The sequence below is a fragment of the Ranitomeya imitator genome, chromosome 5, assembly GCF_032444005.1.
Source record: "Ranitomeya imitator isolate aRanImi1 chromosome 5, aRanImi1.pri, whole genome shotgun sequence".
NCBI lineage: Eukaryota > Metazoa > Chordata > Amphibia > Anura > Dendrobatidae > Ranitomeya > Ranitomeya imitator.
In genome coordinates, this window is record NC_091286.1 from 415,116,836 (window position 1) to 415,261,014 (window position 144,179).

General features: G+C 44.7%; 1 protein-coding gene across 1 annotated transcript; it reads left to right on the forward strand.

Moving 5' to 3' along the window:
• Positions 1-7,811: 7,811 nt before the first annotated feature.
• On the forward strand, positions 7,812-74,192 carry LOC138638062 (uncharacterized). Its single transcript, XM_069727034.1, has 10 exons — positions 7,812-7,871; positions 23,152-23,286; positions 34,120-38,118; positions 38,207-38,401; positions 42,053-42,160; positions 51,038-51,148; positions 56,814-57,014; positions 59,420-59,467; positions 62,409-62,486; positions 73,897-74,192. The coding sequence occupies exons 3-9, from the start codon at positions 34,665-34,667 to the stop codon at positions 62,474-62,476; spliced, it is 4,185 nt and encodes a 1,394-aa protein (XP_069583135.1). The 5' UTR covers positions 7,812-7,871; positions 23,152-23,286; positions 34,120-34,664; the 3' UTR covers positions 62,477-62,486; positions 73,897-74,192.
• Positions 74,193-144,179: the final 69,987 nt, after the last annotated feature.

Genomic DNA, 144,179 nt, shown 5'->3' on the forward strand with positions numbered 1-144,179 from the left:
GACACGAAGGGAAGGATATTGTGGAACAGTGAGAAACGACATCAAGCACAAAGGATAACCAGTAGGAGTCGTGCCGTGAGACCGAGGCAACATCCTACTGAGGCGCGTAGCTGGTGGCCGGAACACCGTGGGAGTAACTGACTCTAGGCCTTACTTCGAACTCCACAGGGCAGTTAATTATAGGTTGGCTGTCTACCTTAAATTTCCTATGAAGACATAGGGGGCAACGCGTGGAGAGGGGCGTCTCTAGGGTCCCAGAAGAGCTCCGAGCCTTCCCGTCATACGGGTGCGTCCTAGCCATAACATACCTTGCGGACGAGAAACTAGTAACATCTGGAACAAGCGAGAGAGAATTAGAACGAACGAACAAGAACAGCAGTTGTGAGGACTATTCCGAATGCTTAGCAGGGTAGCACTACAACACACAGGCGCTAGTGGTAGGCACTGATTTCCACCTGCAAAGGGAACTCTGGAAGTGCCCATCGGACCGGCCGGTCTCAGAAAGCCCTGTTAAGCGTGCTCTGGATTGAGGATCCTGAAGTCTTCAGTAAAGAGGTAAAGAAGCTGCAACCTTGTGTCCTCGTTATTGCCTGCACCTCACACCATCACCATCCACCTTACTGGGAAGCTCTGGGGACATACTTCACCTGTGGGAAGGAATATCATCCAGCTGCCATTCCATCACCCCAGCGGACCCCACAGCAGCGTCGGTCACCCTGACCGAACACCACAGGTGGCGTCACGAATACCTGATAGACTGTACCACCTTTATTGGATGCCCTTTAGCAGGGTCGCGGACCGGGTCTAGCCACCGTGACAGCCTCAGAACCGAACCAGAGAGGCTTGGTACCGAGAACTCGTGGCCCAGTGTCTGGGGGCGCTCCACATATGTCTGCAGTTTCTAATGCGTTTTTATCTCAAAAAACGTGAAAAAAACGCGGAAAACCTGAACGTGTGCACATACCCTAAAGATTGAGCTAGACGCACCTGTGGTGAAACATTTCTCTGGACCTGGACACAGTATGACAGTATTAAAAATATCTTCATATTCAAAAGTCATTTTATGGATAACAAAGAGAGAAAAATCTGTGAATTCAAAATGATAAGAATGCTCAAATTTTTGACAATCGGTCTCAATTTAAGACCTGGAGATATAATTCTCTACATGGGCACACTTCACAAAATCACTAGACTGACTCCAGATCACCAAACTCCTAAGGCATCACTTCCACTACCTCTCCATTTTAACAAAAAAACTTCATTTTATAACCTTGACTCCTCTTTAAGAGGCATCGCCCCATCCACCCCCTGAACAAATGTCCTGTTGTAACATACAGTGGGTACGGAAAGTATTCAGACCCCTTTAAATTTTTCACTCTTTATTTCATTGCAGCCATTTGGTAAATTCAATCAAGTTCATTATTTTCTCATTAATGTACACTCTCCACCCATCTTGACTGAAAAAAAACAGAAATGTAGAAATGTTAGCAAATTCATTAAAAAAGAAAAACTGAAATATCACAAGGTCATAAGTATTCAGACCCTTTGCTCAGCATTGAGTAGAAGCACCCTTTTGAGCTAGTACAGACATGAGTCTTCTTGGTAATGATACAACAATTTTTTCACACCTGGATTTTGGGATCCTCTGCCATTCTTACTTGCAGATCCTCTCCACTTCCATCAGGCTGGATGGTCAGCGTTGGTGGGCAGCCATTTTCAGGTTTCTCCAGAGAGGCTCAATTGGGTTTAGGTTAGGGCTCTGGCTGGGCCTGTCAAGAATGGTCACAGAGTTGTTCTGAAGCCACTCCTTATATTAGCGGTGTGCTTAGGGTCATTGTATTGTTGGAAGGTGAACCTTCTGGAAGAGGTTTTTATCTAGGATATCTCTGTACTTAGCCGCATTCATGTTTCCTTCAATGACAACCAGCCGTCCTGTCCGTGCAGCTGAAAAACACCTGCATAGCCTGATGCTGACACCACCGTGTTTCACTGTTGGGATTGTATTGGGCAGGTGATGAGGAGTGCCTGGTTTTCTCCACACATACCACTTAGAATTATCACCAAAAAGGTCTATCTTCATCTCATCAGACCAGAGAATCTTATTTTTCACAGTCAGGGAGTCCTTCGTGTGTTTTTTAGCAAACTCTATGCGGGTTTTCATATGTCTCATATGTTTCAGATGTAGACTGTGAGCCCTTGCGGGCAGGGTCCTCTCTCCTCCTGTACTTGTGTGTGCCTTGTTTTACCCATGTTTATTGTACTTGTCTAAATTTGCCCCGTTCACATGTAAAGCGCCATGGAATAAATGGTGCTATAAAAATGTATAATAATAATAATGTCTTGCATTGAGGAGAGGCTTCCGTCGGACCACTCTATCTTAAAGGCCTGACTGGTGGAGCGCTGCACTGATAGTTGACTTTGTGGAACTTTCTCCCATCTCCCTAATGCATCTAATGCATGGAGCTCAGCCGCAGTGATCTTAGGGTTCTTCTTTACCTCTCTCACCAAGGCTCTTCTTTCACGATTGCTCAGTTTGGATGGACGGCCAGGTCTAGGAAGACTTCTGGTGGTCCCAAACTTCTTCCATTTAAGGAATATGTTGGCCACTGTGCTCGTAGGAACCTTGAGTACTGCAGAAATTCTTTTGTAACCTTGGCCAGATCTGTGCCTTGCCACAATTCTGACTCTGAGCTCTTTGGCCAGTTCCTTTGACCTCATGATTCCATTTGGTCTGACATGCACTGTGAGCTGTGATGTCATATAGACAGGTGTCCAAATAAAGTCCTATCAGTTTAATTAAACACAGCTGGACTCCAATGAAGGAGTAGAACCATCTCAAGGAGGATCACAAGGAAATGGACAGCATGTGACTTAAATATGAGTGTCTGAGCAAAGGGTCTGAATACTTATGACCATTAGTAATGAGCGAGTATACTCATTACTTGAGATGTCCCGAGCATGCTCGGGTGGTCCCCCGAGTATTTTGGCGTGCTCGGAGATTTAGTTTTTGTTGACGCAGCTACATGATTTGCGACTGCTAGACAGCTTGAATGCATGTGGGGATTGCCTGTTGGTTTGGGAACCCCCACATGTATTCAAGCTGCCTAGCAGTCACAAATCATGCAGCTGCGTTGACAAAAACTCACTCTCCGAGCACGCCAAAATACTCGGTGACTACCTGAGCATGCTTAGGAAATCTCGAGTAACGAGTATACTCGCTCATCACTAATGACCATGTGATATTTCAGTTTTTCTTTTTTAATACATTTTTGAAAAATTTATACTTTTCTGCCTTTTTCCAGTCAAGAAGGGGTGTGGAGTGTCTATTAATGTGAAAAAAATAAACTTGTACATAGGTTTGTGTTGTTCACTGTATGAGGGAGAATTCCTTTGAATGTCTCTTTAAGGACTTTTTCCAAGAACTACGAAGAACAGGATTAATAGATAAGGACTAGAGTATCATAGATCTGAAAAGTCTATGTCCTTTCTGAACAACAGACCAAACATTATTTTTTTATCTTCCTGTCACCTGAGCTTAAATTTATGACAATGAACACATGTCATTAATCTATCTTTCACTGGTAAACAAGTATTATGTTACTTTGATGTCTTTGTGTTTACATTGTTATTTTGCAGCTTAACCTGTGCTTCCACCCTATTTCAGTTGGCTTAAAGGGAACCTGTCACCTGAATTTGGCGGGACCGGTTTTGGGTCATATGGGTGGAGTTTTGGGGTGTTTGATTCACCCTTTCCTTACCCGCTGGCTGCATGCTGGCCGAAATATTGTATTGAAGTTCATTCTCTGTCCTCCGTAGTACACGCCATGTAAAAGGGATATTGATTAAAGTTTATGTTCGTGATGCCACCTGTGGTATTCGGTCAGTGGGGACCGACGCTGCTTAAAGGGGTCCTCTGGGGTGATGTTATGGCAGCTAGATGGTATAACTTCCCACAGGTGAAGTAGGTCCCCAGGGCTCCCGATGTGTAGATGAAGATGGTGCATGGTGCGGTAAGAAACGGAGGACACAGGTTTGCAGTCTCTTTACCTGGTTTACTGTGGGCTTCAGGCAACCGCAGACCAAGGCACCAGATAACAGGTACAGGTAGGGTCCGGCTGGCTTGGAAGTGAATCCAGAGTCCCCTTCACCAGGTGGAGATGAAAGCCTTCCTCAAAGCATGGTGGTGTTGTAGTCTATTACTTCCTATGGCTTCTGATAAGGTCCTCACAGTTCCTCTCTGTCCTCCATATAGGTTAGGACTCAAATCCGTATGACAGGTGACTCAAGCCTTTTTACAGGGTCTATATCACGACCCGGACCCTATGTGTCACTGTGCCTCCTGGGTGTAAAGGTCGATAAGTAACTTAAAGTCCAGCTGTCCTGCCAGTTTCAGCTATGTCTCTTAAGGTACCGTCACACTTAGCGACGCTGCAGCGATACCGACAACGATCCGGATCGCTGCAGCGTCGCTGTTTGGTCGCTGGAGAGCTGTCACACAGACAGCTCTCCAGCGACCAACGATCCCGAGGTCCCCGGTAACCAGGGTAAACATCGGGTAACTAAGCGCAGGGCCGCGCTTAGTAACCCGATGTTTACCCTGGTTACCAGCGTAAAAAAACAAACAGTACATACTTACATTCAGCTGTCTCTCCCTTGCCGTCTGGTTCCTGCACTGACTGCTGGCCGTAAAGTGAAAGTGAAAGCACAGCACAGCGGTGAGTCACACAGCGGTGACTCACCGCTGTGGCTGTGCTCTGCTTTCACTTTACGGCCAGCAGTCAGTGCAGGAACCAGACGGCAAGGGACAGACAGCTGAATGTAAGTATGTACTGTTTGTTTTTTTACGCTGGTAACCAGGGTAAACAGCGGGTTACTAAGCGCGGCCCTGCGCTTAGTTACCCGATGTTTATCCTGGTTACCAGTGAAGACATCGCTGAATCGGTGTCACACACGCCGATTCAGCGATGTCTACGGGGAGTCCAGCGACGAAATAAAGTTCTGGACTTTCTTCCCCGACCAGCGATCTCCCAGCAGGGGCCTGATCGCTGCTGCCTGTCACACTGGACGATATTGCTAGCGAGGACGTTGCAACGTCACGGATCGCTAGCGATATCGTCTAGTGTGACAGTACCTTTAGAGTCCGACATGGCCTCGGTTTCCGGCTACCAGAATCTGCGCTAGCCAGGGAGGTAGCCAAATCACTGCTCTGCTCCCCTGGTGTCACTCTCCTGTGCCTTTTCTCTCCTGCACACTTTCCACAAGTTGTCCTTTCCTTCTCTGTTTCCCTTCTCCAGGAGCTGTAGCGACTCCGGCTACATGGCCCCTTCAGTCTTTCTGACACTCACTATCTGACTGCACTTTCCTCTGTCCCCTGACAGACTGCCTACTAACTTCCACTCCAGCCAGAATATATTTGGGAAGTTCCCCTTAATCCGGGTTCAGAGCTCCCCCTTCTCTCCTGGAGTATGAACGTGTTGTGTGTATGTGATTACCTGGTGAAAGATATCTTTCATCTCTTCCAAGCATGATATCACTCTCTCCGTGAGGAAAGCAATGCCACAGTGATGACCAGGACCCTGGGGCGTCACAAAGGTGACGGCGGGTGAGTATGAGATGGTAGCAGGGGGAATATATTTAAAGCACCACTCCAGTGGTGCAATAAAAAACCCTCTTGAGTGGTGCTTTGAGTGTAACTAACATTTTAATTGAGATGTGTTACATACTTAAACAAGCTGCTGATCAAGATTAGGATTTAGGACACAAGATTGATAGTATAGATAGCTGACTGTGGTTAGATAGTGAAATTAGGGTAAGGATAGAGTTAATGCTCTCGCGGGTTTTCCTGCAGCGGATTTGATAAATCTGCACGGCAAACCCGCTGCGGTTATCCCTGCAGATTTATTGCGGTTTGTGTTGCGGGTTCCGCTGCGGGTTTAATCCTGCACTGGTTTTACTATTGATGCTGCATATGCAGCATCAATAGTAATGTTAAAAATAATAAAATAATGATATACTCACCCTCTGACGTCCCGATCTCCTCGGCGCTGCACGCGGCGGTCCGGTTCCAAAGATGCTATGTGAGAAGGACCTTCGTGACGTCACGGTCATGTGACCGCGACGTCACCGCAGGCCCTGCTCGCATAGCAACCCTGAGACCGGACGGCCGCGTGCAGCGCTGAGAAGTGAGTATATCATTATTTTTTATTTTAATTCTTTTTTTTAACACAAATATGGTTCCCAGAGCCTGGAGGAGAGTCTCCTCTCCTCCACCCCGGGTACCATCTGCACATTATCCGCATTACTTCCCGCATGGTGGGCACAGCCCAATGCGGGAAGTAAGCGGATCAATGCATTCCTATGGGTGCAGAATCGCCGCGATTCTGCACAAAGAAGTGACATGCTGCGGATTGTAAATCGCTGCGTTCCCGCACGGTTTTTCCTGCAGCATGTGCACAGCGGTTTGCCGTTTCCATAGGGTTTACATGTTACTGTAAACGCAATGGAAACTGCAGCGGACCCGCAGCGGCAAAATCGCCGCGGTTCCGCGGTAAAAACCGCAAAGTGTGAACATGGCCTTAGTGTTAGGGAAAGAGACCTTTTTCTGTAGATAGCAGATAGGCATGAGTTCAAGTAGTAGTAGGAAGTGCCAGTGAGCAGTGCTGCAGCTGAGGGTGAACTACAGCAAAAGAGACTAAGTGACAAGGGAGTAGCCTGGCCTTGAAGTGACTGAAGAGGCAGAGTGGTCTTCCACCTTAAAGGGGTCCTTGGATAGGACAATATGTCTTCATAAGCCCCGAGCTTGGTGAATGCCAACTACAGCAAAAGGATACTCTATGGGAAAATACCAAATACCATTGGTGTAAATGGGCTCAAGGCCTTCAAAGCACCAACATCAACACCCAGCCAGGACCCACTTTTTCATGTAGCATGAAGGTATGAAAGAAGAAGATGAGTGCTTCGCCCCACACCTTACTACACTTTCATGTGTTTGGCTGTTCCCCAGTCACTGTCTCCCTGCCCAGCATCTCAAGGCTTTAGTCTCATACATTTTTATGTCTGTGCCATAGTTCCCTGTGTCTCAATGTTTCCGTTTTTGTCACTGTTTCCCATCCTTCAGTCACCAATCCCTGGATCTCAAAAAATAAGTGTTTAAGGGCTCCATCCTAAAAGTTAATTTTAATTTTGAATTGAACAGCCAATCACAGAGATTGTAGTTGCGGGAGAGCGGCAACACCTCCCAGTATAACGACTCCATCTACCCATTAAAAAAAATGATGCATTAATCCGTCCCTAGCCAAAAAGGCCCAGGGCACAGCGATGGATTATTATGTGCAATATCAGAAAGGGGTAAAAGAAATTCTTTCATCAGAGCTTGATTTTCTTTATGTTGGAAGATTGTTAAAACTATTATTTTAATAGTACAAAATATCTAGACACCAAAAAATTGTCACAACCAAATCCAAGAAACTGAAAGATAAAAATATGACACAGACATTTCTTGAAACCTTGTGGTTCTACTAATCATAGGAGTACTAGATATGCATTTGCTTTGCAATAAAGGACACAGTTATCCTGTCTTTTATGTATTTTACCTATAAACCAAATATTCTATAATAATGGGTGGAGGCTTACTCTATTATTATTTGTGAAAGCTTTTTCCTCGGCATTTTATCCCCTGTACAATAAGGTTGTTAGATGATACCTGTTACACTATGACGTGGAATATTTCCCAAAAGGCATTGAATTATTCTTCATTTCTCATTTTAAGAAGGAATCTTTCCCACCCTTGCTTAGTTGCCTTTCCTCGACCATGAAGTTATCACTCATCTTAATCTTTGCCTTTACCAGTACTGGGAAGAGTGCATTTATAGGTAAGAAGGGGAGAATTGTATAGGGTATTAGTGGAGCAGGGCAGGACCCAGGATGTGATTAATCTGCAAAATTATTGTACACTGAAGAGACAGATGTAGATATGAAAATATTTTGAACAAGAGATAAATAACTCGGTATAAAGTGCCTTACTTTCTCTATACTCAGATTACACTATCTCTATACATTACGATTACACAGATACACTTTCTCTATGCACAGATACAATTAGTTTTGACTATCTATTTTATCATATGATGTATATGAAGCAAGAAAAAAAATTCAATTGTTTTTTTATTTTTTTTATTTACAGCATTCATGTTATTGTAAAAATGACCAAATGACCTGACAATATGATTTTCCAAGTTTGTATGATTACAGCAATACCAAGTATGCATAGATTTTTTTAATTTAAATGGTGAAAAAAATGCAGAAATTTTGTAAAAATACTTTATGCATGTCACCACTTTTCAACTTTGGAGCTGCGCGAGGGCTTGTTTTTTGCGCTCGGAGTCTATGTTTTAATTGATATGATTTTGGGGCATACCGTGTTTTTAGGACTATAAGTGGCACTTTTTTCCTCCCAAAATTTGTAGGAAAATGGGCGGTGCACCTTATAGTCTGGTTGCCCCTGGTGTGTGTCTGTGGATGGGGAGGTGGGTGAGCGGCAGCGGTGGGGCAGTGAGTCACCGGAGGCAGAAGCCAGCTGCTGCAGCTAACACCTGTGCCATCTGATAGAGAAATGAATATTTACTGCTCCCCATGACCATAGTCACGCCCACCTCTATGCACTGAAGCTGGTGACGAGAGGTAGGACGGACTCTGGGCGTGGGAAGCAGTGAATATTCATTTCACTCTAATAGCGAGAACAATAGCCGCCGCTTCCAGCGGCTGGGAGATCACATGTGCCCACTACTAAAGGGAATGAACATTCACTACTCTCCACTCCCATGGGCATGGAGACCAGTGAATATTCATTTCTCTTTAATAGCAGGTACAGTAGCCACAGCCGCCGGCATCCTGCAGCTGCCTGACAATCACGTGTGCCCGCTATTAAAGAGAATGCATATTCACTGCTCCCCATGCTCATGGGAGTGGAGAGCAGTGAATATTTATTCCCTTTAGTAGCAGGCACATGTAATCTCCCAGCCGCAGGAAGCCTGCGGCTGCAGCTACTTTGCCTGCGGCTGCGGTTACTTTGCCTGCTGTTAAAGTGAAATGAATATTCACTGCTCTACACTCCTATAGTCCCGGGTGTGGAGATCAGTGAGTATTCCGGCAGCTGTCCTCGGCTTGTAAGCAGCACATTATTGTCATTCGCTGCTTACAAGCTAAAATCAGCTGCTGGCACCAGAACAGAATGCTGCGATGTAGCACAGAGAAGGTAAGTAGAATGGTTTATGTTTTTCTGATGGGGGCCATGCATACCATGATGGGAATGAGGGGGCCATGCATACCAGAATAGGGATAAGGGGAGCATGCATACCAGGATAGTGATGAGGGGGCATGCATAATATGATGGGCATGAGAGGGCCATGCATACCAGGATGCGGATGAGAGGGCCATGCATACCAGGATGGGGCTGAGGGAGCCATGCATACCAGGATGGAGATGAGGGGGTCATGCATACCAGTTTGGGCATGAGAGGGCCATGCATACCAGGATGGGGATGATGGGGCCATGCCTACCAGGATGCGAATGAGGGGTCCATGCATACCAGGATAGGGATGAGGGGGCATGCATACCAGGATAGGCATGAGGAGGCCATGCATACCAGAATAGGAATCAGGGGACCATGCACACCTGGAGGTTGATGGAGGGGGAGAAGCATACCAGGGTGGGGATGAGGGAGCCATGCACACCAGGATAGGGATGAGGGGGCTATGTATACCAGGATAAGGATGAGGGGGCTATGTATACCAGGATAGAGATGTGGTGGCCATGCATACCAGGATAGGGATGATGGGGCTATTTTAATTTTGAATTACACCATTCATTTTACCATACAATGTACTGAAAAATGGTCAAAAAAAGGGTTTTGCGAAACCCGACTGTCTCAAAAGTCGAATCGAGTGAAATCGGCCGATTATCGCAAAAAGTCGGGGTCGGGGATCGACCGAAACACGAAACCCAATGCAAGTCAATGGGGAAGCATAGTCGCCAGTGAGTGGAGGCCAGGAAAACACCTACAGTGCCCATTTTAATGGCAAAAACATCCATTCTTGGTACTGAAGCTTGTCAATCTTAATTTACCTTATAATAATAGGCATTGGAAATTGGGGGTCATTTGGCTAAAGTTGTGGGGAGTATGGTGGTTCAAGTATTTAGTGGGCCCAGGAAACGTGGACCACGTCACGGCAGTGGAGCAGGGAGAGGTAAGTATTTCAACTTTGCAAGTGCTGTGATCCTGAGCAAGCAGGGGGGGCCCACTCGTTCGCATTGGCACTGGCACAGGGCCCCTCAAAGTACGGCGGTGTGTTTGCATGGCGGTGGCGCCTCCCACCGGCAGCGACACTTTTGCGTACTATGAGGGGCCCTGTGCCAGTGACGTCGCCAATGGGTATCCCCCCCACCTGATGAAGGAACCTGCACTTTCATCTGCACCTTCCTTTTTGTCCCCGTGTAAGGTGGTATAGTATGCGGGAAGGGGAACCTCACTTTCAGCAGGGTCAGAATCTGGCTGTGTAGCGTGCAAGGGGAATGTAGCGGTCTGGGTCAATGTACCAGCAGAGTCATCTAGCAATGGCTGGGCAATGGGCAGGATGAGGAGGAAACACAGATATAGTCCCAAATACAAAAGTAGGCTAAAAGCAGTTCAAAATGTTTAACAGGACTAAACAGGCGGCATTGCTTAGTTCAGTGGAGGACAATTGTAATGAGAGGCTGACACAGTGAGTAGGCCCAAATCAGTAAGTAGTCTAAATGCAGTTCAAAATTGGTAACAGTAGTAAACAGGCGGCACTGCTTTGTTCAGTGGAGGAGAACAGCAAGGAGCGGCAGACACCGTTAGTAGGCCCCAACCCAACTAGTAGGCCAAATGCAGTGTAATATTAACAACTACAGTACTTAACGAGAGCCTGAAAATGGAAGTTCAGGACAGGAAACCAGGAGAACAGAAAGGAGCGGCATACACCGTTAGTAGGCCCCAACCAAACTAGTAGCCCCACTGCAGTTGTTCCATTTAACAACTATTTAACAAGAGCCTGAAGATAGAAGCTCAGGAAAGGCAACCAGGAGAACACCTTGGAGCGGTAGACACTGTTAGTAGGCCCCAACCAAACTAATAGCCCCACTGCAGTTTTAAAATTCCGATAGGCTGAAACCCTGATAATTGCAGGTCCTTTTTTTTTAAGAGGACAGCTGTATTGAGTGGCGCAGCCAGACACTGCTAGTAGGCCTTACACCACAAAGTTGGCTCCATGCAGGTTTAAAAAAGGTTACATGTGTACACGGTCAGCATTGGTGTGGTCAGCGGAGGACTATTGGAAGGAGGGACCGCAGACAGACTTAGTAGGCCTAACATAAAAAAAGGTGGCTCTATGCACTCTTAAGTAGGTTCCAGGGGTACACAGGCAGCATTGGTGTCGTCAGCGGAGGACTATTGGAAGGAGGGACTGCAAACAGACTTAGTAGGCCTAGCATAAAAAAGGTGGCTCAATGCAGTTTGTTATCTTGCAGGGGTACACAGGCAGCATTGGTGTGGTCAGCGGAGGACAATTGGAAGGAGTGTCTGACACAGTTAGTACTCCAAAAGAATACATAGATGTTAATGTCTCGCAAAAAAACAAAACCAAAAAAAAAAGGTGGCATACTTAGGTACAGGGGTGGGCTTTTTAAAGGAAAGCTAGGTGTCAGCCGGGAAAGGTGGGGCAAAATAATTAGAAATCCATGAGTGGTTCATTTTAATGAAGGTTAGATCATCGACATTTTGGGTAGCCAGATGAGTCCTTTTTTCGGTCAGTATTGAACCAGCAGCACTGAATACTCTTTCTGATAGCACACTAGCTGCTGGGCAAGCGAGCTCCTGCAATGCATATTCGGACAATTCAGGCCAGGTATCTATTTTGGATGCCCAGTAATCAAATGGGAATGACGGGTGAGGGAGAACATCGATAGGGGAGGAAAAATAGTTAGTAACCATACTGGACAAATGTTGTCTCCTGTCACTTTGAATTGATGCTGCAGTACCTGTCCTGTCTGCGGTCATTGCAAAATCACTCCACAACCTGGTCATAAAACCCCTCTGTCCAACGCCACTACTGATTTGTGCACCCCTAACACCTCTGCCCTGTTGCCCCCTGCAGCTCGTGTGAGAACCATCACCGGCGCTGTGTGCTGGGAATGCCTGAATCAAACGGTCAACAAGAGTTGCTTGTTTGGTTGCCAATATTTGTTCAAGGTTCTCATGTGGCATGATGTTTTGCAGTTTCCCCTTATAGCGTGGATCCAGGAGGCAGGCCAACCAGTAATCATCATCGGTCATCATTTTTATAATGCGGGGGTCCCTTTTTAGGATACGCAAGGCATAATCCGCCATGTGGGCCAATGTTCCAGTTGTCAATTCACTGCTTGTGCTGGGTTGAGGAGCACTTTCGGGCAAATCAACGTCACTTGCCTCCCTCAAAAACCCAGAACCTGGCCTTGCAACGCCACCAGTTTCTTTTGCCCCCTGAGAAGCTTCCTCATCCAAAAAATACTCATCCCCATCATCCTCCTCGTCCTCCTCCTCTTCGCCCGCCATCTCGTCCAGTAGACTTCCCTGACCAATGGCTGACTGTCATCATGGCTTCCCTCGTCCTCGGCTGCAGACGCCTGCTCCTTTGTGTGTGTCAAACTTTGCATCAGCAGATACATTAGGGGGATGCTCATGCTAATTATGGCATTGTCTGCACTAACCAGCCATGCGCATTCCTCAAAACACTGAAGGACTTGACAGAGGTCTTGTAGCTTCGACCACTGCACACCTGACAATTCCATGTCTGCCATCCAACTGCCTGCCCGTGTATGTGTATCCTCCCACAAATACATAACAGCACGCCTCTGTTTGCACAGTCTCTGAAGCATGTGCAGTGTGGAGTTCCACCTTGTTGCAACGTCGATGATTAGGCGATGCTGTGGAAGGTTCAAAGACCGCTGATAGTTCTGCATACGGCTGGAGTGTACGGGCAAATGGCGGATGTGCGAGCAAAGTCTGCGCACCTTCAGGAGCAGGTCGGGTAACCCCGGATAACTTTTCAGGAAGCACTGCACCACCAGGTTTAAGGTGTGAGCCAGGCAAGGAATGTGTTTCAGTTGTGAAAGGGCTATGGCAGCCATAAAATTTCTTCCGTTATCACTCACTACTTTGCCTGCCTCAAGATGTACACTGCCCAGCCATGACTGAGTTTCTTGCTGCAAGAACTCGGACAGAACTTCTGCGGTGTGTCTGTTGTCGCCCAAACACTTCATTGCCAATACAGCCTGCTGATGCTTGCCACTAGCTGTTCCATAATGGGACACCTCGTGTGCAACAGTGGCAGCTGCGGATGGAGTGGTCGTGCGACTGCGGTCTGTGGACGAGCTGTCGCTTCTGCTGGAGGACGAGGAGAAGGAGGAGGGGGGGCAAACGCCTACAGCCAACTGTTTCCTAGACTGTAGGCTAGGCAGAACTGTCCCAATATTGCTGTCCCCTGTGGACCCGGCATCCACCACATTAACCCAGTGTGCAGTGATGGACACGTAATGCCCCTGGACATGCCTACTGGTCCATGCATCTGTTGTCAGGTGCACCTTTCTACTCACAGATTGCCTGAGTGCATGGACAATGCGGTCTTTTATGTGCTGGTGGAGGGCTGGGATGGCTTTTCTCGAACAGAAGTGTCGACTGGGTAGCTCATAGCATGGTACAGCATAGTCCATCAGGGCTTTGAAAGCTTCGCTTTCAACTAACCGGTAGGGCATCATCTCTAACGAGATTAGTCTAGCAATGTGGGCGTTCAAACCATGTGTACGCGGATGACAGGATGAGTACTTCCTTTTCCTAACGAGAGTCTTTTGTAGGGTGAGCTGGACTGGAGAGCTGCATATGGTGGTACTAGCGGGGGTGCCGGTGGACATGGCAGACTGAGAGAGGGTTGGTGATGGTATTCTTGCTGTTGGCCTACATACAGTGTTTCCTACCACGAACCTGGTGATTCCCTGACCGCTTTGGCCTTGCGACGAAACCTCCACATTTGCTGCAGGTGGTGTGGTAAACGTTGGGCTTACAGTGAGGGAAGGGATGTAGTGTTGCTGACTAGCTTCATTGTGAGAGGGTGCAACAATGTTAAGGGACGTTTGGTAGTTAGTCCAGGCTTGCAAGTGCATGGTGTTTAATTGTCTAGGCATGCAACTTGTATTTAAACTTTTAACATTCTGACCTCTGCTGAAGGTCCTTGAGCATTTCTTACAGATTACTTTGCACTGATCATTTGGATGTTGGTTAAAAAAAAATGGCAGACTGCACTACTATTGGATACCTTTTCAGGCATTGCACACTAAGCTACTTTAACCGGATGGCCACGCTGTCCTACAACTGGTTTTGGTTTAGCCACACGTTTTTGGCCAGATACGGGCCTGCCAGATGGAACCTGTTGCGATGTTGATACCTGCTGCGGCTCCTCCTCCGCTTCAGAGCTACTGCCGGATGCATCCTGTTCCCCCAATGGCTGCCAATCTGGGTCAACAACTGGGTCATCTATGACCTCCTCTTCTATGTCCTGTGCACCTTCCTCTGTGTCACCGTGTAAGCCGGTGCTATAGCGTTCGTGACGGGGCTCCATAGTCTCATCTGGGTCAGATTCTGGATCAGTACACTGCGAGGGCAATGTTGTGATCTGAGTCAAAGGAACAGCATAAGAATCGGGCTGTGGCTGTGCATCTGTGCACTCCATGTCCGATTCATCTTGTAATGGGCATGGCCTGTTAACAATTTCCCTTTCTAACCCAGGAACGGTATGTGTAAAGAGCTCCATGGAGTAACCCGTTGTGTCGCCTGACGCATCCTTCTCTGTTGTTCTGGGTGAAGAATGCAAGGAAGCGACTTGTCCCTGACCGGGAACATCCACTGACGATGCGCTGCTTTTACATTTTGCACTTTCCGAAGAGGAGGCAAAAGAGCTAGAGGCAGAGTCAGCAAGGAAAGCCAAAACTTGTTCCTGCTGCTCCGGCTTTAAAAGCGGTTTTGTTACTCCCAGAAAAGGGAGCGTTCGAGGCCTTGTGTTGCCAGACGATGACGGTGGCTGAACAACTCGAGACTTAGGTGCTATATTGCTTTTCCCACGACCACCTGATGCTCCACCACCACTACCATCATTACCAGCTGGCAATGACCGCCCACGGCCACGACCTCTTCCACCAGACTTCCTCATTCTTGGAAATATGTAACCAAACTTACCAATGTTATTTGGTATTGTAAAACCAGTTACAAGGTGGACGCAAAATTCCCTTTATAGGTGTGTGAGAATGCAGGGAAAATCAGGCCCACTGTATTACAGTACACAGTTTCAGTGGCTGACAGATATGCCACTAACAGGACTGACGCAGATGCACCGATTTGCCAATATTAATCTCCCCTTCTTTTTGGGGGGGGGATGGGAGACTAGTGAATCAATCTGGCCAACAGTTTTACAGTAGTGTTTCAGTGGCTGACAGATATGCCACTAACAGGACTGACGCAGATGCACAGATTTGCCAATATTAATCTCCCCTTTTTCTTTTTACTGTTTCACAGTATTGTTTCTGTGGCACAAAATGACTGACAGATACAACAGACTGGACTGGCACAGATGCACTGATTGGCAATATAAATCTCCCTTTTTAGGTGTGGGACAGTGCAGAAAAATACAGGCCCACTGTTTCACACTACACAGTTTCAGGGGCAGAAAGTGGCTTGAAGATATATTAAAAAAAAAGGGACTGTACTACAATTACAATCTGCCTACAGTAATCTCAGAGAAGTATGGCAGGCAGCAATAAAAAGGACTGCTGCACACAAAAGTGTGGACAAACAAACAAGATAGCTGTGCAGAAAGGAAGGAACAACATGATTTGTGCTTTGAAAAAAACAGTTGGTTTGCACAGCGGCGTACACACAGCAATGCAGCTATCAGGGAGCCTTATAAGGCAGCCTAAGCTACAGAGCTGATGCACCAAAAAAAAAAACTCCACTGTCCCTGCAAAGAAAAGGTGGTGTTGGACAGTGGAAATCGCTACAGCACAAGCGGTTTGGGGGTTAATGTACCCTGCCTAACACTATCCCTGCTTCTGACGAAGCGGCAGCAACCTCTCCCTATGCTCAGATCAGCAGCAGTAAGATGGCGGTCGGCGGGAACGCCCCTTTATAGCCCCTGTGACGCCGCAGAAAGCAAGCCAATCACTGCAATGCCCTTCTCTAAGATGGTGGGGACCGAGAACTATGTAATCACGCTGCCCACACTCTGCGTCCTCCTTCATTGGCTGAGGAATGGCGCTGAACGCGTCATATGAAACGCGACTTTGGCGCGAAGGTCGCGTACCGCATGGCCGACCCCACACAGGGATGGAGTCGGGTTTCATGAAACCCGACTTTGCCAAAAGTCGGCGACTTCTGAAAATGACCGATCCGTTTCGCTCAACCCTAGTCAAAAATTCCAAGTGGGATGAAATTATTTTTCTTAAACAAATTCTGAAGTTCGTAAAAAAAAATTAAATACAGCTAGTTTGTGTTGCCATTCTCTGAGAACAGTACATTTATTTTTGCCAAAGGAGCTATGTGAGTGCTGGGGTAGATACGTAGATACATCATGGTAACACAATACCCAATACATGTGCAGGTACTGGCGGCGGCTCCATTTAACTGCTGCTGTTAGAGGTTGATAGTGGGATCTAAATGGTTAAACAGCAGCAATTAGAGCAAGCTGTAGTAGTTGCAGTTAAAGACACATCTGTTGCACGTGGAAGGGGCCCAGCTCCTGAACCCCGACTACACATGTGTATTATTCACTCTGTATATATGGCAATATCATACATTATTATTGTTTGGCATGCTTTTTATGCAGGTCACAATGCACTGGTGCTTAAAATATAATCCAATTATTGTTTGCTTCCTAGATTATAATGCATTTGAGATTCATACCTCACCCTCTATGCTGACGACACCCAATTATACATTTCTTCCCTTGACATCACCCCTACCCTAATTCAAAATACCAAGGATTGTCTGCCTACTGTTTCTAACATCATGTCCTCCCTCTATCTGAAACTAAACCTCTCCAAAACGGAACTACTTGTGTTTCTCCCTTCTACTAACCTCACTTTACCCAACATCGAAATTACCCTGGAGGGTTCAACCATAACTCTCAAGCAGCATGCCGCTGTCTTGGGGTCATATTCAACACCGAACTTTCCTTTACTCCCTATATCCGATCACTCACTCGCTCCTGTCACCTGCATCTTAAAAACATCTCCAGAATCCGACCTTTTCTCACCTTTGAAACTGCTAAGACTCTTATTGTCGCTCTTATTCATTCCCGTCTGGACTACTGCAACTCTCTTCTGATTGGTCTCCCTCTTACCAAACTTTCTCCTCTCCAATCCATCTTGAATGCGGCAGCCAGGGTCATATTTCTGGCCAGCCGCTTCACCGATGCCTCCATCTTGTGCCAGTCATTACACTGGCTACCCATTCGCTACAGGGTCCAGTATAAACTCATCTCTCTCACCCACAAAGCTTTCCACAGTTCTGCACCGCCTTACATCTCCTCTCTCATCTCCGTCTATCGCCCTACACGTGCCCTCCATTCTACAAACGACCTAAGACTAACATCCCCCGTAATCCGAAGCTCACAACTCCATCTCCAAGACTTCTCTCGTGCTGCACCAGCTCTCTGGAATGCACTTCCCCAGACGATCAGACTGAAACCTAGCCCTGACCTATTCAAGCGCACTTTAAAAACCCATCTCTTCAAACAAGCCTACCACATCAACTACTCAGTAAACTAACTTTGCCCTGTTCCCTCCTTCCAAACATTATTCTGAATCTGCACCCTACTATTCAGCTGTCTCCACACCCTCCATGCACACGATAACTGCACTTGATACTTGACTATTGCACTTAAACACACGGGCTGATGACCGGATCATGCATCTTTATATGAAAATCCCTATTTATTATAATTGCCAGACCTGAAATAACAAGTACTTTTCACCTATTGTGTCCCCCCATTTCCTTGTAGATTGTAAGCTTGCGAGCAAGGACCTCACTCCTAATGTCACTGTTTAAATTGTCTTAACTTGTATTGAATTTATTGTCTGTACATGTCCCCGCTTAATTGTAAAGTGCTGCGGAATATGTTGGCGCTATATAAATAAAAATTATTATTATTGCTCTATTTCTATATACTAATACTCTTTTTGTGACGGATTATATAATCTTGGTCCTCCCATACAGCTAGATTGGTGTTGCACGGATGTGCGTTCAGCGTCCTGTCAGTCCTCCGGCGCTTGTATCTATAGGTGCCCCCATGATGTCGGCTCACATGGCTCCCCTGTAGCCTAGTGCCGCAGGTCGCATGACATGAGTGCCAGTGGCTTACACAGAGGTGGATCCGTCACTATACATCCGGTCTTACCCTATTGGCTGCAGCTACTTTTTTATGCCATATGATTCCATTCTGACACCACCCCCTGACGAAGGTTTACACTGACACATGTGGACCCCAGCATAGATGTCCTGGGATCCAGTATTTTTTTTATTTTCACGTCTGTGTTTAAACACTTATGCAAAGAAGTGGTGTTTTGAATCATTATATGGTCTTTGTGTGCATTTTTACCATTAGTGTGTCATCAGTGATTTTCATAGATAGATAAAAAAATAAAGCTTAAATAATAAAAATAAATTACAAAGCTTATCCTATTATTTGTAATGTTACATACTGACAGCACACGGATGGCAAACATATGCCATCCATGAGCCATACATGTTTTTCATGAGAGGCCTGGATGTCTTCCAGGGGTGTAACAATATTGTATCTTACAGTGATTAGGATCTTTAGAAGGACGTAGATCTGGGGATTTATTCTGATGGAATATAGGTTGAACTGGATGGACAAATGTCTTTTTTTGGTCTTGCTAACTATGTTACTATGTTACTATGTTACACTTGAATTGGCCCTTTTCATCCATGCTGCTGGAAAAAGCAGACATATGAATAGCACAATAGATTATAATGGGTACGTAAAAAAAAATTCATACAACATGTACGTGCAACACTGTTGTCTGAATGAAGCCCTACTAGAAGTGTTAATAATCTGCCAGGTAAAGAACAATATAATGAATAAATAATCACTTTTTTCAACAAAGAAAAGCAAATATGAAGACAATTTGAACCTTACATTCTCAAAGATAAAGGAAAGTATAGAGCTAAATATTAAAGAGAATCTGTCAGCAGGATCAATCCCCCTAATCCGTATAGATTGGCACATAGGTCATAGGAAGCTGAGTAAAATGACACCTTGATATCTGCAATGTGATGTCTTATTCCAGAGAAATCTGTGTTTTTTTTATATGTAAATGAGCTGCTCACCGCTATGGGCCAGACACTGATCTGCATGAGAATCTGCCTCCAGAGATTATTATAAATAAAAGGAGGCAATACCAGTGTGATGTGTAATGGTTAACGGAGTTACCAGTGTGATGTGTAATGGTTACCGGAGTTACCAGTGTAATGTGTAATGGTTACCGGAGTTACCAGAGGGGTTTGTCTCTATGTAAAGTTTTGTCTAAAGTCCGCTTTAAGGGAGGATATTAGCGAAGGGAATGAGGATGTCGAGTCCATATGGGTCGAAATTCATGGAGGGAAAAATGGTAACAAAATTCTCATTGGGGTCTGTTACAAACCCCCAAATTTAACAGAAATCATGGAAAGTCTACTTCTAAAGCAGATAGATGAAGCTGCAACCCATAATGAGGTCCTGGTTATGGGCGACTTTAACTACCCGGATATTAACTGGGAAACAGAAACCTGTGAAACCCATAAAGGCAACAGGTTTCTGCTAATAACCAAGAAAAATTATCTTTCACAATTGGTGCAGAATCCAACCAGAGGAGCAGCACTTTCAGACCTAATACTATCTAATAGACCTGACAGAATAACAAATCTGCAGGTGGTCGGGCATCTAGGAAATAGCGACCACAATATTGTACAGTTTCACCTGTCTTTCACTAGGGGGACTTGTCAGGGAGTCACAAAAACACTGAACTTTACTCAGAAATAAGAATACAGATAATAAATGGAAAATGTTTAAGAACATCCTAAATAGGCACTGTAAGCAGTTTATACCTTGTGGGAATAAAAGGACTAGAAATAGGAAAAACCCAATGTGGCTAAACAAAGAAGTAAGACAGGCAATTAACAGTAAAAAGAAAGCATTTGCACTACTAAAGCAGGATGGCACCAGTGAAGCTCTAAAAAACTATAGGGAGAAAAATACTTTATCTAAAAAACTAATTAAAGCTGCCAAAAAGGAAACAGAGAAGCACATTGCTAAGGAGAGTAAAACTAATCCCAAACTGTTCTTCAACTATATCAATAGTAAAAGAATAAAAACTGAAAATGTAGGCCCCTTAAAAAATAGTGAGGAAAGAATGGTTGTAGATGACGAGGAAAAAGCTAACATATTAAACACCTTTTTCTCCACGGTATTCACGGTGGAAAATGAAATGCTAGGTAAAATCCCAAGAAACAATGAAAACCCTATATTAAGGGTCGCCAATCTAACCCAAGAAGAGGTGCGAAACCGGCTAAATAAGATTAAAATAGATAAATCTCCAGGTCCGGATGGCATACACCCACGAGTACTAAGAGAACTAAGTAATGTAATAGATAAACCATTATTTCTTATTTTTAGGGACTCTATAGCGACGGGGTCTGTTCCGCAGGACTGGCGCATAGCAAATGTGGTGCCAATATTCAAAAAGGGCTCTAAAAGTGAACCTGGAAATTATAGGCCAGTAAGTCTAACCTCTATTGTTGGTAAAATATTTGAAGGGTTTCTGAGGGATGTTATTCTGGATTATCTCAATGAGAATAACTGTTTAACTCCATATCAGCATGGGTTTATGAGAAATTGCTCCTGTCAAACCAATCTAATCAGTTTTTATGAAGAGGTAAGCTATAGGCTGGACCACGGTGAGTCATTGGACGTGGTATATCTCGATTTTTCCAAAGCGTTTGATACCGTGCCGCACAAGAGGTTGGTACACAAAATGAGAATGCTTGGTCTGGGGGAAAATGTGTGTAAATGGGTTAGTAACTGGCTTAGTGATAGAAAGCAGAGGGTGGTTATAAATGGTATAGTCTCTAACTGGGTCGCTGTGACCAGTGGGGTACCGCAGGGGTCGGTATTGGGACCTGTTCTCTTCAACATATTCATTAATGATCTGGTAGAAGGTTTACACAGTAAAATATCGATATTTGCAGATGATACAAAACTATGTAAAGCAGTTAATACAAGAGAAGATAGTATTCTGCTACAGATGGATCTGGATAAGTTGGAAACTTGGGCTGTAAGGTGGCAGATGAGGTTTAACAATGATAAATGTAAGGTTATACACATGGGAAGAAGGAATCAATATCACCATTACACACTGAACGGGAAACCACTGGGTAAATCTGACAGGGAGAAGGACTTGGGGATCCTAGTTAATGATAAACTTACCTGGAGCAGCCAGTGCCAGGCAGCAGCTGCCAAGGCAAACAGGATCATGGGGTGCATTAAAAGAGGTCTGGATACACATGATGAGAGCATTATACTGCCTCTGTACAAATCCCTAGTTAGACCGCACATGGAGTACTGTGTCCAGTTTTGGGCACCGGTGCTCAGGAAGGATATAATGGAACTAGAGAGAGTACAAAGGAGGGCAACAAAATTAATAAAGGGGATGGGAGAATACCCAGATAGATTAGTGAAATTAGGATTATTTAGTCTAGAAAAAAGACGACTGAGGGGCGATCTAATAACCATGCATAAGTATATAAGGGGACAATACAAATATCTCGCTGAGGATCTGTTTATACCAAGGAAGGTGACGGGCACAAGGGGGCATTCTTTGCATCTGGAAGATAGAAGGTTTTTCCACCAACATAGAAGAGGATTCTTTACTGTTAGGGCAGTAAGAATCTGGAACTGCTTGCCTGAGGAGGTGGTGATGGCAAACTCAGTCGAGGGGTTCAAGAGAGGCCTGGATGTCTTCCTGGAGCAGAACAATATTGTATCATACAATTATTAGGTTCTGTAGAAGGACGTAGATCTGGGGATTTATTATGATGGAATATAGGCTGAACTGGATGGACAAATGTCTTTTTTCGGCCTTACTATGTTACTATGCTACTATGTTACTATGTTACTATGTTACCAGTGGGATGTGTGATGGCCGCTCTTTGCTCTCCTGATCTCACTGCAGAGCTGTGTGCGATTATAACTGACACATCTACAGGTTCCTCTCAGCCTCCATCTCACAGGCAGACATGGGTGCAATAATGTTACAATACAGCAGGGCTGTGAGAGATCCAGAAAGTGTGTTTGTAAGAAGACAGATTTCAGTTCTCCTGTTCTGTGTTGGTTACATGTCTCTCACACTGGGAATGCCTCCTTTCATATATATTAAGCACTGGAGGCAGATTCTCAGGGAGAGCAGTAGTCCTACTGAGAGATTCTTTAAAGGGAACCGGTCACCTCCAAAATCGAGGGTGAGCTAAGCACACCAGCATCAGGGGCTTATCTACAGCATTCTGGAATGCTCTAGGTAAGCCCCCAATGTATCCTAAAAGATAAGAAAAGAGGTTATATTATACTCACCCCGGGGCGGTCCCGGTCCGGTCCGATGGGTGTTGCAGTCCGGCCCGGCGCCTCCCATCTTCATCAGATGACGTCCTCTTCTGGTCTTCATGCTGTGGCTCCGGCACAGGGCAGACAAAGTACACCTGCGCCAGAGCCGCAGCGTGAAGACCAGAAGAGAATGTCATCCTATGAAGATGGGAGTCCCCGGACCGGACCGCGACGTCCTCCGGGATCGGACCGCCCGCCCGCCCAGGTGAGTATAATCTAACCTCTTTTTCTCATCTTTTAGGATACATCGGGGGCTTATCTACAGCAATACAGAATGCTGTAGATAAGCCCCTGATGCCGGTGGGCTTAGCTCACCCTTGATTTTGGGGGTGAAAGGTTCCCTTTAATTGACTATTAACAAATAGTGAATTATGTGACATTTCTGTTTTCTGTATAGGACTCTGCACATCAGACCCAGTGATATGCTGTAAAGGAGTGAACAGTGCCTGCAGGAGAGTAGACTGCTACTGCGATGAGTATTGTTTTGCAAACAAAGACTGCTGTCCAGATTTCGGAAATGCATGTAGTCAAGGTAACAGAGCTTGCATTAACAATCTTTGCTCACATTTCACAAACAATTCAGTCTTTTTCTCTTCACAGTGTTACTGTATGGGATAATTCTTCTTTTTTTTCAACTCAACTTGTAAAATCCGTGTCGTAATGATTGTCTTATTTTGTTATTAAGAGGAGCTTTTTATGAGTCCAGCTAGAGTGAGAGAGCGCATGAGTCCAAGTGCAGCTTGTACTGAACAGTGTGAGATTTCAGCAGTAGCAGAGAGGAGGTGCTATCAATCTAAGTGGGCAGAGTTTGCGCTTAAACGTTCACAAAGAAAGCTTATATATATATATATATATATATATATATATATATATATATATATATATATATATACAGTTAGGGCCAGAAATATTTGGACAGTGACACAATTTTCGCGAGTTGGGCTCTGCATGCCACCACATTGGATTTGAAATGAAACCTCTACAACAGAATTCAAGTGCAGATTGTAACGTTTAATTTGAAGGGTTGAACAAAAATATCTGATAGAAAATGTAGGAATTGTACACATTTCTTTACAAACACTCCACATTTTAGGAGGTCAAAAGTAATTGGACAAATAAACATAACCCAAACAAAATATTTTTATTTTCAATATTTTGTTGCAAATCCTTTGGAGGCAATCACTGCCTTAAGTCTGGAACCCATGGACATCACCAAACGCTGGGTTTCCTCCTTCTTAATGCTTTGCCAGGCCTTTACAGCCGCAGCCTTCAGGTCTTGCTTGTTTGTGGGTCTTTCCGTCTTAAGTCTGGATTTGAGCAAGTGAAATGCATGCTCAATTGGGTTTAGATCTGGAGATTGACTTGGCCATTGCAGAATGTTCCACTTTTTGGCACTCATGAACTCCTGGGTAGCTTTGGATGTATGCTTGGGGTCATTGTCCATCTGTACTATGAAGCGCCGTCCAATCAACTTTGCAGCATTTGGCTGAATCTGGGCTGAAAGTATATCCCGGTACACTTCAGAATTCATCCGGCTACTCTTGTCTGCTCTTATGTCATCAATAAACACAAGTGACCCAGTGCCATTGAAAGCCATGCATGCCCATGCCATCACGTTGCCTCCACCATGTTTTACAGAGGATGTGGTGTGCCTTGGATCATGTGCCGTTCCCTTTCTTCTCCAAACTTTTTTCTTCCCATCATTCTGGTACAGGTTGATCTTTGTCTCATCTGTCCATAGAATACTTTTCCAGAACTGAGCTGGCTTCTTGAGGTGTTTTTCTGCAAATTTAACTCTGGCCTGTCTATTTTTGGTATTGATGAATGGTTTGCATCTAGATGTGAACCCTTTGTATTTACGGTCATGGAGTCTTCTCTTTACTGTTGACTTAGAGACAGATACACCTACTTCACTGAGAGTGTTCTGGACTTCAGTTGATGTTGTGAACGGGTTCTTCTTCACCAAATTAAGTATGCGGCGATCATCCACCACTGTTGTCATCCGTGGACGCCCAGGCCTTTTTGAGTTCCCAAGCTCACCAGTCAATTCCTTTTTTCTCAGAATGTACCCAACTGTTGATTTTGCTACTCCAAGCATGTCTGCTATCTCTCTGATGGATTTTTTCTTTTTTTTCAGCCTCAGGATGTTCTGCTTCACCTCAATTGAGAGTTCCTTTGACCGCATGTTGTCTGCTCACAGCAACAGCTTCCAAATGCAAAACCACACACCTGGAATCCACCCCTGACCTTTTAACTACTTCATTGATTACAGGTTAACGAGGGAGACGCCTTCAGAGTTAATTGCAGCCCTTAGAGTCCATTGTCCAATTACTTTTGGTCCCTTGAAAAAGAGGACGGTATGCATTACAGAGCTATGATTCCTAAACCCTTTCTCCGATTTGGATGTGGAAACTATCATATTGCAGCTGGGAGTGTGCACTTTCAGCCCATATTATATATATAATTGTATTTCTGAACATGTTTTTGTAAACAGCTAAAATGACAAAACTTGTGTCACTGTCCAAATATTTCTGGCCCTAACTGTATATATATGTTAGGACTGGCGGAACGCACCAAGAGAGATGATATAGATGCGTTCGCAGTCCGGGGTCCACCGTGCAGGTGAAATCTGCTGCTAGGAAATGACAGACAATATGGCGGTATTCAAAAGTATACACGCGTGGGTTAAACCTCACCCAGCGTGAAGAAAGCGATCCTGTTGCGTCACAGGACCGCGGTACCGCACATAGAGCGCGAGCAAGTGGTCAGCGAACTAAACCCCAACAGGGATTGTAGTCCGATTAGACCCTTGCTGGCACTACACCGCAATTGGGTGTGAAAGGAATTATATAATTAAGGCACCGAAGTGCGAACTGTGCCATGCTGGCAGGCACCACTAAGCACCCAGACGTGGGTCAGGAAGCGCACACTGGCGCGTGGCACCGCACTGGCGGTCACAGCAGTAGACGCTGACACGTGTGTGACACGTTGAGTGATAAGTCGGGCGCTAAATAGCAGCCATACTCCATACGCGAACAATCATACAATAGGGTAGGGGTATTTAAAGAACGACTTGCACTCACAACAAACACACGTATTAAATTGTACACTAGCGCATGGCCGTGCGGTCATGCGCAGTTTATATAGTTGCAGGACAGGAAGCGGCCACAGAAACTTTGCCCTTCCAAGACCTGCCAAGAGGACCAATAGAATGCGCTGCAGAGTCTGAGCACATGACCCTCGATCTCCAACGGGAGATCTTGCCCTGGGCATGCTCAGTGTGCGCAGACAAGGACTTAGTCCCAGAGAAGTCCACTCGCCACTGACCAGTATAGGCTTTACAGGCAGAAGCTGGAGAAGCAGCAGTAACTCTTCTCACAGAGTCAGACTGAGTGAGACGCTGGGATCGACGTCCCTGCTGAGCAGGCTCCACTGCGGCTGGAGGAGAATGGGAGACCGCAGCGGAGACGGATCGAGATTCCCCCTGTGCAGCAGAGGAAACTCGACTCCTAACATTACCCCCCTCCTAGGGCCCCCCCCCTCCTTGGGCCTCGCTACGTTCGAAGGCAGCAATGAGCTGTGGGGCCCGAATGTTTTCAGCAGGCTCCCATGACCTGTTCTCTGGACCATAACCCTTCCAATCCACCAGATAGAACTTTTTGCCGCGTACCACCTTACACCCCAAAATAGCGTTCACCTCGTAATCGTCCGTAGACGAACCCGATGTCCCGGCAGATGACTCGGAAAATCGGGACATGTATACGGGTTTCAAGAGGGACACATGAAAGGTGTCGGTGATACCCAAGCGTGGAGGAAGAGCCAGGCGGTAGACCACAGGATTAACCTGTTCGAGAACCTTAAAGGGACCCAAGTAGCGAGGCGCAAACTTAGTGGACTCAACTCGCAGCCTGATGTTACGGGCGGAGAGCCACACCAAGTCGCCAGGAGCAAAGGTCGGAGCGGGGCGCCGATGAACATCGGCGGAGGACCTCATTCTCTCCTTGGAAGCCCGAATGGCATCCTGAGTGCGATCCCAAATGTCCCGTGCCTCCACAGCCCAGTCTGCCACCCTGGAATCGGCGGAAGACACGGGCATGGGCACAGGTACCCGCGGATGCTGACCATAGTTAAGGAGGAATGGGGTCTGTCCAGTGGAGTCAGCTACAGCATTGTTAAGAGCAAACTCCGCCCACGGTAGCAAAGATGCCCAGTCATCTTGTTTAGCAGAGACAAAATGTCGCAGATATGTGACCAAGGTCTGGTTGGCTCTCTCCACCAACCCATTCGTCTCGGGATGATATGCCGAAGAGAGATTCAACTCGATACTGAGAAGGCGACAAAGCGCTCTCCAGAACCGAGACGCAAACTGGGGACCCCGGTCACTGACAATTTTGTCTGGCATACCGTGAAGACGAAAGATGTGTTTAACAAACAATGCTGCCAAGGCCCGTGCAGAAGGTAGCCGGGGAAGCGGCACCAAATGCACCATTTTAGAAAAATGGTCGGTGATAACCCAAATGACAGTACAGCCATGTGACTTGGGCAAACCCACCACAAAGTCCATCCCGACCATCTCCCAGGGCCTGTCTGCCACCGGCAGAGGGTATAACAACCCAGCTGGCCGTTGACGGAGAGACTTATTTTTTGCACAAGAGACACATGCCCGAACGTAGTCTCCAACGTCACGAACCATATGTGGCCACCAATACATTCTCGCCAACAACTCAGATGTCCTCTTTGCCCCAAAGTGTCCACCCACTCTGGACGAATGAGCCCACGAGAGAACCTCCGGACGCAAATTGATGGGGACAAAAGTCTTGCCCGGAGGCACAGACTCAAGCGAAACCGGAGCTACGGTTCTCAGACTCTCTGAAGGGACAATGAGCCGAGGCTCGTCCTCCTCCTCCACAGTTGACACCAGGGAGCGAGAGAGCGCGTCAGCACGAATGTTCTTCTCCCCGGCGAGATAATGTAGAGTGAAGTGGAACCGGGAGAAAAACAAGGACCATCTGGCCTGACAAGAATTCAGCCGCTGGGCTGTCTGTAAATAGACCAAATTCTTGTGGTCCGTGTAGACTTGGAATGGGAACCGAGCACCCTCCAAGAGATGTCTCCATTCCGAAAAGGCCAACTTCATTGCCAGCAACTCCCTATCCCCGATGGAGTAATTTCTCTCCGCTGGTGAGAAGGTTTTTGAGAAGAAGAAGCATGGATGCTTCCGACCTTGAGCATCCTTTTGATAGAGGACTGCTCCTGCACCAACGGAAGAGGCATCCACCTCCATTAGGAATGGCTTATCCACCTCGGGACGATGTAAGATGGGAGCGCTAGCAAAGTGGGACTTAATAGAAGTGAAGGCCTTGGAGACCTCTTCGGACCACGATTTAGGATTCGCTCCCTTCTTGGTGAGGGATACCAAGGGAGCTACCAGGGTTGAGAAGTGGGGGATGAACTGACGATAGTAATTTATGAACCCCATAAAGCGCTGCACCGCTTTCAGAGAATGGGGTTCCTGCCAGTCCATCACTGCCTGTAGTTTGGCAGGATCCATAGCCAATCCCTGGGCCGAGATGATGTAGCCCAGGAAAGGTAAAGACTCCTGCTCAAACATACACTTCTCCAATTTGGCATAGAGGGAGTTTGCCCGTAGGAGGTCGAAGACTTTGCAAACATCTCTCCGGTGGGAGTCAATATCTGGAGAGTAGATAAGAATATCATCCAGATAGACTACGACCGAGGTGGAAAGCATATCCCGGAAGATATCGTTCACAAAGTCTTGGAAAACGGCTGGGGCATTACAGAGCCCGAAGGGCATCACCAGATACTCATAGTGCCCATCCCTGGTGTTAAAGGCCGTCTTCCATTCGTCCCCCTCACGGATGCGAATCAGGTTGTAAGCACCCCGCAAATCTAATTTAGTAAATACCCTTGCTCCCCGAAGTCTATCGAATAACTCAGATATCAAGGGCAAAGGATACTTATTCTTAACGGTGATGGCGTTAAGACCCCTGTAGTCTATGCATGGGCGCAATTCCCCATTCTTCTTCTGCACGAAGAAGAACCCTGCCCCAGCAGGTGACACTGACTTCCTAATGAATCCTCTTGCCAGATTTTCCTGGATGTACTGTGACATTGCCTCCGTCTCCGGGAGAGATAGCGGATAAACTCGACCCCGGGGAGGCTCAGCACCAGGCAAGAGATCAATAGGACAGTCATAGGGGCGATGGGGCGGAAGGATCTCCGCCGCCTTTTTGGAGAACACGTCTGCATAAGACCAATACTGCTTGGGGAGAGAGGATAGATCTGCAGGTACCTCAGTAGTAGCAACCTGAACGCACTCCCTCTGACACCTACCCCCACAAGATTCACCCCAACCCAGAATTCTGCCTGAGGACCACTCGATATGAGGGGAGTGGTACCGTAGCCAAGGTATTCCCAACAGGACCTCATCAATTCCTTCCGGAATGACGAGCAGAGAAATTATCTCCTGATGAGATGGCGACATGGACAGAGTAAAAGGGATGGTCTGGTGTGTTATCTGTGAGGGCAATGTCGACCCATTCACCACTCGCACCGTTACTGGTTGAGCAAGCATAACCAGGGGTATTGCGTGACGTTGGGCAAAGGCAGAAGACATAAAATTGCCCTCCGCCCCAGAATCCACGCAGAGCTCTACCGAGTGGGAGAATGAGCCAAAAGTAATTGTCCCCTTAAAGGACAACTTAGAGGCAAACGTCGCCGTGTCTAGTGTACCTCCACCTACTACCACTAGACGCTGACGTTTCCTCGACCGCTGAGGACATCTGGAGGCTAGATGTCCTGACTGCTGGCAAACATGACAGACTCTGAGTGCACAAGCGGTCCGGGACTTAGATCCTGCTTGTGACACTTCCCTGGCCTCATGTGACTCAGGAACCAGGACCGGAAATTCCAGAGGTTTGACGAAAGTAGGAGCCTGCCGAAACCTCTGCCTACACTGGGCTCGCTCTAACCTCCGCTCATTAAAACGGAGGTCAATTCGAGTGGAGACAGTTATTAACTCCTCCAGTGTGGCAGGAATCTCCCTAGTGGCCAGAGCGTCCTTTACGTGGTCAGCCAAGCCCCTCCAAAATATGGGGATAAGAGCTTTATCCGACCAATCCAGCTCAGATGCTAAGGTGCGGAATTGGACGGCAAAATGACTGACCAAGGACTCACCCTGAGTTAATGCCAGCAATTGGAGCGCAGTATCATGGGTGACTTGAGGTCCTAAAAGGACCTGTTTCAGAGCGCTCAGAAACAGTGGAGCACTCTGCACCACATGATCGCCACGCTCCCACAGCGGCGTAGCCCATTCCAACGCCCTGTCCGACAATAGAGACAGAATAATTCCCACCTTAGCCCGCTCTGTGGGAAAACGTGTAGCCAGGAGCTCGAGGTGAATAGAGCACTGACTCACAAATCCCCTACAAAACTTGCTATCACCAGAAAATTTTTCTGGCAGCGGGAGGCGAGATAATGTCGGAACAGGGGTGGCAATGGACATAGTATCTGCAGCCACGCTGGCAGCCTGTACAGCTACTGCAGTAACATCCACAGCTGAGGTCGCGCTCTCGAGAGCCGCCAACCTACCCTCCAGCTGCTGGATATGCCGCAGAGATTGCTGTTTGTCTGTCATCACTAGCCAGACCCTGGCGCTAGTGTAATGTTAGGACTGGCGGAACGCACCAAGAGAGATGATATAGATGCGTTCGCAGTCCGGGGTCCACCGTGCAGGTGAAACCTGCTGCTAGGAAATGACAGACAATATGGCGGTATTCAAAAGTATACACGCGTGGGTTAAACCTCACCCAGCGTGAAGAAAGTGATCCTGTTGCGTCACAGGACAGCGGTACCGCACATAGAGCGCGAGCAAGTGGTCAGCGAACTAAACCCCAACAGGGATTGTAGTCCGATTAGACCCTTGCTGGCACTACACCGCAACTGGGTGTGAAAGGAATTATATAATTAAGGCACCGAAGTGCGAACTGTGCCGTGCTGGCAGGCACCACTAAGCACCCAGACGTGGGTCAGGAAGCGCACACTGGCGCATGGCACCGCACTGGCGGTCACAGCAGTAGACGCTGACACGTGTGTGACACGTTGAGTGATAAGTCGGGCGCTAAATAGCAGCCATACTCCATACGCGAACAATCATACAATAGGGTAGGGGTATTTAAAGAACGGCTTGCACTCACAACAAACACACGTATTAAATTGTACACTAGCGCATGGCCGTGCGGTCATGCGCAGTTTATATAGTTGCAGGACAGGAAGCGGACACAGAAACTTTGCCCTTCCAAGACCTGCCAAGAGGACCAATAGAATGCGCTGCAGAGTCTGAGCACATGACCCTCGATCTCCAACGGGAGATCTTGCCCTGGGCATGCTCAGTGTGCGCAGACAAGGACTTAGTCCCAGAGAAGTCCACTCGCCGCTGACCAGTATAGGCTTTACAGGCAGAAGCTGGAGAAGCAGCAGTAACTCTTCTCACAGAGTCAGACTGAGCGAGACGCTGGGATCGACGTCCCTGCTGAGCAGGCTCCACTGCGGCTGGAGGAGAATGGGAGACCGCAGCGGAGACGGATCGAGATTCCCCCTGTGCAGCAGAGGAAACTCGACTCCTAACATATATATATATATATACAGCCGTTCAGACAGACTATATATTTAGTATGTTATATTAGCATAGTATATTATTATTATTTATTGATATAGCGCCATTTATTCCATGGCGCTTTACATGTGAGGAGTGGTATACATAATAAAAACAAGTACAATAATCTTAAACAATATAAGTCATAACTGGTACAGGAGGAGAGAGGACCCTGCCCGCAAAGGCTCACAATCTACAAGGGATGGGTGAGAATTGCAGGTTGTAGGCTTGTTGAAAGAGGTGGGTCTTCAGGTTCTTTTTGAAGGTTTCGATGGTAGGCGAGAGTCTGATGTGTTGTGGTAGAGGGTTCCAGAGTAGGGGTGATACGCGAGAGAAATCTTGTATACGATTGTGGGAAAAGGAGATAAGAGGGGAGTAGAGAAGGAGATCTTGTGAGGATCGGAGGTTGCGGGTAGGTAAGTACCGGGAGACGAGGTCACAGATGTATGGAGGAGACAGGTTGTGGATAGCTTTGTACGTCATGGTTAGGGTTTTGAAGTAGAGTCTCTGGGCAATGGGGTGCCAGTGAAGAGATTGACAGAGGGGAGAGGCCAGGGAATAGCAGGTGGACAGGTGGATTAGTCGGGCAGTAGAGTTTAGAATAGATTGGAGTGGTGCGAGAGTGTTAGAGGGGAGGCCACAGAGCAGGAGGTTGCAGTAGTCAAGGCGAGAGATGATGAGGGCATGGACTAGGGTTTTTGCAGATTCTTGGTTGAGGAATGAACGGATTCGTGAAATATTTTTGAGTTGAAGTCGGCAGGAAGTGGAAAGGGCTTGAATATGTGGTTTGAAGGAGAGATCAGCGTCAAGGATTACCCCGAGGCAGCGAGCTTGTGGGACAGGGGAGAGTGGGCAGCCATTTACTATAATGGATAGGTTCATTGGGGAAGTCGCGTGAGATGGGGGAAAGATGATGAATTCTGTTTTGTCCATGTTAAGTTTCAGAAATCTAGCTGAGAAGAAGGATGAAATAGTGGACAGACATTGAGGGATTCTGGTTAGTAGGGTGGTGATATCTGGTCCAGAGATGTAGATCTGTGTGTCATCAGCATAGAGGTGATACTGAAAGCCATGAGATTCTATGAGCTGTCCCAGGCCAAAGGTGTAAATGGAGAAGAGCAGGGGCCCAAGGACTTAACCTTGTGGGACTCCGACAGATAGTGGCGAGGTGAGGAGGTGGTGTGTGAGTGGGAGACGCTGAATGTCCGGTCTTTTAGGTATGATGAGATCCAGGATAGGGCCAAGTCTGTGATGCCAAGGAATGAGAGGTTCTGTAATAATAGGGAATGGTCCACTGTGTCAATGGCAGCCGACAGGTCCAGGAGGAGGAGGACAGAGTAGTGTCGCTTGCTCTTGGCATAGTATATTTAGACTGTAGTAAATATACAGCCATTCTGAAATGGATTGCAGTAGTTTTGACTCTGGGGGCCACAGTTCAGCTACATGCAAATATTACATCACCTTCATTCACAAATTTTCCTATGTTTCTAAATAAAAATTGGTAGTCTGTTAGATGAATGATGAGATGCAGCACAGTGGCTCAGTAGTTAGCACTGTTGCTTTGCCTCTTTGGGGACATGGGTTCAAATCCTACCAAGGACAATATCTGCAAGGAGTCTGTATGATCTCCCCGTGTTCGCATGAGTTTCCTCAGTGGGTACCAGGCACAATAGTCTCTTAGGTCATTCTCAGTAGTGACGCCCACCTAAAGCAATGTATACTCTCCTCCAACAGTGGTACTATTCTTCCCTTGTCAGAGCTGCTATTCTTGGTGGATGATGTGATATTTTTGTGTAATTTGACCACTGCATTCAATCAGCGGCTACTGATTGACTGCAGCTGATCATTATTACATCCATGTGGACATCCGCACTGCTGAAATAGTAAAAGTCGCAGCTGCAGTGATCATGTAACACAACAATATTACATTACCTGCTTTGAACAGCCCACATTGATGGAAAAGCGCCACTGCAGGAGGTGAATATATATTGTTTTTATTCTCTATGAGGCACTGAATTGATTGAACCACTTTAACTAAGGAAAAATGTAGGATACATTTTTTAATGTCTATTAAAATAAGACTTAGACAACAATTTCTAGCAGTCAGTAAAAACATTTTCAGTATATTATAATTAAGTATATGTAATATATATATATATATATATATATATACTCACACACACATAAGTAGTGTATATACTGTACATGTGCCTATGTGTATACAATATACTTAGAAGTTATTTATCTCTAATAACTTTACTATAGTATATGTAGTACTACCTCTATTAAACCATTGGATGTCACAATGGGCTAATAAATGCGAGAAAAGATTTCCTTAGGGACACACATCTCATATTTGACATATTATTTTGCATAATATTAAGCAGTTTGTTTGACCATTCTTTAAAAATTTTGATCGGGATCTCCAAACCAAAACTTTTCTTGTTAAATGGGTATTCCCATCTTGTACATTTAAAATGTATAAGATATGTGGGTCTCACCTGTTGGACCCCAATGTGCATAATCCAGGAATGGTGACGTGACTGGCTGCTGCACATACGCGGCACATACTGTACATGTTGTATATTTATTATGTGTATACACTGTACAAAAAATAAACACTTTTTTATAAGTTATGTTGTTCAATATTATGAATATACAGTATAATGAGCATACTGATTATTTTTACAGTGGTTTCTTCAACAACAACTACTACTACTACTACAACCACCATTTCAACACTGAGCAGCACTTTGCCAACTTCAATACAAAATGCAACAACTAGACAACCAAATCTATCGACGCCAACTGTGCCACCAACAGTGTCCTTTACCATAACTCCAAATGCCAGCACCCCAAGTGCTCAATTTACCACACAAAGAACAACAACCACTACAGCACCTCAATTATCATCTTCAAGCAGCAGCCAGACATCTTCTGTGGCCATCACAACCTCTACTACCAGTAGTACTGGTCTTCCAACTTCAGGCAATAGTTTATCGGCTGTCAGTGTAATTCCTAACAACACTAGCAATATTTTATTGAGCACCAGTCCTTCCACAACCTTGAGAACGAGTGCATTGTCAACAGTTAGCAATGCAACAGTGACAACATCTAATATCATCATTGGCACCAAAATAAATACGATCACCACAGCACAATCAGCAAAAGTGACTGCATCAAGCAGCATAATATCAGCATCTAGTATTAATACTAGCAATGGCAGTAGTATTACAATGCCCGTTAACCTTACAGGGACAACTCAACCGCCTCAGTTGGGCAGCATTATCTCAACACTTGGCATAGTCCTAAATTCCACCACCACTTCTAGAGCATCATCTAGCATTTCACTATCTGGTATGCTCTCCAATACAACCAGCAATACTCCATCAGTGAATAGTGCTGCCACCTTAAAGACAACTTTAGTTCCTACATCCTCTATTAGCACTATGAATAATTTGTCTATCACAATGCAAACATTTAGCTCACCGAACCTTCCAACTACCATATCAACATCTGCTACTAGTTCTAATAGTGGTGGCAATCTTACAACGGCTTTTACCACTACAAGAGCTAATGGTCTGTTGTTATCCTCTAATGGCATAGTCTCAAGCTCCGGTATTATAACTTCCTCTACCAATGACACAACCACCAGCAAATTTAATGGTGTTTCAACTTCAAGTGCAATTTCTAGTACCAATGCCAGTGTCCATTCAATCATTACTGCCACCACTACATTGAGAACCATCGCACAGACCACTGTCAATGCTGCACCCACTCCAAATATTTCCAGTATTTCCATATCCACTGCATCTGTCACTGGACTATCCAGCAATGTGTCTTCATCTACTTCTGGATATAATATAACTAACCCAGTAACATCTTTTAGTTCGACTAGAACAACTCAATTGCCAGTACTAAGCAGCATCGTCTTGGCAACTAGTATTACATCAAATGTACGAACAACACCCATAAGTAGTGAAATCTCCAGCAATAGACCATCAAACGCAAGCGTGGGAACCACAACATCTAGCATAGTTGTTAACTTCACCAGCAATGTTCCATCTGTGAATAATACAACTGTGCTACCAATGCTCTCCATTATAACTTCTGCTGCATCCTCTAATATTAGTGTGGTAAGAACAATTGCCACCAGTCCAACCATTACACTGCAAACCAGTGCAGCTTCCAATCCATTCACTACTAAATCGGTATCTGATAACAATTCTACTACTGCAAATAACCTTCAAACAACCAATATCAGCATAACTTCATCTACTAGAACAACTGAATTACCAGTTCGGAGCAGCAACGTCTCGATATCTAGTATTATGTCAAATGTACGAACAACACCCATGAGTAGTGAAATCACCAGCAATAGATCGTCAATTGCAAGTGTAGGGACCACAGCTTCTATTATACTTAACGTCACCACCAATGTTCTATCTGTGAATAATACACCTGTGCTACCAATGCTCTCCATTATAACTTCTGCATCATCCACTAATATTAGTGTGGTAAGAACAAATGCCACCAGTCCAACCACTACACTGCAAACCAGTGCTGCTTCCAATCCATTCATTACGAAATCAGTATCTGATACTAATTCTACTACTGCAAGTAACCTTCAAACAACCAGTATCAATGTAACTTCATCTACTAGAACAACTGAATTACCAGTTCGGAGCAGCAACGTCTCGATATCTAGTATTACGTCAAATGTACGAACAACACCCATGAGTAGTGAAATCACTAGCAATAGATCATCAAATGCAAGTGTAGGGACCACAGCTTCTATTATACTTAACTTCACCACCAATGTTCTATCTGTGAATAATACAACTGTGCTACCAATGCTCTCCATTATAACTTCTGCTGCATCCTCTAATATTAGTGTGGTAAGAACAAATGCCACCAGTCCAACCACTACACTGCAAACCAGTGCAGCTTCCAATCCATTCATTACGAAATCAGTATCTGATACCAATTCTACTACTGCAAGTAACCTTCAAACAACCAGTATCAATGTAACTTCATCTACTAGAACAACTGAATTGCCAGTACGGAGCAGCAACGTCTCGATATCTAGTATTACGTCAAATGTACGAACAACACCCATGAGTAGTGAAATCACCAGCAATAGATCATCAAATGCAAGTGTAGGGACCACAGCTTCTATTATACTTAACTTCACCACCAATGTTCTATCTGTGAATAATACAACTGTGCTACCAATGCTCTCCATTATAACTTCTGCTGCATCCTCTAATATTAGTGTGGTAAGAACAAATGCCACCAGTCCAACCACTACACTGCAAACCAGTGCAGCTTCCAATCCATTCATTACGAAATCAGTATCTGATACCAATTCTACTACTGCAAGTAACCTTCAAACAACCAGTATCAATGTAACTTCATCTACTAGAACAACTGAATTGCCAGTACAGAGCAGCAACGTCTTGATATCTAGTATTACGTCAAATGTACGAACAACACCCATGAGTAGTGAAATCTCCAGCAATAGATCATCAAATGCAAGTGTGGGGACCACAGCTTCTATTATACTTAACTTCACCACCAATGTTCTATCTGTGAATAATACAACTGTGCTACCAATGCTCTCCATTATAACTTCTGCTGCATCCTCTAATATTAGTGTGGTAAGAACAAATGCCCCCAGTCCAACCACTACACTGCAAACCAGTGCAGCTTCCAATCCATTCATTACGAAATCAGTATCTGATACCAATTCTACTACCGCAAATAACCTTAGAACAACCAATATCAACGTAACTTCATCTACTAGAACAACTGAATTTCTACCAGTCACTATTGGACCAACCACTAATGTGATTCTTAATGGTAGCGGTGTTACTACATCGGGTTTCAATTCCAAAACTAGCATAGGAATAACAGAAATAAGTACTGGTAAAACTTCTACCGGAAATACATCAAACATTCTTATTCCGAGTGTAACCAAAAGTAATACAACTGCTTTTAGAGGGCTCTCTAGTGCATCCTCCATACCTGGAATCCTGCCAAATGTAACAAGTAGTTTGATGACCTCTACGGTATCTGTGACCAACTCTTCCACATTGTATGCAAGTTACTCAGACAGTAATATGCAAACTTCACCCGTATCGGGGAAAACACCTGATATTTCCAGTAGTCCTGTAAAAATCGCTGGAAATGAAAGCTCAGGAATTATGGTATCTGGAATATTTAATCTAAGCAGCATCAAGCCCACATCCGCAGTCACTAATGTTAGTAGTTTATCTGCAATGCCAATCACAGGTCCCAGGACATCACCTAGTCCGATTGTATCTTCTAATGCGCTTGTGTTTAATGCAACAACGTCTCTTATGCCAAGTGGCGGATCCCCGGTTGACAATACAACAGCAGTGACATCCAATACTATTGGCAATTCTAAAGTAAATGAGTCGATGCAAACAACGAAATCCCCTGTTTTCAGTTTTAGCATGTCAGTATCAGGTATCACAACTAATTCTACGAAAAGCTTGCCAGCATTAGCTGTAGAAGTAGCCAATTCAACAAGTGTAATGCCAACACAGTCTACAATCTTAGCTGGCGTTGTCTCTAATAGTTCTATCCGGCCTCCTACGTCTATGGGGAACATGACTACATTGAGCACAAACTATTTATTGCCCCAAGGTGGATCATCTACAGCAGGTAAGTAGCACCTATATGGCTACTGATAAAAAAGAAAATAACCATTAAGGACAGGGTACAACTGTAATAAACTGTGTTTCTACAATAGCTACAACTGTGCAACGGATTGCAGCCGACCCACTGATGCCACAGAATAAGTCAGCCGACCCTCTGCAAGTGGCACCTGCATTACCCATCGGACTCTCACCAATAACTACAAGTAGATCTACCAATACGTCTATTAGTCCTATGGAAAATGGCACAAAAACTACATTTCTCCCTCCATTATCTCAAAGCAATCAAGGTACGTGACTAATATGTTTAATAAGAGAAATATTGCACATTGCATTGCACATTCTGAAGCAAAACAAGACAACATTTACTATGAAAATCCTCATATGTGATACAATCATTACAAGCAAAGAACTTAAAGGGAGTGTCCAGTCACTTTTTTTTTTAGAAAAAAAACAGCTGGAATGCTGTAAAATAATAAAATAAGTAAAACTCACCTTTCCAGTCCCAGCCACTTTCTCTGCCTGGTTCCTAGCAGGTCTCTGTACCCCCTCTTCAGTTCAGACTGTTCACTGGTGGTCAGTGATTGGTTGCAGTGATCCCTAGCTTGTGCAAATCATAAAGAAAATAGAGATTGGCTGGGGACTAAGTGTTGTAATGGAACCATCAAGGGATCTGTAAGATGAGTATTAAGTATTCTATTATTTTTAGCATTATGAATCTTCTTATACAAATCAGTGGCTGTACAACCACTTAAGCACACTTCTATAAGTTAAGTCACACAATTTAACACATTAAAGGGAACCTGTCAGCAGGATTGTGTACAGTAACCTACAGACAGTGTCAGGTTGGCGCCGTTCTACTGATTACAATGATACCTTGGTTGATGAAATCCCTCTTGTGGTTGTTGTTTAATCTGTATTTGCAGATTCTCATGCACCGGGGCAGCCTGTTGGGGTCTTCATGTGGTGCTTTGCTTAACCCCTTCACGCCGCGGCCCTTTTTCGTTTTTGTGTTTTTGTTTTTCGCTCCACTCCTTCTCAGAGCCATAACTTTTTTATTTTTCTGTCAATATCACCATGTGAGGGCTTATTTTTTGTGGGACAAGTTGTACTTTTGAACGACACCATTGGTTTTACCATGTCTTGTACTAGAAAACGGGAAAAAAATTCCAAGTGTGGTGAAATTGCAAAAAAAGGGCAATCCCACACTTGTTTTTTGTTTGCCTTTTTTTGTTAGGTTCACTAAATGCTAAAACTGACCTGATATTATGATTCTCCAGGTCATTATGAGTTCATAGACACCAAACATGTCTAGGTTCTTTTTTATATAAGTGGTGGAAAAAAATCCAAACTTTGCTAAAAAAAAGAAAAATAAATTGTGCCATTTTCCGATACCCGTAGCGTCTCCATTTTTCGTGATCTGGGGTCGGGTGAGGGCTTATTGTTTGCATGCCGAGTTGATGTTTTAAACACTTGGTATTTTTTTCCTGTTTCTTAGTACACGACATGGTAAAACCAATGGTGTTGGTCAAAAGTACAACTCGTCCTGCAAAAAAAAGCCCTCACATGGACATATTGACAGAAAAATAAAAAAGTTATAGCTCTGGGAAGGAGGGGAGTGAAAAGCAAAAACGCAAAAACAAAAATACCTCCACGGGTTAAGGGGTTAAATATATGTTTCTAATATACTCAGTGTATCCATCTTAATATTCAAGATTAGATTGTGGTAATTTAATTGAAGTTTTTGCTTTTTATATCCAGCCAGAGGATAAAAGTCTATCGATACTAGACACGGCTCTGATAATTACACTCAAGGTTGGGTTTAGATAGCATTTGGCACAGAAATGCAGTGGCTACATTAGAGGCTTATGTCTGAACCCCCGCAAAATGGGAGCCATTGACTATATTGATGTAGACAAGAGTCACAGTGTGCTTTGTCATGCATCATTTACATCTTGCTGCCGCCTCCAATAGGCCTACAGTGTACATCACGACAGAGCACAGTGTGATGCCGTTATTGTCACTGACCCCATTGGCACATAAGTCTGAATCCTGTTTTGCGGAGGTTCAGACGGAAGTCCCAACGGAACAGCTGAATGTAGGGCCAAACGCTATGTGAACCCAGCTTAGCTGTAACAAGCCGTACACCAGTATGTTCATCGCATGACCAGGAGAGATTTTCATTCTCTGGAAGTGAGCAATGGAGGGTCTTACTCCTAATCATTGACCACTAAAATCTGTAATCTGAAAAAGGTGAGCAATTGATACAAGATTATATTAGAAAATTGCAAAACTTTCCATTATAAAGTAATAAACTTTGTTGAAACTGTACAAACTCTGCAAGAAAGGTTTATTGTACTCTGTGCTGCAATATGATCCAGCCTCATGTCAGGGTTATGGATAGTGGTGAGGCCCATGTAAAGATTCCTGAATTATTTGAAGGACACCATGATAGCTTTCAAACATTTTCTTTGCAAATGGGTGTTAGATCTGATTCAACCAGCACCATGTACATTTGGCCTCACTTAATATGCTGTTATGTCTATATACTGTACATAACATCTGCGTTTTTTATCTCCATGTACTGTATGTATGTAGCATTGTATCCCTTTAAGTATAGATCTCGTTTTATGTTACAGTCGGTATCCATCACTCATTGACAGGCAACTACCTTTACTGTCCATTGCTAAATGTAAAACACAAAAACTTTCCTGATTAAATTGTATAATTTGGCCAGTTACAGTCTTTCAGTTTATGTACAAGTAATTTTTCTGTACCATCACCATTACAATAACTGAGCCTACTTGTGTTTTCCACTAAATATATCTACCGTATATACTTGAGTATAAGCCGACCCGAGTATAAGCCGACCCCCCTAATTTTGCCACAAAAAAAATGGGAAAACTTATTGACTCGAGTATAAGCCTAGGGTAGGAAATGCAGCAGCTACCGGTGAATTTCAAAAATAATAATAGATGCTCCATACCGTTCATTATTGCCCCATAGATGCTCCATATAAAGCTGTGCCATATAGAATGCTCTGCACCGTTCATTATGGCCCCATAGATGCTCCATATAAAACTGTGCCATATATAATGCTCTATACCGTTCATTTTTGCCCCATAGATGCTCCATATAAAGCTGTGCCATATATAATGCTCTGCACCGTTCATTATGGCCCCATAGATGCTCCATATAAAGCTGTGCCATATATAATGCTCCATACCGTTGATTATGGTCCCATAGATGCTCCTTATCAAGCTGTGCCATATAGAATGCTGCTGCTGCTGCAATAAAAAAAAAAAATCACATACTCACCTCTCTTCGCTCAGGACGCCGGCGCTTTCAATATTTACCTGCTCCTCAAGCGGCTCCGTCTCCAGCACTGACGCTCAGCAGAGGGCGCGCACTGACTACGTCACCGCGCCCTCTGACCTGAGTGTCACAGCCAGAGGACGCTGAAGAAGGAGCCGCACCGGAGCGAGGAGCAGGTAAATATCGCGCAGCACTCCCCTCCCCGTATACTTACCTGCTCCTGGCTCGGTCCCTGCAGTCCCTGCTTCTTCCACCGCTGCATCTTCTTCCTGTACTGATCGGTCACAGTTACCGATCATAACAGTAATGAATATGCGGCTCCACCTCTATGGGAGGTGGAGCCGCATATTCATGACTGTAATGAGCGGTACCATGTGACCGCTCAGTACAAGAAGAATCTGCAGCGTCGGGGAAGCAGGGACTGCAGGGACCGCGCCGGGAGTAAGTAAGTATAATTAGACAGCCCCCGCTCCCCCTCCCCTGCCGACCCCCGGGTATGACTCGAGTATAAGCCGAGAGGGGGACTTTCAGCCCCAAAAAATGGGCTGAAAATCTTGGCTTATACTCGAGTATATACGGTAAATTATATTTTCTTATAAGAGTCCATTAATGTGAGTCCACTTTAGTTCCCACAGGATCTGTTGTCCTAAGTATAAGTAAAGGATCTGTAACTCCAAGCTCATCTGGAACCAATGAGAACTCTCCTTTTACATATCTTCCCCTTGGAACAGCAGGTATGACTAGCTATTTCGTATGGCTGACTTAAAAATGTAAATTACCTTTATATAAAATATTGGTATTCTTTAATCTTTTTAAGCCATGTTCATCTGATACATTTTTGCTGCCATTTTTCAAAAATGCAGTAAAATTACGACGTGTTTAGGGTATGTGCAAACGGCGTCTTCTTTGAGGTACCATATTTTTCGGACTATAAGACGCACTAGACTGCAAGAGGAGGAAATTAGAAAAAAAAATTAAGCAAAAAAGTGATCAATTCTGTGCTTAATATCCCCTATCCTGGTATATATGGTCCCTCTCATCCCCATCCTGGTATGCATGGCCTCCTCATCCCTATCCTGGTATACATGGCCCCTTCATCCCCATCCTGGTATGCATGGCCCCCTGTTGTGAATTCTGCTCTTGGGCTCCCTCCGGTGGTTAGGAGTGGTAGTGTTGCTGTCTTTGGATCGCAGCATTTATCAGGTGTGTCCACTTATTGCAATTTGGACTGGGCTATTTAAGTCTTGCTTGATCCTTTAGTCAGTGCCAGTTGTCCATTGTTTTTGGAGGATTCATCCCTGACTGGTCTCTCCTGTTTTGCTGTTCTTTTTAACAAAGATAAGTTCTGGCTTTGTTTTTGCTGTCCACATGCTGTGGGCCTTATAGTTCTGTGCATTTTCATGTTTTGTCTTGTCCAGCTTTGTCTGTGTAAGGAATTTTTGCAGCCAAGCTGTATCTCTGGAGATGCAGATATACCCTCCATGTCTTTAGTCAGATGTGGAGATTTGTATTTTCTATGGTGGATATTTTCTAGTGTTTTAATACTGACCGCATAGTACTCTGTCCTATTCTTTCTTTTTAGCTAGAAAGGCCTCCTTTGCTAAATCCTGATTTCAGTCTGCGTATGTCATTTCCCTCTCCTCTCACAGTCAATATTTGTGGGGGGCTGTCTATCCTTTGGGGATTTTCTCTGAGGCAAGATAGTTTTCCTGTTTCTATCTTTAGGGGAAGTTAGTCCTTAGGCTGTGTCGAGGTGTCTAGGGAGTGTTAGGTACATCCCACAGCTACTTCTAGTTGCGGTGCTAAGTTCAGGGTCTGCGGTCAGTACAGGTACCACCTTCTCCAGAGTATGTCACATGCTGCTCCTAGGCCACCAGATCATAACAGCCCCCTCATTCCTATCCTGGTGTGCATGGCCCCTCATCCCCATCCTGGTATGCATGGCCCCCTCATCCCTATCCTGGTATGCATGGCTCCCTCATCCCTATCCTGGCATGCATAGCCCCTCCATCCCTATCCTGATACACATGGCCCCCTCATCCCGATCCTAGTATGCATGGCCCAATCATCCCCTTCCTGGAATGCATGGTCCCCTTTTCCCTATTCTGGTATGCATGGCCCCCTCATCCCTACCCTGGTAGGCATGCCCCACTTATCATTAGCCTGGTAGGCAAGGCCCCTTCATCCCTATCCTGGTAGGCATGGTCGCCCTCATCCCTATCCTGGTAGGCATGGTCCCCCTCATCCCTATCCTGGTATGCAGGGCCCATATCGCCATGCTGGTATGCATGACCCCATCCATATCCTGGTATGATCAGTCCCATCACCATTCTGGCATGCATGGTCCCCTCATCCCTATCCAGGTATGCAATGACCCCATCTCCGTTCTGGTATGCACGGCCCCATCCTTATCCTGCTATGATTGGCCCACATCCCCATCCTGGTATGCATGGTCCCCATCAGAAAAGCCTTAAAAGAAACCTTAAAAAAAATAAACAATTACACTTACTTTCCCTGCGCTCCTTCACAGCATCTTGTTCTGATGCCAGCAGCTGATTTATGATTGTAAGCAGCACATGGCAGGGACGTCATGCGCTGCTTACAAACAGAGGACAGCTGCCAGAATACTCACTGCTCTCCTCACTGGGACTATGTGCGTGGAGAGCACTGAGTGTTCATTACTCTCTTTAATACCGAGCACAGTGTTAGCCGCATCGGCTGACTTCCTGCAGCTGCAAAGCTTTCATACGTGCCGCTATAAAAGGGAATGAATATTGCCTTAAGTAGCGGGCACACGCAACGCCCGGCAGCTGCATGAAGCCGGCTGCTGCAGCAAACAGTGTGTCCGCTATTAAAGAGAAATGTATATTCACTTCCCTCCACTCCCATGGGCGTGGAATGCAGTGAATATTCATTTCTATTTAGCAGCAGGCACAGGAGTTAGCCTGCCTGCTGTGACCCGCTGCTCCGACACTGCTGCTCCCCCACCTCCGCACCACAGCCAGAGCAGGTACATCTGGACTATAACACGCACCCCCGATTTTCCTTCACATTTTTGGAGGAAAAAAGTGTGTCTTATAGACCAAAAAATAAGGTAGTTTTCATAGAATTTGCATCAGTTTTGATGTCTTTTCTCTTTAAATTTTACATATAAAATAATGGTGGCTTTAAAGCGGAAGTAGCCTGAAGAATGGTCAGATCACTTCTTTTAGCTGTTTTATGGTTAACAAAGCCTGAAGCTATAACAGAAGATAAAAAAGATGGAATATATGCATAGCAAGTTGTTTTGACATTGCAGTGCATATGTTCATTACTTTTAACGTTTATTGATGTTTTTTTCAGGCTGGTTCTAGTGGTAATTGTAGCAAAAAACCCACATTGGTAATAATACAACCCCTGGCAAAAATTATGGAATCACCGGCCTTTGAGGATGTTCATTCAGTTGTTTAATTTTGTAGAAAAGAAAGCAGATCACAGACATGGCACAAAACTAAAGTCATTTCAAAAGGCAACTTTCTGGCTTTAAGAAACACTAAAAAAAAATCAAGAACAAAAAATGTGGTAGTCAGTAATGGTTACTTTTTTTTAACCAAGCATAGGGGAAAATTATGGAATCACTCAATTCTGAGGAAAAAATTATGGAATCATGAAAAACAAACCAACAAAAAAACACTCCAAAACATCACTAGTATTTTGTTGCACCACCTCTGGCTTTTATAACAGCTTGCAGTCTCTGAGGCATGGACTTAATGAGTGTCAAACAGTACTCTTCATCAATCTGGCTCCAACTTTCTCTGATTGCTGTTGCCAGATCAGCTTTGCAGGTTGGAGTCTTGTCATGGACCATTTTCTTCACCTTCCACCAAACATTTTCAATTGGATTGAGATCCTGACTATTTGCAGGATATTACATTGACCTTATGTGTCTTCTTTCAAGGAAAGTTTTCACAATTTTTGCTCTATGGCAGGATGCATTATCATCTTGAAAAATCATGTCATCATCCCCAAACATCCTTTCAATTGATGAGATAAGAAAAGTGTCCAAAACATTAACATAAACTTGTGCGTTTATTGAAGATGCAATGACAGCCATCTCCCCAGTGCTTTTACCTGACATGCAGCCCCATATCATCAATGTCTGTGCAAATTTGCATGTTCTCTCCAGCTGGAGAGCTGTGCGGATTGGGTGATAGTTGATGAAGAAGGGGTTACAGGGGAAGGGGCAACAAATTGAAGGATTGGATCATGGATGGGACTGGACACATTGGGAGTAGACAACACAGTGGAATCTTGGGAATGGATAGACAAACTGGAAGGGACAGACACAAGGGAAGGTAGTGACACATTTGACAACAGAGACAAATTGGTAGGTGAAGGTGGAGGTGGTGGGTACAATTTTGGCAGGGTTCTTTGCCTCCGGGTCTTTGTCCTGGTTAGAATGTTTTAGTTTTTGACCTTTGTTTTCTTGGCCGAGTGAGAGTGGTGGCCTCTGTAGCAGTCTTCTATTGTGGTGCTGGGCTGGGCAGCATGGTGGATGTGGTGGCTGCAGGGGTGCTGAACTTGGTAAAGTAGTGGTGGATGCTGCTGGCTGCAGGGGTGCTGAACTTGGGAAAGTAGTGGTGTTTGCTTCTGACTGCAGGGGTGCTGAACTTGGGAGCGTGGTGGATGCTGGTGGCTGCAGGGATGATGAAGTTGGCAGCGTGGTGGATCTGTGAACTGGAGGCAGTGGTGGATAGTTCGGTTCTGTGGGAGTTTGAAAGTAAATGTTTGGCTGCTGGTAATATCCTCCGGCCTGTGGATTGTAGCTTTGCGACTGCTGCTGCTGCAATGCGTGGCTGTAAGCAGCCTGGCAGGCCTGCATGACATTAATCTGGAATTGAAGAGTATGGTTTTCCGACACTTCACGCTCTATTGAAGAAAAAAAATGTTGCGCCGGTCTCTCAAGGTCGGCTTCCAGATGGTCAAGGCATTTGTTGACATCCTGTATAAGAGTGTTCACATGGGTGAACCCACTCTTCAGTCTATCACCAAGCACCTTAATCCCATCCTGGAAGACCGAGCTTAAGTGCATAAACTCGGCCATGAGTGACCTCTCACAGGCCCTCTGCCCCTGACGAGAAGACCCAACCAAAGCAGCGGCAGAGGGCTGGGAGAGGGGAAAACCTGATGGACCGGCGGCTGCCTGTTCCTCAACCTGTGAGGCCTGTCAGGTTGCTATATCGCTGGTGGATGATTGGGATTGTGCCTGTTTGTTGGCTAATCGATGAGAAGCTGCTCCAACAGAGAACGATCCAGGTTATGTGGTGTTGCACCAGGTTCTGTGGTGAAAATAAAAGAAAAACATTAGTAAAAAACAAAAAAAGGTTAAATAATAGTAAGACAACACAAAAGATACGCATGTTCACGTAGCAAGTGCAGGCCTCAGAAAAGCACAGTTCCGGGGGTATTTTCTTAGTATTCTTTGAGCAGCACCAATTTTAACCTGGTTCTCCTGTCTCATGTCCTTGTTGAAAAAAAAAGAAAAAATTGTAAAACAATGCACCTGCATTTACAGTTTCACTGGTGAGTCACACCACATTGCAATACTTACCAAAATCATTTCTGGTACGTGGTGTGGCACGGTCCCAATCATGCAGCAGTGAGCTGGCCACTTTTTCCCAGAGTCGTCGAATCACAACAATGTCGGAGTGCTGACGATCACGGGTGTCCCACAACGGTACTTGCTCATGCACATTGTTATTTTCCAGTCATCTACTATTCTAGTATAATTGCAATGTTTTGGAACAAACTGCCTATGAAAACAGTATCTTTTAAAAAAAAATAAACACTCAAAATGCATGTTCCAAATTATTATGCACAGCAGAGTTTTCAACCTTTTTTATTTAATTTTGAACAAAAAAATGATCAAATGTTATAAGTTATAAGCATTATCGGCTTATTACAAAATGAAATCAAACAGTTTTCTAGTGAAAACTTTATTCTAGGTGATGTTACATTTGCACATAGGACCCCTTGTTTGAAAGAAGCTTCTGAACTCTCTCGTCCATTGAATTTGTCAGTTTTTAGATGGTTTCTGCTTCAATTGTTTTGCATGTGGACAGAATACCCTCCCAGAGCTGTTGCTTAGATGTGAACTGCCTCCCGCCAACATAGACACTCCTTTGGATGATGCTCCAGAGGTTCTCAATGGGGTTGAGGTCGGGGGAAGATGGTGGCCATACCATAGGTTTGTCCTCTTTTATGCCCATAGCAGCCAGAGATGCAGATGTGTTTTTTGCAGCATGAGACGGTGCATTATCATGCATGAAAATGATCTTGCTGCGGAAAGCACGGTTCTTCCTCTTGAACCATGGCAGGAAGTGTTGTTTTAGAAACTCCACATAGATTATGGAGTTCATCTTTACCCCTTCAGGGATCATAACAAGGCCAACAATCTCTCTCTCCATGATTCCAGCCCAAAACATTACTCTACCTCCTCCTTTTTGGTGGCTTAGCCTTGTTTTCATGGTGTGTCCATCAACCAGCCATCCTCCACTCCATTTATCTGGACCATCGAGCGTTGCACGGCACTCATCGGTGAACAAAACAGTTTGGAAGTCAGTCTTCATGTATCGTTTGGCCCACTGGAGCCATTTCTGCTTGTGTGCAGTGGATAGAGGTGGTCGACAGGATGGCTTATGCACAGCTGCAAACCTCTGAAGGACCCTGAATCTTGCTGTTCTGCATTTTTGCAGCTGCTCTTTTAACATTACGCAATTGCCTGTTGGAAAGAGTCCTCAATTTTTCCTTATCAGCACACACACGTGTATGCTGGGAATCAGCTACATACTTCTTGATTGTGCGATGATCACGATGAAGTGTCTTGGCAGTGTTGATTGTAGTCATGCCTTGACATAAATACTCCTCAATTTGTTGCTTCTCAGCAGCCGATACATCCTTTTTCTTTCCCATTTTGGCCAAAGACGTAGGCTGCTTAATAATGTGGAACAGCCGTCTTAAGTAGTCTTGCCTTTATTTGGACACACCTGCCAAACTAATTTGCACAGGTATCTGAAATTGCTTTCAGTGATATAAAGAGCCCTGGCACAAATCACTATCAATGAGATTAAATGACAAACAAAAAAGTTCTAACCTTATCACTCCTAAACTCTTTGTGCATAATAATTTGGAACACAGTGTAGAGAAAAAAAATAAAACAAAATTTAAACTTGTTAAGGGCCAAACACAATGTAGCCCCCCCCAAAAGGACACCAATACTTACATTACAGGCAGTAGTCCAACAGCACAACAGTCAGCACAGGACAAGGACAGATGGCAGCACCAGGACAGTCGGCAGCACCAGGACAGATGGCAGCACCAGGACAGATGGCAGCACCAGAGACATCAGCACCAAGACAGACGGCAGCACCAGGAGAGTTGGCAGCACCAGGAGAGACGCCAGCACCAGGAGAGATGGCAGCACCAGGAGACAACCAGTCTAAAAGGAACAGAAAAAAAATTACAAAGTACAGAGAGCAGTGAGAGACAGACAGACATTTTCACAGCTTCTATACTTACATCCAGAGTCTTGTGCTTCCGTCCAGAGTCTTGTGCTTCCGTCCAGAGTCTTGTGCTTCCGTCCAGAGTCTTGTGCTTCCATCCAGAGTCTTGAGAGTAATGGACTACCTGTCTCCACACCCCCTTTAGTGATTTTGCAGGTGGTAACATAGTTTCCTGGACATGATTAGTGTGAAGTACACATTGAGTATCAAACGCATGCGTATGCATGTCCTTGCGTACCAATGCGTTCCCTTAGACATTAATGCTTTTTTTTACGCAATCATCCACAATCGTCCACATGCGCAATATTTGATGCCTCCAAAAATGCAACATGTTGCGTTTGCCACGCCCTGCCACACACCGCAAAATGATGCATGCGTACGCAAAAGCATGCGAATGCATGCAAACACATGTCCTTGCGTACACCATGTTAAATATATGTAAGCATTACTCATGCGGATCTATGCGGATCAAATGCTGTGCACAAAGATGTAAATGTGAAACCGGCCTAAATAATGATAAAACAAAATGTGCAATAGGTATCCTAAGGATATGTAAGTTCACTGATTAGATATACTAGGACAATTAAATAGTTGACCGACAATTAACGGATGAGGCTGCAACTGTTACCACTAATAGGCCTGTTATTGGAGAACTGTGAGCGTATGGTAGATACACCTGCAATTTCAATGCATGGAATATATATATATACCCTGGTACTTTCACTGCTAACTCCACGATAATGGATCATAAACCACATCTCCCTTGCGTGTCATGAATGATACGACTTGTCAGACCTAACATCTTGTTGCCAGCCATTACTGGAACCTACCACTTGTTCCCATAGCTCTCACATTCCCTGATGAATCCTCCACATGGAGGGGAAAATGTGTAGGGAGGAAAATATATCGATCTGTGGGGTTATATCCTTAACACTTGGGGACTTCCTTTGTGAGGGCAGGAGCAATGCAGGGGCATGACAGGTGATTGTAGGACCAACCCCTCCTGTCCCCTCCCTATATATTGAATGGTCTTCAGCTCCTGCACCTCACACCAGCTGAAAAAGGAGTGAATCTAAATGAATATTGGTGAGAATAAACCATTTTTCTACTTTTTGAGCAATGGTTTACTTTGAGCACTATCACTTTATCACTCTGCTATGTTCATTGTTGGTCATCATATGCCTTTTATTCCAAAGGCTTTTTAAGTGGCATCATTAAAAGTTATATTTTTTTATGGTATTACATGCTCTCACCTTGCTGTAAATCTGACTGTTGTCCTTGAGAGATTCACATAGGTTGGTTACAAATTACCATTACGATTGCTGATCCCAACTCCACGATAACATAAGAACTACTTGCTGCCACCATCAATTGTTTTTTACAGGCCGATCTGACGCCTGGTTTCTGGCAGTGTATGGATTTCAGGAGTGTTGTTTATAGAACAAAAGGAACAGAATGGTTACACTTTATATTTAATCCAGAATGATAGACAGGGTTTATAAAAAATATACAAAATATTTTACAAAGGGAACCAAACAATACAGCATATACAGTTACATAAAATAAAATGGATTAACAGAGAAATGTACTACTCTGGTCACAGAGATGGCTCAGATAAGTGGATGGAGACAACTAATTGAAAATATCTGGTTAACGTGGATCAAGCCTACACTGCGATGTATCTTCCTTAGCATCGAACAAATGGACAACATAGTGGTGATACAAGAAATATTGTTACTAGACTGTGTTTAGTCAAAATAGCACATAAAATAGCACTCCCTGCATGGTGCAAGTCTTCAGTTTGATTGTGCACCTTGTTTTAAACAAATATACAAGCTTGAACAAGATATTTCTTATGGCTAGAAGAGTGTATGATCATTTCAACAGTTCTTACATGGAGAAAAACAGCCTCCAGGACTTGCAGAGACAGTCATCTAGGAACTGTAAAATATTTCAGAGAAAGTTATATCCCAAGTACATCCCAATGTTAGCGTTATAATGAATTATGAATTAAAATACATACAGTACTTTCCCACTATTAAGGTTTACATAATATTTGTCATCCTATAGTATCTCAAAGCATGAACAACTCAAAAGGAACAGCTCCCTCATCTGTGGTGGATAGAACAGCTGGAAGTACCAACCGTTTAACCCAAAATTCTCTTTCAGCTGCAGGATCGGGTAATATATATATTATGGTTGATATTTTATATGAAAACATATACATTTCATTCTTGGATATTTTTTTTTTGCTTATGTGCATCCAGCTCCCAATAGCTGCCTTTGTGTTTGGTGTGAAATGACTTGGCCAGTAAGGAAAGCCAAATGCTATTAATATTATTTTATTATAATAGTCATTTAGAACTAGTAATGGATTAATTACCAGAAATGACAGCAAGCTAATTTTACGGTACCTGCATAAGGTAATTTTAAAAGAGTTGTTTTTTTTCACTAAAACCTTAATTCCTTTCTGACGTTAGACGTATAAAAAAAAAATCCTAAATAAATTAAAGAATATATATATTGTTCCAATAAATGCATTTCTTTATGTAAATAAAAAAACAAACAATAAAAGTACACATATTTAGTATCACTGCGTCCGTAACGACCCGGCCTATAAAACTGTCCCACTAGTTAACCCCTTCAGTGAACACCGTAAAAAAAAAAGAGGCAAAAAACCAATGCTTTACCATCATACCACCAAACAAAAAGTGGAATAACACGTGATCCAAAAGACGAATATAAATAATCATGGTACCACCGAAAACGTCATCTTATCCCGCAAGAAACGAACCACGATACAGTGTCATCAGCTGAAAAATAAAAAAGTTATAGCCCTCAGAATAAAGCGATGCAAAAATAATTATTTTCTCTATAAAATAGTTTTTATTGTATAAAAGTGCCAAAACATAAAAAAATGCTATAAATGAGGTATCGCTGTAATCGTACTGACCCAAAGAATAAAACTGCTTTATCAATTTTATCAAACGCGGAACGGTATAAACACCCTTAAAAAGAAATTCACGAATTGCTGTATTTTGTTCATTCTGCCTAACAAAAATCGGAATAAAAAGCGATCAAAAAACATCATGTGCCCAAAAATGATACCAATAAAAACATCAACTCGTCCCGCAAAAATCAAAACCTCACATGACTCTGTGGACCAAAATATGGAAAAGTTATAGCTCTCAGAATGTGGTAACGCAAAAAATGTTTTTTGCAATAAAAAGCGTCTTTTAGTGTGTGACAGCTGCCAAACATAAAAACCCGCTGTTAGGGCTAGCGTAACGCACCAAGTAAATAGAGATGTTTTTAATCGATATTGGTGCGTTCACAGCCCTGGGTCCACCATGCAGGAGTACCTGCTGCTAGCAAACGGCGGTACTATATGGCGGTATAGACTAACTGTTAGACTCCACAGAGGCACGAGCCTTAAATAGTTGCAGCACGTATAGGACCTTCCTAGAAGGACCAATGAGAAGCTGCCACAGAGCTTGAGCACCTACTGGGCCTTCCTGAAGGACCAATGACCTTAGCCGTGTCTAGTGTACCTCCACCTACTACCACTAGACGCTGACGTTTCCTCGACCGCTGGGGACATCTGGTGGCAAGATGTCCTGACTGCTGGCAAACATGACAGACCTTGAGTGCACAAGTGGTCCGGAACTTAGATCCCGCTCATGACACTTCCATGGCCTCATGTGACTCAGGAACCTGGACCGGAGATTCCAGAGGTTTGGCGAAGGTGGGAGCCAGCCGAAACCTCTGCCTACACAGGGCTCGCTCTAACCTCCACTCGTTAAAACGGAGGTCAATTCGAGTAGAGACAGTTATTAACTCCTCCAGTGTCACAGGAATCTCCCTAGTGGCCAGAGCGTCCTTAACGTGATCAGCCAGGCCCCTCCAAAATATGGGGATAAGGGCTTTATCCGACCACTCCAGCTCAGAAGCTAAAGTACGAAAGCGGACGGAAAAATGGCTGACCAAGGACTCACCCTGAGTTAGTGCCAGCAGTTGGAGCGCTGTGTCATGGGTGACTTGAGGTCCTAAAAAGACCTGTTTCAGAGTGCTCAGGAACAGCAGAGCACTCTGCCCCACATGATCGCCACGCTCCCACAGCGGAGTAGCCCATTCCAACGCCCTGTCCGACAAGAGAGACACAATAAATCCCACCTTAGCCCACTCTGTGGGAAAACGTGCAGCCAGGAGCTCGAGGTGAGTAGAGCACTAACTCACGAATCCCCTACAAGATTTGCTATCTCCAGAAAATTTTTCTGGCAGCGGGAGGTGAGATAATGTCGGAACAGGGGTGGCAGTGGACAAGGTTGCTGCAGCCACACTAGCAGCCTGTACAGCAGCTGCGGTAACATTCACAGCTGAGGTTGAGCTCTCGAGAGCCGCCAACCTACTCTCCAGCTGCTGGATATACACAAAGATTGCTGAATGTCTGCCATTTACTAGCCAGACCCTGGCGCTAGTATTATGTTAGGGCTAGCGGAACGCACCGAGTAAATAGAGATGTTTTTATTGGTATTGGTGCGTTCACAGCCCGGGGTCCACCGTGCAGGAGTACCTGCTGCTAGGAAATGGCGGTACTATATGGCGGTATGGACTAACTCAGTTAACTCACCGAGTAGCCGTGAAAGAAAAGCACTGTGCCTTGTTAGACTCCACAGAGGCACAGGCTAACTGCCCAAACAGAGAGCAGTCAGTGGTCACGCATGCACATAAATCTCCTCGCCGGAGGTGCCAGCATTCTAGGGGCTTATTTCAGCCAGGTCCCTGAATACATTCAAACACAAACTCCTCACCGGAGGTGCCAGCATTCTAGGGGCTTATTTCAGCCAGGTTCCTGAACACACTCTCACGTGACCACACTGGCTCAAAGCACATAACAAAAGACAATACTAGCGCATGGCCATGCGGCCATGCGAGCCTTAAATAGTTGCAGCTCGTATAGGACCTTCCTAGAAGAACCAATGAGAAGCTGCCACAGAGCGTGAGCACCTACAGGGCCTTCCTGAACGACCAATGACCTTGGCTGCAGTATCTGATCATGTGACCCTCAATCTCCACTGAGAGATCTTACTCTGGGCATGCTCAGAACGTGAAAAGCAGGACTTAGTCCCAGAAGCGTCTGCTCGCCGCTGCCCAGCACTGACTTCAATGGCAGAAGCAAGAAATGCAGCAGTAACTCTTTGCACAGAATCAGACTGAGCGAGATGCTGGGACCGACGTCTCTGCTGAGCAGGCTCCACTGCGGCAGGAGAAGAATGGGAGACCGCAGCGGAGATGGCCCGAGATTTCCCCTGTGCAGAGGCAGGAAGTCGACCCCTGACACCCGCTATAAATAATAAATCAAACCCCCCTTTATCACCGCCTTAGTTCTGGAAAAATAATAAAATAAAAAAAGTATATATTTCCATTTTCCCGTTAGGGTTAGGGTTGGGGCTAAAGTTAGGGTTCGGATTAGGGTTAGGGGTGTGTTGGGGTTAAGTTCGGAGTTAGAATTGGGAGGTTTCCACTGTTTAGGCACACCAGGGGCTCTGCAAACGCAACATGACGTCCGACCTCAATCCATACAATTCTGCGTTGAAAAAGTAAAACGGTGCTCCTTCTCTTTTGAGCTCTGCCGTGCGCCCAAACAGTTGTTTACCCCCACGTATGGGGTATCATTGTACTCAGGACAAATTGAACAACAACTTTTGATGTCTAATTTCTCCTGTTACCCTTGGGAAAATACAAAACTGGGGGCTAAAAAATCATTTTTGTGGAAAAAAAAAGATTTTTTATTTTCACGGCTCTGTGTTATAAACTTTAGTGAAACACTTGGGGGTTCAAAGTTCTCACAACACATCTAGATAAATTCCTTGAGGGGTCTAGTTTCCAATATAGGGTCATTGTGGGGGGTTTCTACTGTTTAGGTACATCAGGAGCTCTGCAAACGCAACATGATGCCTGCAGACCATTCCACCAAAGTGTGCATTCCAAATCGCCACTTCTTCCCTTCCGAGCTCTGCCATGCGCCCAAACAGTGGTTTATCCCCACATATGGGGTATCAGCGTACTCAGGACAAATTGCACAACAACGTTTGGGGTCCAATTTCTCCTGTTACCCTTGGGAAAATAAAAAATTGGGGCGAAATATCATTTTTGTGAAAAAAATAAGATTTTTTATTTTTACGGCTCTACATTATAAACTTCTGTTAAGCACTTAGGGGTTCAAAGTGCTCACCACACATCTAGATAATTTCCTTAGGTGGTCTACTTTCCAAAATGGTGTCACTTTTGGGGGGTTTCCACTGTTTAGGCACATCAGGGGCTCTCCAAGCGCGACATTGCATCTTATCTAATTTCCAGTTAATTTTGCATTAAAAAGTCAAATGGCGCTCCTTCCCTTCCGAGCTCTACCATGCGCCCAAACAGTGGTTTACCCCCACATATGGGGTATCGGCGTACTGAGTACAAATTGTACAACAAATTTTGGGGTCCAATTTCTCCTATTACCCTTGGCAAAATAAAACAAATTGGATCTGAAGTAAATATTGTGTGAAAAAAAGTTAAATGTTCATTTATTTTAAACGTTCCCAAAATTCCTGTGAAACACTTGAAGGGTTAATAAACTTCTTGAATGTGGTTTTGAGCACCTTGAGGGGCGCAGTTTTTAGAATGGTGTAACACTTGGGTATTTTCTATCATATAGACCCCTCAAAGTGACTTTAAATGTGATGTGGTCCCTAAAAAAAATGGTGTTGTAAAAATGAGAAATTGCTGGTCAACTTTTAACCCTTATAACTCCCTAACAAAAAAAAAATGGTTTCAAAATTGTGCTGATATAAAGTAGACATGTGGGAAATGTTACTTATTAAGTATTTTGTGTGACATATCTCTGTGATTTAAAGGCATGAAAATTCAAATTTGGAAAATTGCAAAATTTTCTAAATTTTCGCCAAATTTCCGTTTTTTCACAAATAAACTCAAGTAATGTCAAGGAAATGTTACCACTAACATGAATTACAATATGTACTGAGAAAACATTGTCAGAATCACCAGGATCCATGTAAGCGTTCCTGAGTTATAACCTCATAAAGGGACAGTGGTCAGAATTGTAAAAATTGGCCCGGTCATTAACGTGCAAACCACCCTTGGGGGTAAAGGTGTTAATATGGTATAAAATAAGCTAATAAACACCTCAACTTTCCCTCTCCACTCCAGTGCTACCTGGATCTGCTTCTCTTATACCATCCTAGATCTTTGGTTAAAATTGTAATGACCTAAAATGCTTTTTTAGACATTTGACTGATATTTCTGTGGACTATGATTATTTACATCATATAATTTTGGGGGGCTACCTCCAGGCTTTTTGTTTTGTGATTTTCTAAGCATCAAGAGGAGCAACAAACGTAACAACAGATGGAATTTCTAAGATCCAAGCCATCAATGTACAGGCAAACTAAGGGTCCGCCAGACACATCAGACAAATGCCGCCTGAACCTGATATCGACAGTCTAATGTGTATGGGGCACCGGCCAACTGATGGTCGAGAGACATGTTGATCACACATGTCTTATTTCAGACTGCCGATCTATTATTCTCCCTGAGATAAGCTCTCAGCTGATTAGTTAGTTGGCGACTTTTTCATAAGGAACACAGGAGTGCTCGGCTGTGCAAGCTAAATTGGTTGAGATGGCTGTTGGCTGTACGATTGGCTAAAGCATTGTTCGTCCAAAAGCCATTTCATGGCTATGTCCAGCCTTAATATGAGAGAGTGCCAATTACCTGTTATTATTGTGTAAAAAGATTCTTCTGTCTAGAACAGTTATTTACTCTGCAATATCTTGTGTAGTTTCGTATACAATCAGGAATACGGCAGCTTCAACCATCACAAAACGGCCTACAATCAGCAACACCACTAAAAAGAAGAGCCTAATTTCTATTCTGTGGTCACTAATATTCCCTGATCTAGTCCGCATAAACAATTCTTATCAGGGACTCTCAAAACTGGATAATGGGCAATTGCTGATTTACAACCAAACTGGAATGATAGGTAAGAAAGAGAATGAAACATTTCCTACTCTTATATGTGAGATACATTGCTCCAAGGTTGTTAAATTTCTTGTAAGACTAGTCAGATGTGGATATTACATGTGAACACAATACCATGTACGAGTATAGCTAAAATCACAATGCTCCAGCTCTTACAGGAGAATCGTAATGGTAAGTATGGGGGTCATCAGCAGACCCCAGCCATCATGATAACCCATTGTCACCCTGCCATCATGTCACTGGTTCGCCACTGGGAGCATAGAATGACGCACCCACTTGTTGGTGGGTGTGAAATGCAGCTATCAGAGATTGAGTCGGAATTAAAAGGGTATTCCCATATCCAAGATTCTATCCCAATATGTAGTAAGTGTAATAGTAACAATATTCGCAAATACCTCCAATCAGAAATGTAGTATAGATTTTCTGATTTGCTATGTCTCCTTCTTGATGTGCAGGCATGAAGGACCTTAGATATCCATGTTATGACCATTGATATAGTGAGTTCGTGGGCTGGTTGCTAGTGGTCATGACCATGGATACCTAAGGTCCTGCAATGCCTGCACATGAGGAAGGAGACTGTTGTGAATTCCGCTCTTGGGCTCCCTCCGGTGGTTGTAAGTGGCACTTTTGTGAGTTCTGCTCTTGTGGTTTCTAGTGGTCTGGCTGCTCCTTGGAGTTAGCTGTCATCAGCTGCCTCCACTTATCGTCTCTTCTGCTCGGCTATTTAGGTCTGGCTCTTTCTTCAGCCAGTGCCACTTGTAAATGGTTCCTGGTTGGATTCACATCTCTTTGGAGTTCCCTGTTATTGTGACCAGTTCAACTAAGTTAAGTTTTTGCTTGCTCTTTTCTGTCCATAGATTGTGGACTTATCCATTCTGTGCTTTCTATGTTTGTCCAGCTTATCAGTGTGAATTAATTCTGTCTTGCTGGAAGCTCTGGGAGGCAGATTTGCCTTCCACACCTTTAGTCAGGTGTGGAGATTTTTTGTAAATTCTGCGTGGATTTTTGTAGTGTTTTATACTGACCGCACAGTATTCCATCCTGTCCTATCTATTTAGCTAGACTGGCCTCCTGTGCTCATCCTGGTTTCATTCTGTGTATGTCTTTTCCCTCTCCACTCACAGTCATCACTTGTGGGGGGCTAATCTATCCTTTGGGGATTTTCTCTGAGTCAAGATAGTTTTCCTGCTTCTTTCTTTAGGGGTAGTTAGCTCTTAGGCTGTGACGAGATGCCTAGGGAGAGTTAGGAGCATTCCACGGCTACTTCTAGTGTTGTGTTGAGCTTAGGATCTGCGGTCAGTACAGTTACCACGTCCTTCAGAGCTCGTTCCATGTTGCTCCTAGACCACCGTATCATAACAGGAGACATAGCGAATCAGAAAAACTATACTACATTTCTAATTCGAGGTATTTGCTCATATTACTATTACACCTACTACATATTGGAATAGGCTCTTGGAGATGGGAATACCCCTCTAACAGTTTAACAGCGAGTCTGCATCAAAGGCAGGAACATGACTTTTGACATACTGGTAAGTCAAAGATTGTGAAGGGATTAAATGGAGTCCATCACACCCAAAATGCATTTTTAAATGGGCTACACTTTGTTATATGGGACTTAGCCCAAATAACACCCATACCAGCATTGTCACTGCTACCGGTACAATGCCTGTGAAAATACATTTTAATTTATATACAAATTAGGAGGCTTTGATATACCCTTGGTGTACCCAAGAGTTTGGTGCACAGTTACGCCTCCATATTTGAAATTTGGGGGCCTTCCCCCACTTTTGATTGACAGTGCTCGGAGAGCCAACAGTGGTCATGCACATTCTCCTCCCTGTCTCTTTACTCTTGACTTCTCTCGCTATACTAATATAGCTAGAAATTCAGTAAGAAATGTCAGAAGAAAAGCGATAGGGAGGAGAATGTATGCATGCAGCTACAATAACAGAGTAAAGTTATGTCATTTGAACTGTGAGGACATTAGTCCAAAATTGGTCTCATCATTAAAGCATTATACTGTAAATTTCTTTAAAACTCCCACACAAATGGATGGAGAGTTGTGCATGTGCATCCACCACTACACTAAGAATAAAACAATCAGGCCATATTGTTAAGATAGATGTGTGTCCTGGTGGTGGGATCCACATCTATAGACATTTATGGCAATTCCTGTGGATATGCTGTAAGTGCCTGAGTTGGAACGGCCCATTTAATGTGTTTAAGAATCTACTAATCAATACCTTAGTTGCTTCTAAATGTGACCCTAGTATGTTTCTGTGAAAGAAAACATTAAAATGAGCCAATATCAGCTGTGTTGGTACTGCATAAAAACAGTGTAATAATTATAATTATTACTATTATTATTATTCTGACAATAATACTCATTTATTGTATTTTTAGACATTAATCCAGATGCTATTAATTCAAGCACAAACCTTTCGAAGCAAGGTAAAGTATGAGCAGTATCATACATTGTAAAATCGCTTAGTGCAGCCGTCATTTAAAATTTGATGCTATAAATCTATAGAACACATGAAAATAAGAAACTTTGTGTCAAGGATAACGGCCTGCAGTTATCTTCCTATAACTGGTTCCAGATAGTCATGAACCAGCAATCCGCCAGAACAATTACACAATTCACTGGGAATTAATGGACGAGACCATGGCTGCTTTAGCTACTAGGCCGGTTATTGGGGAACACACAGTACAACAATGTACAGTATATACACATCTGATTCCAATGCATGGAATACATATATACTTTGGTACTGTGACCGATAAGCTCCACAATAACCACAAAAACTAGCTGCCACCACCAATCAATTATATAGGCCAATTTGACACCTGTTTCTGGTTATAAAAGCCTCACGATACTTCAGGGATGTAGTTTATAGAGCAAGAGGACTGAAGCTATTACATTTTATATATTTATTTTGAGCAGCAGGCAGCGTTTATAAAAGTATACATAAGAAAATGGGAACAAAACAATACAGTATTTAAAATTACTGTATTTTTGAGAAGAAAATGGGAGTGCATTTTATAGTTCAAATGTAGCTTATCATCAGTGGAGCAGGGTCATAGGAGGCAGGGTCGCTGCTGCAGGAAGCCAGCAGTGGCAGGAGTGGGGTGATGCTGCACGCCAAAGCACAGGAGGGGGTGTCCCAGCGATGTGAGGCAAGATCCATTGATCTCCCGGCGGCGGGCTTCAGGAAAATTGCACTGGTGTCAGGGCATGTGCAGATTTAGATATTGGGCCAATGACGAGCCGAGATCTCAATCTCCGATTGCGCCACCTCCGGTGGTTATTTTTCTGAAACCCACCACTGGCAGATCAATGTGCAGATCGAGGATTAGGCTCCTGCCTCGCACTGCTGGGATACCCCCTCCCCCAGTCCGGGGCTCACAGCATTGCACCACTCTTGCCACCGAAAGTCAATTGCAGCGTGTGACCCCGCTCCATCGCCGCCCCCCTTCAGTAAGCTAAATTCAGTCTATAAGATGGACACCTGTTTTCACATTAAATTTTTTTTCCTCCTCTAAATTTGATGTGTGTCTTATGGATGGTGCATCTTAAGGTCCAAAAATACGGTGCATAAAAATAAAACAAAAGAAATGTATTAAACCTGATGCCACAGGAATGTCTTTGATTCCTTTGAAGGTGAGCTCTTTGTTTTTGTAAACCGTATAAAACTATAGTGAGCTGTATCTACCAGGACTGACAATGACAAAAACTCCAACTCTGATTTTATAGCATAAAGGTTATGCCCACATAACCCCCTTGATGAGCTCATATGGGGCCTGGTCATGGGATGTGGCAAGGCCTTTCAAAAATTATGGGATCCCCAACTTTCAGGATATCTTCCACCCTGTGGGTCCCAGGCGGAAGATATTAAAGCCATATTTCCTATAATGATTTTAGCTTTCCTTAGATATGAAACATGGCACATATATCGACATCCATCTGCCCAATATTAATTTGGAGGTGATCAGTATGCCTCCTTGTGAAGTAAGGAGATGTGTTACATTTGTTACTAAGTCGTGCTGCCAAACATATATCTCTCATAACTATCGGAACTATGCTTACCAGAAAAACCCCAGTGTTTATAGCTGGACTTCGGAAACAAGGTGTCTGACTGTGATTGTCTGGTTTTGAAGGAAGGAAGCATTACTTATGAAGGTGCTAGATTAGGCTACTTTCACACTAGCATCGTACTTGGCCCATCGCAGTGCGTCGGGCTGAGGTACCGACGCTAACAGTGAATGCACCGCACTAACGGGGGCAGCAGATGCATTTTTCCAGCGCATCCGCTGCCCCATTGTGAGGTGCAGGGAGGTGGGGGAGGAGTTACGGCCGCGCATGCGCGGTCGGAAATGGCAGACCGTCGGAAGCAAAAAACGTTACATGTAACGTTTTTTGCTCCCGGCGATCCGCCACAACACGGCGCAACCGTCACACGACGGTTGCGACTTGTGTCAATGCGTCGCAAATGTTAGTCTATGGGGCAAAAACGCATCCTGCAGACAACTTTGCAGGATGCGTTTTTTCCTCTAAACGACGCATTGCGATGTATCGAAAAAAACGCTAGTGTGAAAGTAGCCTAAGTCCCTTCTTCGCCTCTTGAATATACAGATGCCAGACTTTGCTTCTGGCCCCCAGCAGAGATCCTGCAATAATTATCTGTTCACAGCAGGAGGTCCTAGTTCACTAGGGATTGAAGTGACAGCTCTTTTTTCACTTCCCCAGTTCAACTTAATCTAATATGTTCAAATGTGAGGATGACTCATTTCTCCTCAAGAGATGGTTTTATAGATTTTACAATTATATTTATAACACTTTGTAATATATCATATCAGAGAAATCTGCTTCTCTCTCTTTCTAGACTGATCATTCATTCTCAAATGGATTCCCGGGTAAAATCCGTATCCCGTGAAGACAGATTCTTACATTCCTGAGATAGAAAATGGCAGTTACTATTGATAAGATTCTATACAAATGGCAGGGTGTAGGAGGACACAGGAGTTCTGATTCTCACCTTCACCCCTTTGCATCACAATCTTATCAGTAGAGATGAGCGAACATCGTCAGCTCCCTCCTTATTCGGCAAGCTTTAGCACTTACCGAAGAAGCTGCATGAGGAACCCCGATACCTGGATCGCTCCCGATGATCAGCTGTTTGGTGCCGCAGCTGCAGTGTCGCGGGTGTGTGACAGTCACAACACACTGGCTCTCCATGATCAGTCCTGGCAGAGAAAGAAGCAGAATTCTCTGATAAGATACATTGCAAAGTTTCTTTTTTTTCAGGAGAACTATTCATTTAATTATAATGATGGTTATTCTTTAAGACTACGTTATCTATTAAATTAATATTTTAGAATTTTCTGTTTTCAGACTCCGGAAATAATATTGAAATAATTCATGTGAGTTACTGGAAAATAAAAGAAAAGAGAGGAAATTAAATCATATCCAGTAAGTATTTTACCTGATAGAAATGCCTATGTTATTGTTATTTTTGGTTAAAAAAAACCCCTTAATTTATGAAATCTACAAATGCATTATTTTAAAAAAAGCACTTCAGTTACGATCTAACTCGTGTTAAATAAGAAATACAAAACCATTACTGCCATTATTATTCTGGCTGAATCTTGTCCTCTTTCTGGTGCTCGAGAAAAACTGATGTGTAGGAGGCTCTTCTATAAATTCTGAGACACACATTCTGATCCACAGCTTGCACTCAGAAGCAAGGGTCTGAATACTGATCTAAACACATAGTTTTAATCAATATACCTAAATTTCTGAGCAGCAACCACTAAGAACCTGCAGAAGGTAAAGATGCACATGAAGGCGGGAGCCTCACAATCGTAGCACCATTTGTGATTATCTTCACGCATGCGGTTTACAAAGCTGTAACATTTTTCTTATTCTAATACTGTCTAAATTTTTGCATGATTTTTGTTGTTGTGATATTGGACATCATTTTTATGCAATTTTTAGCAGGCAATATCGATGGGAATATACAAAAAAACACATCTGTTTTTCATTTTTTTTTATGACCACAAAGGATTGCTAAAATCTAATTTAAAATTTGTTCCACTTTCTTTAACAATTATTTCTGTATATCGGTCACACTTTATTTTTGGCGTGGTTAATAACAATAATTTGAAATGCAGTAGATTTTTATTATTTTTTACCTACTGTAGTTTTTATTTGTTTGTTATTTATTTATTTTTAAAATCTAGTTCGTTTTCTTTTATTTCACACATTTAAATATATATTTTTTAAATCTGATTTCCTCTACTAGTAATATTATTATTAATATTAGACCCAGTTACATTTGAAATATGGCTTCCTGACTGTATAGCAGAATTTCCTGGGTTTCCTTGGACCCCGCAGTTCTTATTCCCTCCCTGTCCCCAGTGATCACATGATTGCTGGGTCCATAGGAGTAACCTTTGTGATAGCTTCCTATATGTTCACACTTCTTGTTTAGTGCTATGTATTCTGCGATCAAGAAGTCAGAGGTGGTAATAAGCCATCTCTGCCTTCCTTATGGGGAGTCTGGCTATGTCTGACGGCTGGCTCCCTGCTTCCACAGCTGCTCAATCATGTGCAGCTGCTCTACTATGCAGTGATGTTTTAGAACATTAACCCCTTCTCGCCGCGGCCCTTTTTCGTTTTTGCGTTTTCGTTTTTCACTCCCCTCCTTCCCAGAGCCATAACTTTTTTATTTTTCCGTCAATAAGGTCATATGAGGGCTTATTTTTGCAGGACAAGTTGTACTTTTGAACGACATCATTGGTTTTACCATGTCTTGTACTAGAAAACAGGTAAAAAATTCCAAGTGCGGTGAAATTGCAAAATAAGTGCAATCCCACACTTGTTTTTTGATTGGCTTTTTTGCTAGTTTCACTAAATGCTAAAACTGACCTGCCATTATGATTCTCCAGGTCATTACGAGTTCATAGACACCTAATATGTCTAGGTTATTTTTTATCTAAGTGGTGAAAAAAAAATTCAAAACTTTGCTAAAAAAAAAAATGCGCACAATGAGGAAATAGTCACATTTTTCAAAGTAGATGAAGAGCAAAATAATGTGATTGGAATTGCCCACATTTGAACTACTTTGCTTAATTGAGATAGCGAAAATTATGAAAAATGTCCTAGTTCGATTAAAAAATTACTCTACAGACTCTAACAAAATGAAATGAAGCAATTCTTATCCAGGTAAACCCTCGAATGATCTCTATCGAGGGTCTATTACCGAGACACAACTAGTAGTTCAGCTCGAGGGATGCAAAACATCTAAGTGGGCACTTTACCGGTGACCCTGATTACAACTACTGTGGCACCCTAATTGTGGGTACAGAGGAACCTCAGCACATGACCGTGGTGCTACTGAAAATTATCTCTATACTATGGTCAAGACTGATATTACCTCTATACTGTGACCATCTAGTGGTAGATACCAGTTCTGCAGAACATGCAAGTGATTACAGTACAGTTATAGATGGTATCTTACAGCTGTCGTTCTTTCTGATGGAGTTCACTTTTCCATCAGACACATTTGACTTGTCACATTTCCAGCACCATCATCTCTATCTATTCTCAACCTGCACAAACTACTCAGCCGGCTACCGCATGTGTTCCTATTACTGCATCTGCTGTGTAGCACAATTACTGTGATCATCTTAGTTCCCCACATAGTAATTTCCACCACTGTGCCCTTTACATAGTAATAATGCCGATTTTGTGACTTCTGGATGGTAAAATTGCCATTGCTCCCTAGAAAATAGTAATAGAAAACAGTGTACACATTTTGTCCCTAGAAAGTAATAATGCTTTCTGTACACCTTTGAAGGTCACACTACCCTGAGTGCCAATAGCAATAATGCTTCTTAAGTGAAGTGTCCACTAAGCATGCAACAATGTTCCCTAAGACCCCCAATGTACAGCTTCTCTATACACAGTATGATGAGCCCACAGCTCTCCATACACATTATATTGGGCCAACAGATTCCCTATATACTGTATGATGGGCCCACAGATTCCCTATACACTGTATGATGGGCCCACAGCTCCTCATACACATTGTATTGGGCCAACAGATTCTTTATACAATGTATGATGTGCCTGCGGTTGCCCTATACACAGCATATTGGGCCAACAGCTCACCTACACACAGTGTAATGCCCCCACAGCTGTCCCTACAATGCATGAGAGTCCCACTCACAACAGAAGAGCCCCCCACACTGTATGATTGCCCTTACATTAACCCCAAAACTGTATAATGGCCCCCACATAAGCCCTCAAACTGTATATTGGCTACACATTAGCCGCCAAACTATATAATGGCCCACTCATTATTATTATTATTTATTTATATAGCACCATTGATTCCATGGTGCTGTTCATGAGAAGGGGCTACATACAAGTTACAGATATCACTTACAGTAAGTAAACTAACAATTACAGACTGGTACAGAGGGGCGAGGACCCTGCCCTTGCGTGCTTACATTCTACAACCCGAAACTGTATAAAGGCCCCTGCATTAGACCCCAAACTAAATATTGGCCCCCACATTAGCCCACAAACTGTATAATGGCCCCTATATTAGCCCTCAAACTATATAATGGCCCCCCACATTGACTCCCATACTTTATAAGGCCCCCCACTCTGTTTCAGGGTCCCTCACTCTGTGTGAGGGTCCCCCACTGTTAATGATGCCTCCACATCACACCACAAATTTTAATAAAAATAAAAAATGATCACATTCTTACCTAATCCATGATCCTGGTGCGTCTGTAGTCAAGGCTTGGACCAATGCACTAATGTTAAAGCAGACTCTTAAGTCCAGCACTTCTGCCACTATATCACCAATGGAGAGCGGCAGTGAAGGGGGATAGTGTCTCACAGCTTATCTATGTAGGCGTGCTTTGCACTCCGATATTGTAAGCAGTAGTGTAGCTCCAAGTGAGCCCCTCTGAGCGTGGGGCCTGGGGAGACCGTACCCTCTGCCCCCCTGGTTGCTACACTACTAGTCTATAATATAAGTTATCCAATTTAAAATTAAAATATGCTCTAACGGAAGTGAATTCTTTGGAAATATTAAATGAAGAATTAATAACTTGAATGAACCCCAGGCCTCTCCCATTTTTTTTTTACTGGGAATGTACAGTAAGTAGTGATGCCCCATTGCCTGATGCTGTGACCTGTGATTGTCAGAATATTGGAATGGGATGTCATAAGATTCACAGCCGATGACCTCCTATTCCAGTCACCTGACTGCTGCAGCCGATCACAGTCCTGACAGAGGAAGCCTGTTCGGCCTGCGCTGTAGACACTTGGTATGCTCGAGTGAGTAATGCTACATTATACCATTTATTTCCTACACAAAATAAATATTTCATCTTGTACAACTGCCTAATGTGCCCAGAGACCCTATATAAAGGTCGGTTGATTGCATATTTGGACGACAGTTATATCTCCTGAAACCCCAATACACTTGCTGCTGATTGGAGAATGAACGTTTTAAATACAGGGAGGGATAATTTGCAGGGAGAAGGGAGACGGGAAGGGGAGTCTTGCAGATATTCACATTTGCGATGGGGAGTCTGCTGCTCATTCGTACCTTAATGTGTTTTCAATACACATTAGATGGTTGTCCAGTCCCATCACAATCAGTGGTTTGGACAACATCTTTATGTGTATGGGGGCCTTTTGGCTTTACCTAGACTTTCCGCAGTATAACATTTTTTATTGACCTAAAAATCATAGCAATTGCTCTTAAATTCTTGTTTCTTCCAGTCCATGGGCTTTTCTCATGCTGTCATTACTAACCAGAAGCAGAAGTACCTTATGATTTGCCACATACTTGTAAATACTGTATTTTGAAAAATGATAGGTTAATATAGCCAACAGCAAGTTATGCTGTTTTCTGAACAATAGCTGCACAAAGAGGAAATAAAAAGATTTTTCAAAAGATCTAAGAGAAAAGTTTCTGGGTGGTGCCCTTATTTGAGTGACCGTTTGACTGAGATAGAAAAATTACTAAGAGTTGGATCAACATGGACAGTTTTCCATCTGCAGAGTAATACTGTATATACATTAACAAGGGAGTTTCAAGAGATTTCCAAGCACTTTTCATATTTAGCCAACACATAAAACCATTTAAAAACAAGCAAGGGTTTGTAGGGTTGCACGTACAAGTGAACTAAACCTTATGTTAAAGAGGTTGTCCAGGTTTGGCATGAAAGTCTGAAGTCACTCTATATGAGTGCATACTTGTGTATCCTTACGTTGCGTACAGTGTGTGCTGTCAGGATTCTTCGGTGTCATATTGAGTGAGGCTGCGCACATCGTCAGCGTGGCCGGGAGCATGCATCATGCATTGTGAGGTTTCACAAGTCTGCAATCACATAAAATGAGTGCAGACTTTCATGCCAAGCCTGGACAACCCCTTTAAAACCGATTACTTTATAACAGACTTTTTAAAATGAGGATAATTTTGTGGCACATTAGGAATAGTGTCAGTCACTTTCACATACTCTACTTGCTGCACTTTATTGATTAACGCACTATTCAATTACTTATTGACACAAAGTTGTAATGACGTGATGCACTACTATGCCGGAAGTCCCGCACCATGTGGTATGCGGATGTTACTACTTCACTATAGCAGGGACAAAAAGAAAAGACAACGAAGTTCGTGACACCAGGGTTCACTTAACTAACTTCTGTTTCCTGGTAGTGAGATGTAACGTGGTGCACTCCAAATAGTCCAGAAAACAGGGTGGCCGGAGAAGCTATTGATAAACTTTACTTGTTACATGAATACACAAGTACATCCAGATAAATGGTGGATTAACAGAGATTCGATTCCAATGCCGCAATCACAGTTACTTTCTAGTATATAGTCATGCAGATATAACAATGGTGCAGTGATTCTGGAGTCTCAATTTCTACTTCTATACCCAGTCCGGACCACACAGCTGTCTGAAGCTGAGGCTGTGGTTTCTCTGTCACAGAAGTTCTGCCCATTTCCTACCTGCTTCTTCACTTTTCCGGAGCAGCACACTGGTGCACACAAAATGTCTCCTTCTCTAACAATGTTAAACCAGGACCTGTTCCTGTGGTCTAACCATGTGACCTTATGGTCCTCTATGGAAAGCAGGGCTGCTTTTTTAACTCTTAATAATCCCCTGTTAGCAGAACCTAATGAGTCCATCTTTTTTTTTAGATATTAACTACTTCTATGTACTGAATTCTAAGGTACATTATCTGCAAAGGGAAATGTGAATATTGTGTAAACCTAAAGAGATAGCTGCTAGCTCTGCTACATCTTAAAGGCACATACACAACAACCTTAGGGCATTACTCAATGATCTGCCATTATCTTGCGCTTTCTTTATTAAAGCATACATGTTTGAGCTTTTTACATGTAACTACGTGTCATTATTTAATTCTATGCTTGCTGCACTTTGCTGACTAAGGCTAGGTTCACATTGCGGTAAAAGCCCGTTAACGGGCTGCTGTTAATGCAAGTGCCGATATGTCGTCGCGCTAGCGCAGATAGAGCTAGCAGATGCTCTATCTGCGCTAGCAGTGACGAACCTGGAAATGCTGCAGCCCGCGTCCCAAGGTCCGCCACTCAATGACGGCACATCGCTAGCGATGCATCCGACATAGGACTTAATGGCGGTGTTAACGGACTGAGTTACACCGCGTTATGCCGCAGTGTAACATAGTCTGTCTAACGGACGCCTATAACGCAATGTGAACCCAGCCTAATGCACAATGTGTTTAATTGATCTTGCAAATTCACGTAGGCTAGGGTTAAATCCTAGCTCTACAGGCTCTGATTTAGATCAACTGACTAGAAAAAACAAAAATAATTCCCACTAGGGTACATTAATGAACTAACCATACAGAAAAAAACCCTTAAAAATTTATTTATTTAATCTTTTTATAAAACATTAGAAAAAGTCCAAGAAAAAAATTACCCACAATAGCTAAATGCCTGCAAAATAGGTCACATAAATCAACAGACCTATACACACTTAAAAGTCAGAAAAAAGTAAACTATATTCAGTAGTATGCAGGTAATAGAGATAATATTTCTATTAGAGAGTCATATGGTCAATGATGGACCAATAGTTTTAGCATGACATCTGATTAGACAAAACAAGACCCCATTTTGCAGCAAATACATAAGATCACAATGGATCACTTAGCTTCATCTTAGCAGTAGTCCCATGTCCCTACGCGTTTCGCCCCCTCCTCATGTCGGGGCTCGTCAGGGGACCAAGGAAAGGAGTGCGCCACAGTGGGGAGACAGAAGAAAAATGGGTGGGCTGCACAAATATATTTTGCAGGCATTTAGCTATTGTGGGTATTGATGCTTTTGTGTATCCCCTAATTGAGAAAATATAGAGGCAGCATCTGCATCATCTAAAATTCTGTTGTATTGACCCTGAACAAAAAGACTAAGAGAGATCCACAATTAGAGCTTTTATGACATCTCAGGCAAATTTGAGAATATTGACTAGCAAGTGCCATAGACATTGTGTGCGGTATGCATGTTGGATTACATATTTACTTTCCTAGACCAGGGACTTACAGGGACTTAAGGGACAGCCGATGTGGAGCGGGGGCGCCATATCGAATATTAGGGTGCCAACCTCCACTGTCAGGAAGGCTACCAGATTATCAGGGCCCTGGTAGGGACATGGCAGGAATAATATTTTTGTGTTCCTGAATCCCTACAGTATATGTGTGTGTGTATATATATATATATATATATATATATATTATATAACGCTGGGAGCGTCACTCTGTCCGAAGCCTTTATAGACTGCGCAAGCATAAGCACCGGCGCAGCCTGAACCGCACTGAGTGACGCAGCCTAGAGGAGCACTGAACACATACCGCGATCTCCGATGGAGAAGCAGGGACGAGCCAGGAGGGGGTGAGTATGCTATAGTCATCTGTCCCCGTTCCACCGCAGCTCCGTCTTCCGCGTTCTCTGCCTGTGATGTTCAGATCAGAAGGCACAATGATGCGATTAGTGCGTGCTATGACTGAACAGTCACAGCCAGAGGTCCCGGAAGACAGAGCGGTGGGCAGCGATGGATCGGGGACAGGTGACTATAGCAAGTGCCGGGGGCCTGAACCAGCAACGACTGCGGCACCTGACCCCCATAGCGCGCCGGTGTCTCTGCCTGCTCAGGCCCCCGACACTCGGCGCCCAGCGACGATAGGCGAGTATGTCATTTTTTTTATCGCAGCAGCATATGGCGCATATAATACTATGGAGCATCTTATGGGGGCCATCAACTTTTATGGAGCAGCATACGGGGCATATACTATGGAGCATCTTATGGGGGCCATCAACCTTTATGGAGCAGCATACAGGGCATATACTATGGAGCATCTTATGGGGGCCATCAACCTTTATGGAGCAGTGTAAGGGGCATATGGATGGGAGCAGCATATGACAAAATGAAATGGGGGCGCAGGATGGGGGCACATGACAGGATTGGGGCGCAGGATGGGAGCAGCACATGACAGAATGGGGGCGCAGGATGGGAGCAGCACATGACAGAATGGGGGCGCAGGATGGGAGCAGCACCTGACATGTGTGCACAGGATGGGAACAGCACATGACAGCATGGGGGCGCAGTATGGGAACAGCACATGACAGAACGAGAGGCGCTGGATGGGAGCAGCACATTACACAATGGTGGTGCAGGATGGGAGCCCATGACAGGATTGGGGTGCAGGATGGGAGCAGCACATGACAGAACGGGGGTGCAGGATGGGAGCAGCACATGACAGAATGGGGGTGCAGGATGGGAGCAGCACATGATAGAACGGGGGTGCAGGATCGGGGCAGCACATGACCGAATGGGGGCGCAAGATAAGAGCAGCACGTGACAGGATGGGGGTGCAGGATGGGAGCAGCACATGACAGAATAGGGGCGCAGGATGAGAGCAGCACATGACAGGATGGGTGCACAGGATGGAAGCAGCACATGACAGGATGGGGTGGCAGGATGGGAGCAGCATGTGACAGGATGGGGGCGCAGGATATGAGCAGCACATGACAGGATAGGGGTGCAGGATGAGAGCAGCACATGACACGATGGACGCTCAGGATGGGAGCAGCACATAACGGAATGAGATGCAGGATGGCAGCAGCACATGACAGCATGGGGGTGCAGGATGGGAGGACTACATGACAGGATGGGGTGCAGGATGGGAGCAGCACATGACAGCATGGGGGTGGAGGATGGGAGCACCACATGACAGGATGGGGCTGCAGGATGGGAGCAGCAAATACCAGAATGGGGGCACATGATGGGAGCAGCACATGACCGCATGGGGGTGGAGGATGGGAGCACCACATGACAGAATGAGGATGCAGGATGGGAGCAGCAAATACCAGAATGGGGGCGCATGATGGGAGCAGCACATGACAGGATTGGGGTGCAGGATCGGAGCAGCACATGACAGCATAGGGGTGCAGGATGGAGAGCACCACATGACAAGATGGGGGCGCTAGATGGTAGCAGCACATGACAACGGGCTCAATAGCTAGTGTATATATATATATATATATATATACAGTGGGGCAAAAAAGTATTTAGTCAGTCAGCAATAGTGCAAGTTCCACCACTTAAAAAGATGAGAGGCGTCTGTAATTTACATCATAGGTAGACCTGAAGTATGGGAGACAAACTGAGAAAAAAAAATCCAGAAAATCACATTGTCTGTTTTTTTATCATTTTTTTTGCATATCATGGTGGAAAATAAGTATTTGGTCAGAAACAAACAATCAAGATTTCTGGCTCTCACAGACCTGTAACTTCTTCTTTAAGAGTCTCCTCTTTCCTCCACTCATTACCTGTAGTAATGGCACCTGTTTAAACTTGTTATCAGTATAAAAAGAAACCTGTGCACACCCTCAAACAGTCTGACTCCAAACTCCACTATGGTGAAGACCAAAGAGCTGTCAAAGGACACCAGAAACAAAATTGTAGCCCTGCACCAGGCTGGGAAGACTGAATCTGCAATAGCCAACCAGCTTGGAGTGAAGAAATCAACAGTGGGAGCAATAATTAGAAAATGGAAGACATACAAGACCACTGATAATCTCCCTCGATCTGGGGCTCCACGCAAAATCCCACCCCGTGGGGTCAGAATGATCACAAGAACGGTGAGCAAAAATCCCAGAACCACGCGGGGGGACCTAGTGAATGAACTGCAGAGAGCTGGGACCAATGTAACAAGGCCTACCATAAGTAACACACTATGCCACCATGGACTCAGATCCTGCAGTGCCAGACGTGTCCCACTGCTTAAGCCAGTACATGTCCGGGCCCGTCTGAAGTTTGCTAGAGAGCATTTGGATGATCCAGAGGAGTTTTGGGAGAATGTCCTATGGTCTGATGAAACCAAACTGGAACTGTTTGGTAGAAACGCAACTTGTCGTGTTTGGAGGAAAAAGAATACTGAGTTGCATCCATCAAACACCATACCTACTGTAAAGCATGGTGGTGGAAACATCATGCTTTGGGGCTGTTTCTCTGCAAAGGGGCCAGGACGACTGATCCGGGTACATGAAAGAATGAATGGGGCCATGTATCGTGAGATTTTGAGTGCAAACCTCCTTCCATCAGCAAGGGCATTGAAGATGAAACGTGGCTGGGTCTTTCAACATGGCAATGATCCAAAGCACACCGCCAGGGCAACGAAGGAGTGGCTTCGTAAGAAGCATTTCAAGGTCCTGGAGTGGCCTAGCCAGTCTCCAGATCTCAACCCTATAGAAAACCTTTGGAGGGAGTTGAAAGTCCGTGTTGCCAAGCGAAAAGCCAAAAACATCACTGCTCTAGAGGAGATCTGTATGGAGGAATGGGCCAACATACCAACAACAGTGTGTGGCAACCTTGTGAAGACTTACAGAAAACGTTTGACCTCTGTCATTGCCAACAAAGGATATATTACAAAGTATTGAGATGAAATTTTGTTTCTGACCAAATACTTATTTTCCACCATAATATGCAAATAAAATGTTAAAAAAACAGACAATGTGATTTTCTGGATTTTTTTTTCTCAGTTTGTCTCCCATAGTTGAGGTCTACCTATGATGTAAATTACAGACGCCTCTCATCTTTTTAAGTGGTGGAACTTGCACTATTGCTGACTGACTAAATACTTTTTTGCCCCACTGTATATATATATACATATATATATGTATATATATATGTATATATATATATATATATATATATATTTATATATATATATATATTCACCAGACTCAGTCTTAAGAGGTGTTTTTTTGTATTTAATATTCTTCTTGGACTTATTCTAATTTTTTATTAAAAGATCAAATAAAGACATTTTTAAGGATTTTTTTTCTGTATGGTTAGTTCTTAGATCACCTGACTAGCCTTGCATATCACTAGGCTAGCTGTTTTCCTTAGTTAGTCAGCTCAGGAAAGCTGACCAGATTGGATGTGTCTTGGACCTGAAGAGAGAGAAAGGCCAGAATCTCTCTCTCTGAGAAGATTGTGCATAGGCAGTGTGCAGAGAACTGCAAATATCTGGGATTGCTATGCACAGTAGCTGTTTTGTTTGACAGAGCTGGGGCTAGCTCAGCCTGTGTGAATAGCCAGGGTCTGTTCTGTTTAGTTAGCACCTGAACAAGGCTAGAGATCTATGTTTATGAGTTTGTTTTGCTGCCCGTGGATCCTGTGGAAAGCAATAAAAACTACATGTGTTTACACCGAACTGCATTGCCTGTCTGAACGCAAAGTATTGAACATCCTCACATGGATAAAAAAGTCTTTAAAAAATTGTAATACTTTTTATCTTTTAGAGATCAGGTCCGGCAACTGCTTGAAGAGGAAGCCAGGACTCCGATGTCATGAAAAGCTATTGTTTAAAATGTAATGTCAGGATTTATGTAGCAGATCACACTACAGTAATGCTCTTCCCATTATAAAATTCGGAAATTTCCTTCTGTGCATTTATGTTTCATTATTGGTGAGCTTATTTAATATAGTTGTAGACATAATGCATAAGTATCTATAGTATTATGTAAGTAACCATTAATCATGATTTATTGGAAAGAATGTAGAAACCAATAAATATTTCAGCGTTAACTATATCATCCTCACATGTTTAAGTTTCAGTTCTTTTATATGACTTTGGATAAGTGATAGCATTCTACACATTTGAAATATCTGGGCTTGTCCTTCACAGAGAAATGTGGTAAATCAAGTTTGTTTCACATAGTCATATTGTGATGAATTACTGACCAAATGTGCCTGATGCATTTCTGTTATGTGAGTATTTGATAGCAATAACAACTATGATGCCCCTGGATTCCAATATTTATTACACGTTGTAAAACATTCATCTTTCGCCTTTTGTTGCAATCTATTATGGATTTTGATGTTTCTTTAGGATCATTATCCATTTGTGGAAGCTATCCTCTTTTCAACTTCAGCTTTTTTACAGATGGTGTTACGTTTGCATCAAGAATTTGTTGGCATTTCATTGAATCCATTCCTCTCGTCAAAAGTTTCCCATGGCATTGGCTGCAACACAACCCCAAATCATGATTGATGCACCCCCATGCTTACTGGTTGTTGACATATTCTTTTCCAGAAATTCTGTGCCATTTTTTCCTCACATATAGCTTTGATCATTGTGGCCAAAAAGTTCTATTTTAACCTCATCGGTCCCCAGGACTTGTTTCAAAAATGGATCAGGCTTGTTTAGATGCTCTTTTGCATACTTCTGATGCTGAATTTTATAATGAGGATGCAGGAGGGGTTTTCTTCTGATGACTCTTCTATGTAGGCCATATATGTGCAGGTGGATCTGAACAGTAGAACAATGTACCACAATTACCATTTCTTAATTACCTTTCGAACTGAAGAAAAGGCAACTTGAAAATGCCTTGCTATCTTCTTATAGCCTTCTCCTGTTTTGTGGGCCTCCAACATTTTCACTTTCAGAGTTCTAGACAGCTGCTTAGAACCCATGGCTGCTGTTTTTTGGTACAAGGTTGGATTTTTATAAACAAGGGAAGTTTGCTTCATAAGGCCTTTTCTAACGATCATAGTGAACAAGCCAGAACCCTAACAGGCTAATTAAGGTCTGAATCCTTGGTCAAAGTTATCTGAGCACACACATCATCATAGGTACCCAACTTTTGCATGGGCCTCTTTTCCTTTTTGTAATTTTTAAACTGTAAAAGATGAAAATATATAACTTTTTTGCCGAAAAAGTAAATGTGTCATCTTTAACTTTCAGTCATTTAGAGATCATTTCATTTTCAACTTGGTTAAAGGTGTCGTCCACTAAGACAACCAATTCTTGAATTAAATGCTTGGCCCTGATAAAATAATAAAGCCTATATTCATCTCCCGTGCTGGCACCGTTCCATTTGTGTAGGTACCTGCGGTCCTGGGGCTGTAATGCAGTGGAATGACACATGACGCCTCGCGCCCAAACAACGCTGGCATCACTGTCTCCAACTTTGGACAAACTGAACATGTAAGTGAAGTCTGGACTGCAGCTGATCTCAGACTTCCTCTTCGTGTTCAGTTCATACGAAGGCAGGCACAGTGATGCCTTCTTACGAACACCGAACACAACACCGCATGAGAGGCCCGGGTAGAGCGAGTGTCGACACTGTCAGAACACTGCCAGCATGGGAAGTGAGTATAGGCTTTATTATTTAATTGAAGCCAAGTATTTACTTCCTAGTAGTGGTAAACACCTTTAACTATTAACAATAACAGTAATTTTGACTAGGGGTGCACAAATTTTTACATGCCACTATATATATATGTGTATATCTATACAGTTAGGGCCAGAAATATTTGGACAGTGACACAAGTTTTGTTATTTTAGCTGTTTACAAAAACATGTTCAGAAATACAATTATATATATAATATGGGCTGAAAGTGCACACTCCCAGCTGCAATATGATAGTTTCCACATCCAAATCAGAGAAAGGGTTTAGGAATCATAGCTCTGTAATGCATAGCGTCCTCTTTTTCAAGGGACCAAAAGTAATTGGACAATGGACTCTAAGGGCTGCAATTAACTCTGAAGGCGTCTCCCTCGTTAACCTGTAATCAATGAAGTAGTTAAAAGGTCAGGGGTGGATTCCAGGTGTGTGGTTTTGCATTTGGAAGCTGTTGCTGTGAGCAGACAACATGCGGTCAAAGGAACTCTCAATTGAGGTGAAGCAGAACATCCTGAGGCTGAAAAAAAAGAAAAAATCCATCAGAGAGATAGCAGACATGCTTGGAGTAGCAAAATCAACAGTTGGGTACATTCTGAGAAAAAAGGAATTGACTGGTGAGCTTGGGAACTCAAAAAGGCCTGGGCGTCCACGGATGACAACAGTGGTGGATGATCGCCGCATACTTAATTTGGTGAAGAAGAACCCGTTCACAACATCAACTGAAGTCCAGAACACTCTCAGTGAAGTAGGTGTATCTGTCTCTAAGTCAACAGTAAAGAGAAGACTCCATGACAGTAAATACAAAGGGTTCACATCTAGATGCAAACCATTCATCAATACCAAAAATAGACAGGCCAGAGTTAAATTTGCAGAAAAACACCTCAAGAAGCCAGCTCAGTTCTGGAAAAGTATTCTATGGACAGATGAGACAAAGATCAACCTGTACCAGAATGATGGGAAGAAAAAAGTTTGGAGAAGAAAGGGAACGGCACATGATCCAAGGCATGCCACATCCTCTGTAAAACATGGTGGAGGCAATGTGATGGCATGGGCATGCATGGCTTTCAATGGCACTGGGTCACTTGTGTTTATTGATGACATAAGAGCAGACAAGAGTAGCCGGATGAATTCTGAAGTGTACCGGGATATACTTTCAGCCCAGATTCAGCCAAATGCTGCAAAGTTGATTGGACGGAGCTTCATAGTACAGATGGACAATGACCCCAAGCATACAGCCAAAGCTACCCAGGAGTTCATGAGTGCCAAAAAGTGGCACATTCTGCAATGGCCAAGTCAATCTCCAGATCTAAACCCAATTGAGCATGCATTTCACTTGCTCAAATCCAGACTTAAGACGGAAAGACCCACAAACAAGCAAGACCTGAAGGCTGCGGCTGTAAAGGCCTGGCAAAGCATTAAGAAGGAGGAATCCCAGTATTTGGTGATGTCCATGGGTTCCAGACTTAAGGCATTGATTGCCTCCAAAGGATTTGCAACAAAATATTGAAAATAAAAATATTTTGTTTGGGTTATGTTTATTTGTCCAATTACTTTTGACCTCCTAAAATGTGGAGTGTTTGTAAAGAAATGTGTACAATTCCTACATTTTCTATCAGATATTTTTGTTCAACCCTTCAAATTAAACGTTACAATCTGCACTTAAATTCTGTTGTAGAGGTTTCATTTCAAATCCAATGTGGTGGCATGCAGAGCCCAACTCGCGAAAATTGTGTCACTGTCCAAATATTTCTGGCCCTAACTGTATACAGTGGGTACAAAAAGTATTCAGACCCCTTTACATTTTTCACTCTTTGTTTCATTGCAGCCATTCGGTAAATTCAAAAATGTTCATTTTTTCACATTAACGTACACTCTGCATCTTGACTAAAAAAAAAAATGTAGAAAATTTTGCAAATTTTTATAAAAAGAAAAACTGAAATATCACATGGTCATAAGTATTTAGACCCTTTGCTCAGTATTGAGTAGAATCACCCATTTGAGCTAGTACAGTCATGAGTCTTTTTGGGAATGATGCAACAAGATTTTCACACCTGGATTTAGGGATCCTCTGCCATTCTTCCTTGCAGATCCTCTCCAGTTCCGTCAGGTTGGATGGTGAACGTTGTTGGACAGCCATTTTCAGGTCTCTCTAGAGATGCTCAATTGGGTTTAGGTCAGGGCTCTGGCTGGGCCAGTCAAGAATGGTCACAGAGTTGTTCTGATGCCACTCCTTTGTTATTTTAGCTGTGTTCTTAGCATCATTGTCTTGTTGGAAGTTGAACCTTTGGCCAAGTCTGAGGTCCAGAGCACTCTGGAAGAGGTTTTCATCCAGAATATCGATGTACTTGGCCGCATTCATGTTTCCTTCAATTGCAATCAGTCGTCCTGTCCCTGCAGCTGAAAAACACCCCTGTTTCAGTGTTGGGATTGTATTGGGCAGGTGATGAGCAGTGCCTGGTTTTCTCCACACATACCGCTTAGAATTATCACCAAAAAGGTCTATCTTCGTCTCATTAGACCAGAGAATCTTATTTCTCATAGCCTGGGAGTCCTTCATGTGTTTTTTAGCAAAATAAAGGCCTGACTGGTGGAGGTCTGCAGTGATCGTTGACTTTGTGGAACTTTCTCCCATCTCCCTAATCCATCTCTGAAACTCAGCCACAGTGATCTTGGGGTTCGTCTTGGGGTTCTGAATACTTATGACCATGTGATATTTCAGTTTTTCTTTTTCATTAAATTCGCAAAAATTTCTACATTTCTTTTTTTTTCAGTCAAGATGGAGTGGAGAGTGTACATTATTGTGAAAAAAATGAATTTTTTTGAATTTACCAAATGGCTGCAATGAAACAAAGTGAAAAATTTAAAGGTGTCTGAATACTTTCCGTACCCACTGTATATATGTATTCTATGTGTATATATCTATTCTATGTATTCTATTCTAACCTGTCAGTGTGATTTTACTGTATGCGGCACATGAATTGCCAGGTTTTCAAAGGACACCGGTGCGTGAAAATTGGACAGCACTCACATGGTTCGAGTGCTGTGCGATTTTTTTTCTCTCACACCCATAGGCTTGCATTGGCGCGTCTCAGATGATATACGCGTAAAATTGCAGCATGTACGTCGAATATGCCTGAGAAAAAATATGATGACGTGAGCTTCCCCATAGATTAACACTGGTCCGAGTGCTATGCGATGTTTCCTCACTTAGTACTCGTCCGTAGAGTTGAGCGACCTTGACCTTTTTAGAGTCGAGCCGGGTTTCGCGAAACCCGACTATCTCAAAAGTCGAGTCGAGTGGAATCGGCCGATTATCGCGAAAAGTCGGGGATCGACCGAAACACGAAACCCAATGCAAGTCAATGGGGGAGCATAGTCGGCAGTGAGTAGAGGCCAGGAAAACATGTACAGAGCCCATTGTATTGGCAAAAACATCCATTCTTGCTACTGAAGCTTGTCAATTGTAATTTAGCTTATAATAATTGTAAGACATTTGAAATTGGGGGTCATTTGGCTAAAGTTGTGGGGGGTAGGGCTGGTTCAAGTATTTAGTGGGCCCAGGACATCTGGACCACGTCACGGCAGTGGAGCAGGGAGAGGTAAGTATTTCAACTTTGCAAGTGCTGTGATCCTGAGCAAGCAGGGGGGGCCCACTCGTTGGCATTGGCACTGGCACAGGGCCCCTCAAAGTACAGCGGTGTGTTTGCACGGTGGGGGCGCCTTCCACCGGCAGCGACACTTTTGCGTACTATGAGGGGCCCTGTGCCAGTGACGTCGCCAACGAGTATTCCTCCCCCTACCTGATGAAGGAACCTGCACCTTCATCTGCACCTTCCTCTTTGTCCCCGCGTAAGGTGGTATGGTATGCGGGAAGGGGGACCTGACTTTCAGCAGGGTCACAATCTTGCAGTGTAGAGGGCACGGGGAATGTTGCGTTATGGGTCAATGTACCAGCAGACTCATCTATCACTGGCTGGGCAATGGGCAGGATGAGGAGGAAACACAGATATAGGCCCAAAGACTAAAGTGGGCTAAATGCAGTTCAAAATTGGCAAGAGTAGTAAACAGGTGGCACAGCTTTGTTCACTGTAGGAGAACAGCAAGGAGCGGCAGACACATATAGAAGGCCCCAACCCAACTAGTAGGCCCTTCAGTTTTAAAATCCCGATAGGCTGAAAACCAGATAATTGTAGGTCATTTTTTGTAAAGAGGACAGCTGTATTGAGTGGCGCAGCCAGACACTACAAGTAGGCCTTAAACCACAAAGTTGGCTCGACGCTGGTTTAAAAATGGTTACATGGGTACACGTTCTGCATTGTTGTGCTCAGTGGAGGACAATTGGAAGGAGGGACCGTAGAAAGACTTTGTAGGCGTAAAATTACAAAATAGGCTCTATGCAGCTTCGATTAAGTGGCAACCTGGAGAACACCTTGGAGCGGCAGACAACGTCTCTACAACCCAGACCCAACTTGTAGGCCTAATGTAGTGTTGTTTCAACAACTACGTAAGACGAGCATGAAGATTGAAGCTATGGAGAGGAAACCTGGAGAACACCTTGGAGCGGAAGACACCGTCTCTACAACCCAGACCCAACTTGTAGGCCGAATGCAGTGTTGTTTTCAACAACTACTAAACAAGAGCTTTAAGATTGAAGCAATGGAGAGGCAACCTGGGGAACACCTTGGCGTGGAACACACCTTCTCTACACCCCTGACCCAACTTGTAGGCCGAATGCAGTGTTGTTTTCAACAACTACTAAACGAGAGCCTTAAGATTGAAGCAATGGAGAGGCAACCTGGGGAACAACTTGGAGTGGAACACACCTTCTTTACACCCCTGACCCAACTTGTAGGCCGAATGCAGTGATGTTTTCAACAACTACTAAATGAGAGCCAGAAGATTGAAGCAATGGAGAGGAAACCTGGGGAACACCTTGGAGTGGAACACACCGTCTCTACACCCCTGACCCAACTTGTAGGCCGAATGCAGTGTTGTTTTCAACAACTACTAAACGAGAGCCAGAAGATTGAAGCAATGGAGAGGAAACCTGGGGAACACCTTGGAGTGGAACACACCGTCTCTACACCCCTGACCCAACTTGTAGGCCGAATGCAGTGTTGTTTTCAACAACTACTAAACAAGAGCTTTAAGATTGAAGCAATGGAGAGGCAACCTGGGGAACACCTTGGAGTGGAACACACCTTCTCTACACCCCTGACCCAACTTGTAGGCCGAATGCAGTGTTGTTTTCAACAACTACTAAACGAGAGCCTTAAGATTGAAGCAATGGAGAGGAAACCTGGGGAACACCTTGGAGTGGAACACACCTTCTCTACACCCCTGACCCAACTTGTAGGCCGAATGCAGTGTTGTTTTCAACAACTACTAAATGAGAGCCAGAAGATTGAAGCAATGGAGAGGAAACCTGGGGAACACCTTGGAGTGGAACACACCTTCTCTACACCCCTGACCCAACTTGTAGGCCGAATGCAGTGTTGTTTTCAACAACTACTAAACAAGAGCTTTAAGATTGAAGCAATGGAGAGGCAACCTGGGGAACACCTTGGAGTGGAACACACCTTCTCTACACCCCTGACCCAACTTGTAGGCCGAATGCAGTGTAGTTTTCAACAACTACTAAACGAGAGCCTTAAGATTGAAGCAATGGAGAGGCAACCTGGGGAACAACTAGGAGTGGAACACACCTTCTCTACACCCCTGACCCAACTTGTAGGCCGAATGCAGTGTTGTTTTCAACAACTACTAAATGAGAGCCAGAAGATTGAAGCAATGGAGAGGAAACCTGGGGAACACCTTGGAGTGGAACACACCGTCTCTACACCCCTGACCCAACTTGTAGGCCGAATGCAGTGTTGTTTTCAACAACTACTAAACGAGAGCCAGAAGATTGAAGCAATGGAGAGGAAACCTGGGGAACACCTTGGAGTGGAACACACCGTCTCTACACCCCTGACCCAACTTGTAGGCCGAATGCAGTGTTGTTTTCAACAACTACTAAACAAGAGCTTTAAGATTGAAGCAATGGAGAGGCAACCTGGGGAACACCTTGGAGTGGAACACACCTTCTCTACACCCCTGACCCAACTTGTAGGCCGAATGCAGTGTTGTTTTCAACAACTACTAAACGAGAGCCTTAAGATTGAAGCAATGGAGAGGAAACCTGGGGAACACCTTGGAGTGGAACACACCTTCTCTACACCCCTGACCCAACTTGTAGGCCGAATGCAGTGTTGTTTTCAACAACTACTAAATGAGAGCCAGAAGATTGAAGCAATGGAGAGGAAGCCTGGGGAACACCTTGGAGTGGAACACACCTTCTCTACACCCCTGACCCAACTTTTAGGCTGAATGCAGTGTTGTTTTCAACAACTACTAAACAAGAGCTTTAAGATTGAAGCAATGGAGAGGCAACCTGGGGAACACCTTGGAGTGGAACACACCTTCTCTACACCCCTGACCCAACTTGTAGGCCGAATGCAGTGTTGTTTTCAACAACTACTAAACGAGAGCCTTAAGATTGAAGCAATGGAGAGGAAACCTGGGGAACACCTTGGAGTGGAACACACCTTCTCTAAACCCCTGACCCAACTTGTAGGCCGAATGCAGTGTTGTTTTCAACAACTACTAAATGAGAGCCAGAAGATTGAAGCAATGGAGAGGAAACCTGGGGAACACCTTGGAGTGGAACACACCTTCTCTACACCCCTGACCCAACTTGTAGGCCGAATGCAGTGTTGTTTTCAACAGCTACTAAACGAGAGCCAGAAGATTGAAGCAATGGAGAGGAAACCTGGGGAACACCTTGGAGTGGAACACACCTTCTCTACACCCCTGACCCAACTTGTAGGCCGAATGCAATGTTGTTTTCAACAAGTACTAAACGAGAGCCTTAAGATTGAAGCAATGGAGAGGAAACCTGGGGAACACCTTGGAGTGGAACACACCTTCTCTACACCCCTGACCCAACTTGTAGGCCGAATGCAGTGTTGTTTTCAACAACTACTAAATGAGAGCCAGAAGATTAAAGCAATGGAGAGGAAACCTGGGGAACACCTTGGAGTGGAACACACCTTCTCTACACCCCTGACCCAACTTGTAGGCCGAATGCAGTGTTGTTTTCAACAACTACTAAACGAGAGCCAGAAGATTGAAGCAATGGAGAGGAAACCTGGGGAACACCTTGGAGTGGAACACACCGTCTCTACACCCCTGACCCAACTTGTAGGCCGAATGCAATGTTGTTTTCAACAACTACTAAACAAGAGCTTTAAGATTGAAGCAATGGAGAGGAAACCTGGGGAACACCTTGGAGTGGAACACACCGTCTCTACACCCCATACCCAATTTGTAGGCCTAATGCAGTGTAGTTTTCAACAACTACTAAACGAGAGTCAGAAGATCGAAGCAATGGCGAGGAAACCTGGGGAACAACTTGGAGCGGCAGACACCGTTAGTAGGCCCTACCGAAGTAGTAGCCCCAACGCAGTTTTCAAATTCCTAGAGGCTGAAAACAAGACTATTGACGCTCAGCTTTTTTCAAAGGAGGACAGCTGTATTGAGTGGCGTAGACAGACACAGGTAGTAGGGCTTAAAACAAAAATGTGGCTCAATGCAGTTTAAAAAAGGTTACAGGGGAACACAGGCAGCAGTAGACAGGTCAGTGGACGCCTAGTGGTAGGAGGGACCGCAGACAGGCTTTGAAGGCCTAACATAATAAAATTGGGCTGTAGGCACTTTAAAATTGGTTCCAGGGGCACACGGGTAGCAGTGGTCTGGTCAGTGGAGGACTAGTGGAAGGAGGGACCGCAGACAGGCTTCGAAGGCCTAACATAATAAAATTGGGCTGTAGGCACTTTATAATTGGTTCCAGGGGTACACGGGCAGCAGTAGACAGGTCAGTGGAGGCCTAGTGGAAGGAGGGACCGCAGACAGGCTTCGAAGGCCTAACATAATAAAATTGGGCTGTAGGCACTTTAAAATTGGTTCCAGGGGTACACGGGCAGCAGTGGTCTGGTCAGTGAAGGACTAGTGTAAAGAGGGACCGCAGACAGGCTTCGAAGGCCTAACATAATAAAATATGGCTGTAGGCACTTTAAAATTGGTTCCAGGGCACACGGGCAGCAGTAGACAGGTCAGTGGACGCCTAGTGGAAGAAGGGACCGAAGACAGGCTTCGAAGGCCTAACATAATAAAATATGGCTGTAGGCACTTTAAAATTGGTTCAAGGGGCACACGGGCAGCAGTGGACGCCTAGTGGAAGGAGGGACCGCAGACAGGCTTCAAAGGCCTAACATAATAAAATTGGGCTGTAGGCACTTTATAATTGGTTCCAGGGGTACACGGGCAGCAGTGGTGTGGTCAGCGGAGGACAATTTGAATTAAGGACTGCAGACAGACTTTGTAGGCTGTCCCCTGTGGACCATGCATCCAACACATTAACCCAGTGCGCCGTAATGGACACGTAACTTTTTGTGGACATGCCTACTGGTCCATGCGTCTCTTGTCAGGTGCACCTTTCTACTGTTTGATTGCCTGAGTGCTATGACAATGCAGACTTTTTCATGCCGGTGGAGGGCTGGGATGGCTTTTCTCGCAAAAGAAGTGTCGACTGGGTAGCTTGAACCGTGGTACAGCGTATTTCATCTGGGCTTTATAAATATAAAACAAAGAAAAAAGTAGGCTCCATGCACTTTCAGCTGGGTTCCAGGGGTACACGGCCAGCATTGGTCTGGTCAGTGGAGAACTATTGGAAGGAGGGACCGCAGACAGGCTTACAAGGCCTAACATAATAAAATTGGGCTGTAGGCACTTTATAATTGGTTCCAGGGGTACACGGGCAGCAGTAGACAGGTCAGTGGAGGCCTAGTGGAAGGAGGGACCGCAGACAGGCTTCGAAGGCCTAACATAATAAAATTTGGCTGTAGGCACTTTAAAATTGGTTCCATGGGCACACGGGCAGCAGTAGACAGGTCAGTGGAGGCCTAGTGGAAGGAGGGACCGCAGACAGGCTTTGAAGGCCTGTGAGTGGAAAGACGTGGGCACTGCTACTCAGGTGCTCGGGTAGGTTCCCAAACCGTGTGCATATAGATAAGAAGAACCCGGCACTCAACTTTAAGACAAACTTGTGGTTTTTATTTTGTAGTACGTAAAACGTTTCGGCCTGGTCTGGCCTTCGTCAGTTACTACAGTGTTATAAAGAAAATAAATAATGAGTACATCCATGACTACATCTGTACATACATCGGAGAGTACATGCAGTGTGTAATACATCAATAAACAAGAAAACAGAAAAAAACAAAAGAACAATAAAACAGAAGTATATACAGAGTATCCTATGGTCCTGGTATGATAATCTTAGGAATCCACCATAAGAGGAATTAACTAGTATATCCCGGCCCTCCCTGGTGGTGAAAGAGAATGTGAGAAACAGTGTGTTGCTATGCGTACCGTACTGAGAGGTGTCTGGATAGATGGTGTGCTTCTGAGAGCGTAATGAGCTCCAGGGAAATCCCTAAGTAGGGAGAGAGGGAGAATGAGCCCATAATAGGAGCTACCATCAACATGCTGAAGTGGGACCGTGCCCGTGTTATATGTGGTCCCAGTAGGTGCTAGTACCTTGAACGATGTAAGTCCCTAGGCAGGGTCGCGATTGCAGACGTTGCTGCAGGCTGTGGAGGGAACAAGGGTGAATGTCAGGATACTGAACATGAGGCTGAAGGCTGAATCGCCAGGTGGTATGTCATGCTGGGGCAGAGTCCCTGCAAGCGGTGGCTTAGGGGAGCTAGTTACCTGGAAAGGAGACGGGTCAGGACGCGGTGTCCACCGCTGTCGGATGAGCATGCCCGAGTGAGGAACCGCCAGAGCGGCGTTCCTTATGTGTGCGTCGGTCCGACCGGATGTGATGTACCGGAAGTGACCGCATGTGGTTCCCCGTAATAGACAGAAGAGAGCCAGCCAATCCTGTGGCTCTATGGTAGGGAGGCGGGACAAAAACCCGGTGTGCACTGTGCGATAGAGCAGATGGACAGCCTCAGATGGTACAGAACCAGTGATAGCAGCGCTGGGAAGGTGGAGGTGGTGGTAATTCATAACAAATCCACTGTGACCCCGTGAGAAGGTGGAAGAGTCCTGGTGATTCAATAGAGGCGACTCTAGGAAGATAAATAAATATGTTAGAGACATAGATACACTGGAACATACATATGATAGGAAACAGTTAGGTCATAATGTGCATAGTCCACATTCCGGAGTGTTAAGTAGTAGGAGCCCATAATGAAACCCGTAGTATAATTCTAAAAACGGCACATGTCAATTAGGTGAAAGAAACAAGGTCATAATCCCTGTTGAGACCTTTGGGGTGCAGGGTGTCGAGGGTATGAATCCAGAAAGCCTCCCTACGTTTTAGGGAGGCTAATCTGTCTCCCCCCCGTCTGGGTGCTGGGACCTGCTCTATTACCTGAAACAACAGCTGAGAAATGTTATGACCTTGGGATATGAAATGGTGTGGGATGGGTAAGAGCGTGTTGCCGCATCTGATCGTGGATTTATGCTTAGAGATGCATTCCCGGATAGACCGGGTTGTCTCGCCAACATAAAGCATGCCACAGGGGCACTTAATGAGGTAGACCACATATGATGAATCGCAATTGAAGTAATTCTTAATGGGAAACGATCTCCCAGATCGTGGATGGTGGAATGAGCTGCCTTTAAGTACATTGCTGCATTGGGTGCAGTGGAGACAAGGGAAGGTCCCAAGACGTGGGTTCTGGAGGAACCGTTGGATGGGTGCTTTTTTGTCTGGACCAACATCCGCTCTTACCAATGTGTCCCGTAGGTTACGGGGTCTTCTAAAACATGGAAGAAAGGGTTCTCTGAACTCCGGGATGTTTGGGTGGGCAGTTGTAAGTAGATGCCAATGTTTGCGAATGTTACTGTGGAGAATGTACGAAAACGGATGGAAGGAATGGACAAATGGTATACGTTTATTGGACTTTGGTCTGCTATTAAGGCTAGGTGTCTGGGATTCTTGGAGGACAGAGGGGGGGTAACCGCGTGCCAGAAACTTGGCTTCCATCTCAGACACTCTTTGTGTCCGTAGTTCGTTATCCGTGACTATGCGTGTTACCCGCTGAATTTGAGATTTAGGGATCGCTTTTTTAATAGCTCTGGGATGTAGACTTTCAAAATGCAACAGGCTATTTCGGTCGGTGTTCTTTATGTGGATATCGGTACTTAACTTGCCAGTGTTGTCCTTAATGACCATAGTATCCAGAAAATTCATTCTGTGCTGGTCATGAGACATTGTAAAGGAGATACCAGGCCACGCGGTGTCAAGAAAATCCACAAAAGACCGGAAGGACTCCAACGTGCCCCCCCATACGCAAAAAATATCATCTATGTAACGCTTCCAGAGTAGGACATTATCCTGGAAGCGTGAGTCGGAATAGATGATAGTCTCTTCGAAATCTGCCATATAGCAGTTAGCGTACGGGGGCGCTACGTTGGAGCCCATAGCGGTACCCCGTATCTGTAGGTAGTATTGGTCCTGGAATAAAAAATGATTAGAATCAAGAACCAATGTGAGTAAATCCACAACCAAGTCAATTTGTTGTTTGTGGGTCCCCGTGGTAGATAGTAATTTTTTGATGGAATTAATGCCATCCGCATGTGGGATGGAAGTGTATAAATCCTTAACTTCCAGTGATGCCAGTATCGCATCGGCCGGTATACTACCTAGGTCTCGTATTGTACCCAGAAAGGCCCCCGTGTCCAACAGAAATGACCTAGTGGATTGGATATGGGGGGGTCAGTATTTTTTCTAGGAAGATAGCTATCGGGGACAGTATAGAATTAGTGGCAGCCACTATTGGTCGTCCCGGGGGATGCTCCACATTTTTGTGAATCTTAGGGAGTGTGTAAAAGACCGGGGTCACCGGATGATCGTTGGTGAGGTAGTTGCAGGTTTTGAGGTCTAAGACCCCTAATTCTGTGTATTGCTGAAGTATACGTGAAATCCTGTTTCTAATGGCTTGGGTGGGGTTGGAATCCAGTTTTTGGTACACGGTGGTGTTGTCTAACTGTCTCCCAATTTCATGTAAGTAATCACTTTTGTCCATGATCACAATCGCACCCCCTTTGTCTGCTGGTTTAATTATTAAGCTGGAGTCAGACTGGAGTGATTGTAGTGACTGACGTTCACTTAACGTTAAATTGGGAGGATAGTAAAGGCGACCCATCTCAACCTCCCCCCGGAGTGACTGGAAAGAATTTTGAATGAATTGTATAAACGTCTCAAGGGCGTGTGAGCCCCGTGGGGGTCTGAATGAGCTTTTGGTACGTAAGCCTAAACTTTCTGCTGTAAGAAGTTGAGGTGCTGTAGGGGCTCGTGCGGTATTAACCACTTGGTTCTGTGGATCAGAGAAATATACTTTAAGCCTTAGGGATCTAAAGAACCTTTGTAGGTCCATGTCCAGGTCGAAGGTCCGATAGCGATAAGTGGGGCAAAAAGAAAGACCTTTTTGAAGGTCTATTCCGACTCACGCTTCCAGGATAATGTCCTACTCTGGAAGCGTTACATAGATGATATTTTTTGCGTATGGGGGGGCACGTTGGAGTCCTTCCGGTCTTTTGTGGATTTTCTTGACACCGCGTGGCCTGGTATCTCCTTTACAATGTCTCATGACCAGCACAGAATGAATTTTCTGGATACTATGGTCATTAAGGACAACACTGGCAAGTTAAGTACCGATATCCACATAAAGAACACCGACCGAAATAGCCTGTTGCATTTTGAAAGTCTACATCCCAGAGCTATTAAAAAAGCGATCCCTAAATCTCAAATTCAGCGGGTAACACGCATAGTCACGGATAACGAACTACGGACACAAAGAGTGTCTGAGATGGAAGCCAAGTTTCTGGCACGCGGTTACCCCCCCTCTGTCCTCCAAGAATCCCAGACACCTAGCCTTAATAGCAGACCAAAGTCCAATAAACGTATACCATTTGTCCATTCCTTCCATCCGTTTTCGTACATTCTCCACAGTAACATTCGCAAACATTGGCATCTACTTACAACTGCCCACCCAAACATCCCGGAGTTCAGAGAACCCTTTCTTCCATGTTTTAGAAGACCCCGTAACCTACGGGACACATTGGTAAGAGCGGATGTTGGTCCAGACAAAAAAGCACCCATCCAACGGTTCCTCCAGAACCCACGTCTTGGGACCTTCCCTTGTCTCCACTGCACCCAATGCAGCAATGTACTTAAAGGCAGCTCATTCCACCATCCACGATCTGGGAGATCGTTTCCCATTAAGAATTACTTCAATTGCGATTCATCATATGTGGTCTACCTCATTAAGTGCCCCTGTGGCATGCTTTATGTTGGCGAGACAACCCGGTCTATCCGGGAACGCATCTCTAAGCATAAATCCACGATCAGATGCGGCAACACGCTCTTACCCATCCCACACCATTTCATATCCCAAGGTCATAACATTTCTCAGCTGTTGTTTCAGGTAATAGAGCAGGTCCCAGCACCCAGACGGGGGGGAGACAGATTAGCCTCCCTAAAACGTAGGGAGGCTTTCTGGATTCATACCCTCGACACCCTGCACCCCAAAGGTCTCAACAGGGATTATGACCTTGTTTCTTTCACCTAATTGACATGTGCCGTTTTTAGAATTATACTACGGGTTTCATTATGGGCTCCTACTACTTAACACTCCGGAATGTGGACTATGCACATTATGACCTAACTGTTTCCTATCATATGTATGTTCCAGTGTATCTATGTCTCTAACATATTTATTTATCTTCCTAGAGTCGCCTCTATTGAATCACCAGGACTCTTCCACCTTCTCACGGGGTCACAGTGGATTTGTTATGAATTACCACCACCTCCACCTTCCCAGCGCTGCTATCACTGGTTCTGTACCATCTGAGGCTGTCCATCTGCTCTATCGCACAGTGCACACCGGGTTTTTGTCCCGCCTCCCTACCATAGAGCCACAGGATTGGCTGGCTCTCTTCTGTCTATTACGGGGAACCACATGCGGTCACTTCCGGTACATCACATCCGGTCGGACCGACGCACACATAAGGAACGCCGCTCTGGCGGTTCCTCACTCGGGCATGCTCATCCGACAGCGGTGGACATCGCGTCCTGACCCGTCTCCTTTCCAGGTAACTAGCTCCCCTAAGCCACCGCTTGCAGGGACTCTGCCCCAGCATGACATACCACCTGGCGATTCAGCCTTCAGCCTCATGTTCAGTATCCTGACATTCACCCTTGTTCCCTCCACAGCCTGCAGCAACGTCTGCAATCGCGACCCTGCCTAGGGACTTACATCGTTCAAGGTACTAGCACCTACTGGGACCACATATAACACGGGCACGGTCCCACTTCAGCATGTTGATGGTAGCTCCTATTATGGGCTCATTCTCCCTCTCTCCCTACTTAGGGATTTCCCTGGAGCTCATTACGCTCTCAGAAGCACACCATCTATCCAGACACCTCTCAGTACGGTACGCATAGCAACACACTGTTTCTCACATTCTCTTTCACCACCAGGGAGGGCCGGGATATACTAGTTAATTCCTCTTATGGTGGATTCCTAAGATTATCATACCAGGACCATAGGATACTCTGTATATACTTCTGTTTTATTGTTCTTTTGTTTTTTTCTGTTTTCTTGTTTTTTTGTTTATTGATGTATTACACACTGCATGTACTCTCCGATGTATGTACAGATGTAGTCATGGATGTACTCATTATTTATTTTCTTTATAACACTGTAGTAACTGACGAAGGCCAGACCAGGCCGAAACGTTTTACGTACTACAAAATAAAAACCACAAGTTTGTCTTAAAGTTGAGTGCCGGGTTCTTCTTATCTATAGGCTTTGAAGGCCTAACATAATAAAATATGGCTGTAGGCACTTTAAAATTGGTTCCAGGGGCACACGGGCAGCAGTAGACAGGTGAGTGGAGGCCTAGTGGAAGGAGGAACCGCAGACAGGCTTCGAAGGCCTAACATAATAAAATTGGGCTGTAGGCACTTTAAAATTGGTTCCAGGGGCACACGGGCAGCAGTAGACAGGTCAGTGGAGGTCTAGTCGAAGGAGAGACCGCAGACAGGCTTTGAAGGCCTAACATAATAAAATATGGCTGTAGGCACTTTAAAATTGGTTCCAGGGGTACACGGGCAGCAGTGGTCTGGTCAGTGGAGGACTAGTGGAAGGAGGGACCGCAGACAGGCTTCGAAGGCCTAACATAATAAAATATGGCTGTAGGCACTTTAAAATTGGTTCCAGGGGCACACGGGCAGCAGTAGACAGGTGAGTGGAGGCCTAGTGGAAGGAGGGACCGCAGACAGGCTTCGAAGGCCTAACATAATAAAATTGGGCTGTAGGCACTTTAAAATTGGTTCCAGGGGCACATGGGCAGCAGTAGACAGGTCAGTGGAGGCCTAGTGGAAGGAGGGACCGCAGACAGGCTTCGAAGGCCTAACATAATAAAATTTGGCTGTAGTCACTTTAAAATTGGTTGCATGGGCACACGGGCAGCAGTAGACAGGTCAGTGGAGGCCTAGTGGAAGGAGGGACCGCAGTCAGGCTTCGAAGGCCTAACATAATAAAATATGGCTGTAGGCACTTTAAAATTGGTTCCAGGGGCACACGGGCAGCAGTAGACAGGTGAGTGGAGGCCTAGTGGAAGGAGGAACCGCAGACAGGCTTCGAAGGCCTAACATAATAAAATTGGGCTGTAGGCACTTTAAAATTGGTTCCAGGGGCACACGGGCAGCAGTAGACAGGTCAGTGGAGGTCTAGTCGAAGTAGAGACCGCAGACAGGCTTTGAAGGCCTAACATAATAAAATATGGCTGTAGGCACTTTAAAATTGGTTCCAGGGGTACACGGGCAGCAGTGGTCTGGTCAGTGGAGGACTAGTAGAAGGAGGGACCGCAGACAGGCTTCGAAGGCCTAACATAATAAAATTTGGCTGTAGGCACTTTAAAATTGGTTCCATGGGCACACGGGCAGCAGTAGACAGGTCAGTGGAGGCCTAGTGGAAGGAGGGACCGCAGACAGGCTTCGAAGGCCTAACATAATAAAATATGGCTGTAGGCACTTTAAAATTGGTTCCATGGGCACACGGGCAGCAGTAGACAGGTCAGTGGAGGCCTAGTGGAAGGAGGGACCGCAGACAGGCTTCGAAGGCCTAACATAATAAAATATGGCTGTAGGCACTTTAAAATTGTTTCCAGGGGCACACGGGCAGCAGTAGACAGGTGAGTGGAGGCCTAGTGGAAGGAGGGACCACAGACAGGCTTCGAAGGCCTAACATAATAAAATTGGGCTGTAGGCACTTTAAAATTGGTTCCAGGGGCACACGGGCAGCAGTAGACAGGTCAGTGGAGGTCTAGTGGAAGGAGGGACCGCAGACAGGCTTCGAAGGCCTAACATAATAAAATTGGGCTGTAGGCAATTTAAAATTGGTTCCAGGGGTACACGGGCAGCAGTGGTCTGGTCAGTGGAGGACTAGTGGAAGGAGGGACCGCAGACAGGCTTCGAAGGCCTAACATAATAAAATATGGCTGTAGGCACTTTAAAATTGGTTCCAGGGGCACACGGGCAGCAGTAGACAGGTGAGTGGAGGCCTAGTGGAAGGAGGGACCGCAGACAGGCTTCGAAGGCCTAACATAATAAAATTGGGCTGTAGGCACTTTAAAATTGGTTCCAGGGGCACATGGGCAGCAGTAGACAGGTCAGTGGAGGCCTAGTGGAAGGAGCGACTGCAGACAGGCTTCGAAGGCCTAACATAATAAAATTGGGCTGTAGGCACTTTAAAATTGGTTCCAGGGGCACACGGGCAGTAGTAGACAGGTCAGTGGAGGCATAGTGGAAGGAGGGACTGCAGACAGGCTTCGAAGGCCTAACATAATAAAATTGGGCTGTAGGCACTTTAAAATTGGTTCCAGGGGTACACGGGCAGCAGTAGACAGGTCAGTGGAGGCCTAGTGGAAGGAGAGACCGCAGACAGGCTTCGAACGCCTAACATAATAAAATGTGGCTGTAGGCACTTTAAAATTGGTTCCAGGGGCACACGGGCAGCAGTAGACAGGTGAGTGGAGGCCTAGTGGAAGGAGGGACCGCAGACAGGCTTCGAAGGCCTAACATAAAATTGGGCTGTAGGCACTTTAAAATTGGTTCCAGGGGCACATGGGCAGCAGTAGACAGGTCAGTGGAGGCCTAGTGGAAGGAGCGACTGCAGACAGGCTTCGAAGGCCTAACATAATAAAATTGGGCTGTAGGCACTTTAAAATTGGTTCCAGGGGCACACGGGCAGTAGTAGACAGGTCAGTGGAGGCATAGTGGAAGGAGGGACTGCAGACAGGCTTCGAAGGCCTAACATAATAAAATTGGGCTGTAGGCACTTTAAAATTGGTTCCAGGGGTACACGGGCAGCAGTAGACAGGTCAGTGGAGGCCTAGTGGAAGGAGAGACCGCAGACAGGCTTCGAACGCCTAACATAATAAAATGTGGCTGTAGGCACTTTAAAATTGGTTCCAGGGGCACACGGGCAGCAGTAGACAGGTGAGTGGAGGCCTAGTGGAAGGAGGGACCGCAGACAGGCTTCGAAGGCCTAACATAATAAAATTGGGCTGTAGGCACTTTAAAATTGGTTCCAGGGGCACATGGGCAGCAGTAGACAGGTCAGTGGAGGCCTAGTGGAAGGAGCGACTGCAGACAGGCTTCGAAGGCCTAACATAATAAAATTGGGCTGTAGGCACTTTAAAATTGGTTCCAGGGGCACACGGGCAGTAGTAGACAGGTCAGTGGAGGCATAGTGGAAGGAGGGACTGCAGACAGGCTTCGAAGGCCTAACATAATAAAATTGGGCTGTAGGCACTTTAAAATTGGTTCCAGGGGTACACGGGCAGCAGTAGACAGGTCAGTGGAGGCCTAGTGGAAGGAGAGACCGCAGACAGGCTTCGAACGCCTAACATAATAAAATGTGGCTGTAGGCACTTTAAAATTGGTTCCAGGGGCACACGGGCAGCAGTAGACAGGTCAGTGGAGGCCTAGTGGAAGGAGGGACCGCAGACAGGCTTTGAAGGCCTAACATAATAAAATTTGGCTGTAGGCACTTTGAATTCTCTTGCAGGGGTACACAGGCAGCATTGGTGTTGTCAGCGTAGGCCGATTGTAATGAGTGTCTGCCAGTTAGTAGTCCCAAACAATAAATACATGTTAATGTCTCGCATTACAACAAAACGAAAACACAAAAGGGTGCAATCATTAGGTACAGGGGTGGGCTCCTCTGCGTAGTTTCAGACCTAGTAATTTGGCGCAAAGTATTTACTTGGGTAAATATAGGACACGGCCCCTGACTATGTTAAGTACCATCATACTTGTCAACACAATGGTATTGTCAGTGGCAGGAATTTAAGGATGTCAGTGCATAGACTAAACATTTGTGGAACTGTGAGAGATAATTGTGCAAGTGGTAGAGCAATGTTTGAGCTGGGGGTGGGGGAACTCTCTTGTGGCCGGCGGTACAGGCCCAGGGCCCCTCATGTTACAACAGTGTGTCTGACTTTGGAAGCGCACCACCACCGCCAGAGACACTTTATTGTACTATGAGGGACCCAGTGGCAGTGCCGTCGACCAAAAGCGGGCACACCCACCTCTTCAGACAAACAGCACTCTCACGGGTGCTTGCGCCAAGTGGCGATATCACGGCCCCGTGTGGGCAGTTTGGCCATTTAGGGAGGTGTAAACATGTCGTATGCTGGACAATCAGCTGCTGCAAATTACAAGATTGGTAAAGTCATTCAGAGTAGTCCACAGGCAATACCTTTTCCTAGGAAAGCTAGGTGTCGGCCGGGCAAGGTGGGGCAAAAGAATTCGAAATCCAGTTGTGGTTCATTTTAATGAAGGTTAGATCATCAACATTTTGGGTAGCCAGACGAGTCCTTTTTTCGGTTAATATTGAACCTGCAGCACTGAATATTTTTTCTGATAGGACACTAGCTGCCGGGCAAGCAAGCTCCTGCAATGCATATTCTGCCAATTCTGGCCAGGTGTCTAATTTGGATGCCCAGTAATCAAATGGGAATGACGGTTGAGGTAGAACATCGATAAGGGATGAAAAATAGTTAGTAACCATACTGGACAAATGTTGTCTCCTGTCACTTTGAATTGATGCAGCAGTACCTGTCCTGTCTGCGGTCATAGCAAAATCACTCCACAACCTGGTCAGAAAACCCCTCTATCCAACGCCACTTCTGATTTCTGCACCTCTAACACTTCTGGTCTGCTGCCCCCTGCAGCTCGTGTGAGAACGATCACGGGCGCTGTGTGCTGGGAATGCCTGAAGCAAACGGTCAACAAGAGTTGATTGTTTGGTTGCTAATATTAGTTCCAAGTTCTCATGTGACATAATATTTTGCAATTTGCCTTTATAGCGAGGATCAAGGAGGCAGGCCAACCAGTAATCGTCATCGTTCATCATTTTAGTTATGCGTGTGTCCCTTTTGAGGATACGTAAGGCATAATACGCCATGTGTGCCAAAGTTCCAGTTGTTAAATCTGCGGTTGTGCTTGGTTGAGGGGCAGTTTCAGGCAAATCTACGTCACTTGTGTCCCTCAAAAAACCAGAACCCGGCCTTGCCACGCCACCAATTTCCAGTGGCCCCGGAGAAGCTTCCTCATTAAAAAAATACTCATCCCCATCATCCTCCTCGTCCTCCTCCTCCTGTTCGCCCGCTACCTCGTCCTGTACACTGCCCTGACCAGACAATGGCTGACTGTCATCAAGGCTTTTCTCTTCCTCGGCTGCAGATGCCTGCTCCTTTATGTGCGTCAAACTTTGCATCAGCAGACGCATTAGGGGGATGCTCATGCTTATTATGGCGTTGTCTGCACTAACCAGCCGTGTGCATTCCTCAAAACACTGAAGGACTTGACACATGTCTTGTATCTTCGACCACTGCACACCTGACAACTCCATGTCTGCCATCCTACTGCCTGCCCGTGTATGTGTATCCTCCCACAAAAACATAACAGCCCGCCTCTGTTCGCACAGTCTCTGAAGAATGTGCAGTGTGGAGTTCCACCTTGTTGCAACGTCTATGATTAGGCGATGCTGTGGAAGGTTCAAAGACGACTGATAGGTCTGCATACGGCTGGAGTGTACGGGCGAACGGCGGATATGTGAGCAAAGTCCGCGCACTTTGAGGAGCAGGTCGGATAACCCCGGATAACTTTTCAGGAAGCACTGCACCACCAGGTTTAAGGTGTGAGCCAGGCAAGGAATGTGTTTCAGTTGGGAAAGGGAGATGGCAGCCATGAAATTCCTTCCGTTATCACTCACTACCTTGCCTGCCTCAAGATCTACTGTGCCCAGCCACGACTGCGTTTCTCTCTGCAAGAACTCGGACAGAACTTCCGCGGTGTGTCTGTTGTCGCCCAAACAGTTCATAGCCAATACAGCCTGCTGACGCTTGCCAGTAGCTGGCCCATAATGGGACAACTGGTGTGCAACAGTGGCAGCTGCGGATGGAGTGGTTGGGCGACTGCGGTCTGTGGACGAGCTCTCGCTTCTGCAGAAGGACGAGGAGGAGGAGGAGGGGGTGCGAACACCTACAGCCAACTGTTTCCTAGACCGTGGGCTAGGCAGAACTGTCCCGAAATTGATGTCCCCTGTGGACCCTGCATCCACCACATTCACCCAGTGTGCCGTGATGGACACGTAACGTCCCTGGCCATGCCTACTGGTCCATGCATCTGTTGTCAAGTGCACCTTTGTACTCACAGATTGCCTGAGTGCATGGACGATGCGCTCTTTAACATGCTGGTGGAGGGCTGGGATGGCTTTTCTCGAAAAGAAGAGTCGACTGGGTAGCTCGTAGCGTGGTTCAGCGTAGTCCATCAGGGCTTTGAAAGCTTCGCTTTCAACTAACCAGTAGGGCATCATCTCTAACGAGATTAGTCTAGCTATGTGGGAGTTCAAACCCTGTGTACGCGGATGCGAGGCTAAGTTCTTCCTTTTTCTAACCAGAGTCTCATGTAGGGTGAGCTGGACTGGAGAGCTGGAGATCGTGGAACTAGCGGGTGTGCCGGTGGACATGGCAGACTGAGAGACGGTTGGAGACGGTATTGTTTCCGCCGGTGCCCTAGATGCAGTGTTTCCTACTACGAAACTGGTGCTTCCCTGACCCTGACTGCTTTGGCCTGGCAAAGAAACCTGCACAGATACTGCAGGTGGTGCGGAAAATGGTGGCCTTAGAGTGACGGCAGGGATGTAGCGTTGCTGACTAGCTTCATTGGCCGAGGGTGCTACAACCTTAAGGAACGTTTGGTAGTTCGTCTAGGCTTGCAAATGCATGGTGGTTAAATGTCTATGCATGCAACTTGTATTGAGACTTTTCAGATTCTGACCTCTGCTTAAGGTAGTTGAACATTTTTGACAGATGACTTTGCGCTGATCAATTGGATGTTGTTTAAAAAAATGCCAGACTGCACTCTTTCGAGCCTCGGATCCCTTTTCAGGCATTGCAGACTGAGCTTTAACCGGATGGCCACGCTGTCCTCCAACAGGTTTTGGCTTTGCCACGCGTTTTGTCCCATCTACGGGCCCGGCAGATGGAACCTGTTGCGATGTTGATGCCTGCTGCGGCCCCTCCTCCTCCTCTGCTTCAGAACTACTGCCGCCTGCACCCTGTTCCCCCAATGGCTGCCAATCGGGGTCAACAACTGGGTCATCTATAACCTCCTCTTCTAGCTTGTGCGCAACTTCGTCTGTGTCACCGTGTAAGTCGGTGGTAGAGCGTTCGTGACGGGGCAACATAGTCTCATCAGGGTCTGATTCTGGATCAGTACCCTGCGAGGGCAATGTTGTGGTCTGAGTCAAAGGACCAGCATAGTAGTCTGGCTGTGGCTGTGCATCAGTGAACTCCATGTCAGATTCAACTTGTTATGGGCATGGCCTGTTAACTGTTTCACTTTCTAAGCCAGGGACGGTATGTGTAAAGAGCTCCATGGAGTAACCCGTTGTGTCGCCTGCTGCATCCTTCTCTGTTGTTGTTTTTGCTGAAGAGGACAAGGAAGCGACTTGTCCCTGACCGTGAACATCCACTAACGACGCGCTGCTTTTACATTTACCAGTTTCAAAAGAGGAGGCAAAAGAGCTAGAGGCTGAGTCAGCAAGGTAAGCCAAAACTTGCTCTTGCTGCTCCGGCTTTAAAAGCGGTTTTCCTACTCCCAGAAAATTGAGCATTCGAGGCCTTCTGTAGCCAGACGACGAACCTGGCTCCACAGCTCCAGACTTAGGTGCAATATTTTTTTTCCCACGACCACCTGATGCTCCACTACCACTACCATCATTACCAGCTGACAATGAATGCCCACAGCCACGACCTCTTCCACCAGACTTCCTCATTGTTTTAAAAACTTAACCAAAGTAACGGTATTTGTTGCTGTCAAACAACTTACACGGTGAGCTATAACTTCAGTATGATTTAGATACCCTTTACAGGTGGGTGAGACCGCATGGAAAATCAGGCACAATGTTACACACTCTGTTTTCGGTGGCACCAAATGAGAGAGATGCCACACACGCAGGACTGTCACTCAAGCACAAATGTCAATATTGATCTCCCACTTTTTTTTTTTTTTTCAGGGAGAATTTAGAAACCAAATAAAAAAAATTGATTTTTTCAGGGAGAATTTAGAAACCAAATAAAAAAAAAAAAAGGCTTTCTATGGCCCACTATTTGAGAGAGATGGCACACCCAGGAGTCAAGACTGGCACACAAGCAGAAAGGGCAATATTAATCTCCCACTGATTTTTTTTTATTTTTTCAGGGAGAATTTAGAAACCAAATAAAAAAAAAAATTGGCTTTCTATGGCCCACTATTTGAGAGAGAGAGAGAGAGAGATGGCACACCCAGGAGTCAGGAGTGGCACACAAGCAGAAAAGCCAATATTAATCTCCCACTGATTTTTTTTTATTTTTCCAGGGAGAATTTAGAAACCAAATAAAAAAAAAATAGGCTTTCTATGGCCCACTATTTGAGAGACAGAGATGGCACACCCAGGAGTCAGGAATGGCACACAAGCAGAAAGGCCAATATTAATCTCCCACTGATTTTTTTTTTATTTTTTCAGAGAGACTTTAGAAACCAAATAAAAAAAATGATTTTTTCAGGGAGAATTTAGAAACCAAATAAAAAAAAATGATTTTTTCAGGGAGAATTTAGAAACCAAATAAAAAAAAAATAGGCTTTCTATGGCCCACTATTTGAGAGAGAGATGGCACACCCAGGAGTCAAGACTGGCACACACGCAGAAAGGCCAATATTAATCTCCCACTGATTTTTTTTAATTTTTTCAGGGAGAATTTAGAAACCAAATAATAAAAAAAAAAAATTGGCTTTCTATGGCCCACTATTTGAGAGAGAGCGATGGCACACCCAGGAGTCAGGAGTGGCACACAAGCAGAAAGGCCAATATTAATCTCCCACCGATTTTTTTTTTTTTTCAGGGAGACTTTAGAAACCAAATAAAAAAAAATGATTTTTTCAGGGAGAATTTAGAAACCAAATAAAAAAAAATGATTTTTTCAGGGAGAATTTAGAAACCAAATTAAAAAAAAATGATTAAATAGGCTTTCTATGGCCCACTATTAGAGAGACAGAGATGGCACACCCAGGAGTCAGGAATGGCACACAAGCAGAAAGGCCAATATTAATCTCCCACTGATTTTTTTTTATTTTTTCAGGGAGAATTTAGAAACCAAATAAAAAAAAATAAAAAAAATTGGCTTTCTATGGCCCACTATTTGAGAGAGAGAGATGGCACACCCAGGAGTCAGGAGTGGCACACAAGCAGAAAGGCCAATATTAATCTCCCACTGATTTTTTTTAATTTTTCCAGGGAGAATTTAGAAACCAAATAAAAAAAAAAAGGCTTTCTATGGCCCACTATTTGAGAAACAGAGATGGCACACCCAGGAGTCAGGAATGGCACACAAGCAGAAAGGCCAATATTAATCTCCCACTGATTTTTTTTTTTATTTTTTCAGGGAGACTTTAGAAACCAAATAAAAAAAAATGATTTTTTCAGGGAGAATTTAGAAACCAAATAAAAAAAAATAGGCTTTCTATGGCCCACTATTTGAGAGAGAGAGATGGCACACCCAGGAGTCAAGACTGGCACACACGCAGAAAGGCCAATATTAATCTCCCACTGATTTTTTTTAAATTTTTCAGGGAGAATTTAGAAACCAAATAAAAAAAAAAAAAATTGGCTTTCTATGGCCCACTATTTGAGAGAGAGAGATGGCACACCCAGGAGTCAAGACTGGCACACAAGCAGAAAGGCCAATATTAATCTCCCACCGATTTTTTTTTTATTTTTTCAGGGAGTCTTTAGAAACCAAACAAAAAAAATGATTTTTTCAGGGAGAATTTAGAAACCAAATTAAAAAAAATGATTTTTTCAGGGAGAATTTAGAAACCAAATAAAAAAAAATGATTTTTTTCAGGGAGAATTTAGAAACCAAAAAAAAAAAAAAAATAGGCTTTCTATGGCCCACTATTTGAGAGAGAGAGATGGCACACTGTTGTGAATTCTGTGGCAGAGTTCACTCCTGTGGTCACAAGTGGTACTTCGGCTGATTCTCTCTGGGATCTTCCGTTTGTGGATGAAAGTGGTACTGCAGCTTCTGAGTTTCCTTCCTCAGGTGATCTGGTGAGCTCATTAGCTTCTTCTCTACTTAACTCCACCTGATGCTTTGATCTATGCTTCCTGTCAATGTTTCAGTGTGGGACTTGTTTTTTCCCTGGATCATTCCTGTGGCCTGCTGCTCTGCAAAGCTAAGTTTTGCTTTAGTTATTTTGTTGCTATTTTTCTGTCCAGCTTGCTTTATTGGTTTTTCTCGCCTGCTGGAAGCTCTGAGACGCAGAGGGACCACCTCCGTACCGTTAGTCGGTGCGGAGGGTCTTTTTGGTCCCCTCTGCGTGGTTTTTTATAGGTTTTTGTGCTGACCACAAAGTTATCTTCCCTATCCTCGTTCTGTTCAGCTAGTCGGGCCTCACTTTGCTAAATCTGTTTCATCTCTATGTTTGTGTTTTCATCTTACTCACAGTCATTATATGTGGGGGGCTGCCTTTTCCTTTGGGGAATTTCTCTGAGGCAAGGTAGGCTTATTTTTCTATCTTCAGGATTAGCTAGTTTCTCAGGCTGTGACGAGGCGCCTAGGTTCTGGTCAGGAGCGCTCCACGGCTACTTTTAGTGTGGTTTGATAGGCTTAGGGATTGCGGTCTGCAGAGTTCCCACGTCTCAGAGCTCGTTCTATTATTTTGGGTTATTGTCAGTTCACTGTATGTGGTCTGACCTCCATGTCCATTGTGTTTCTGAATTGCCTTTCATAACAGTACAGGAAGCCAAAAGTGCTAATGATTCTCAATAGAAGGAAAAAAGAAGTTCTGAGACCATTTTTTTTTCTTTGCACTGTGTTTTGTCTTTTTTTTCCCCTAGACATTTGGGTGGTTCAGGACACAGGTGTAGCAATGGACATTAAAGGTCTGTCTTCATGTGTGGATCAGCTCACGGCAAGAGTTCAAAATATTCAAGATTTTGTGGTCCAGAATTCTTTGCTTGAACCGAGAATTCCTATTCCAGATTTATTTTTTGGAGATAGAACTAAATTTCTGAGTTTCAAAAATAATTGTAAACTATTTCTGGCTTTGAAACCTCGCTCTTCTGGTGACCCAATTCAACAGGTTAGGATCGTCATTTCTTTTTTGCGCGGCAACCCTCAGGACTGGGCGTTTTCTCTTGCGTCAGGAGATCCTGCATTGAGTAATATCGATGCGTTTTTCCTGGCGCTTGGGTTGCTGTACGATGAGCCTAATTCGGTGGATCAGGCAGAAAGAAATTTGCTGGCTCTTTGTCAGGCTCAGGATGAGATAGAGGTATATTGTCAGAAATTTAGAAAGTGGTCAGTGCTGACTCAATGGAATGAATCTGCGCTGGCAGCAATATTCAGAAAGGGTCTCTCTGAAGCCCTTAAGAATGTCATGGTGGGATTTCCTATGCCTGCTGGTTTGAATGAGTCTATGTCTTTGGCCATTCAGATCGGTCGATGCTTGCGTGAGCGTAAACCTGTGCACCATTTGGCGGTATTACCTGAGCTTAAACCTGAGCCTATGCAGTGTGATAGGACCTTGACCAGAGTTGAACGGCAAGAACATAGACGTCTGAATGGTCTGTGTTTCTACTGTGGTGATTCCACTCATGCTATCTCTAATTGTCCTAAGCGCACTAAGCGGTTCGCTAGGTCTGCCACCATTGGTACTGTACAGTCAAAATTTCTTCTGTCCGTTACCTTGATCTGCTCTTTGTCATCATATTCTGTCATGGCATTTGTGGATTCAGGCGCTGCCCTGAATTTGATGGACTTGGAATATGCTAAGCGTTGTGGGTTTTTCTTGGAGCCCTTGCAGTGTCCTATTCCATTTAGAGGAATTGATGCTACGCCTTTGGCCAAGAATAAGCCTCAATACTGGACCCAGCTGACCATGTGCATGGCTCCTGCACATCAGGAGGTTATTCGCTTTCTGGTGTTGCATAATCTGCATGATGTGGTCGTGTTGGGGTTGCCATGGCTACAAGCCCATAATCCAGTATTAGATTGGAAATCCATGTCGGTGTCCAGCTGGGGTTGTCAGGGGGTACATGGTGATGTTCCATTTCTGTCAATTTCGTCATCCACTCCTTCTGAGGTCCCAGAGTTCTTGTCTGATTACCGGGATGTATTTGATGAGCCCAAGTCCAATACCCTACCTCCGCATAGGGATTGTGATTGTGCTATCAATTTGATTCCTGGTAGTAAATTCCCAAAAGGTCGATTGTTTAATTTGTCCGTGCCTGAGCACACCGCTATGCGCAGTTATGTGAAGGAATCCCTGGAGAAGGGGCATATTCGCCCGTCATCGTCGCTATTGGGAGCAGGGTTCTTTTTTGTAGCCAAGAAGGATGGTTCGCTGAGACCTTGTATAGATTACCGCCTTCTTAATAAGATCACGGTTAAATTTCAGTACCCCTTGCCATTGTTATCTGATCTGTTTGCTCGGATTAAGGGGGCTAGTTGGTTCACAAAGATAGATCTTCGTGGTGCGTATAATCTGGTGCGAATTAAGCAAGGTGATGAATGGAAAACTGCATTTAATACGCCCGAGGGTCATTTTGAGTATCTCGTGATGCCGTTCGGACTTGCCAATGCTCCATCAGTGTTTCAGTCCTTTATGCATGACATCTTCCGAGAGTACCTGGATAAATTCCTGATTGTGTACTTGGATGACATTTTGATCTTCTCGGATGATTGGGAGTCTCATGTGAAGCAGGTCAGAACGGTTTTTCAGGTCCTGCGTGCTAATTCTTTGTTTGTGAAGGGATCAAAGTGTCTCTTTGGTGTGCAGAAGGTTTCATTTTTGGGGTTCATTTTTTCCCCTTCTACTGTCGAGATGGATCCTGTTAAGGTCCAAGCCATCCATGATTGGACTCAGCCGACATCTCTGAAAAGTCTGCAAAAGTTCCTGGGCTTTGCTAATTTTTATCGTCGCTTCATCTGCAATTTTTCTAGTATTGCTAAACCATTGACCGATTTGACCAAGAAGGGTGTGGATGTGGTCAATTGGTATTCTGCTGCTGTGGAAGCTTTTCAAGAGTTGAAGCTTCGTTTTTCTTCTGCCCCTGTGTTGTGTCAACCAGATGTTTCTCTTCCGTTCCAGGTCGAGGTTGATGCTTCTGAGATTGGAGCAGGGGCTGTTTTGTCGCAGAGAGGTTCTGGTTGCTCAGTGATGAAACCATGCGCTTTCTTTTCCAGGAAGTTTTCGCCTGCTGAGCGTAATTATGATGTGGGCAACCGAGAGTTGCTGGCCATGAAGTGGGCATTCGAGGAGTGGCGTCATTGGCTTGAAGGAGCTAAGCATCGCGTGGTGGTATTGACTGATCATAAGAACTTGACTTATCTCGAGTCTGCCAAGCGCTTAAATCCTAGACAAGCTCGTTGGTCGTTGTTTTTTGCCCGTTTTGACTTTGTGATTTCGTACCTTCCGGGCTCTAAAAATGTGAAGGCGGATGCTCTGTCTAGGAGTTTTGTACCCGACTCTCCGGGTTTATCTGAGCCGGCGGGTATCCTCAAGGAAGGAGTAATTGTGTCTGCCATCTCCCCTGATTTACGGCGGGTGCTGCAAAAATTTCAGGCTAATAAACCTGATCGTTGCCCAGCGGAGAAACTGTTTGTCCCTGATAGGTGGACGAATAGAGTTATCTCTGAACTTCATTGTTCGGTGTTGGCTGGTCATCCTGGAATCTTTGGTACCAGAGAGTTAGTGGCTAGATCCTTTTGGTGGCCCTCTCTGTCGCGGGATGTGCGTACTTTTGTGCAGTCCTGTGGGATTTGTGCACGGGCTAAGCCCTGCTGTTCTCGTGCCAGTGGGTTGCATTTGCCCTTGCCGGTCCCGAAGAGGCCTTGGACACATATCTCTATGAATTTTATTTCTGACCTTCCCGTTTCTCAAAAGATGTCAGTCATTTGGGTGGTCTGTGATCGCTTTTCTAAGATGGTCCATCTGGTACCCTTGTCTAAATTGCCGTCCTCCTCTGATTTGGTGCCTTTGTTCTTCCAGCATGTGGTTCGTTTGCATGGCATTCCAGAGAATATTGTTTCTGACAGAGGTTCCCAGTTTGTTTCGAGGTTTTGGCGAGCCTTTTGTGGTAGGATGGGCATTGACTTGTCTTTTTCCTCGGCTTTCCATCCTCAGACTAATGGCCAGACCGAGCGAACCAATCAGACCTTGGAAACATATCTGAGGTGCTTTGTTTCTGCTGATCAGGATGACTGGGTGTCCTTTTTGCCTTTGGCTGAGTTCGCCCTTAATAATCGGGCCAGCTCGGCTACCTTGGTTTCACCGTTTTTCTGCAATTCTGGGTTCCATCCTCGTTTCTCTTCAGGACAGGTTGAGTCTTCGGACTGTCCTGGTGTGGATACTGTGGTGGACAGGTTGCAGCAGATTTGGACTCAGGTAGTGGACAATTTGACCTTGTCCCAGGAGAAGGCTCAACTTTTCGCTAATCGCAGACGCCGTGTGGGTCCCCGACTTCGTGTTGGGGATCTGGTTTGGTTATCTTCTTGTCATATTCCTATGAAGGTTTCCTCTCCTAAGTTTAAACCTCGTTTTATTGGTCCGTATAGGATTTCTGAGGTTCTTAATCCTGTGTCTTTTCGTCTGACCCTTCCAGATTCTTTTTCCATACATAACGTATTCCATAGGTCATTGTTGCGGAGATACGTGGCACCTGTGGTTCCATCTGTTGAGCCTCCTGCCCCGGTTTTGGTGGAGGGGGAATTGGAGTATGTTGTGGAGAAGATTTTGGATTCTCGTGTTTCGAGACGGAAACTCCAGTATCTGGTTAAATGGAAGGGTTATGCTCAGGAGGATAATTCCTGGGTTTTTGCCTCTGATGTCCATGCTCCCGATCTTGTTCGTGCCTTTCATGTGGTTCATCCTGGTCGGCCTGGGGGCTCTGGTGAGGGTTCGGTGACCCCTCCTCAAGGGGGGGGTACTGTTGTGAATTCTGTGGCAGAGTTCACTCCTGTGGTCACAAGTGGTACTTCGGCTGATTCTCTCTGGGATCTTCCGTTTTTGGAGGAAAGTGGTACTGCAGCTTCTGAGTTTCCTTCCTCAGGTGATCTGGTGAGCTCATTAGCTTCTTCTCTACTTAACTCCACCTGATGCTTTGATCTATGCTTCCTGTCAATGTTTCAGTGTGGGACTTGTTTTTTCCCTGGATCATTCCTGTGGCCTGCTGCTCTGCAAAGCTAAGTTTTGCTTTAGTTATTTTGTTGCTATTTTTCTGTCCAGCTTGCTTTATTGGTTTTTCTCGCCTGCTGGAAGCTCTGAGACGCAGAGGGACCACCTCCGTACCGTTAGTCGGTGCGGAGGGTCTTTTTGGTCCCCTCTGCGTGGTTTTTTATAGGTTTTTGTGCTGACCGCAAAGTTGTCTTCCCTATCCTCGTTCTGTTCAGCTAGTCGGGCCTCACTTTGCTAAATCTGTTTCATCTCTATGTTTGTGTTTTCATCTTACTCACATTCATTATATGTGGGGGGCTGCCTTTTCCTTTGGGGAATTTCTCTGAGGCAAGGTAAGCTTATTTTTCTATCTTCAGGATTAGCTAGTTTCTCAGGCTGTGACGAGGCGCCTAGGTTCTGGTCAGGAGCGCTCCACGGCTACCTTTAGTGTGGTTTGATAGGCTTAGGGATTGCGGTCTGCAGAGTTCCCACGTCTCAGAGCTCGTTCTATTATTTTGGGTTATTGTCAGTTCACTGTATGTGGTCTGACCTCCATGTCCATTGTGTTTCTGAATTGCCTTTCATAACAGCACACCCAGGAGTCAAGACTGGCACACAAGCAGAAAGGCCAATATTAATCTCCCACTGATTTTTTTTGATTTTTTCAGGGAGAATTTAGAAACCAAATAAAAAGAAAATAAATAGGCTTTCTATGGCCCACTATTAGAGAGACAGAGATGGCACACCCAGGAGTCAGGAATGGCACACAAGCAGAAAGGCCAATATTAATCTCCCAATGATTTTTTTTTATTTTTCCACGGAGAATTTAGAAACCAAATAAAAAAAAAAATAGACTTTCTATGGCCCACTATTTGAGAGAGAGAAATGGCACACCCAGGATTCAGGAGTGGCACACAAGCAGAAAGGCCAATATTAATCTCCCACTGATTTTTTTTGATTTTTTCAGGGAGAATTTAGAAACCAAATAAAAAAAATAAATAAATAGGCTTTCTGTGGCCCACTATTTGAGAGAGAGATGGCACACTCAGGACTGGCACACAAGCCCAAAGGCCAATATTAATCTCCCACTGTTTTTTTTTTCAGGGAGAATTTATAAACCCCCACCAAAAAAAACAGAAAAATAAAAAGGCTTTCTATGGCCCACTATGTGAGAGAGATGGCACACACAGGGATGGCACTCTAGCAGAAATGCCAATCTTAATCTCCCACAACTTATTTTTTTAGGGAGAATTAAAAAAAAAAAAAAGGGACTGTCCTACAATTATTATCGCCCTGCAGTAATCTCAGCCAGGTATGGCAGGCAGCAATAAGGAGTGGACTGATGCACAAATTAAATAAAAAGTGTGGACAAACAAAAAAGATAGCTGTGCAGAAAGGAAGGAACAACAGGATTTGTGCTTTGAAAAAAGCAGTTGGTTTGCACAGCGGCGTACACACAGCAATGCAGCTATCAGAAGCCTTCTAGGGCAGCCCAATGAGCTACAGCGCTGAGGAAAAAAAATGTAGCTTCCACTGTCCCAGCAAACAAAGGTGGTGTTGGACAGTGGAAATCGCCACAGCACAAGCGCTTTGGTGGTTAATGGACCCTGCCTAACACTATCCCTGCTTCTGACGAAGCGGCAGGAACCTCTCCCTAGGCTCAGATCAGCAGCAGTAAGATGGCGGTCGGCGGGAACGCCTCTTTATAGCCCCTGTGACGCCGCAGACAGCAAGCCAATCACTGCAATGCCTGTTGTGAATTCTGTTTTCGGGCTCCCTCCTGTGGTCATGAATGGTACTTCGGCTGGTTCTGTCCATGGACTTTCTCTGATGCCTGTCCGTGTTTCTGAGTTTCCTTCCACAGGTGACGGGGCTAATTCGTTAGTGGGCTGCTCTATTTAACTCCACTTGGATCCTTGTCCGATGCCAGCTGTCAATGTTGTAGCATTGGTCTAGTTCGCTCCTGGATCTTCCTGGTTACCTGTTTTCTCCAGCTGAAGCTAAGTTTCGCTTTGCTTTTTTCTTGTTTGCTATTTTTTCTGTCCAGCATGCTTATGTGAATTCTGCCTTGCTTGCTGGAAGCTGTGGAACGCAGAGGGGCGCCTCTGCTCCGTTAGTCGGTGTGGAAGGTATTTTTCCCTGCACTCTCTGTGTGGCTTTTCTTAGGGTTTTGTGCTGACTGCAAAGTGACATTTCCTATCTTCTGTCTGTTTAGTAAGTCGGGCCTCTCTTTGCTAAATCTATTTCATCTCTGTGTTTGTGATTTCATCTTACTCACAGTCAATATATGTGGGGGGCTGCCTTTTCCTTTGGGGAATTTTCTCTGAGGCAAGATAGGCTTATTTTTCCTATCTCTAGGGCTAGCTAGTTCTGAGGCTGTGACGAGGCGCCTAGGTCATGATAGGAGCGCTCCACGGCTATTTCTAGTGTACGTGATAGGATTAGGGAATGCGGTCAGCAGAGGTTCCACTTCCAGAGCTTGTCCTGTATTAATGTGCTATCAGGTCTTTTCTGGTGCTCTAACTATCAGGTCCACTATTTGTTCTAACCACCAGATCATAACAGTAAGCTCTTGTGCGTATTAACCCCTTCCCGACCTTTGACGCATACGCTGCGTCATGAAAGTCGGTGCCATTCCGACCCATGACGCAGCGTATGCGTCATGGTTTGATCGCGTTCCTGCGGGTCGGGTGACCGGGGTCAATGAAATGTCACCCGACCCGCAGGTACGTGAGGACCTCTAGTTGACCCCAGGGGGGGTGGCTTTGCCCCCCCGTGGCCACGATCGCTCCTGTGCCCTCTGTTTCACCCCCCTCCAGCTCTGATTGGAGAAAGCGTCCATGTGACGCTTTCACTCCAATCAGCGGTGGAGGGGCGGAGTGAAACATGTCTGACATCACTCTCCAGCTTCATCCCTTCCGTGGAAGCTGGAGAGTGAGGTCCCTGCGTGCCGCACCCGCCGCCGCCACTGCCAGATCGCCGCCACCCGCTGCCAGATCGCCGCTGCCCGCTGCCAGATCGCCGCCGCCGCCGCTGCTAGATCGCCCCCTGCTGCCTGATCGCCGCTGCTGCCGCCTTCCGGTACTCCCCCCTCTGCCTCCCTCTCCCCCCACCATCCGATCCCCCCCCCCCCGCCATCCGTTAACCCCTGCACTCCCTCCCACGCCCCAGGAATCAGCCCCCTGCCCAGTAATCACTCAGGCTACTACATCTCCCCTGCCCCCTCCTCCCCCCCCCTCCCGCTCCTGACAGCCACCCTCTGACCCCCCCTCCCCCCCCCCGTGATCACCCACCCCAGTGATCACTTTGATCACCCCCTGCCCCCCTGATCACCCCCCCCCCCTGCTGCTGCTGGCTCCTGCATTACCTCAGGCCCCTTCGCTTGACTGCTCCCCCGTGCCCCACTGATTGCCGCCTGTCCGCCTTCCCATCCACTGATCGCCACCTGTCCGCCTTCTGGTACTCCCCCCTCTGTCTCCCGCTCCCCCAACCGTCCGATCCCCCCCCTGCCATCCGTTAACCCCTCCACTCCCTCCCACACCCCAGAAATCAGCCCCCTGTCCAGTGATCACCCTTCCTTGCTGCAGGCTCCTACATCTCCCCTGACATCCACCTTCTGCCCCCCCCCCCCCCCCCGTGATCACCCGCCCCAGTGATCACTCTGATCACCCCCTGATCACCCCCCCCTTACTGCTGCTGCCGCCTCCTGAATCTCCTCAGGCCCCTTCGCCTGACAGCTACCCCGTGCCCCGCTGATCGTCGCCTGTCCTCCTTCCGGTCTGCTGATCGCCGCCTGTCCGCCTTCCAGTACTCCCCCTCTCTGCCTCCCGCTCCCCCCGCTGTCCGATCTCCCCTCCCAACCGCCACTCCCTCCCACGCCCCGGAAATCACCCCCCTGCCCAGTGATCACCCTTCCCTGCTGCAGGCTCCTACATCTCCCCTGCCCCCACATTTCCTCCGCACCTGACAGCCACCTCCTGCCCCCCCCGCCGGTGATCACCCGCCCCAGTGATCACCCCCCCTCCCCTCCCCCCCCCCGCGCTGCTGCTGCCGGCTCCTGCGTCTCCTCAGGCCCCTTCGCCTGACAGCTCCCCCGCGCCCCACTTATCGCTCCCGCGTGATCGCTCCCGCGCCCTGCTGATCGCTCCCGCGCCCTGCTGATCGCTCCCGCGTGATCGCTCCCGCGTGATCGCTCCCGTGCCCTGCTGATCGCTCCCGCGCCCTGCTGATCGCTCCCGCGTGATCGCTCCCGCGCCCTGCTGATCGCTCCCGCGTGATCGCTCCCGTGCCCTGCTGATCGCTCCCGTGCCCTGCTGATCGCTCCCCTTACTGCTGCTGCCGGCTCCTGCATCTCCTCAGCCCCCCACGCCTGAAAGCCCCCTCCTGCAGTAAAGTTTCACTAAACACTCACACATACACACACGCACACTAATAAAGCTTAGTTTTTTTACACGCACGCACACACAATGTCCCGCTCGTCCCAGTCACAAAGGCTGTACTCGGCAGAGGAGGCATATTCTTTTATTGCCTCCGAAGCTGATAGTGAGGGAGAGGACCCCACTTTTCTGTATTCCTCCCACTCTTCCTCCTCTAGTGACACCGACTCGCCACCCCCAAGATGTCGCAGGTCGAGAAATCGTCCGGAGCCCAGGGGAGGGGAGCCGGAGCCCAGGGGAGGAGAGTCGGAGGCCGGGGGAGAAGACCCACAACCAAGTGTGAGTAACCCCCAACCTAGTGCTAGTCACGCCCAACCTAGCACTAGTACCCCCACCTGGACCCCCGTCCCTGAAAATTTTGCTCCACGGATTCCTGATTTCATTCCCCAATCAGGAATCCAATTTGAGACTGCCAACCTCAGGGAAATAGACTTTTTCAAAGTCTATTTCTCGGAGTCAATCGTCAGTCTCATGGTGGAGCAAACAAACTTATATGCCCTGCAATTTTTTGCCCAAAACCCAGTTTCATCATTTTCTGCTTGGAGTCCCGTTAACTCTGCAGAAATGTTGAAATATTGGGGACTGGTCCTTCATATGGGAATTGTGAAGAAACCAGAACTTCGCCAATACTGGAGTACTGATATTTTATATCAAACTCCAGTATTTGGCATGGTTATGAATCGCAAACGTTTTGAGGCGATTCATAAATTTCTCCACTTTAGGGACAACACGGACATCCTTCCCCGCGATGACCCGAATTTTGATAGACTGTTCAAAATTCGGCCGGTCATCGAACACTTCAGCAACAAGTTTGCTGAAGTGTACATTCCCCAAAGGGAAATTTGTGTGGATGAATCCCTCATCCACTTCAAAGGGAGGCTTCAGTTCCGTCAGTACCTGCCCAGCAAAAGGGCGAGGTACGGGATTAAGCTCTATAAGATCTGCGAGAGTACCTCAGGGTACACTCTCAGCTTTAGAGTTTATCAAGGAAAGGACACCAGGATCCAGCCCCCAGAATGTCCACCTGCTCTGGGGGTGAGTGGGAAAATAGTGTGGGATTTGGTCCACCCACTGCTTGATAAAGGTTACCATCTGTACGTTGATAACTTTTATACAAGCGTCCCACTCTTTCAATCCCTCTCTGCCAGAGCTACCGTTGCTTGCGGTACCGTGCGCAGAAACCAGAGGGGTCTCCCTTTGTCACTAATTGAGCAGGTTCTCCCAAAGGGTGAGAGCCGGGCCCAATGTAGTGGCAACATGCTTGTGGTCAAGTTCAAAGACAAAAGGGACGTCTTTTTCTTGACAACAATCCATGGTCCCGGCACCACGGCCACCACCGTTCGAGGTACCACAGCACAGGTCCACAAACCGGACTGTGCGCTGGGGTACAACAAACACATGGGGGGAGTTGATCTTTCTGATCAAGTCCTCCAGCCCTATAGTGCCATGCGGAAGACAAAGGTGTGGTATAAAAAACTGGCTGTGCACATCGTACAAATGGCACTGTATAACGCATACGTGCTATCACGATGTGCAGGCCAGACCAACAACACCTTCCTTCAGTTCCAGGAGGCGGTGATAAAGGCCCTGATGTTTGGAGATGAGGAAGGAGCGGGCCTCAGCACTGCTGGAACTCAAGGATCCCGTATGGTACCAGGGCAACATTTTCCCGGTGAGGGGCAAAAAAGAAAAAGGTGCCGGGTATGTTATAAAAGGGGGATAAGAAAGGAAACTCGTTTCCAATGTGAAACGTGTCCCGACAAACCTGGACTGTGTTTGGATGAATGCTTCAGAATTCATCACACGTCCGTGGACTAGCCACATCCTGATATTCGACTACAGCACTCACCCACACCAGGCTGATATACACAATACACCACACACACCAACCTGACGTACACTACACCACACACCAACCTGACATACACTACACCACACACACCAACCTGACCCTACGTCAGGTTGGTATGTGTGGTGTAGTGTATGTCAGGTTGGTGTGTGGTGTGGTGTACGTCAGGTTGGTGTGTGGTGTAATATACATCACACACACACACCAACCGGACGTACACTACACCACATGTACAGTACCCACCAACTTGATGTGCACTACTCCACACTCGCCAACCTGACCCTACGTCAGGTTGGTGTGTGTGTTGTAATGTATGTCAGGTTGGTGTGTGGTGTGGTGTACGTCAGGTTGGTGTGTGTGGTGTAGTATACACCACACACACACCAACCAACCAGACATACTACACCACATGTACACTACCCACCAACCTGATGTACACTACTCCACACTCGCCAACCTGACCCTACGTCAGGTTGGTGTGTGTGTTGTAGTGTATGTCCGGTTGGTGTATGGTGTGGTGTACGTCAGGTTGGTGTGTGTGTGGTGTATACTACACCACACACACACCAACCTGACGTACACTACACATCCTGATGTACACGACGTACACTACACACCAACCTGATGTACACTACTCCACACTCGCCAACCTAACCCTACGTCAGGTTGGTGTGTGTGTTGTAATGTATGTCAGGTTAGTGCGTGGTGTAGTGTACGTCAGGTTGGTGCGTGTGGTGTAGTATCCAACACACACACACACCAACCTGACGTACACTACACACCACCCTGATGTACACTACTCCACACTCGCCAACCTGACCCTACGTCAGGTTGGTGTGTGTGTTGTAGTGTATGTCCGGTTGTTTGTGTGTTGTGGTGTACGTCAGGTTGGTGTGTGTGTGGTGTATACTACACCACACACACACCAACCTGACGTACACTACACATCCTGATGTACACGACGTACACTACACACCAACCTGATGTACACTACTCCACACTCGCCAACCTAACCCTACGTCAGGTTGGTGTGTGTGTTGTAGTGTATGTCAGGTTGGTGTGTGGTGTGGTGTGGTGTGGTGTACATCAGGTTGGTGTGTGTGGTGCAGTATACACCACACACACCAACCTGACGTACACTACAACACACACACACCAACCTGATGTACACTATGTATGTCAAAAAGTCAAATGGCGCTCCTTCCCTTCTGAGCTCTGCTGTGCGCCCAAACAGTGGTTTACCCCCACATATGAGGTATCAGTGTACTCAGGAGAAATTGCTCAACACATTTTAGGATCCACTTTATCCTGTTGCCCATGTGAAAATGAAAAAAATTGAGGCTAAAAGAAAATTTTTGTGAAAAAAAAGTACTTTTTCATTTTTACGGATCAATTTGTGAAGCACCTGGGGGTACAAAATGCTCACTATGCATCTAGATAAGTTCCTTGGGGGGTCTAGTTTCCAAAATGGGGTCACTTGTGGGGGTGCTCCAATGTTTAGGCACACAGAGGCTCTCCAAACGCGACATGGTGTACACTAAAGATTGGAGCTAATTTTTCATTCAAAAAGTCAAATGGTGCTCCTTCCCTTCTGAGCTCTGCCGTGCGCCCAAACAGTGGTTTACCCCCACATGTGAGGTATCAGTGTACTCAGGAGAAATTGCTCAACACATTTTAGGATCCACTTTATCCTGTTGCCCATGTGAAAATGAAAAAAATTGAGGCTAAAAGAAAATTTTTGTGAAAAAAAAGTACTTTTTCATTTTTACGGATCAATTTGTGAAGCACCTGGGGGTACAAAATGCTCACTATGCATCTAAATAAGTTCCTTGGGGGGTCTAGTTTCCAAAATGGGGTCACTTGTGGGGGTGCTCCAATGTTTAGGCACACAGAGGCTCTCCAAACGCGACATGGTGTACACTAAAGATTGGCGCCAATTTTTCATTCAAAAAGTCAAATGGTGCTCCTTCCCTTCTGAGCTCTGCCGTGCGCCCAAACAGTGGTTTACCCCCACATATGAGGTATCAGTGTACTCAGGAGAAATTGCTCAACACATTTTAGGATCCACTTTATCCTGTTGCCCATGTGAAAATGAAAAAAATTGAGGCTAAAAGAAAATTTTTGTGAAAAAAAAGTACTTTTTCATTTTTACGGATCAATTTGTGAAGCACCTGGGGGTACAAAATGCTCACTATGCATCTAAATAAGTTCCTTGGGGGGTCTAGTTTCCAAAATGGGGTCACTTGTGGGGGTGCTCCAATGTTTAGGCACACAGAGGCTCTCCAAACGCGACATGGTGTACACTAAAGATTGGAGCTAATTTTTCATTCAAAAAGTCAAATGGTGCTCCTTCCCTTCTGAGCTCTGCCGTGCGCCCAAACAGTGGTTTACCCCCACATATGAGGTATCAGTGTACTCAGGAGAAATTGCTCAACACATTTTAGGATCCACTTTATCCTGTTGCCCATGTGAAAATGAAAAGAATTGAGGCTAAAAGAAAATTTTTGTGAAAAAAAAGTACTTTTTCATTTTTACGGATCAATTTGTGAAGCACCTGGGGGTACAAAATGCTCACTATGCATCTAGATAAGTTCCTTGGGGGGTCTAGTTTCCAAAATGGGGTCACTTGTGGGGGTGCTCCAATGTTTAGGCACACAGAGGCTCTCCAAACGCGACATGGTGTCCACTAAAGATTGGAGCTAATTTTTCATTCAAAAAGTCAAATGGTGCTCCTTCCCTTCTGAGCTCTGCCGTGCGCCCAAACAGTGGTTTACCCCCACATATGAGGTATCAGTGTACTCAGGAGAAATTGCTCAACACATTTTAGGATCCACTTTATCCTGGTGCCCATGTGAAAATGAAAAAAATTGAGGCTAAAAGAAAATTTTTGTGAAAAAAAAGTACTTTTTCATTTTTACGGATCAATTTGTGAAGCACCTGGGGGTACAAAATGCTCACTATGCATCTAGATAAGTTCCTTGGGGGGTCTAGTTTCCAAAATGGGGTCACTTGTGGGGGTGCTCCAATGTTTAGGCACACAGAGGCTCTCCAAACGCGACATGGTGTCCACTAAAGATTGGAGCTAATTTTTCATTCAAAAAGTCAAATGGTGCTTCTTCCCTTCTGAGCTCTGCCGTGCGCCCAAACAGTGGTTTACCCCCACATATGAGGTATCAGTGTACTCAGGAGGAATTGCTCAACACATTTTAGGATCCACTTTATCCTGTTGCCCATGTGAAAATGAAAAAAATTGAGGCTAAAAGAAAATTTTTGTGAAAAAAAAGTACTTTTTCATTTTTACGGATCAATTTGTGAAGCACCTGGGGGTACAAAATGCTCACTATGCATCTAGATAAGTTCCTTGGGGTGTCTAGTTTCCAAAATGGGGTCACTTGTGGGGGTGCTCCAATGTTTAGGCACACAGAGGCTCTCCAGACGCGACATGGTGTCCACTAAAGATTGGAGCTAATTTTGTCATTCAAAAAGTCAAATAGCGCTCCTTCCCTTCCGAGCCCTGCCATGCGCCCAAACAGTGGTTCCCCCCCATATATGGGGTATCAGCGTACTCAGGACAAATTGGACAACAAGTTTTGTGGTCCAGTTTCTCCTTTTACGCTTGGGAAAATAAAAAAAATGTTGCTAAAAGATCATTTTTGTGACTAAAAAGTGAAATGTTCATTTTTTCCTTCTATGTTGCTTCTGCTGCTGTGAAACACCTGAAGGGTTAATAAACTTCGTGAATGTGGTTTTGAGCACCTTGAGGGGTGCAGTTTTTAGAATGGTGTCACTTTTGGGTATATTCAGCCATATAGACCCCTCAAACTGGCTTCAAATGTGAGGTGGTCCTTAAAAAAAATGGTTTTGTAAATTTTGTTGTAAAAATGAGAAATCGCTGATCAACTTTTAACCCTTATAACTTCCTAGAAAAAATTTTTTTTTTTTCCAAAATTGTGCTGATGTAAAGTAGACATGTGGGAAATGTTATTTATTAACTATTTTGTGTCACATATCTCTCTGGTTTATCAGAATAAAAATTCAAAATTTGAAAATTGCGAAATTTTCAAAATTTTCGCCAAATTTCCAATCTTTTCACACATAAACGCAAAAATTATCGACCTAAATTTACCACTAACATGAAGCCCAATATGTCACGAGAAAACAATCTCAGAATCGCTAGGATCCGTTGAAGCGTTCCCGAGTTATTACCTCATAAAGGGACACTGGTCAGAATTGCAAAAAATGGCAAGGTCTTTAAGGTCAAAATAGGCTGGGTCTTGAAGGGGTTAAACGGGGCGATGAATGGAAAACAGCATTTAATACGCCCGAGGGCCATTTTGAGTACCTGGTGATGCCATTCGGGCTTTCCAATGCTCCATCAGTATTTCAGTCCTTTATGCATTACATCTTCCGAGAGTACCTGGATAAATTCCTGATTGTGTATTTGGATGATATTTTGGTCTTTTCGGATGATTGGGAGTCTCATGTGAAGCAGGTCAGAATGGTGTTCCAGGTCCTTCGTGCTAATTCCTTGTTTGTGAAGGGGTCAAAGTGTCTCTTTGGAGTTCAGAAGGTTTCATTTTTGGGGTTCATTTTTTCCCCTTCTACTGTCGACATGGACCCTGTTAAAGTCCAGGCCATTAATGATTGGACTCAGCCGACATCTGTGAAGAGCCTGCAAAAGTTCCTGGGCTTTGCTAATTTTTATCTTCGCTTTATCGCTAATTTTTCTTGTGTTCCTAAACCGTTGACTGATTTGACCAAGAAGGGTGCTGATGTGGTCAATTGGTCTTCTGCGGCCGTGGATGCTTTTCAGGAATTGAAGCGTCGTTTTTTTTCTGCCCCTGTGTTGTGCCAGCCAGATGTTTTGCTCCCGTTTCAGGTTGAGGTTGATGCCTCTGAGATTGGAGCAGGGGCTGTTTTGTCGCAAAGAAGTTCTGATGGCTCGGGAATGAAGCCATGTGCTTTCTTTTCTAGAAAGTTTTCGCCTGCTGAGCGCAATTATGATGTTGGTAATCGAGAATTGTTGGCCATGAAGTGGGCATTCGAGGAGTGGCGTCATTGGCTTGAAGGAGCCAAGCATCGCGTGGTGGTCTTGACAGATCACAAAAATTTTACTTATCTTGAGTCTGCCAAACGGTTGAATCCGAGACAGGCTCGATGGGCGTTATTTTTCTCCCGTTTTGATTTTGTGGTTTCGTACCTTCCAGGCTCTAAGAATGTGAAGGTGGATGCCCTGTCAAGGAGTTTTGTGCCTGACTCTCCGGGTGTTTCTGAGCCGGCAGGTATTCTCAAAGAGGGGATAATTTTGTCTGCCATCTCCCCTGATTTGCGGCGGGTGCTGCAAAAATTTCAGGCTGATAGACCTGACCGTTGCCCAGCAGAGAAACTGTTTGTCCCTGATAAATGGACTAGCAGAGTTATCTCTGAGCTTCATTGTTCGGTGTTGGCTGGGCATCCTGGAATCTTTGGTACCAGAGATTTGGTGGCTAGATCCTTTTGGTGGCCTTCATTGTCACGGGATGTGCGTTCTTTTGTGCAGTCCTGTGGGACTTGTGCTCGGGCTAAGCCCTGCTGTTCTCGTGCTAGTGGGTTGCTTTTGCCCTTGCCGGTCCCGAAGAGGCCCTGGACGCATATTTCTATGGATTTTATTTCGGATCTCCCCGTCTCTCAAAAGATGTCGGTCATTTGGGTGGTTTGTGAACGCTTTTCTAAGATGGTCCATTTGGTACCCTTGTCTAAATTGCCTTCCTCCTCTGATTTGGTGCCATTGTTTTTCCAGCATGTGGTTCGTTTACATGGCATTCCAGAGAACATCGTTTCGGACAGAGGTTCTCAGTTTGTTTCGAGGTTTTGGCGATCCTTTTGTGCTAGGATGGCCATTGATTTGTCTTTTTCCTCGGCTTTCCATCCTCAGACAAATGGCCAAACTGAACGAACTAATCAGACGTTGGAAACATATCTGAGATGCTTTGTTTCTGCTGATCATGATGATTGGGTGTCCTTTTTGCCGTTGGCTGAGTTTGCCCTTAATAATCGGGCCAGCTCGGCTACTTTGGTTTCGCCGTTTTTCTGCAATTCTGGTTTCCATCCTCGTTTCTCTTCAGGGCAGGTTGAGTCTTCGGACTGTCCTGGTGTAGATACTGTGGTGAATAGGTTGCAGCAGATTTGGACTCATGTGGTGGACAATTTGACATTGTCCCAGGAGAAGGCTCAACGTTTCGCTAACTGCCGGCGCTGTGTGGGTCCCCGACTTCGTGTTGGGGATTTAGTTTGGTTGTCGTCTCGTTATGTTCCTATGAAGGTTTCCTCTCCTAAGTTTAAGCCTCGTTTCATTGGTCCGTATAAAATTTCTGAGGTTATCAATCCTGTGTCATTTCGTTTGGCCCTTCCAGATTCTTTTGCCATCCATAATGTGTTCCATAGGTCGTTGTTGCGGAGATACGTGGCGCCTGTGGTTCCATCCGTTGACCCTCCTGCTCCGGTGTTGGTTGAGGGGGAGTTGGAGTATGTGGTGGAGAAGATTTTGGATTCTCGTGTTTCGAGACGGAAACTCCAGTACTTGGTCAAGTGGAAGGGTTATGGTCAGGAGGATAATTCCTGGGTTTTTGCCTCTGATGTTCATGCGGCCGATCTGGTCCGTGTCTTTCATTTGGCTCATCCTGGTCGGCCTGGGGGCTCTCGTGAGGGTTCGGTGACCCCTCCTCAAGGGGGGGTACTGTTGTGAATTCTGTTTTCGGGCTCCGTCCTGTGGTCATGAATGGTACTTCGGCTGGTTCTGTCCATGGACTTTCTCTGATGCCTGTGGGTGTTTCTGAGTTTCCTTCCACAGGTGACGAGGCTAATTCGTTAGTGGGCTGCTCTATTTAACTCCACTTGGATCCTTGTCCGATGCCAGCTGTCAATGTTGTAGCATTGGTCTAGTTCGCTCCTGGATCTTCCTGGTTACCTGTTTTCTCCAGCTGAAGCTAAGTTTCGCTTTGCTTTTTTCTTGTTTGCTATTTTTTCTGTCCAGCATGCTTATGTGAATTCTGCCTTGCTTGCTGGAAGCTCTGGAACGCAGAGGGGCGCCTCTGCTCCGTTAGTCGGTGCGGAAGGTATTTTTCCCTGCACTCTCTGTGTGGCTTTTTTTAGGGTTTTGTGCTGACTGCAAAGTGACCTTTCCTATCTTCTGTCTGTTTAGTAAGTCGGGCCTCTCTTTGCTAAATCTATTTCATCTCTGTGTTTGTGATTTCATCTTACTCACAGTCAATATATGTGAGGGGCTGCCTTTTCCTTTGGGGAATTTTCTCTGAGGCAAGATAGGCTTATTTTTCCTATCTCTAGGGCTAGCTAGTTCTGAGGCTGTGACGAGGCGCCTAGGTCATGATAGGAGCGCTCCACGGCTATTTCTAGTGTACGTGATAGGATTAGGGATTGCGGTCAGCAGAGGTTCCACTTCCAGAGCTTGTCCTGTATTAATGTGCTATCAGGTCTTTTCTGGTGCTCTAACTATCAGGTCCACTATTTGTTCTAACCACCAGATCATAACATATGCCCTTCTGTAAGATGGTGGGGACCAGGACCTATGTCATCACGCTGCCCACACTCTGCGTCCACCTTCATTGGCTGAGAAATGGTGCTTTTTGCGTCATTGAAACGCGACTTTGGCGCGAAAGTCGCGTACCGCATGGCCGACCCCACACAGGGGTCGGGTTTCATGAAACCCGACTTTGCCAAAAGTCGGCGACTTTTGAAAATGAACGATCCGTTTCGCTCAACCCTACTCGTCCGTATTCTACGCTAGTGTGACCCTGGCCTAACTGAGGCAATTGAGGTCTGCAGTTCTTCGGATTTTGTTGTGCAGTCTTTTGTAACCTATTGGATGAGTCGACGCTGCACTCTTGGGGTAATTTTGGTCATCCGGCCACTCCTGGGAATGTTCACCATTGTTCCGTGTTTTCGCCATTCCTAAATAATGGCTCTCATTGTGGTTCGCTGGACTCCCAAAACTTGAGAAATGGCTTTATAACCTTTTCCAGACTGATAGATCTCAATTACTTTGCTTCTCATTTGTTTCATAATTTCTTTAATCACAGCATGATGTTTAGCTTTTGAGGAATCTTTTGGTGCACAGTACTTCACTTTGTCAGGCAGGTCCTTTGTAAGTGATTTCTTGAGAACAGGTGTGGCAGTAATCAGGCCTGCGTGTGACTAGGGAATGTTAACTTAGCTTTAGAGATGGGCGGACACCTGAATGTTCGGGTTCGGCAGAACAATTACAAAAAGTTCGGGTTCGGGTACCAGAACAGTACCCGGACCCAAACCCGGACTCCATTCACTTGAATGGGGGGCCCGATCATCCAGTGTTTGCTGCGCTGTAATGTTGTTATGATCAGGTGATTCAGAACCACAATGGACCTAGTGGTTAAGAGCACACAAAGTGACCTGATAGTTACTAACATAGGACGAGCTCTGAGACGTGGGAACTCTGCTGACCGCAATCCCTAATCCTATCATACCACACTAGAGGTAGCCGTGGATTGCGCCTAACGCTCCCTATGCAACTCGGCACAGCCTGAGAAACTAGCTAGCCCTGAAGATAGAAAAATAAGCCTACCTTGCCTCAGAGAAATTTCGCAAAGGAAAAGGCAGCCCCCCACATATAATGACTGTGAGTTAAGATGAAAATACAAACACAGAGATGAAATAGATTTTAGCAAAGTGAGGCCCGACTTACTGAATAGACCGAGGATAGGAAAGAGCTTTGCGGTCAGCACAAAAACCTACAAACAACCACGCAGAGGGGGCAAAAAGACCCTCCGTACCGACTAACGGTACGGAGGTACTCCCTCTGCGTCTCAGAGCTTCCAGCAAGCAAGAAAAACCAATATAGCAAGCTGGACAGAAAATATAGCAAACAAAAGTAGCACAAGCAAAACTTAGCTTATGCAGGGCAGACAGGCCACAAGAACGATCCAGGAGAAAGCAAGACCAATACTGGAACATTGACTGGAGGCCAGGAACAAAGAACTTGGTGGAGTTAAATAGAGCAGCACCTAACGACTTAACCTCGTCACCTGAGGAAGGAAACTCAGAAGCCGGAGCCCCACTCACATCCACCAGAGGAAGCTCATAGACAGAACCAGCCGAAGTACCACTCATGACCACAGGAGGGAGCTTGACCACAGAATTCACAACAAATGTGCAAGACAGCAAGGTAAACACTCCTTCTGATCAGCGGTGAAATCATTCCCGCTGATCAGAGAGCGACTCTCGCGCTGCTAGCGGGGATCTCACCGAGGTCAATGCAGTTCAGCCCGGCCGGGAAAGGAGACTCAGTGACCAGACGTAACCTCAATGATGTCAACACCGGTCACTGAGGCAGTTCAGTCACCAGTGGTTCTCAGCCTGGATGGTCGCATCTTGGCACTGTCTAAGTTGAAAACTGTTTATCCTCCAAACATGAATTATGGCGTGGGACAGAATGACAGACAGGTATGGTATAGTGTTGTTTTTTATTTTGGTTTTCTTGCAGGAGATCGAGGGCTTTGGTGGAATTAGGCAAGGTTGTACATATGGTTTAATTAAGATTATTAAAGGAGTCTGTGTCTTTCTTTCAATTAAATGACTTTATTCTTGCTGTGTCTTTATTTACCATATAACTATAGGATTAGTAATGGATAGGTGTCTTAAAGATGCCTCTCCATTACTAAGCCACAACAGGAGGAAAAAAAAGGAAGAAAAACCTCTACTATTCTGGAAAAACACAACAGAAAAACAGGCAAAGGTGCTTACCTGTCTAGTCCTCAAATCAAATGCGCTATCATGGTGCAGAAGGCCCAAGTAAAGATGGCGACTACACAGGTGCGGTAATACGAAATGAGACAGCCAGCCAACAATCAGGAATTGGCCGCTTGGCACACCAGTGCAAATAAATAATCTGCAGCAGTGTTCACAGAGTATACACAGCATCTGAATCATAGCCTATTAGTAACACTTTGTAAGTTGTCTCCTCTGTTCACAAGGGATCCATTACAGCTCGCACTGGGCAGCCCGCTACAGGGTGTTACTGATAGGCTATGTGATAAACCACAGTTAATTTATGCTTTAACTGGGGGTGCAAACACTTCTTCGTGTTCGGTTTCAGATGCCATTCGCCCTGCTTGAAGCACAACACCCACTTGTGGGCATCGGGCATACCACCCTCATGAAGTCTGTTTCCGACAGTTTGATCAGACACTTGGATGTTAGTGGCTTTCTGGAGGTGATTTTGCAGGACTCTGTCATTTCCTTTTCTGTTCCTCCTTGCACAAAGGAGGAGGTAGCGGTACAGTTCTCCTACTGCCCCTGCCATGACTTCTGATATCTGCTCCAAGTTCTGGACACTGTACTGACAGATACAGCTACTCCTATTGCCCCAGCTCGCACAAATGTGCCATCCTGGATTAGCTGCCTTACCTGAGCAACTTCTGTGGGTTGCTTCCCTAGACACCGCCTCATGTTACTGTTCCTCTAGGCATGAGAGCAATGACAAAATGCAAAAGTAACCAAAATTACAGCCAAAAAGAATGAGAACAGAGAAATGGTCTTTGGTCACCACATGCAGAAACACCTCTTTTTAGGTATTATACAATTGTACCTCTGCAGCCTGTTAACGTTGTAAAATTATGCAGCCTGACGAAGGTTAAATAACGTCAAGCTTGTCTTTTTTTATCCAGCCTCATAAAAAAAACTAAATAAGAAGTGATCCAAAACTTTTACATATTCGAAAGTGATGTGAAAAAAAATTGCACAGATAACGATGCATAAAATAATCCCTATACAGCTCTGAAAAAAAAAAAGATATGGCTCTCAGGACATTATGCAAATAAAAAAATATATATTTTTGATATATTTTTTATAAAAAATGATTTTCTTGTGCAAATGTACTAAAGTGTAAAAACAAATTATTTAAGTTGGATATCACTCTAATTGTACTGACATATACAATACAATCATATAAATATTTATCCCATATTGTGCCATAAGAATAAAAAAAAACATATCTGAATTGCTGGATTTTGCACTACTTCACAAAAAATGAATTGTAAAAATGATCAAATAATGTTATGTACACAAGAATGATACCATTGAAAACTACATCTTCTTCAGCAAAAAAGCTCAATTGGCAGAAAATTGTAAAGTGTATAACTCTCAGAATATAGCAACACAAAAGGAAATATTTTTTCTTTAAACAGTTTATTTTTTGGGCAAAATTAATAAAACATAAATAAAACTAAATACCTTTGGCATCACCATACTTGTGCTGACCCACAGAATAAAGTTAACACATTATTTGTACATCATGTGATTGGTAAACAATATAAAACATAAAAAAACAACAGTGGAGCTGCTGTTTTTTTCAATTTCTTGTAATAAAAAGTTAATAAAAGATAGGTAATAAGTAGGGATGAACAGATACGTGGAAGTTCGGGTTCTGGTACCCAAACCAAACTTTATTTCAAAGTTTGGTTTGGGTGCTAGAACTGTACCCAAACTTGAACCAGACCCCGAACCCCATTGAAAAGAATGGAGTCCCAAACTTTTGATCTGTAAAATTCTCTCCCCTGCTGGACTTCCCTCGGAACTCCGAACATTGCAACAGACTTCCATGATAAGGCGTTTAGCACTGGACACTATCTGTCTGGTACAAACCCCAAACATTTAAGTTTACTCATCTCTAGTAACAAGTGATATGTACCCCAAAAATGCTGCCAATGACAAACACAACTCATCCTGAAAAAAATCAATCCCTTATGCAGCTAAGTAAAATAAAAAAAAATACTAAAGCTCCTGGAATCTAGCAATGAAAAAAATAGCTGTGTCTTAAAGGCACAATATGGGTACATACCAATTTTTTACTTTTTTGCTGTTAGAATAAAGTTGACATATGGAATATAAATTTCAACACATTAGAACAATATTTAAAAATATATGAAAATATTATGGTTATTCTCTTTATTTTTAATTAAAAAATACAAATCATAGAGGCCTATTTATGCCACATAAATATAGAAAAATATGTTACAAAAAACCCCAATGTCATAATTACTTGGATTTATCAAACTTTTAGAGAGTAACTTATTATTTTATATAGTCACACATACTACATTTTTTACATTTAGCTGTGTCATTAAGTGACCAACAGACCTGGTCCTTAAGGAATTAAAGGGGTTGTCCTATAAACAATCTTGTAGATTGGTAATAAATGTATAATTCATGAAGACCTGGCTGCAGAAACCTCCACCTAGGACAGAGAGCCCAAAGTCTGATGATTAAGAACAGTGTGGTTTGAAGTGCGTCACCTATGCATACTTTGTAGTGCCCCCTTCTTTCCTCCACATCTGACGAAATAATCCGTCCATGTGCGCTGGGTCTATTTGATCAGGGACGGATTATTACGTCAATCAAAAGATATTGTATCTTTAAATAAATATTTGTATGAAGAATATATAAACAATAAAAGTACACATATTTGCTATTGCCGCGTCCGCAACAACCGGACCTATAAAACTGTCCCACTAGTTAAGCTCTTTAGTTAATACCATATAAAAAAACAAAAATCGAATAATACGCGATCAAAAAGAAGAGTATAAATAAACATGCTACCGCTGAAAACAACATCTTGTCCCACAAAAACAAGTTGCCATAGAGCTACATAAGCAGAAAAATAAAAAAGTTGTAGCTCTCAGAATAAAGCGATGCAAAAAGAATTATTTTTTCTATAAAATAGTTTTTATTGTGTAAAAGCACCAATACATAAAAAAAAAAGATATAAATGAGGTATCGCTGTAATCGTACTGACCCAAAGAATAAAACTGCCTTATCAATTTTACCACACACGGAACAGCATAATAATAATTGCTGTGTTTTGTTCATTCTGTCTCCCAAAACTCGAAATAGAAAGTGGTCAAAAATTGTCACGTGCCCAAAGATGGTACAAATAAAAGCATCAACTCTTGCCGCCAAAAAATAAGCCCTCACATGAATCTGTGGGCGAAAATATGGAAAAGTTATAGCTCTCTAAAAATGGTGATGCTAAAACTATTTCTTGCAATAAAAAGAATCTTTTATTGTGTGACAGCAGCCAAACATAAAAACCCAATATAAGTCTGGTATTGCTGTAATCGCACCGACTCAAACAATAAAATTGCTTAATCACTTATACCACATGAGGAACAACATAAAAAATAAAAACAATTTTTCACCTGCAGTTGATTTTTTCATTCTGCCTCCCAAAGATCGCAGTAAAGCTCAACGCATATTTATCCTGCCCTCTGCGTCGAGCACTACAACTGGGGTTTCCATGTAAATCTCTGAAATACCTGATTCAGACAGAACCTTTGTCGGAATATTCCTTATAATGTGGTAGATGGAAGCACTGTGGATGCCATCTGACCTGTGATTCGGCGGTGTCTGTCTTTTTAGGATTGCATAAAAGTGCTGTCGGCCACAGTTTTGCACAGTTCTGAAAAGAAGGACACCGCTGAACAGAGGCCAGACGTAGTCCAGAGTAACTCTGCTGCCTCATTATAGTGAATAGATACCTCAGGTGATTTATCTGAATCATGTCACTCGGAGATTTAGATGGAAACCCAAAGTAAGTGGTCAGTGTAGAACGCTGGATAAAAGCTTCAACTCAATCCACAAAAAAAGGAAGTACCTTCTCAGGTCTGTCATCTGGTAACGGGAATATAGGGGGCGTACACGTTTCTGGTAGTACAAAGGCTCTGGAAAAGCGAAATGGCTCCTCACCTGCCAAAAGAAATTCAGCAAGTTCTCCAATCTGAAATCCAAATGCCCCCTCCCTTCTGAGCCCCAAAATGTACCTAAACCACATAAAGCGTCCACATGTTTGGCATTCCTGAAGTGATGAGAGCCCCCCTAACTTACCGGTGCATGTCTCCAGAAGCACGGTCAGGGTATAATGTACTGGTGACTGCAACATACTGGTCACTACAGCAGCAGTTCGCAATTTTCACTTGGCAACATTCATTGCTACTTGTTTCTGGAAAATACTCCTGGAGTCAAAATCGGCACTGCACCTGTAGATCAATTCCCAAAGGGGTATAATTTTCAAAATGTGGTCACTTCAGGGGGGATTCTGCTCTTTTGGCCGGGTGCTCTGTTTATGGAGTCCGCAAACTGTTCTAGGAAAATCTGTGCTCCAGTAACCAAATAGCACTCCGCTACTCCCAAGTCTCTCCGTTTGGCTAAGTAGTACTGTACAGTCACATATAGGGTATTGCCACATTCAGTAGCAATTGTGGGATAAATTATGGTGCCATTTTTGCATTATTCATATGTGAAAATGTAAAATTTAGGGCTAAAACAAAAATTTGGTGTTAAAAATGTAGTTATTTTTTCTTCACTGCTTAATGGTATAAAATTCTGTGACACACCCCTTGGTGTCAATATGATCCCTGCACCCCTAGATGCATTAATTGAGAGGTGTAGTTTGTAAAATGGGGTCACTTATGGGGAGCTCTGCTGTTCTGGCACCTCATGGGTTCTCCCAGTGGGCCATGGTTCCTGCAAACCATAAAGTAAAATCTGGCGCTTCTTGCCTACTGATCTTTGCACTGTGCCTGAAAAATATTTCCCGATTAAATATAGGGTATTGGTGCACTCAGGAAAAAATTGAACTCAGTTTGTTGTAAAAAAAATCCTATTAACCCTGAGAAAAATTAAAAACTTGAGGCTAAAACAACATTTTTTGTGAGGAAACTGTGATTTTATTATTTTCACGGCTCAATTTTATAAACTTCTGTGAAGCACCTGAGGGTTCAAGGTGCTCATCACCATGCATCTAAATACATTCCTTGAGGGGTCTAGCTTCCAAAGTGGGGTCACTCGTTGGGCATTTCCACTGTGTAGGCACATCAGAGGCTCTCCAAACGTCACATGGCGTCCGCTAATGATTCCAGGAAATTTTACAGTCAAAAAGTCAAATGACGCTCCTTCCCTTCCGAGCCCTGCCATGTACCCAAACAGTAGTTTTCTCCCTTATATGGGGTATCGGCGTACTCAGGAGAAATTGCACAACAAATTATATGGTGTAAATTCTCCTTTTACCCTTATGAAAATTTAATATTTTGGGATAAAAACATATTTGTGGGGAAAATTAGATTTTTTTTTATTTTTACAGCTCAATGTTATAAACTTCTGTGAACCACCTGAAAGATCAATGTGATCACAATACATCTAGATCAGTTCCCTGAGGGGTCTAGTTTCAAAAATGGTGTCACTTGTGGGGAGTTTCCACTGTTTTGGCACATTAGAGACTCTCCAAACTCGACATGGGGTCCGCCAATTGTTCCAGCAAATTTTGCATTCAAAAAGTAAAATGGGACTCCTTCCCTTCCAAGCTCTGCACCCAAACAGCGGTTTTCTCTCTCACGTGGGGTATCAGCATGCTCAGGAGAAATTACTCAACAAATTTTGGGGTCCATTTTTTCTTGTTACACTAGTGAGGCTATGTGCCCATGTTGCGAATTTCTGTGCGGAGTATTCCACTCATTTTATGAAAAATCCACAGGTAAAACGCAGTGCGTTTTAGGTGCGGATTACCCGCGGATTTACCACGGATTTGCAGCATTTTTTGTGCGGCTTTCACCTGCATAAAACACTGCAGAATCCGCACAAAGAATTAACATGCTGCAGAAAATAAACTGCAGCATTTCCACGCTGTATTTTCTGCAGAGTGGGCACTGTGGATTTGGTTTTCCATAGGTTTACATGGCACTGTAAACCTGATGGAAAGCTGCTGCAAACCCACAGCGGCCAAACTGCTGTGGATCCGCAGGCAAATCCGCAACGTGTGCACATACCCTTAAAATAATTTTTTTTTAATCTGAAGTAATTTTTTTGTTAAAAAATGGTAAATGTTCGCTTTTTGCTCACATTTCAAAAATTTCTGTGAATCACCTGATGGGTGAATTAAATTCTTGAATGTGATTTTGAGCACCCTGAGGGGTGCAGTTTTTAGAATGGTGTCACGTTTTGATATCTTCTATCATATAGACCCTTCAAAGTGACTTCAAATGTGATCTGATCCTTAAAAACGGTTTTGTAAATTTTGTTGGAAAAATGAAAAATTGCTGGTCAACTTTTAACTCTTATAACTTCCTAACAAAAAAAAAAATTTGGTCCCAAAATTGTGCTGATGTAAAGTAGACATGTGGGAAATGTTATTTATTAATTGTTTTGTGTGACATATCTCTGTGATTTAAGGGCATAAAAATTCAAATTTGGAAGATTGGGAAATTTTCTAAATTTTCGCAAAATCTCCATTTTTTTCACAAATAAACACAAGTCATACCAAAGAAATGTTACCACTAACATGAAGTACAATATGTCACAAAAAACATTCTCAGAATCATTGGGATCCAGAGTTATTGCCTCATAAAGTGACAGTGTTTAGAATTGTAAAAATTGGTTCGGTCATCACTGTACAAACCACCTTGGCAAGTAAAGGGGTTAAAGATTTTCTATTAAATGTGAAGTTTGGATATTTTTGGGATTGCTGGATTTTTCCCCTTTCTTTTGCACTCGACTCAGTTACCAACTGGGATTCTATTTTCTGTGCAGAAGACAAGACTTCCATCAGCGGAAAAATGAGTTTAGATTTTTTTTTTATAATAAAATACTAGATAAAATAATAATAAAAAAAGTTTTACACCTCAATAATCATACTGATATGGAGAATAATCATTTTAACAGTTCATATTTGCCACAAAAAGAACCCCATAAAAACTATGGTAGAATTTAGGCTTTTTTCACCATTTCATTTCACCCTACATTATAGGATAAAGTGAATAGTATCATCAAAATGTACAGGTCTTCACACCAAAAACAACTCCTCAAATGGCTGCTGACAAAAAAATAAAAAAGTTAAGTAAAAAGGAAAAAATAAAACTGACTGTGTCACTAAGGATTTAGGCATGAATTATTAGTAAAGATGGGTGGACACTAGGGTTGAGTGAAGCGGATCAGACAAATTCAAAAATTGCCGACTTTCGGCAAAGTTGGGTTTCATGAAACCTGTCCCGATCCTAGTGTGGGATCGGCCATGAGGTCGCCAATCTGCGCGCAAAAGTCGCGTTTCGTATGATGCTTTCAGTGCCATTTTTCAGCCAATGAAGGAGGACGCAGAGTGTGGGCAGCGTGATGACATAGGTCTCGGTCCCCACCATCTTAGAGAAGGGCATTGCAGTGATTGGCTTGCTTTCTGCGGCGTCACAGGGGCTATAAAGGGGCGTGCACGCCGACCGCCATCTTACTTCTGCCGATCGTAGCATAGGGAGAAGTTGCTGCAGCTTCATCAGAAGAAGGGACATAGTTAGGGAGGGAAGATTAAGCCGCGAAACTGCTTGTGCTGTAGTGATTTCCACTGTCCAACACCACCATTTGTTTGCAGGGACAGTGGAGTTTATTTTTTTGTGCATCAGCTCTGTAGCTTATTAGGCTGCCTTATAAGGCTCCCTGATAGCTGCATTGCTATTTGTACGCCGCTGTGCAAACCAACTGCTTTTTTAAAAGAAAAATCCTGTTGCTCCTTTCTGCACAGTTATCTTGTTTATTTGTCCACACTTTTGTGTGCAGCAGTCCTTTTTATTGCTGCCATACTTTTCCTGAGATCATTGTAGGGAGATTGAAATTGTACTACAGTCCTTGTATTTTTTCATATATCTTCCAGCCACTCTCTGCCACTTACATTGTGTTGTTTTATACACTGGGCCTGAGTTTTGGTTCAGTCTCCCCCCAAAAAAGTGAGATTCAAATTCTCACAAAGTGGATATACTTCAGTCCTGTTAGTTTGTTGTATGTTAGCCAGCCACTTTCTGCCACTTAGATTGCATTGTTATGTACACTGGGCCTGAGATTTGGTTCAGTCTCCCCCCAAAAAAGGGAGATTCAAATTCTCACAAAGTGGATATACTTCAGTCCTGTTAGTTTGTCGTATATCAGCCAGCCATTTTCTGCCACTTACATTGTGCTGTTTTATGCACAGGGCCTGAGTTTTGGTTCAGTCTCACAAAAAAAAGGGAGATTCAAATTCTCACAAAGTGGATATACTGTACTTCAGTCCTGTTACATAGTTACATAGTTATTAAGGTTGAAGGAAGACTATAAGTCCATCTAGTTCAAACCATAGCCTAACCTAACATGCCGTAACATGTTGATCCAGAGGAAGACAAAAAAACCCATGTGGCAAAGAGTAAGCTCCACCTTGGGGAAAAAAATTCCTTCCCGACTCCACATATGGCAATCAGACTAGTTCCCTGGATCAACGCCCTATCAAGGAATCTAGTGTATATACCCTGTAACATTATACTTTTCCAGAAATGTATCCAGGCCCCCCTTAAATTTAAGTAATGAATCACTCATTACAACATCATACGGCAGAGAGTTCCATAGTCTCACTGCTCTTACAGTAAAGAATCCACGTCTGTTATTATGCTTAAACCTTTTTTCCTCCAAACGTAGAGGATGCCCCCTTGTCCCTGTTTCAGGTCTATGATTAAAAAGATCATCAGAAAGGTCTTTGTACTGTCCCCTCATATATTTATACATTAAAATAAGATCACCCCTTAGTCTTCGTTTTTCCAAACTAAATAGCCCCAAGTGTAATAACCTATCTTGGTATTGCAGACCCCCCAGTCCTCTAATAACCTTGGTCGCTCTTCTCTGCACCCGCTCCAGTTCAGCTATGTCTGTTAGTTTGTCGTATATCAGCCAGCTACATTCTGCCACTTACATTGTGTTGTTTAATGCACAGGGCCTGAGCTTTGGTTCAGTCTCCCCCAAAAAAGGGAGATTTAAATTCTCAACAAGTTTATATACACCTTCTACCTTGTTTTACAGTACCATATAACGGTTGTTATTTTGGTTAGATTTTCCAAATAATGAGGAAGTCTGGTGGAAGAGCCCGTGGGTGGTGGTTGCCAGCTGGTACTGATGGTGGTGGTGGTGGTGATGCATCTGGTGGTAGTGGCAAAAGCACAATAGCACCTAAGGCTGGAGGTGTTGAGCCAGCGTCATCGTCTGGCGTCACACGGCTTCGAAGGCTCCCTTATCTGGGAGTAGGAAAACAGCTTTTAAAGCCGGAGTAGCAGGAAAAAGTTTTGGCTTTCCTTGCTGACTCATCCTCTAGCTCTTTTGCCTCCTTTTCAGAAAGTTCCAAATATAAAAGCAGCGAGTCGTCAGTGGATGCTCCCGGTCAGGAACAAGACGTTTCCATGTGTCCTTCACCCAAACCAAAAGTGAAGGATGCATCAGGTGACACTACAGGTTACACCATGGAGCTCTTTACACATACCGTGTAGGGGTTAGAATGGGAAATTGTTAACTGCCCATTACAAGATAAATCGGGCATGGAGTGCACTGATGCACAGCCACAGCAAGATTATTATGCTGTTCCATTGACTCAGATCACTACATTGCCCTCACAGTGTACTGAGCCAGAATCTGACCCTGATGAGACTATGGTGCCCCGTCCCGAACACTATAGCACCTTACACGGTGACACAGGAAGGTGCATATGACATTGAAGAGGAGGTGATAGATGACCCAGTTGTTGACCCAGATTTTCAGCCATTGGGGGAAGAGGGTGCCGCTGCCAGTAGCTCAGAAGCGGAGGAGGATGATCCGCAGCAGCCATCTTCATCGCAACAGCTGTCATCTGGCAAGCCCGTATAAGGCCAAAAACGTTTATCAAAAACAAAAACAGTTTTAGGACAGTGTGGCCATCCGGTGAAAGTAGCACAGCGTGCAATTCCTGAAAAGGTATTCCATAGTAGGAAGAGTGCAGTGTGGCAATTTTTTAACCAAGATCCGAATGATCAGTCAAAAGTTATCTGTAAGAAATGCTCAAAGACTCTTAGCAGAGGGAAGAATCTTCAAAATTTAAATACAACGTGCATGCTTAGACACTTAACTGACCGAAAAAAGGACACCTGGCTACCCAGAATGTTGATGATCTAACCTTCATTAAAATGAACCAATCATGGATTTCAAATTATTTTGCCCCACCTTCACCTGCTGACACGTAGCTTGCCTGAAAAATGTCTTGCTTTTGGCCTCCTCTTACTGACTTCTCCAATTCCTCCATTTGCAGCTGCTGAATGTCCACCATTGGCCATTTTTATACCTCCCTAAATGGGCTGACTCCCCCCACAGGGCCGTGGTCACCACCTGGCGTAAGCACCCATGCGAGTGCCGTTTGCCTGGACAGGTGGGTGGGCCCACTCTTGGGTGACGGCACTGGACATTGTACTATGAGGGACCCTGTGCCAGTGCCGTCACCCAAGTGTGGGCCCACCCACCTGTCCAGGCAAACGGCACTCGCACAGGGTCCCTTATAGTACAATGAAGTGTCTCTGATGGTGGTGGTGCACAACCAACGTCAGACACACCGTCGTAATATGAGGGGCCCTGTGCCAGTACCACCGCCCACGAGAGAGTGTTCCCCCCCAGCTTGAGCAGTGCTCTACCACTTGCAATACTTACCTCTCCCTGCTCCACCACTGTGTAGTCTGTGCTGTTAAATCCTTCAATGGCACTGCCAATACAAATTTGTTGAAATGATAGATGATAGTTAAAATATACAGGGGCCCTGGCCTCTAATTAGACCAGTTAATACTTTGCGCCTACTACCACTGTCTGCTACTCAGCAGAGGAGCCCACCCCTGTACCTAGCTATGCCACCTGTTTATTTATGAACAATTTTTTGGCAGACATTTAGCCCACTTTATTACTTGGGCCTACTAACTTAGTCTGCTACTCATTACAATTTTCCGACACTGAGCAAAGCAATGTCGCCTGTTTATTTAAGAACAATTTTTTTGCAGACAATTAGCCCACTTTATTATTTGGGCCTACTAACTGTGTCTGCCACTCATTACAGTTTTCCTCCACTTAAAGCAATGCCACCTGTTTAGTCCTGTTGCAAATTTTGAACTGCATTTAGCCTACTTTATTATTTGGGCCTATATCTGTGTTTCCTCCTCATCCTGCCCATTGCTCAGCCACTGCTAGATGAGTCTGTTGATACATTGACCCAGACCACTACATTTCCCTTGCACTCTAAACAGCCAGAATCTGACCCTGCTGAAAGTCAGGTTCCCCTTCCCGCATACTATACCACCTTGCACGGGGACAAAGAGGAAGGTGCAGATGAAAGTGCAGGTTCCTTCATCAGGTGGGGGGGCATACTCGTTGGCAACGTCACTAGCACAGGGCCCCTCATAGTACGCAAAAGTGTCTCTGCCAGTGGGAGGCGCCACCCGCCGTCAAACACACCGCCGTACTATGAGGGGCCCTGTGCCAGTGCCAACAAGTGGCCCCCCCCTGCTTGCTCAGGATCACAGCACTTGCAAAGTTGAAATACTTACCTCTCCCTGCTCCACCGCCGTGTCGTATTCCTGGGCCCACGAAAATCTTGAGCCAGCCCTACCCCCCACAACTTTAGCCAAATGACCCCCAGTTTTCAATGCCTAACTATTATTATAAAGTAAATTAAGATTGGCAAGCTCAGGTAATAAGAATTGATGTTTTTGGCATTAAAATGGGCAATGTAGGTGTTTTCCTGTCCTCCACTCACTGCCGACTTTGATTCCCCATTGACTTGCATTGGGTTTCGTGTTTCAGTCGGCCCCCAACTTTTCGCAATAATCGTCTGTTTTCACCCGACCTGACTTTTTACAAAGTCGGGTTTCGCGAAACCCGATTCAATCCTAAAAAGTAAAAGTCACTCAACTCTAGTGGACACCTGGATGGCCAAGTTTTTGCCGAACAGTTACAAGTTTGGGTTCAAGTACCAGGGGATTTGGATGTTTCGCCCCCAGCAGTTCGCCACTGGGTACATTTCGCCCCCGAACATTTCATCCCTAGCATTTGGCCCCCAGGATGTTTCGCCCCCGCACATTTCACCCCCGCACATTTTGCCCCCAGCAGTTCGCCCCCAGCAGTTCGCCCTTGGGTACATTTCACCCCCGCACATTTCATCCCCAGCATTTGGCCCCCAGGATGTTTTGCCCCCGGCAGTTCAACCCAGGCAGTTCGCCCCCGGATGTTTGTACATTTCGCCTCGGAACATTTCATCCCCAGCATTTGGCCCCCAGAGCATTTTGCCCCTGCACATTTCACCCCCGCACATTTTGCCCCCAGCAGTTCGCCCACTTCGCCCCTGCCAGTTTGCCCCCGGATGTTTCGCCCCCGGCAGTTCAACCCCAGCAGTTCGCCCCCAGATGTTTTGACCCCGAATGTTTCTCCTACAGCATTTTGTCCCTGGATGTCTCACCATCTGAGGTTTTGCCCCTAACATTTTGACCCCAGATGTTTCACCCTCAACTTTTGTGGTCAACATGCAGGGAACAAAACATCTAGGGCTGAACATACCTGGGGTAAAATGTACAGGACCCCAATTTCTGTGGATTCCTGTGGCTGCCTTTTCAGCAGCTCACCCAGTGTCTCTTCTGGCTCGCCTTAAAGGAGTATTATCACCCTAGAACAAAAAAAAAACCTGACATACTTACCTGTCGCAGCTGCAGCAACCAGGTCAGTGCTGGGTCAGGTAAAAGTTCACAAAATGTTTTGATTTAAGAGTGGTTTACATTCCCCACCTTAATCAAACCTCATTCACACTGCATTTTTTCAATCCATTTATTTTTTTCATGTTATGTTTTTGTAACACAAAAACGTTTTAGGCTATGTGCACACATCAGGATTCCTTGCAGAAATTTCCTAAATAAAACCGGACATTTTCTGCCGGAAATCTGCATGCGCTTTTTTCACGTTTTTCTCGCGTTTTTTCTGTGGATTTTTTGCGTTTTTTTCCGGAGGTTACCAATGCAATAATATAGTGGGAAATCCGCAAAAAATCTGCAAAATTAATGAACATTCTGCGTTTTTTACCGCGATGTGTTTTTTTCGCGGAAAAAAACACAATATATGCACAAAAATTGCAGAATGCATTATAAATGATGGGATGCAGAATTGCAGAATGCATTATAAGGCTATGTGCACATGTCAGTATTTCTTGCAGAATTTTCGCATGTGTTTTTTCCTGTTTTTCTGGCGTTTTTACCACTTTTTTCCGGAGCTTTCCCAATGCATTGTATAGCAGTAACAATGCGAAAAAAAAGCAAAATTAATGAACATGCTGTGTTTTTTTTACCACGATGCATTTTTTTCGCAAAAAAAAAAAACGCAACATATGCACAAAAATTGCAGAATGCATTATAAATGATGGGATGCATATGTGTGCATTTTTAAAGCATTTTTATTGTGTTTTATAGTGAAAAAACATGAAAAAATGCGAAAAATCCTGAACGTGTGCACATAGCCTAAATGATGGGATGCACATGTATGCGTATTTTAAGCGTTTTTTGCGCGGATTTTTTGCGTTTTTTTTCCGGAGGTTCCCAATGCAATAATCTAGTGGGAAATTCGCAAAAAAGTTGCAAAATTAACCCCTTTCTGCCATTAGACATACTATTGCGTCCATGTGGGGTGGGCTTTACTTCCCAAGGACGCAATAGTACGTCATATGGGATCGGCAGCGCTCACGGGGGGAGCGCCGCCGATCGCGGCCGGGTGTCAGCTGTTTATCGCAGCTGACATCCGGCACTATGTGCCAGGAGCGGTCACGGACCGCCCCCGGCACATTAACCCCCGGCACACCGCGATCAAAGATGATCGCGATGTGTCGGCGGTACAGGGAAGCACCGCGCAGGGAGGGGGCTCCCTGCGGGCTTCCCTGAGCCCCCCGCAGCAACGCGATGTGATCGCGTTGCTGCGAGGGTCTCACCTCCCTCCCTGCTCCCTCCAGCCCCGGATCCAAGATGGCCGCGGATCCGGGTCCTGCAGGGAGGGAGGTGGCTTCACAGAGCCTGCTCAGAGCAGGCACTGTGAAGCAGCCTGCACTTCTATCAGATCAGTGATCTGACAGAGTGCTGTGCAAACTGTCAGATCACTGATCTGTGATGTCCCCCCCTGGGACAAAGTAAAAAAGTAAAAAAAAAAAATTTCAAATGTGTAAAAAAAAATAAAAAAAAATATTCCAAAATAATGAATAAAAAATAAAAATATTATTCCCATAAATACATTTCTTTATCTAAATAAAAAAAAAAAAACAATAAAAGTACACATATTTAGTATCGCCGCGTCCGTAACGGCCCGACCTATAAAACTGGCCCACTAGTTAACCCCTTCAGTAAACACCGTAAGAAAAAAAAAAAAAAAACGAGGTAAAAAACAACGCTTTATTATCATACCGCCGAACAAAAAGTGGAATAACACGCGATCAAAAAGACAGATATAACTAACCATGGTACCGCTGAAAACGTCATCTTGTCCCGCAAAAAATGAGCCGCCATACAGCATCATCAGCAAAAAAATAAAAAAGTTATAGTCCTGAGAATAAAGCGATGCAAAAATAATTATTTTTTCTATAAAATAGTTTTTATCGTATAAAAGCGCCAAAACATAAAAAAATGATATAAATGAGGTATCGCTGTAATCGTACTGACCCGAAGAATAAAACTGCTTCATCAATTTTACCAAACGCGGAACGGTATAAACGCCTCCCCCAAAAGAAATTCATGAATAGCTGGTTTTTGGTCATTCTGCCTCACAAATATCGGAATAAAAAGCGATCAAAAAATGTCACGTGCCCGAAAATGTTACCAATAAAAACATCAACTCGTCCCGCAAAAACCAAGACCTCACATGACTCTGTGGACCAGAATATAGAAAAATTATAGCTCTCAAAATGTGGTAACGCAAAAAATATTTTTGCAATAAAAAGCGTCTTTCAGTGTGTGACGGCTGCCAATCATAAAAATCCGCTAAAAAACCCGCCATAAAAGTAAATCAAACCCCCCTTCATCACCCCCTTAGTTAGGGAAAAATTAAAAAAATGTATTTATTTCCATTTTCCCATTAGGGCTAGGGTTAGAGTTAGGGCTAGGGTTAGGGCTAGGGTTAGGGCTAGGGTTAGGGCTAGGGTTAGGGCTAGGGTTAGGGCTAGGGCTAGGGCTAGGGTTAGGGTTAGGGTTAGGGCTAGGGTTAGGGCTAGGGTTAGGGCTAGGGTTAGGATTAGGGTTAGGGCTAGGGCTACAGTTTGGGTTGGGGCTAAAGTTACAGTTAGGGTTTAGATTACATTTACGGTTGGGAATAGGGTTGGGATTAGGGTTAGGGGTGTGTCAGGGTTAGAGGTGTGGTTAGGGTTACTGTTGGGATTAGGGTTAGGGATGTGTTTGGATTAGGGTTTCAGTTATAATTGGGGGGTTTCCACTGTTTAGGCACATCAGGGGCTCTCCAAACGCGACATGGCGTCCGATCTCAATTCCAGCCAATTCTGCGTTGAAAAAGTAAAACAGTGCTTCTTCCCTTCCGAGCTCTCCCGTGTGCCCAAACAGGGGTTTACCCCAACATATGGGGTATCAGCGTACTCAGGACAAATAGGACAACAACTTTTGGGGTCCAATTTCTCCTGCTACCCTTGGGAAAATACAAAACTCGGGGCTAAAACATATTTTTTGTGGGAAAAAAAAAGATTTTTTATTTTCACGGCTCTGCGTTATAAACTGTAGTGAAACACTTGGGGGTTCAAAGTTCTCACAACACATCTAGATTAGTTCCCTGGGGGGTCTAGTTTCCAATATGGGGTCACTTGTGGGGGGTTTCTACTGTTTAGGTACATTAGGGGTTCTGCAAACGCAATGTGACGTCTGCAGACCATTCCATCTAAGTCTGCATTCCAAATGGCGCTCCTTCCCTTCCGAGCTCTGCCATACGCTCAAACGTTGGTTTCCCCCAACATACGGGGTATCAGCGTACTCAGGACAAATTGGACAACAACTTTTGGGGTCGAATTTCTCCTCTTACCCTTGGGAAAATACAAAACTGGGGGCTAAAAAATAATTTTGGGGGGAAAGATTTTTTTTTTTAATTTTCACGGCTCTGCGTTACAAACTGTAGTGAAACACTTGGGGGTTCAAAGCTATCACAACACATCTAGATGAGTTCCTTAGGGGGTCTAGTTTCCAAAATGGTGTCACTTGTGGGAGGTTTCTACTGTTTAGGTACATTAGGGGCTCTGCAAATGCAATGTGACACCTGCAGACCATTCCATCTAAGTCCTCATTCCAAATGGAGCTCCTTCCCTTCCGAGCCCTCCCATGCGCCCAAACAGTGGTTCCCCCCCACATATGGGGTATCAGCGCACTCAGGACAAATTGGACAACAACTTTTGGGGTCGAATTTCTCCTCTTACCCTCGGGAAAATACAAAACTGGGGGCTAAAAAATAATTTTGGGGGGAAAGATTTTTTTTTTTAATTTTCACGGCTCTGCGTTACAAACTGTAGTGAAACACTTGGGGGTTCAAAGCTATCACAACACATCTAGATGAGTTCCTTAGGGGGTCTAGCTTCCAAAATGGTGTCACTTGTGGGAGGTTTCTACTGTTTAGGTACATTAGGGGCTCTGCAAATGCAATGTGACACCTGCAGACCATTCCATCTAAGTCCTCATTCCAAATGGAGCTCCTTCCCTTCCGAGCCCTCCCATGCGCCCAAACAGTGGTTCCCCCCCACATATGGGGTATCAGCGCACTCAGGACAAATTGGACAACAAATTGTGGGGTCGAATTTCTCCTTTTACCCTCGGGAAAATACAAAACTGGGGGCTAAAAAATAATTTTTGTGGGAAAAAATTTTTGTTTTATTTTTACGGCTCTCCATTATAAACTTCTGTGAAGCCCTTGGTGGGTCAAAGCGCTCAGCACACATCTAGATAAGTTCCTAAGGGGGTCTACTTTCCAAAATGGTGTCACTTGTGGGGGGTTTCTACTGTTTAGGTACATTAGGGGCTCTGCAAACGCAATGTGACACCTGCAGACCATTCCATCTAAGTCTGCATTCAAATGGCACTCCTTCCCTTCTGAGCCCTCCCATGTGCCCAAACAGTGGTTCCCCCCACATATGGTGTATCATCGCACTCAGGACAAATTGGGCAACAAATTTTGGGGTCCAATTTCTCCTGTTACCCTCAGGAAAATACAAAACTGGGGGCTAAAAAAATAATTTTTGTGGGAAAAAAATTTTGTTTTATTTTTACGGCTCTGCATTATAAACTTCTGTGAAGCACTTGGTGGGTCAAAGTGCTCACCACACCTCTAGATAAGTTCCTTAGGGGGTCTACTTTCCAAAATGGTGTCATTTGTGGGGGGTTTCAATGTTTAGGCACATCAGTGGCTCTTCAAACGCAACATGGCGTCCCATCTCAATTCCTGTCAATTTTGCTTTGAAAAGTCAAACGGCGCTCCTTCCCTTCCGAGCTCTCCCATCCACCCAAACAGTGGTTTACCCCCACATATGGGGTATCCGCGTACTCAGGAAAAATTGTACAACAACTTTTGGGGTCCAATTTCTTCTCTTACCCTTGGGAAAATAAAAAATTGGGGGCAAAAAGATAATTTTTGTGAAAAAATATGATTTTTTATTTTTACGGTTCTACATTATAAACTTCTGTGAAGCACTTGGTGGGTCAAAGTGCTCACCACACCTCTAGATAAGTTCCTTAGGGGGTCTACTTTCCAAAATGGTGTCACTTGTGGGGGGTTTCAATGTTTAGGCACATCAGTGGCTCTTCAAACGCAACATGACGTCCCATCTCAATTCCTGTCAATTTTGCATTGAAAAGTCAAACGGCGCTCCTTCCCTTCCGAGCTCTCCCATCCGCCCAAACAGTGGTTTACCCCCACATATGGGCTATCAGCGTACTCAGGACAAATTGTACAACAACTTTTGGGGTCCAATTTCTTCTCTTACCCTTGGGAAAATAAAAAATTGGGGGCGAAAAGATAATTTTTGTGAAAAAATATGATTTTTTATTTTTACGGTTCTACATTATAAACTTCTGTGAAGCACTTGTTGGGTCAAAGTGCTCACCACACCTCTAGATAAGTTCCTTAGGGGGTCTACTTTCCAAAAATGGTGTCACTTGTGGGGGGTTTCAATGTTTAGCCACATCAGGGGCTCTCCAAACGAAACAAGGCGTCCCATCTCAATTCCAGTCAATTTTGCATTGAAAAGTCAAATGGCACTCCTTCGCTTCCGAGCTCTGCCATGCGCCCAAACAGTGGTTTACCCCCACATGTGGGGTATTGGCATACTCAGGACAAATTGTACAACAATGTTTGGGGTCCATTTTCTCCTGTTACCCTTGGTAAAATAAAACAAATTGGAGCTGAATTACATTTTTTGTGAAAAAAAGTTAAATGTTCATTTTTATTTAAACATTCAAAAAATTACTGTGAAGCACCAGAAGGGTTAATAAACTTCTTGAATATGGTTTTGAGCACCTTGAGGGGTGTAGTTTTTAGAATGGTGTCACACTTGGGTATTTTCTATCATATAGACCCCTCAAAATGACTTCAAATGAGATGTGGTCCCTAAAATAAAATGGTGTTGTAGAAATGAGAAATTGCTGGTCAACTTTTAACCCTTATAACTCCCTAACAAAAAAAAATTTTGGTTCCAAAATTGTGCTGATGTAAAGTAGACATGTGGGAAATGTTACTTATTAAGTATTTTGTGTGACATATCTCTGTGATTTAATTGCATAAAAATTCAAAGTTGGAAAATTGCGAAATTTTCATAATTTTCGCCAAATTTCCGTTTTTTTCACAAATAAACGCAGGTACTATCAAATAATTTTTACCATTGTCATGAAGTACAATATGTCACGAGAAAACAATGTCAGAATCACCAGGATCCATTGAAGCGTTCCAGAGTTATAACCTCATAAAGGGACAGTGGTCAGAATTGTAAAAATTGGCCCGGTCATTAACGTGCAAACCACCCTTGGGGGTAAAGGGGTTAATGAACATGCTGCTTTTTTTACCACAATGTGTTTTTTTCACAGAAAAACGCGACATATGTACAAAAATTGCAGAATGCATTATAAATGATGGGATGCATATGTATGAGTTTTTAAAGCGTTTTTATAGCGAAAAAACTCAAAAAACGCGAAAAATCCTGAATGTGTGCACACAGGCTTAGAAAAGTTTTGGAAAATGTCTTTTTAAAATTGCGGGCAAAATGCTATGACACTATAATGCAATCAGTTGTGAGGTTTACAGATGGAAACAGTTGATTAAACATGTCACAAAAGTGCAGCACTCTGTATAGTACTTTTGTGGCATGTGGATTGATGACAAACAGGAATTCATGAACCACAAGGACAAACTGGCGAAACATCCAAACACAAAATTCTGGGGGCAAAACAGGATACAAACATCCGGTAGTGAACTGCTGGGGGCGAAACATTGATGACAGACGGGAATTCCTGAATCACTAGGGTACAAACATCCTGGGGCAAACTGCCGGGGGCGAACCATTGATGACGGACGGGAATTCCTAAACCACAAGGGTACAAATATCCGGGGGTGAAGACGGAGGGGAATTCATGAACCACAAGGTTACAAATATCCGGGGGCGAACTGTCGGGGGTGAAACATTGATGATGAACAGGAATTCATGAACCACAAGGGTACAAATATCTGGGGGCGAACTGCCGGGGGCGAAACATTGATGACGAACAGGAATTCATGAACCACAAGGGTACAAATGTCCGGGGGCGAACTGCTGGAGGCGAAACATTGATGACGGAGTGGAATTCATGAATCACAAGGGTACAAACATCTGGGGGCGAACTGCCGGGGGCGAACTGCCAAGGACGAAATGGGCGAACTGCTGGGGGCGAAATGTGTGGGGGTAAAATGTGCGGGGGCAAAACATCCTGGGGGGCCACCAAATGCTGGGGACAAAATGTGTGGGGGCGAAATGTACCCAGGGGCGAACTGCTGGGGGCGAACTTCTGGGGGCGAAATGTGCAGGGGTGAAATGTGCGGGGGCGAAACATCCTGGGGCCAAATGCTGGGGACAAAATGTGCGGGGCCGAAATGTACCCAGGGGCAAACTGCTGGGGTCGAACTGCTGGGGGTGAAACATCCTATAACCAAGTACCAGAATGGTACCCAGACGCGACCCCAGAACCTATTCACTTGAATGGGGGGCCCGAAAATCCAGTGTTTGTCAGGCTGTCATGTGCATGACAGCGTGGCAAACACTGCTTCTGATCGGCAGTAAAATCATCACTGTCAGTCAGACAGCCGCAGTTTCCACGCTGTCAAAAGAAAGAGTGAACATGCAGCTATGATCGGAGATATAAACTTTACCTATGGTCACTGGTGTCAGCTGATGGGACTACTGATCCTATCAGCCAATGCCTACTGCTTTTAATAGCAGTGAGAGCAGGAGCGGTTGAAGGGAGCATTCATCAGCATGCACTGTAAATAAATATTTAGAAATATAATTAATGTGGGTTCCTCTGTATTTTTGATAGCCAGCCAGTCAAAACTCAAAGCTGGGGGCTGCAACTCTCAGCTATAAGCTTCAGCTTCAGCAAGGCTGGTTATCAAGAATTGAGGGGTCCCCACGCCTTATTTTTTCATTATTTAAATAAATAATTACAAAAACCTATGAGGGGTCTCCCCATTTTTGGCAACGAGGCTGTTGGGGGCTGGTATTCTCAGGCTGGTAAGGGGCCATGGATATTGCCCCCCAGCCTAAAAATAGCAGCCTGCACCTGCCCAGAATGTGCCAATTCTGGTGCTTTGCCTGGCTCTACCCACTTGCCCTATAGCGGTGGCAAGTGGGGTTCATATTTGTGGGGTTGATGTCACGTTTGTATTGTCCAGTGACATCAAGCCTATGGATTAGTACAGGCAAGACACAGCAAGAATAAAGTCTTTTATTTGAAATAAAACAAAACACACTTTTCCATTTTTATTTAAAAATAACAAGCACAGTTATACTCACCTAATACATAATTCCACTGAATCCCTCGTCTCCTTCAGTAAAGCAAAAATAAAAAATTACATTATCCCTCACCTGTCCGTTGTTCTGTCCCATGCTGTAATCCATGTTTGGGGAATAAACAGTTTACAACTTGGATGGTGCCAAGATGCGACTGTCCAGGCTGAGAACCGCTGGTGAATGAGCTGCTGCGAGCGCAGCATCAGTGACTAGCGGTGAGGTCATTGAGGTTACTGCCTGTCACTGAGGTTGCATTCCCAGCTGAGCTCAGTGAGATCCCCGCTAGCATCGTGAGAAAGTGTCATGTGTAAAGACAAGTTTACTGCAGTTCCGCTGGAGAATTTCAATGTGGTGAATTTGAACTGTCATTTGACAGCGTGGGAACTGCAGCTGTCTGACCGGTGGTGATGATTTTACCTCCGATCAGAAGCAGTGTTTGACACATTGTCATGCACATGATAGGTGCAACAAACACCTGGTGTTCGTGGTGGCAAACCCAAACAGTAACACAGACTTCCTGGTGAAGTCCGTGTTTGGTATCCATGCCCAAACAGTAGTTGTTTGGTACGGACAACGAACTTTACAGTTCGGGTTCGCCCATCTCTAATTAGCATTTTGCATTTACATTTTAAATTAAAAAATATATATTTTGTTAACTTGAGATAAAGATGGTGAAACATTAAAAAATGTATAATATTTCCAAAACTGTTAGCTAGGTTTTCCAATAATCATAGCAAGATCCAGTTTAGCAGGAAATAATATATATCCTGTATTTACTGGAATAGCCTCTTTATTTTGATAATGTGATTTACTTTGCCATAATGTATGCTTCACAAAGGTCACTGAAGATGTAGCTGTCATATATTTAGTGTCCAAACTTTTCATGTATAAACCAGATATTCAGGTTCCGCAGGATTCCAGACTGCAGTGTCTTCATCTGTTAAACAGCATTATATTGTATTATACATTAGTAATGTCTACCAAAATGCAAATAGATAGACATTAGCTTTTTACTTATTACTGACACCTTTTCAATTATAGAAATTTTGCTAAGATTTGTTGACAAATTTTTACGTTGAGTCCTGTGAATCATGTTCCTCAAAACTCATCCAATATGCCGGGTGCAGCATGCCATAACAGCCTAGTACAGTGTGCCCTAACAGTCTAGTGCAGCGTGCCCCTACAGCCTGGTGCAGAGTGCCCTAATTTAGCCTCTTCACTAGGGTTGAGCGACTTTTACTTTTATAGGATCGGGTCGGGTTTCACGAAACCCGACTTTTTCAAAAGTCGGGTCGAGTGAAATCGGCCGATCCTAT

Bases quoted from the DNA above. Each gene is read 5' to 3' on its own strand.
- LOC138638062 (XM_069727034.1), top strand. From the start codon at position 34,665: ATGCCCGTTAACCTTACAGGGACAACTCAACCGCCTCAGTTGGGCAGC. The intron at 38,402-42,052 runs GTACGTGACTAA...AGTCCACTTTAG, and splicing joins ATTATCTCAAAGCAATCAAG to TTCCCACAGGATCTGTTGTC. The intron at 42,161-51,037 runs GTATGACTAGCT...GTCATCCTATAG, and splicing joins TCTTCCCCTTGGAACAGCAG to TATCTCAAAGCATGAACAAC.